General features: G+C 48.9%; 1 protein-coding gene across 7 annotated transcripts; it reads left to right on the top strand.

Annotated features, from left to right (window-relative positions):
- The first annotated feature begins 17,419 nt into the window (after positions 1-17,419).
- On the top strand, positions 17,420-77,961 carry RHPN1 (rhophilin Rho GTPase binding protein 1). Of its 7 annotated transcripts, none has more exons than XM_078851408.1 (16): positions 17,420-17,617; positions 22,749-22,811; positions 33,631-33,749; positions 39,570-39,698; positions 44,530-44,605; positions 45,330-45,407; positions 46,616-46,740; positions 47,661-47,827; positions 48,526-48,713; positions 51,671-51,827; positions 55,550-55,669; positions 65,612-65,806; positions 67,481-67,557; positions 70,847-70,993; positions 72,782-72,937; positions 74,792-77,961. In XM_078851408.1, the coding sequence occupies exons 1-16, from the start codon at positions 17,528-17,530 to the stop codon at positions 74,981-74,983; spliced, it is 2,079 nt and encodes a 692-aa protein (XP_078707534.1). In that variant the 5' UTR covers positions 17,420-17,527; the 3' UTR covers positions 74,984-77,961. The 7 variants fall into 7 exon arrangements, with proteins under 7 accessions (XP_078707534.1, XP_078707538.1, XP_078707533.1 ...); XM_078851407.1 differs by having other exon boundaries at positions 17,421-17,617; positions 72,782-72,940; XM_078851409.1 differs by lacking the exon at positions 22,749-22,811 and having other exon boundaries at positions 17,421-17,617; positions 72,782-72,940.
- Positions 77,962-124,082: the final 46,121 nt, after the last annotated feature.

The raw sequence follows: 124,082 nt of genomic DNA, 5'->3' as shown, positions 1-124,082 counted from the left end.
CAAGAATGAAATGAGCTACATTCCAGGGTTACAGAAATACGATAATGTAGCAACCGAGTTATGGTCCATGTATATCTTAAGACGTTCCATTAAGGGCAGGCAAACCCTTCTTGTAGGCAACAGAGATGAAGCGAGCTTCTAGGAGAGATCTGGATGAGAGCAGGGCGTTGGCCCGGGGAACAGGGATTGGGAGCCTGAGCCGTGGTTTTGGTGAGAGTTTGGAAACAGATTATGAAAAGGGATTGACGCGGTCAAAGCAGGAGCTAGGGAGGACAGAGGTAGAGGTGGAGGAAGATGCAAAAGGAGACAAATAGATACATAAACCAGGGCACGGCAGCCTAGGGCCTTGAATACAAAAACTTGATGATGCTCAGCTTGAATGTGGCCCTAAACGTTTATCCCCTGGGGGAAAATGAAGCTTTGTTGTATTTTCATATTCAACATTTCAATGAGAGAAACTGGTCTTTCGTTTGTCTCAAGCCGATTTCTGCACAATGTGCCATAGCAAAACAAACACCTCGGCACTGTCATGCAAGCAGTCCCGTTGACACACCACCTGCCAAAGGTGAAGTCTTTAATTACAAATTTCAACTCATCCATGTTTTTCTTTTAAGACTTGAACAGGCTGCCAAACTCAGATGTTTCTGAACATGGTTTTGCTTAGAAACAGCTCTGCTTATTGGCCATATTTTTAATTTCTGCCTATTAGTTAAGATACCTGTAGGCAAACAAGATCAGTCATTCCCTACAAACACACTGACTCTTGAATTCACACTCCTCAGTCTGTAATATCACAATCAGATGGTGGTAAATTCAGGAGGAATGAACAGCTGAGATCTCTGCTCTTTGGGGCAGGGACCGTCTTTTAGTCCTGTGTTTGTACAGCACCTAACACTATGGTGTCCTGATCCAGGACTGGGTACCCTAGGCATTATGGTCATACAGATATTTGCAACTGACACAGATATGCATCTGTCAAGGTTCCTTCCCCACTCTGAACTCTAGGGTACAGATGTGGGGACCTGCATGAAAACCCCCCTAAGCTTATTTTTACCTTCTTAGGTTAAAACTTCCCCAAGGTACAAACTATTTTACCTTTTGCCTCTGGACTTTTTTGCTGCCACCACCAAGCGTCTAACAAATATAACAGGGAAAGAGCCCACATGGAAACGTCTTTCCCCGCAAAATCCCCCCCAAGCCCTACACCCCCTTTCCTGGGGAAGGCTTGATAAAAATCCTCACCAATTTGCATAGGTGAACACAGACCCAAACCCTTGGATCTTAAGAACAAGGAAAAAGCAATCAGGTTCTTAAAAGAAGAATTTTAATTGAAGAAAAAGTTAAAAAATCACCTCTGTAAAATCAGGATGGTAAATACCTTACAGGGTAATCAGATTCAAAACACAGAGAATCCCTCTAGGCAAAACCTTAAGGTACAAAAAGACACAAAACCTTCCCTTTATATTTATGACAGCATCGATACAATAACGTTATCGGTGAATGTTCATAAGGGGAAAATGAACTACCATGCTTCAGAGACTGTAGCCCAGCTCCTGGTGCAAACAGGGAGTCAAACACATTGACTGAGGAGAGATCTTAGACATTTTGACGTACCGTGGCAATCCTGCAAACACCACAACCTGGGGTTGCACTGAGGAAGGGAAGGAAAAGCAACACCAGAAAGCTGACAGCGCCACATGTCTCTGAAGCAATGGGCTGCACCTCCGAGGCCCTGACGTGGGAAACACCACCATTATGAACCAGACTCCAGTCTTCTCCACACAAAGCCCTACTGACATCAACAGGACGCTGCATAGGCACAAGGCTCCCCCAGCACTGATCCAACTGCAGGATCAGAGCTGTAGCTGTCAGCTCCTCAGGGCAGGGGCCCCGTCCACTCTGTACAAGGTTGAACGTGCTGACGACAAGCAGCAATTAACGCAATTGTGAGTGTAGCTACTAACACTATCCGTATCCATTTTCATACCGCTAGGGGGAGAAAAACGGGGGGGGAAGGCAAAGGCTGGGTGACTTGGCAATTGGCACTGTATAGATCAAATTATCATAACATTGCATTAGCCTAGTACAGACACTCCCCGACTTACGCAATCATTCCGTTCCAGAACGCCTTGCGTAACTCGAGTTTCGCGTACGTCGGAAACGTATACCCAACCATTACGCAAAAAAACCCCAAAAACAAACCCCAAAAAAGCTCCTATTTCTAGCTTACGGAGCTTTTTCCGTAAATGCGAATTCGCGTAAGTCAGGTCTTGCGTAACCCAGGGAGTGTCTGGATTCTCCTGCTTAAAAATAGTGACCAAGGCCTGGGCTGCAGCAGAAGATTAGGTTGGTTAACTACGTTGGTCAGGGGTGTGAAAAACCCACCCCCCTGAACAGCATTGTTAAGCCGACCTCAGTCCCCATGTAGACAGAATTCCTCCGTCAACCTAGCTACGGCCTCCCGGGGAGGTGGCTTACCTAGGCTGATGGGAGAACCCCTCCCATCAGCGTAGGCACTATCTACGCTGCAGTAGCTGAACTGTGCCTCTGTAGCATGTTAAGGGTAGACAAGCCCCAAGTGATCACGCTTTCAGATGAACACACTGTGTCCACTGGACACAGAGACTCAGGAAACCTTTATCCGATTGGCTTCGGAACCACACCCCGAACCAGATGCAGCTCCGTTTATCTCACCACGCACAGCTCATCCTCTTGCAAGCACAGGGCACATTTACAACGCGCGAGGTACCCCAGTTTGGAATGCGGCTAGGGTCTTGGAGGGCACTCCAATGCAGCAGGAAAAGTTTCGTGGCACAAGCGGTCAGGATCCTAGGTTTAGCTATTAGTTGCAAGATGGCACGTCCAGCAGCACGGCTCTTCTTATCACTACCCGCTCTGGGACGCAGTGCAAACTCTCAGGCACATCACAGACGACTGCCCAATCTATGCTCATCCTGGAGGTGTCGCAGCCGTTCAAATGGCTCCCCCGCCCCGGACTGGATCAGAGACCTTAAGATCCACCTGCGGTCATGTTGCTTTCACCGTTCCGCTACTGCCATGCGAAAGAAGAGGATCACTGCCACTGTTCCCTCTAAGCTGTGCGCGCGCACCCAGATCCTAAACCCCGCGCACACGGCGAAACACCACGGGCACAAAAATTTGCACAGAAGAAATTTTTTGCCCACGCGGCCTGTCAAAAATGAGAGGGAACATTGATCACTACGCTGGGGCCATGGGGCAGTACTAGCAGAAGGTAGTGTGTGTTAGTGATGGGAATATAGCATTCAGGCCTGCCTGAGACAGAATTGTGGGGTTTGTTTGCCCATTTGACTTTTGATATTCTTACATCCTTACGAACATGTCTGAACAAAGACACTGGGTGTTCCATCTGCCCACAGCCAGATAGGGCTTACAGCATAATGAGGAAAGATAAGGAATAGAGCTAACGTGTTGCTGGATATGGCTGCAGTTTGACATCTGAATGGACAACTCCTTTCCCAAGACAAGGTCAAGCAACCAGCTGGGAGGCACAAGAGGGATGGGGGAGAGGTATAAGAAACACTAAAAGCCAAAGAAAAGGTGGCCTTGGCCAGTACACAACCTCACTCCCTACCCCTCGCCTGGGATACAAAAGAGGTGGGACCGAAGCCCCCAGACTCAACACTCCAAACCAGAACATGACCATAAATTGTCAGGGATGGGAGCAGGGGCCTGCACGACAGGTATAATTAGGCCTGATACGGAGGAGGAGGTGGGGAAAAGGCTCTACTGGTGTACAGAGCTATAGCTCTGCTTGCTTGATTAGACACCCCATTGCCTGCCCTTTGGACTCTGACCTTCTGCTTTCTGTCTGCGCGACAAGAACCAGGAGACGGTGAGGGGAAGCCCTCCCAGAGTGCTCTCCTCTCTAGCATCTAATGTCACTTCCTATATTTTCCATGCAGGTCTCCCTCCAAGTACGGACCAGGCTCAGCTTAACCCTGCCAAGCATCTATGATCTGCCAAGATCCCAGCATGGGTGATACAACTCCATACACTTCATTAACATACTCATTCCGCTGTGTATTGTGGACTTACTGTATATTTATATCAATGTACACACATCATGTCCTCCAGCGGATGCCAGCTTTGCACTGGGAATGTCACTCTTCTCCCCTGAATCTCATACTGCCGATTTCCCTAGAGCAGCACTTAGAATCAGAGAAATGTAGGGCAGGAAGAGATGTCAAGAGGCGTGGGGTTCCCAAAGTCTTTGAGACATACCTGTCTGTGCTTGGTCTTCTCCTCTTCTGGAACTTTGTACTTTTCTTCCAGTTTTTGGCTGGAGGCTTCATTCTCAGCAGCCTCTTCTTGCTTTAGAGAGCTTCTTAGCAAAAAGAGAGACAGAATGACGGGAAAGCAGGTTTTACCAGCAGGCCATTTTGCATTTGAATAAATGAAGAAGAGAAATTGAAAGAGACATTTTTATTCTCCTAGGCAACTCCCCAACTATCTGTCATCTTCTCTGCTGATCCACCAGATTAAAGGTTAGGACCCTCTGGAGCTGTGCTAGCATCCACCTCCCATCGCTAACCTGCAGATTCATTAGTAGAACAACCTCGCCTATAAGCCAAACAAAGAGACATTTTCTGAATCTGGCAGCGCTTGATAAACTGAGCTGATCGCTCCTTGACACAACCAATGAGAGGGAAAAAGCTGGTGTCATCCCCAATGCTAGAGGGCTCAAATCCAGCGGAGATCACAAATAGAAATGAACTAGTTTCCATCCTAGCCCCTTGTGGAAAAGTAATTCACATCTCGGAATCCACCGTAAAATTCAGCCCAACTTGTAGCCTTCTGCTCAAGAGAAAGCAAGGAAAAAACTGCAGGGTTGGAGAATGCTAGAGGTTCCAGTGGTTCTCAAGCTTCATTGCACTGCAACCCCCTTCTGACAACAAAACTTACTATATGACCACAAGAGGGGGGACCGAAGCCTGAGCCCACCTGCTCCGGGCAGGGAGAAGGGCAAAGCCAAAGCCCGAGCCCCAAAGCCGAAGCCCTTGAGCGTCAGCTTCAGTCCCGGGCCCCAGCAAGTCTAACACCAGACCTGGTGACCCCAATAAAATGGGGTCGCAACCCACTTTGGGGTCTCGACCCACAGTTTGAGAACTGCTGGGTTAGACCTTGGGCATTGGAACTGCAGCGGGTGGAGAGGATATGACAAGGGCAAGAACTGATGAGCATTGAGGCCGCTTCAGAGCAAATCTAGCATTCCATTGGTCTAAGAGCTCCATCTCCTGCCCTCAGAGGAGGTCAGGACAAGTTAATTAAAAGAAAAAAGTTACCTGCTTATGACGTTTTCTTGCAACGGCTTCTCCTTGGATCTCGGCGGCCTCGTCTTCTCTTTTAACGCAGGGGGCTACATGTTGGAAAAAAAGAGCATGAAAACAACTTGGTACAACACCCAGTTTAGAAGGGCAAAATGTGTCCAGAGCTAAACATTGCCCCTGTCCCACAAGGAGATGCTGTGAAGAGGCAGAACAGAATGGCATTATTCTCCATCCAGACTACACAAGGTGTTCCAGCTCTTTAGCTCATCAAGGAGAAGGGTAAGGGGTGACACGTTCACAGTCTATACGGATCTACATGGCGAACAGAAATGTGGTAACAGAGGGTTTCTTCAATCTGGCAGACAAAGGTAAAACAAGTTCCATTGTCCAGAAGTTGAAGCTAGACAAATTCGTACTAGAAATAAGTACTTAAAAATGTGTGCCTTAACCACTGGAACAACGTACCAAGGACTGTGGTGGATTCTCCCTCACTGGCAATTTTTTAATCAAGATTCGTCATGGCTCTAAACGATCTGCTCGCATTCAAACAGGAATTAATTCGGGGAAGTCCTACAACCCGTGCTGTACAGGAGGTCAGACCGGCTGATCACTGAGCTCCCTTCTGCCCTTACAATTTATGAATTTGCACCAGGAGGCCACAACAGGCTGAGCAGAGGGTAACGCTCGCATGCTGAGGATCTCAAAGCCCTCTACAGAAAGCAATGCAACGCCTCAGCGCCGCTGGGTTTAAGGTGTATCCACATTTTACAGAGTGGGAAACTGACCCACCAATAGGTTAGGGCCCATTTTTCAGAAGCGTTGGGCATCCAAAACTCTCAGTGAAGTCCACGGGAGCTGACACCAAAGTCCCCATAACCCTCACACAGTCACACTGCTGGCGTCAGAGTCAGATCCTATCTCCAAGTCTCCCTGTGCTAACCAATAAGCCGCACTCCCTCCCACAGCTGGGAGGGTGAGTTTTTGGAGTCCACTGTTTAATGCTCCCTACCCTGTTCTAAGTCGGGGAAAAAACAAACAGAACAAAGGTAACTATCTGGACTCCCCACCCACACAGTGCCCCTGTGAGGCACGGCAGTTCTGTTACCCCCATATGACAGATGGGGAACTGAGGCACAGAGAGACTAAGTGACTTGCTTTAGTCTAACGGCAACAAATATAGTTTGGGAGAAATCACCTCTCTTATAAAGATGACTAAACAAAGAGCAGAAGGCGCAGCACAGCTGAGAAGCTGTAAGCGGTCACGAGCTCGGGCTGCCCATTTCTCGCATAAAAACAAAACACGCATCAGTTCTTGCTTGAAAGGCCAGTTCCCTCCTACCTGGTCCTTTCGCTGAGCTTCCTCCCACTGGCTGTTCAGAGCGTCTGCTCTTGGTTTCTTCTCTTGTTCTTGTCCCTTCTGCTCAGAGACGTTCTTCCTTTTCCTTAGGAAAGGAAGACAAATCCTCCATGTGATGGGGAAGGGACAAATCAAAGTAGTCAGTTAGGTTTCTTGTGGTTAATGTGACCAGCTAGCTTCCTAACAAAGACCATACGCACCTTTGCCCCACATTATTATCCTTCCTAAGTTGTAGTGAGCTAAATACCCTCCCAGAAAATGAAATGACCCTATTTATTGCAATCAATGTGGATGGCTGCTAAACTCACCTGGGGCTATTTTCTACAGCACACTGAAGATGACAATTGTTAGGAATATCAAGTTCAACCTCACAGCATTACGTGTAATAGTAAAAACTGAAATAAAACCATGATGTTCTTTTCCAAGCTATGCTAAGCTACAGGCTCAATGCGTTTGCACAGCCTACGGTCAGGAGTCCAGCCCTAGAGTGCATTTCCTCCTTCTCCTCCCGTTGACTTCACTGTGCCTTTGGATCAGGCCCCACTCCTGGTAAACGCAGAAGCATTTCAAGAGAGGGTAGTACCTCGGAGGTCACAACCCTTGAAGGAATTTATTTCAACAGTTCTGGCATGAATTCTATCTTCTTGGAAAGCAGAAGTGAAACTCAGACATGCCAGCCAGGCCAACACAGCCAGAATGCAAGAAAACAGTAAATAACTGGAGCGCCTCTGAGCCATTTTAGCAACACGCCTTGGGTAAAAGTTTGATATCCATCTTGAATGGCTCCATTACCATAATAGCTGAATCCCTCACAATCTTTAATCCTCACAAAACCCCTGGGATTCTGGAGGGAATATTATCCCTGAAGCACCTGGCATTGGCCACTGTCAGAAGACATGATACTGGGCTGGAGGGACCATTGGTTTGATCCAGTATGGCCGTTCTTATGTTCTATTTTAACAGATGGATTACTGACACACATACCTGCTAAAAACTGCAGGCTAGCCAGATGGGCATGGGTGGTGGGACAGGCTAGTACCTGAGTATGTACCTAGGGTCTCGGATGGCATTATAGTTGGGGCGGCTAGTCCCGCCCGCCACCCACACCACATTGCTATTTTTAGCACACTAGGTTGATCAAAGCTAGCACACCTATGTCGCGCTGAGCTGGAAATTTTAGCTGCAGCTGCAATGAAGACATACCCTAAGTGACTTCCCCAAGGTCACACGAAGAGTCTGTGTCATGGCAGGAAATGGAGTCTTCTGAATCCCAGGCTGCTCCTGGAACCACCAGACCATCCTTCCATGCTGGTGACCCTCTCAACCTTCTACACTATTTGTTGCTGGACAGACCCTTACATACTACATATTGTTGATAACAGCAGAGACACTTCACTGGCTGGTAAGATGTTAGCAGCCTTATCCATGTTACCTATATGAAGTTCAGGGTTTCTCTCATGCTAGTAGAGCCTTTCAAATGGCCAGAAAATGCTTTTTCCAGGCAACACCTGTATGTGAGGAACAGTGCGTGATCACAGCATTAAGGACCACCGCACAGATGCGCAAAGAGGTAGCGTCAAGGTGGCACATTCGACGTTAATTTTTTCACATTTCCTACTTTTTGAGCATTTATATTCTTAAGCAGAAGGTGACAGTAGCACGAGCTAGGGTATTCTATACTAGTGACGCTGGAAATCACAGACCTACTATTAATAACAGTTAAATGAACATATGACACCATCAAAAAGGTCGAGAGGGCCAATGAGATGTTGGACAGCTGATGTCCATAGCTCTAATACCATCAATTCGATGCACACATTTTTCACGAAGTTACAGTGTATTTTTGCTGTCGCTGGAAACCACCTACTTGTTACTGTCATTCTTAGTCTTCACTGATGAAGATGCTGTCTGGTCAGTTTTGTGATGGCTCCCAATGGCCCTCTCCTCTGCCAAATCTTCGTTATCCATCATGGTGCAAATTCACATCTGCAAAGAAAAGAGCTGCACGAACCAAATGTATAAAGCAGAAGCACTGCTGTTAAGAAGAAGAGCTGGCTGGCTGCATAAAGGTTGCAAAGGCAACGCCCAGGTGAACTTGCATCACTGCATCTTTAAGTCAGGTACCATGCATGGGACACAAGCTCAGTATTTAATTCAACAAGGAACACGGTGAAGCATCGCAAACAAAATGCATTTTTATCCTCAAATACCAGACCAAGCAATAAAAGAAAAACTCTGTGCACATCTAGAATATCAAGCAGCAACACACAGCGTGGGTTTCTACAGAACAAAGCCTGAAAGTCAAACAGGACTGTTAATGTTTTTTCTTATCCGGCTATAAAATTAGTGGATACAGAGAACAGATTATACATGCTACTGGTATTTTAATTATTGATTGTTTTCATTATAGTAGCCCACAGAAGCCTGCCCCAGGTCTGGGGCCTTATTGTGCCAGGCACTGAGTTTGCAATCTATATAGGCAAGACAAAGAAAGAGCGGTGGGGGAAACTGAGGCATAGAAAGGTGTAGTGACTTGCCCAAAGTCACACTGCAGAGCAGTGGTGGAGATGGGAATAGAACCTGGATCTTCCAGCTTCATGCTCTATCCACTAGACTATGAAACCTCCAGTGCTTCACGAAATTTCATTAGACTAGATCGTTCCAATGGGCTTGAATAAAAGCATTGTCCCATGGACTGACACACGGGGTTTATAATAAAGACACCTTGGAATTCTATACTACTGGCCATCAGAGGATCTTGAAGTACTTTCTAGTGTTAATGAACTGAGCTTCACAACACTGCAGGAAGGGAGGCACCAATAACTACTACCTGCTTTTTAGATAAGGGAATTGAGGCACAAAGAGGTTAACCCCAAATTCTCAAACCTGGCATCCAGTCCCGGGGGCCTAACGTTAGACATCTGAGGCCAGCTTTTCGTAAGAGCTTTTCTGCATGTTGTGTGCTGAGCACTTTTGCAAATCTGGCTCTTATTCAGGTGACTAGTTGGGAACTCAGCTGATCTGGCCCTTACACATACCTAAGGCCCTTTGTTTTCCATTTTTATTTTACTTACTTTTCAGTGTTTATTACTACAACAACAAAAACCAGGTAAAAATAAGTGGAAAAAAAACTATTAATAATTTGTCTGGATAAATATTGGGGTTTATTCTGGTGGATGGAAGGACAGGGCGGAAAAGTATTTAATAGATTGAATTCCATTCATCAAAGCATTAATGTGGTTTGCTGCAGAACTAAGAACTCAAAACACAACACCACCTCTGAGTTTAAGAAAACAGTACATCTCTAATCCCTAAATAAAACTTTGCATTTGAATAAACAGTTTACTGTCTAGACTTAGAACTATTAGCCAATAAATATTTACATTTAATAATTGGGCCACACCATTTGCAGAGCATACACTCAATTTCACCCTTTTCTCCTATTTTTTAAAACTTTCAAACACTTCCTTGCGTTCTGAAACATATTCTGACACCGATTTTTGTTTTCTTTCCATTTTAGTGTGTCAGATCTTTAAACTGTTATCTGCTAACAGCTTGAAATGTGTTTGTGGAGGGCATGAGATTCATCAGTATGTTCCAATGCGCACACGCTTCAGAGCTTGGTGCCTGTTTATTCTGTGTATCTTCCACTAATACATAGCCTTACTTCAACAGGCAATTTTGCATCTACACAGGCTAATGTATTGTATTTTCCTAATAAAACAAGTTATTTTTTGTATATTCAAATGACACAAAAGTAGGGTGAAAATCAGAAAAAAATGAGTGATACTTTCTGTAAAACTCAGGATTTCTTTTTTTTTTTTTTTTGTAAAAATCAATTTAAACTGAAAACGAAGGGGCTTACACATACCCTACCTTCAGCTCACAGCTCTTAGTGACATCTGAGCACCTCCAGCTTCCACTGAAAATCAGGCCTTCAGGGCCACATCCTCAAAGGTATTTATTCCCTTCAGTAACTCCCATTGAAACAAGGGGTAAATAATTCTGAGGCTCCTGACCTTAGACTCTAAAGTAAAGTACTAAAAAATGGAGGCAACTAAAATTATAGGCTCCTTTGAAAGTGTGCTCAAATTCACAAAGGAAATCTACACAGAACTGGGAATAAAATCTAGATTCTTCTCCTCCCCCAACTTCTAGTTCTGCCCCTTAACAAAATCACCTTTCACACCTAAGCAGGAATGTAGCAGGTTGCAGAGAGGGGCACAGTGGGCATTCAGGACTGATTATGCTTTTATTGTATTACTAACCCCAGGTGCAGAATTAGCAGCAAGTTCATTACAGCACTTTATCAATTACTGGACAACCAGGAAGTGAGTGAACACCAGACAGGGGCAGAAAAATAAAACAACGCACACTGAGAAAACAGACCCCTCTAGAGGGAAAGAGAGAGTTTGACAAACTCCATCTGCCCATAAAGCCCTAAGAACTTTAGGCAGAACAGGACTGGAAAAAATCAAGTCCATACTGGATGCAAATAATGCAACCAAAGTGTGAATGGAATGACATTGGGTCACTTTCTTTCTCTGAAGGAAGTTAGCCCCTTTCCTACAGAAACTTGGCTCTTTCATCTCAAGAAACAAATGGGAGGGAAAATGAGGGGCTTGCAAATTTTTGGAGGCAATAAGACAATTCTTTCTGTTAAAAGCCTCATGCTTTGCAAGCCCTTTCATTACAGGATCTTAAATGCTACTGGATATTTGCTGGTGGTAGCTCACCTGGTTGGAGTAACACCCGGCTAAATAACATTGGTTAAGAAGAGATTCCCTCATGAATAGCTTCCTTGCTTTCCTCTCTAGGGGAAGTGCCCCCTTGCAGGAGCTTGATTTAAAGCCCCCATTCATCCCTGATTGGAAGATACTCAGCCCAGAGAGCGTTCTGGGAAATGTAGTCTTAAAATCAAAGTTAAACCAGCAGAAAGAGGCTGTCTAAGCCTTGGGGGGGTTCTGGGAAAATTCACCTATATAAAAGGGTCCTCAGTTTACCTATATTAACTTTACTAGTCCTGGGCTAGCTAGTGGATGGAGTAACTGTTATCATGGGTGGGGAGATGTAAGTGCAGTATTTTGTCAGTGCTACTACATCTGTTTCTTGAGCTGTGGTTTTGATTTTTATCAATTTTGTAATAAGAAAGTATTGTGTTTCTCCACAAAGCTGGTGGTAAGGTGACTTTTTTATGACTAGATAGCCAAGAAATAAATAGGGTCTTAGGAATTTTCCAGTGCTGTAGATATTGCCTTTGGGGGGCTTCACTGGTTTTTCCCAGGAGCTTGGCTCCAACCTTAGTTAGTTGCTCCTAAAAACTTCCCTGCTTCTCCTGCCCTCATTTATAAGAGTTCTGTTTTTAATGTGCATGACTTTTAGTTAAAAGCTGGCCTAGAGAGAGTTCGCTTGTGCCAAGCTCTGCAGGCCCCTGGTCCCTTCTGCCCAAAGCTGTGAAACAAACCATTCTCCCCAAACTCTTTGAATCCTTCTTAGTTCCCAGTACCCCTTTTGCTTGTCTGTATCACTCCCACTTCCTTCTCAGTGCCTTTTCAATAAACCAGTAAGGAGTATACTGGTAGCACATTCTACTCATATTTTGTAGCATGCCTCTGCTGTACCCTCCAGCGAGCGAGTTAAAGGGAGCAGCTTTCTATGCACATACTTAACCAGGAGTTATTACTTAATAAACCCTGCTTCTGAATGTCCTTCCAGGTTTCATGCTGTTCCAGGGGGTGGGAGGTGGCCCTTGTTACACACATTCAGTAGAAGGGAGGTGGCCCCCAGAAAGAAGTGAGCATGCGACCTGGAAAGAATGCAAGCTAGTATTTCTAGGGAAAGCAACACCAGACAACTCTCTGCTGTAAAAACGGGGAGAGATCTCCAAGGGGACAAACAGGCTCTCTGCTACACTGCTCTTTGCAAGTGTCTAGTGCTTTGCAAACATGTTTGCATAGCCAACCTTCTCTACCTTAGGCATCGCTTCTAGGAACAGTTAAACAACTGAATCCAGCTACCAACGGAGGCTGTGCGATGGCTGTGGGAGGGTGGGAATGTACTTTGAGCCCATCGATCCTTCCTTTACCTGGCAAGCTTGAGAGGGTGAGGTAGTAGTTTCCTCCCCCTGGCTTGATGCAGATGGTGTGGCTCTCTGTTTTCCTGGACCACCATCCACGCCCTGCAACTGGCTGTAATTAGACACAACAAACTAGCCCACGGACTGGCACTGCTCCAACCAGAGGTCTCCTAAATAACTGAAGATACACAGAAAACCTGGAGCAACAATGTAGAGTGACCTCAGCTGGCACGTTCCATGCCTAACATTACTTCCAATGAAGTTAAAGGCAAGTATGATGTGAAGCAAAATTGGGCCCATAGATTGTAACTAGCAGGACTGGGTCAGCGTGTTCCTAGATTTCTTCCTTTGAGGTGAAACACGTTGTCAGCTCTTGAACATTAACTAAACTCTTAAGAAATAGGTTTCAGAGTAGCAGCCGTGTTAGTCTGTATCCACAAAAAGAACAGGAGGACTTGTGGCACCTTAGAGACTCACCCATTTATTTGAGCATAAGCTTTCGTGAGCTACAGCTCACTGTAGCTCTTGAAAGCTCATGCTCAGATAAATTGGTTAGTCTCTAAGGTGCCACCAGTCCTCCTGTTCTTTTTAAGAAATAGGGTTGGTTCCTCCTGGACAACTTCCCTGGGGGAACTGTTTGATTCTGGTTGCAGCAGGCTTGCAAAATCTCACCCACAGCCGGAGTGACTGTTCTTGCTGGGTGAGTATAATCACTGAATCCATCCCCCCCCCTTGAACAGCAATCACCAGGGTAAAGGGCCGGCAAGGAGGCTTCCTGGGTCTTGGCTAGTAAACTTTCAGGCTTATTCTGCAAGTCAGAGTTATAGCAAGAAGCTGTAAAAACTAGTGTTATGGGACATTCCATATGCTTGTTTTGTTTATCCACCCTCAGCTGCGTTTGCCTGGGCTCCCATCTAGATAAACCTAATCCTGTCGTCCAGCTGGTGACCCCGTCACTGGAGATATTCCAGGCTAGTCAAGACACCCGTGTATTATTAGGAATGACTTGGGGATAATGCATCAAATGAGACTAGATGAGCCACGAAAGCTCCCTCCTAACCCAAACTGGATTTAGCCAGCGTAAGTCTCATCATAACATAACTCTCTGGGCACTATTCTGCCCTTCTGTTATTGCCAGGGCTACTGAAGGAATAGCAAGCAGCAGTGCTCCACTAATCATTAATATCTAGCTTCTTTCGGAGACCTCAAACCACTTTACAAAGGAGGTCAGTACTGGGCAAAATAGCTCTTGGTATTCCTAGCTAGGGTAAGACCATCTCTGGCTAGCACACTGGCTGGTCACTGATCCCCTAGCCAGAACACCAAAGTTGTTTAATGAATCCAGATCTCTCAGTGCAGTTCGGATAGATAAAAAGCAAATGAGAGTGCAGCCTGTCTAGCAGTATCAGTGTTTGACTTAAGTGCTCTGGTTTGTAATGTTGGTGATTGTGATGAATGCTACTCAGACTATCAGTTTTAACAGAGCTTTCTAATCGGCATAAAGTGAACCAGGAGCAGCAGGAGTCTCTGCATTAAAGCACCCAGAATAGCTGGAGCTTCATGCAGGTGTAGACAAGACATTTAGGGTTCCTTGTTCCTAGATGTACTCTGCCATTTCTGCAGGTATTGCAGAACATAGTGATACATAAATCCTGCACTTGCTCGTTAGACCGCTTCAAGAGATAGGTAGAAAGAGAACTACCACCATCCCCAATACTTTAAAGCAACTTTGTCCTTTCAGTACAATGGCTCCATTTGGATAGTCTCGATGAGAGAGTACAGTGTAGGATTTCTTTGTAACACGGACTATATCAATCAACTCTGCCTGAAAAAAATGGCAGCAGCCCCAGAACAACAGCAGACTCCTGGAAATGTAAAGGATCTAGGGAAAGCTGGGACTGGACATGTGATGCAAATAATAAATTAGGTATGAGCTTGCAGCTCACAATGGATTATCTATAAATCTGGTCAAGTGGTCAGACAGTTAAACCTGTCCCCAAGGAAGCTGAGGGATCTCTGGACTGTCACAGCAAAGAGCTAGGAACCAATAGTGCTCTAGCTCTGAATGGATCTATGTGAGCCAAGGAAAGTCGCTTTTGAGCCCTTTCCCTGTCCTAAACCTAGGTTTAAAAAAGAAACAGACCAAATACCAAATAAGCTACTACGTCTGAGTTAAGATACTGATTAAATGTTAATGCAGGGCATCTCAGTTTCTATCCTGTATTATGATTTGATACCCCTCTCCACCTTTCTCCTAAATTGCCTGCTGCTGTTGAGCCAATTTGTGCCTGTTAGGAGACCAGATAAGATGTACCCCTTTTTAAATAGGTGATGGTGACAATGTGCTCTGTACTGTATGACATGTGATGTATGATCCTGGCCCTAAAGAGCCTGCAACAGAAAAAGATGGCAAGAGGATGTACTGGAAAAGCAGAGGTGGGGATAAGTTAGTGTATAGGCTTTTATTAACTTAATAGTACAAACGCTTAATATTTAATACAAGAATTTGACCTTCATTATTAACTGAGTGCACTCCTATCTAATTGTGCACCTTCAGACTGCATGCTGAATGAGGCAGGGCCCCTGTGGAAATATTAGGTGATCATGTAAGTAAAGGCTTAGATTTGTACTGTGGTGGCACCTAGAGTTCCTAACGAAGACTCAAGAGCCTGTTATGTTAGGTGCACTACTTTACACATATAACAAAAGGCATTCCCTGTTCCCAAATATGCTATGAGTCTACAGGTGGTTACAATAAACTGGGGGAAAGAGAGGAGGACAAGGTAACAATGAAACAATCCTATTTAGTATCATAAGCAGCAGCCTCAGTACTCTCACTGCCTGACAGTTTGAGAGACAAGGTGCGTGAGGTAATATCTTTTATTGGACCAGCTGGGCTGCTGTAGCACCATAGCGTAGTTGCTTCCTGTACTGACAGCAGAGGTTTTTCTATTGATGTAGGACGCTAATCCACCTCCTTGAGTGGCGGTAGCTAGGTTGAGGGAGGAATTCTTCCATCAACCTAGCTACGTCCAGCCGGTGAGCGGGGCGGGCGGCGTAGGAGGGCACATCAGCTTAACTACAGCATTTAGAAGGGAGAATTTTGTTCCCACCCATGTGTGATATAGCTAGGTCCATTTAACTTTTAAGTATAGACCAGTGCTCAAACTGTATACATTAGGATATAGATGGGGAAGTAATTAGTGTGGTGCATGCAGCCTTAAGTATGGCATTTCCAGACTCTTGAGTGCTTTTCTACACAATTTCTATTCTCTCCACTGTTAAAGGAAAAGGAGGACTTGTGGCACTTAGAGACTCACCAATTTATTTGAGCATAGGCACGCACCTGATGAAGTGAGCTGTAGCTCACGAAATCTTATGCTCAAATAAATTGGTGAGTCTCTAAGGTGCCGCAAGTCCTCCTTTTCTTTTTGCAGATACAGACTAACACGGCTGCTACTCTGAAATCTCTCTACTGTAGTTTTTGATAGAGTTGCCTAGCACTTGCTTGTTTCAAAGAGAATATGCTCTTAAAAAGCCAGGGACTTCATGACTTTTTCACTAGGAGGGTGGTGAAACACTGGAATGCGTTACCTTGGGAGGTGGTGGAATCTCCTTCCTCAGATATTTTTAAGGTCAGGCTTGACAAAGCTCTGGCTGGGATGATTTAGTTGGGGATTGGTCCTGCTCTGAGCAGGGGGTTGGACTAGATGACCCCCTGAGGTCTCTTCCAACCCTGATATTCTATGATTCCATGACATAAGAGGCCAACAGAGGAGCAGCACAAGAGGAACAGGTTTTGCTCCTACCTCAGTCCAAGGTGAACTGGATTTCCTGGCTGAGAGCAGGTCTACACTTAAAATGGCACATGGCACTGCTGCACCACTGTAGCGCTTTAAGGAAGATGCTCTAAATCAACAGGCGAGAGCTCTCTCATTGGTGTAGTTAATGGGCCTTTGCAAGAAGCAGTAGTTGTGCTGGCAGGAGAAGCTCTCCTGCTGACCTAGCACGCTCTACACCCACACTTAGGTTGACATAACTACTTCGCTTAAGGGTGTGGATTCCCACCCCCGAGCAACATAGTTGTAGGGAAGTAATTCTGTCCTGCAGACCTGCCCTTAGACAAGTGCACCACAAACCGCAGTGACAGTGGGGTGGAGGTGGTGTAAATTCCCGCTGGGACAGGGCTGAGGTGAGGGTTCAGCTCAGATTGCTGCAGGGAAGGGGCAGCGCAGTGCCCCGGAGACAAGGGTTTTTCCTGCATTTTGCATTGCTTGTGCCTTCCCCCCAGACAGCCAGGGGGGCCAGATGTTGGAGGGGTGGGGAAAGAGAGGGGGTGCAGCGGCCCAGATGTGGAACGGGGTGGGAGGGGCTGCGGCAGGGGCGGGGGAAGAGCGGGTCCAAAGGGCCCAGATGTGAGGCCGGGCGAGAAGAGGGCGGGTGCAGAGACCGCGTGCAGGCCTCCCCGCGCGCGCCTCCAGGCAAGGCCGTGCCCAGGCGGCCCCGCCCCCCGTGACGTCCTCGGCGTTCTAATTCCCACCGTTGCCAGGGGCGACAGGGTCTCCTCCCCTCGGAGGCAGGGAGCGGAGCGGCGACGCCCCTGGCCCCACCCCTCGTCCTCGCTGCCATTGGACACGGGCGCTTTCACTCCAGGGCAACCCGCCCCTCGATTGGCCGGGGCGGCCGCAGTCTCCCGCCCCTCTCCGGGGCCGGCGGTGAGCGGCCGTTGGGGGGGGCCCGGGGCTGCCGGCCTGGCTGAGGGGAGCGCGGCCACCCCCCGCCACCATGGTGCCCGCGGAGGGCGGCCCAGGGGACGCGGCGGGAGACGGCGGCTTCCCCCTGCTGCGGCCCCCGGAGAGCGGCAGCGTCCGGAAGGTGAGAGCGGAGCGAGCGCCCCCCCCCCCGAGCCGGGCCCCCTGCCCCCCTTCTGCCCGACGCCCCCCCCCGAGCCGGGGCCCCGCTGCCCCCCTTCTGCCCGACGCCCCCCCCCGAGCCGGGCCCCGCTACCCCCCTTCTGCCCTACGCCCCCCCCCCGAGCCGGGCCCCCTGCCCCCCTTCTGCCCTACGCCCCCCCCCCGAGCCGGGCCCCGCTACCCCCCTTCTGCCCGACGCCCCCCCCCGAGCCGGGGCCCGCTACCCCCCTTCTGCCCTACGCCCCCCCCCCCGAGCCGGGGCCCCCTGCCCCCCTTCTGCCCTACGCCCCCCCCCGAGCCGGGCCCCGCTACCCCCCTTCTGCCCGACGCCCCCCCCCGAGCCGGGGCCCGCTACCCCCCTTCTGCCCTACGCCCCCCCCCCCGAGCCGGGGCCCCCTGCCCCCCTTCTGCCCTACGCCCCCCCCCGAGCCGGGCCCCGCTGCCCCCCTTCTGCCCGACGCCCCCCCCCGAGCCGGGCCCCGCTACCCCCCTTCTGCCCGACGCCCCCCCCCGAGCCGGGCCCCGCTACCCCCCTTCTGCCCTACGCCCCCCCCCCCCGAGCCGGGGCCCCGCTACCCCCCTTCTGCCCGACGCCCCCCCCCCGAGCCGGGCCCCGCTGCCCCCCTTCTGCCCGACGCCCCCCCCCCGAGCCGGGGCCCCCTGCCCCCCTTCTGCCCTACGCCCCCCCCCGAGCCGGGCCCCCTGCCCCCCTTCTGCCCGACGCCCCCTCAGAGCCGGGCCCCGCTACCCCCCTTCTGCCCTACGCCCCCCCCTGAGCCGGGCCCCGCTACCCCCCTTCTGCCCTACGGCCCCCCCCCGAGCCGGGGCCCCCTGCCCCCCTTCTGCCCTACGGCCCCCCCCCGAGCCGGGGCCCCGCTACCCCCCTTCTGCCCTACGGCCCCCCCCCGAGCCGGGCCCCGCTACCCCCCTTCTGCCCTACGCCCCCCCCCCGAGCCGGGCCCCGCTACCCCCCTTCTGCCCTACGCCCCCCCCCCGAGCCGGGCCCCGCTACCCCCCTTCTGCCCTACGCCCCCCCCCCGAGCCGGGGCCCCGCTGCCCCCCTTCTGCCCTACGCCCCCCCCCCGAGCCGGGGCCCCGCTGCCCCCCTTCTGCCCTACGCCCCCCCCCCGAGCCGGGGCCCCCGCTGCCCCCCTTCTGCCCTACGCCCCCCCCCCGAGCCGGGGCCCCGCTGCCCCCCTTCTGCCCTACGCCCCCCCCCCGAGCCGGGGCCCCGCTGCCCCCCTTCTGCCCTACGCCCCCCCCCCGAGCCGGGCCCCGCTACCCCCCTTCTGCCCTACGCCCCCCCCCCGAGCCGGGCCCCGCTACCCCCCTTCTGCCCTACGCCCCCCCCCCCCGAGCCGGGCCCCGCTACCCCCCTTCTGCCCTACGCCCCCCCCCCCCGAGCCGGGCCCCGCTACCCCCCTTCTGCCCTACGCCCCCCCCCCCCCGAGCCGGGCCCCGCTACCCCCCTTCTGCCCGACGCCCCCCCCCCCCGAGCCGGGGCCCGCTACCCCCCTTCTGCCCTACGCCCCCCCCCCCGAGCCGGGGCCCCCTGCCCCCCTTCTGCCCTACGCCCCCCCCCGAGCCGGGCCCCCTGCCCCCCTTCTGCCCTACGCCCCCCCCCGAGCCGGGCCCCGCTACCCCCCTTCTGCCCTACGCCCCCCCCCCGAGCCGGGGCCCCGCTACCCCCCTTCTGCCCTACGCCCCCCCCCCGAGCCGGGGCCCCGCTACCCCCCTTCTGCCCTACGCCCCCCCCCCGAGCCGGGGCCCCGCTACCCCCCTTCTGCCCTACGCCCCCCCCCCGAGCCGGGGCCCCGCTACCCCCCTTCTGCCCTACGCCCCCCCCCCGAGCCGGGGCCCCGCTACCCCCCTTCTGCCCTACGCCCCCCCCCCCGAGCCGGGGCCCCGCTACCCCCCTTCTGCCCTACGCCCCCCCCCCCGAGCCGGGGCCCCGCTACCCCCCTTCTGCCCTACGCCCCCCCCCCCGAGCCGGGGCCCCGCTACCCCCCTTCTGCCCTACGCCCCCCCCCCCGAGCCGGGGCCCCGCTACCCCCCTTCTGCCCTACGCCCCCCCCCCGAGCCGGGGCCCCGCTACCCCCCTTCTGCCCTACGCGCCCCCCCCCCGAGCCGGGCCCCGCTACCCCCCTTCTGCCCTACGCGCCCCCCCCCGAGCCGGGCCCCGCTACCCCCCTTCTGCCCTACGCGCCCCCCCCCGAGCCGGGCCCCGCTACCCCCCTTCTGCCCTACGCCCCCCCCCCGAGCCGGGCCCCGCTACCCCCCTTCTGCCCTACGCCCCCCCCGAGCCGGGGCCCCTGCCCCCCTTCTGCCCTACGCCCCCCCCCGAGCCGGGCCCCGCTACCCGCCTTCTGCCCGACGCCCCCCCCCGAGCCGGGCCCCCTGCCCCCCTTCTGCCCGACGCCCCCTCAGAGCCGGGCCCCCTGCCCCCCTTCTGCCCGACGCCCCCCCCCGAGCCGGGCCCCCTGCCCCCCTTCTGCCCGACGCCCCCTCAGAGCCGGGGCCCCCTCCCCCCTTCTGCCCTACGCCCCCCTCCCCGAGCCGGGGCCCCCTCCCCCCTTCTGCCCTACGCCCCCCTCCCCGAGCCGGGGCCCCTACCCCCCTTCTGCCCTACGCCCCCCCCCCGAGCCGGGGCCCCTACCCCCCTTCTGCCCTACGCCCCCCCCCCGAACCGGGGCCCCTACCCCCCTTCTGCCCTACGCCCCCTCAGAGCCGGGCCCCGCTACCCGCCTTCTGCCCGACGCCCCCCCCCCTCCCCGCGCCGGGCCCGGGCCCCCTACCCGCCTTCTGCCCGACGCCCCCCCCCTCCCCGAGCCGGGCCCCCTACCCCCCTTCTGCCCGACGCCCCCCCCTCCCCGAGCTGGGCCCCGCTACCCCCCTTCTGCCCGACGCCCCCCTCCCCGAGCCGGGGCCCCTACCCCCCTTCTGCCCGACGCCCCCCTCCCCGAGCCGGGGCCCCTACCCCCCTTCTGCCCTACGCCCCGCCCCCCCCCCGAGCCCGGGCCTCTACCCCCCTTCTGCCCGACGCCGCCCTCCCCCCTACCCCCCTTCTGCCCGACGCCGCCCCCCCCCCCGAGCCGGGGCCCCTACCCCCCTTCTGCCCGACGCCGCCCCCCCCCCCCCCGAGCCGGGGCCCCTACCCCCCTTCTGCCCGACGCCGCCCCCCCCCCGAGCCGGGGCCCCCTCCCCCCTTCTGCCCTACGCCCCCCCCCCCCGAGCCGGGCCCCGCTACCCGCCTTCTGCCCCTACCCCCCTTCTGCCCTACGCTCCCCGAGCCGGGGCCCCTACCCCCCTTCTGCCCTACGCCCCCCCCCCCGAACCGGGGCCCCTACCCCCCTTCTGCCCTACGCCCCCTCAGAGCCGGGCCCCGCTACCCGCCTTCTGCCCGACGCCCCCCCCCCTCCCCGCGCCGGGCCCGGGCCCCCTACCCGCCTTCTGCCCGACGCCCCCCCCTCCCCGAGCCGGGCCCCCTACCCCCCTTCTGCCCGACGCCCCCCCCTCCCCGAGCCGGGCCCCGCTACCCCCCTTCTGCCCGACGCCCCCCTCCCCGAGCCGGGGCCCCTACCCCCCTTCTGCCCTACGCCCCGCCCCCCCCCCGAGCCGGGGCCCCTACCCCCCTTCTGCCCTACGCCCCGCCCCCCCCCCGAGCCGGGGCCCCTACCCCCCTTCTGCCCTACGCCCCTCCCCCCCCCCGAGCCCGGGCCCCTACCCCCCTTCTGCCCGACGCCGCCCTCCCCCCTACCCCCCTTCTGCCCGACGCCGCCCCCCCCCCCCCGAGCCGGGGCCCCTACCCCCCTTCTGCCCTACGCCCCCTCAGAGCCGGGCCCCGCTACCCGCCTTCTGCCCGACGCCCCCCCCCCTCCCCGCGCCGGGCCCGGGCCCCCTACCCGCCTTCTGCCCGACGCCCCCCCCTCCCCGAGCCGGGCCCCCTACCCCCCTTCTGCCCGACGCCCCCCCCTCCCCGAGCCGGGCCCCGCTACCCCCCTTCTGCCCGACGCCCCCCTCCCCGAGCCGGGGCCCCTACCCCCCTTCTGCCCTACGCCCCGCCCCCCCCCCGAGCCGGGGCCCCTACCCCCCTTCTGCCCTACGCCCCTCCCCCCCCCCGAGCCCGGGCCCCTCCCCCCCTTCTGCCCGACGCCGCCCTCCCCCCTACCCCCCTTCTGCCCGACGCCGCCCCCCCCCCCCCCCGAGCCGGGGCCCCTACCCCCCTTCTGCCCGACGCCGCCCCCCCCCCCCCCCCCGAGCCGGGGCCCCTACCCCCCTTCTGCCCGACGCCGCCCCCCCCCCCCCCGAGCCGGGGCGCCCTTCCCTCCCTTCTTCCCCCTCCCCCCTCCATGCCAGGGCACCCTACCCCTCCTCCCCTCCCTCCCCCCTCCATGCCAGGGCGCCCTACCCCCCTTCTCCCCCCCCCGTCCCCCTACGCCCCCCCTCCGTGCCAGGGCGCCCTTCCCTCCTCCTGTCCCCGAGCCAGGGCGCCCTACTCCCTTTCTCCCCCTGTCCGATGAAGTGAGCTGTAGCTCACGAAAGCTCATGCTCTAATAAATGGGTTAGTCTCTAAGGTGCCACAAGTACTCCTTTTCTTTTTTGAATACAGACTAACACGGCTGCTACTCTGAAACCTGTCATTCAAAGTATTTTACAAACACTAGTTGTAAAACCACCATACGGTGGGTAAATAATGGCTTTCGAAACTGTGTGAAGTGTGCCAATTTCTGTGTCCTGAAAGTTTGTTTGCTAATTTGGTGTAAATTGTCATTGTAATCTGATGTGTATCAACAGCTCTTCCTCAGACAAATCTCCCATTTAGTTCAGTCGATGTTTTTCCTCAGTAAGGGCTGTAGGTTTGAATCCACAGCCTCTTCTAGGTAAAGATCAATAAAGAACCTTCAGTTAAGTATTAATTTTTAACCTTTCTGATTTAATTTAAAGGGACACAGTCAATTTAAGTCACATTTGTCTCAGAATTTTCCTGCAGTATTTATAACTGCAGGTGCTACCTATAACAAAAGATTAGTAAAGTGTGTGTATTTTGTTGTAGCTGACTTTTATAGTTTGTTTCACTGTTTCTCTTCTGCAAGGGAGTCCATTTACTGTGTGCATGGGGTCCTCTGACAGCAACAGGCAGGAGACAAATATCTGAAGTAAGAAAACATGGTTGTAAAACCACAAAAACTGAGCTGAGAACTCAGGAACAACTGGAGCACCTCTAATGACTTGACACTTTTTAAAAAAAAAAACAAAAAACAAACAAAGAAAAGCTACCCCTACAAGTTGATGGTGTCTCTTGAAAGAAGAATCAGTAACTGTAATGCACTCATTTCTCAGGAAGAGAACTGAGTAGGTGTGGTTGCTATAGTTTTACTGTTTTGTGGAGAATCACAGAAACTAGGAATGCATCCGATGAAGTGAGCTGTAGCTCACGAAAGCTTATGCTCAAGTAAATTGGTTAGTCTCTAAGGTGCCACAAGTCCTCCTGTTCTTTTTACAGATACTAGAGTAACAGTTATCTTCTTTACATGCTAACGTTCTGTCACTGAGGCTCTGATACATCTGTTCCCTACTTGTGCACAGAAATGGTCGTCTGCCCTCGCTTTTGTGACATGCAGACTGCTCTCTGCTTGCACCACCATGTCTCATTTTAGTGATTTCACTCCCCCTCCTCACACTCTTTCTCCCCCCTCCCCCTATATCCCCAACGATCAGAGTAACTTTACAGGTTGGAGCATTTGGACTTGATTTTTTTTATTTATCCTTTCTTTTGTTCAGTGCATAAGTCAACGTTGAGAATCTTTTTAGAGAGTTTTAATAATGAGTTTATTTGTTAAAAGATTGTGTGATACAGCTATTATCAATAGACTTTTTTTCATGGTGTATTGTTGTAAAGCATACCTTGTAACGCAGCCTCCTTCAGAAAAATGGCACTTGCTTATAATGTGGTGCTGTCTGAGTCTGAGTCCCTCTTGCTATATTAAGCACCTAATGGAGCTTGCTGCAGGTCAGTAGCTTTTCCTATGTAAAAGGACAAAATATCGATCTGTATGATCTGCCTGTTAGCTCTGCTGTGCTACCGCAACATGCATTGCTTCTCAAATGTTGGTAGTTCCTTAAGAGGATTTTCTTGGGCTAAAAATATTAGAGATTTTTAAAATCTATTCTTGTGCTTCAGGCTCTTACAGTTTGTTCTTCATTCAACTGATGGCACAAAGTAGGATAATCAGTTTCACGTCTCTGGTCAGCTTCACTTTCCCATTACTGAAGTAATGCTTATTCCAGTGAGTAGTCCCATTGACTTCAGTTGAATTTCTTACCATAGGCCCTAATTCAAAAGCACCCCTGTCCAGAACAGTATTTTAAGCAGTACTGGAATGCCATCCTGCCCAGATGCTATGGTGATAGGCTCTTATACTGTGCTCATGTACAGTAATGCATGTATCTGTTCTGTATATGTTTTTATACTGTGTTCATCACCATGTGTGTGTTTGCATTATAAGAACCTAAACCAGGCCTTGGACTATGTCCTGAACTGTACGTAGGGTCCACATGAATGGATGAAAAGTTAGGATGAATGGATCAGAGGCAGGATTGGGGTCCTAGACTTAAAATGTTTCATTTAATTATAGCAATGTCTTTTGTGCTGCAGTAGGTAGCTGAGCTAGCATTTCTAGTTATAACCTTCTGTAGGACTATAGAAAATTGACTTTTTTTCTAAAAAAAAGCCCCCACTATACTGAAATTCGTCCCATAGAGTTATAACATATGACTAATGTAGATATTTGCATTTTTTTTAAATAAATGTCTCAAACCTGTCATAAACTGGAGAAGTAAATATGAAACAGTGAGACTGCCAAATTCACCCCTGGCAAAAATAGGCACAACCGCAGTGGCCCTTATCTTTAGCTATTGTACCTCCAAATGGATTTATAGAGAGAGTCTGAAGTACTGTAACTTATCAGTGATGGACTCTAATTGCTTTTGGTGTATTGGGAGTGAAATAAAACTCAGGTGGATAAAAACCTAATACAGCTTTAGCTTTTTAGAGTATGTACTTAGCGTTGTCTCTGTCGTTGTTATTCATGGGCAGAATTTGTTTTAGCTTGTACTATCTCTAATTTATCATATAGTGGCTAAATCCTGCCATCTTAATTCACCAGTACTCTCTCATCAGAATCACTGATGAGAGAGTAAAAAACTAGAGCAAAAACTAGAGAATTTGGTTTTCAGAATGTTTGTTCAGCATTTCAAAGTCTCCATACCCTTTTTCTCCTGTACAAAATGTGCATTGTTGCCCTATTGTAGCAAACTTGCAGATTTAAGTGCACAATATTTGTAAGTTCAATTACTGTGTGGTGGTAACTCACTGTTTGTAAGGTGCTAAATTGGCAATCTTGCAGTTTCAAGTCTTTGTGGTTAGCATAAAACAAGACCCGCAGTAGTATAAATTGCCCACGTGCTGCGTCACAAGGTTCCTCAACCTTACCTGGAGGTATGGCCTCTGAGGGTAGGATAATTCAGACTCCATGGAAAATTCAGTCTTTTACCTCTGCTGAGGCTGCTGGTAAGGTTTTTTGGGTGAGTGAGAGATGTGAACACCAGGAAATGAGCTAGTTAGTACAAGTTCTCCTCAGTTCATACATTGTAAGGCACCAAACAATCATCAGTCACAATTGCCCCAGGCTGCATTCAAACCTAAACTTAGGAGTGAAATACTTAATAGTCCCTGAAAAAAGAAAAGGAGTACTTGTGGCACCTTAGAGGCTAACACATTTATTTGAGCATAAGCTTTTGTGAGCTACAGCTCATGTCATCAGATAAAGTGAGCTGTAGCTCACGAAAGCTTATGCTCAAATAAATGTCAGGTTTCAGAGTAACAGCCGTGTTAGTCTGTATTCGCAAAAAGAAAAGGAGTACTTGTGGCACCTTAGAGACTAACCAATTTATTTGAGCATGAGCTTTCGTGAGCTACAGCTCACTTCATCGGATGCATACCGTGGAAACTGCAGCAGACTTTATATACACACAGATAATATGAAACAATATTCAGGGGACACCATCACAGGGCCTAATAACATCAGCCACACTATCGGAGGCTCATTCACCTGCACATCAACCAATGTGATATGTGCCAGCAATGCCCCTCTGCCATGTACATTGGCCAAACTGGACAGTCTCTACGTAAAAGAATAAATGGACACAAATCAGATGTCAAGAATTATAACATTCATAAACCACTCGGAGAACACTTCAATCTCTCTGGTCACACGATTACAGACATGAAAGTTGCGATATTACAAGGAAAAAAAACTTCAAAACCAGACTCCAGCGAGAGACTGTTGAATTGGAATTCATTTGCAAATTGGATACGATTAACTTAGGCTTGAATAGAGACTGGGAATGGCTAAGTCATTATGCAAGGTAACCTATTTCCCCTTGTTTTTTCCTACCCCCACCCCTCCCCAGATGTTCTTGTTAAACCCTGGATTTGTGCTGGAAATGGCCCAACTTGGATTATCATACACATTGTAAGGGGAGTGATCACTTTAGATAAGCTATTACCAGCAGGAGAGTGTGGTGTGGGGAGAGAAAACCTTTTGTAGTGGTAAACACCCATTTTTTCATGCTTTGTGTGTATAAAAAGATCTTCTATACTTTCCACAGTATGCATCCGGTGAAGTGAGCTGTAGCTCACGAAAGCTTATGCTCAAATAAATTGGTTAGTCTCTAAGGTGCCACAAGTACTCCTTTTCTTTTTGCGAATACAGACTAACACGGCTGTTACTCTGAAACCTACAAAAGTATAATTATGCTTGTAAATGTCCCCGTGTAGACAAATCTTAAGTCAGCAGCAATTACCAGTTGACATGTAAGGGGCCTTGTCTATCTTTTGTCCCCTTCACTTTGCATGAGACCAGCCTCTCACTCTTTCACAACACTGAAACATAGCTCTAGCACATTTCTGCAGCACACTTTGTTTTCCTTTTGTGTTGGACACTGAATGTAATGTTTGGCAGGCTTTTGGGGCCTAGAACGGACTTGCTAGAATAATACTGGCTCTAATCCTGGTTTGTCAGAGGCAATAAACTTCAGTGCTGGACACAACTCGTGTAACTTAATGACCCATATCTTATTCATTCCCATAGCTTTCTTAACATGCTGTATTCTAAGTACATACAATCTGTTCTGCGTTCTGACCTATGCATGCAACAAAGATTATGGACACCTGTTGACAGAGGAGATGCTGTATGTTTACTTACCTGGTTTGAGTCCACTGCAAAGGATGGCTAAGAAATCTTGAGTTAAACCTTGAATTTCACTCAAAATGTGACTTGTGCAACTGTAGCAACTGCACCCGGAAATGCCTTTAATATTCAGTAAAGGCCTGAGAGGTTAACACTAACTTCATTTAATGACAAAAAGAAAAGGAGGACTTGTGGCACCTTGGAGACTAACAAATTTATTTTAGCATAAGCTTTCGTGAGCTACAGCTCACTTCATCGGATGCATTTGTTAGTCTCTAAGGTGCCACAAGTCCTCCTTTTCTTTTTGCGGATACAGACGAACACGGAAACCTTTCATTTAATTACAGTTGCTCATTATGTTTCAGGATTGGGTTTAAGGTTATGCAGCAAATCAAGTAAGAAAATTTGTATTGAAGTTTAAAAGCCATCCCTTGTGTCCCTCTTGCCCAAGTAACTGACGGGCTTTGGAAGAAATGTCCTCACTGAAAACTGTAGTGCAGTTTTTGTTTTTCTTTATATTGCACTTTTAAATCTCCAGAGACTCTGGTCAGCAGAAACAGGCAACTGTTCTTTGTTCATTTAGTGCAGACTGTCTGAGGAGATGCACACTACGGGTTAGATTTTTCCAAAAGTGCCTGACTGAGTTATTCTTGTGGTGTTCTCTCACTTTAAATCTGAAGAACCTTCATTTTAGATTATCTGCTTGTTTTCCCATCGGTAAAAATGTCTTGAGGTAAAATGCTGGCAGAATTTCCTTCTTTCCTTCAGTTTAAAATTAATTGCATTTTAAAATGGCAGGAGCGGCTAGAGACTAGAATCTAGACCTTAGTTAGTACCTACTGTAGTTGTTGCAAAATGCTCATTCTAACAAACTGTTCAGTAATGGTTCTTTGTGATAGTACTTCTAATCTTCAAAAGGCTTTACTCAGTATCTCACAGGGAGGTGGGAGGGTTACTCAGTTTTTACAGTGGGTGGAGGAAGATGAGGCAGAGAGATCAAATGAATTTCCTAAAAGCAGTAAGTCTCAAGATCCTGACTTGCATTTTTGTGCTTAAGCCACCCCTCCCATAACCCTGTGCTACATGGTCCAAGTTTAATACCCGTCTTTCCAGTACAATTTTACTGCATTTTCTGACTGAGGAGCATGGGTGGGAATTAAAAACTATCTCATGAAACTTGATTGTTTAAATGGTGAGATGTAATATTCAACTAAAAAGACAGTAAACATGAGCGCTTGTTCAAATGCTTGCTTTTATAAACTCATGACTCTGCGAGCAGCACGGTGCATCTTTCTTATCAGAAACTACATAATATTTTGGGCAAATCCAAAGAGTGCAACTTCCTAGGCCGCTGTATAACGAAAAAATTAAGTTTAATGCTGCCTTGCCTCATCTTGCATCTGTGGTTAGGATGTTCCTGGAGGCCTACAGGAAGGCCAGAATTTCCCAAAGTGACTACCGATTTTGAGTGCTTGATTGGAGACACCTTAAAGGGGTTGGATATTAAGAGTGTGGGTGCTCGGTATGTTTTGAGACTCTGGCTCCTTTTTAAAAAAAAAAAACAAAAAAACTACTTGTGGCACTTTAGAGACTAACAAATTTATTTGGGCATAAGCTTTCGTGGGCTAAAACCCACTTCATCGGATGCATGCAGTGGAAAATACAGTAGGAAGATTATATATACACACACAGAGAGAACATGAAAAAATGGGTGTTGCCATACCAACTGTCATGAGAATAATCAATTAAGGTGGGCTTCTTAGAGCTCGGTCTCCTTTTGCCATGTGTGTATATATGTCAGCATCCCCACCTCTGTTCTGTTTGCCTCACCTCTGTCCCTTCAAAGAGGTACATATGGATTTGGTTAATTAAAGTTCTTATGGTTAGGGATGGGATTTTTCATGAATGTAGCAGTATCTGATATCCATTTATAGGGATCCATAAGAGTCTTACATTCCTTCTGAACCAATTTCTTTTAGACATTTTAGTCTCCTTGAATCTGCTGTGATGATTTTTAACAGGTTCTCTTAGAAATTGTCATCAACTCTGAGGCTTGCTTGTCTGTTTTTAGTGACTCTGTTTTCCCCCACTTGACTAGCACCTAGATCAGCGGCTGGCAAACTTTTTGGCCTGAGGGCCACGTTAGGTTTCCAAAATTGTACAGAGGGCTGGTTAGGGGAGGCTGTGCCACTCCAAACAGCCAGGCGTGGCCCAACCCCTATCCAACCCGCCCCCTGCTTCTTGCCCCCTTACAGCCCCCCCCCGGGACTCTTGCCCCAGGCACCTGTCCCCTGACTGCCCCCAGACCCTCCGCCCCAACTGCCCCCCCACTGTCCCATCCAACCCCTCCTCTCATTCCTGACTGCCCCCGGGAACCCCGTTCCCCACCCTCTGACCACCCCCTCGAACTTCCCTGCCCTCTATCCAACCCCCAGGCTTTCTGCCTCCTTATTGCACTGCCTGGAGCACTGGTGGCTGGAGGAGCTACAGTCGTACCGCCGCGCAGCACAGAGCACCAGGTCAGGCCGGGCTCTGCAGCTGCGTTGCCCCAGGAGTTCGCAGCCCCACCGCCCAGAGCATTGTGCCGGTGGCACAGTGAGCTGAGGCTGCGGGGAGGGGGCGTGCCTCCTGGGCCAGGAGCTCAGGGGCCGGGCAGGAGGGTCCCATGGACCCGATATGGCCTGCAGGCCGTAGTTTGCCCACCTCTGATCTAGATGCTCCTTTAAGGTCCCCCAGCCTGCTCCATCTTCGCTTGGAATAACTGGCACAATCGCCAAATAGGGCTCTGTGGCTGCAATATTCCTCATTCTTGGTAAGAATGGCAAGATTCAATCTCTCTTAAATTAAATTCACTTTGGTGAAGAAGCAGAGTGTCTGCAAAATGGGTGTGGACCTTTTGAGAGCTCAGCGTTTGCTCCTTAGCGCAATAGTCCTCGGAGTTATTTGTTTTCAGCATCTCACACATGAGACTTGTGGGACAGCTAGTTTTTAGTCCTAGTGACCCATTTAATTCATTCAGATGATTCATGATCTCCTTCTCTGCCTTTCTCCAATCTTTGTAATGCATGCACAGATTACTTTATATGTCACATTTGAGCATTAATCAGAGTATTAGAAGCTGAGCAACAGAGGTCATGCCATCTGCTATGTTAGTGTGCAGGCTGAATTTTGCTCTACAGTAATCACAAACGTCCATGCTTATAGCAGTAACTCACTCAAGTCAGTCTTTTTGTATGATTTCAAAATATCCAGAACAGTTAGTCCCCAATAGATTATGAATTACCTTGTATCTTTTCACAAGCAACATTTCCCACCGCCACCTCAGTTATTAATCAAAACAAATATGATCTCATTATTTTCCCATTCCTAAAGAAGTTGCACTTATTTACTGTCCATCTCTTTCATTTTTTTAACTAGGGCAGGTTTCCAAATCCACATTATTTCTTTTGCAGTCAAGAATTAGGTTTTTATTGGCCCCTGAACCAGAGCTGAATTCCAATGGGCAGCGGAGACTGCGGGAACTGTGGGATAGCTACCCACAGTGCAACACTCCGGAAGTCGACGCTTGCCTCAGTACTGTGGAAGCACTCCGAGTTAATGCACTTAGAGCATTTTCTGTGGGGACACACACACTCGAGTATATAAAACCGATTTCTAAAAAAACGACTTCTATAAATTTGACCTAATTCCGTAGTGTAGATATACGCTTAGAGACTTTCTTGCAGCTGTGTTGGCCACATAGCAGTCTTAGCCTGCATTTATAAGACCCCTGCCTCCTCTCAGCAAGAAGCACATTATCACCTATTCTATAATCCGTATATTCCCCAAGCAATACCTCCTTTAAGCAAGGAGGAGAGACAAGACTTCACAAAGTCCACTGCGGAGTTCCCCATGCAAATTTAACTTTATCATCATCCAAGCACATACCCAGGTACCATGGTGGGTGCTGTAGAAAATGTGTCCATCTCTACAGATAAGCATGGCACCTCACAGACCAACACAGATTCCCTACCCACCAGAGTCTGCTGCCTAGGTGAGGGCAAGGAGATGATGCCCTGTCCCTATCCCCACCCTGTGGTGATCAGGAGAAGACAAGTGAAATAAGATGATGCCACATGAGAAGCTAATGTAAGCTAGTTTTAGTGGCTTAAAAAAATTAATAAAAGTAGTGGCTTTTTTTGGGTTTTGACCTAATCAGAGCTATAAGTAAGTGTTGAGAGGTTCTGAAAAGAGGAGGAGGAGTTAGTCTTTTATTCTAAAGCTTTGGCTCTAGGTGGTGGCTAGAAATAAGGTCATTCTGTTGCTCTAAATAACTTCATGAGAGATTGAGTGAATTCCACCCAGTCCCGGTTCTGGGGGCCAGTACGTGGCCTAGGCAGAACTGAAGTAAGACTTGTGCTGGCTGCACTGGGGTGAAATTCACCCTATTTGTATAAACTAAAATTTAGCTTGCTGGCATGGGTGGTTTTGTTGTTGCAGATTATCTGATATTAACATAAGAATAGCAGACTTCCATGTCTCCAGCTTAACACAACTCCCCTGCCTTGGACCCCTCCAAAAAGGGCTCTTTATTTAGGTCCTTGGCACTCCTAGGGAGCACATTTCACAATTTATTTTCTATTGTGTGAGGAGCAATTCAATCTTTCTGTGTGGGTAGAGCTTTTTGTGTCACTGTGGAATCTGAGATCCTCCTCCTAACAGTGTTTGTTGGGAGTACCCGCTAATATTTCTTTCCCTCCCCTTGTGAAACTTCAAGATAATATATATTTGTGATTCCCCAAAGTGATGATTAAACTCATAACAATTCCCTGCCTATAAAGAGACTGACTCAAAGAAAAATTTTTTTGGGGGAGGGAAGGGAGTGGAGAAGAGAGTAAAAGTGATAAATGGATTACATTTAAAAGTAATGCCCTGATTTTCAGAGTTGCTGAGCAAGCTCAAATCCTGAATTCAGCAGGAGCTCATCACCCATGGAAAATCAGTATGCTAGTGTCCAGGCTGCAGTTATAGATTTACTGTGATCTGAGGCTCCTCGGGCTGGCATCCTAAATCTTTCATGCTATGTCCATCCAATAAAGTCCTGTAAAGGAGACAACATATATTATTCCACTCTTGAGAGATCCCATGTTTTTAAAACTATCTGGATATCCACCTAGTAATCCAGGCAATCTAAGCAACAATGGTACCAGACTACTATAACGCATTTTCAAAAGGCTTCGTTGTTTCCCAGAGTGCTTGAATTGCTGAATAACCTCAGTAGGTGGCTTACTGTAGTGATCGTCAGTGTGACTCCTTATTGTCATTTGCTGAAAGGAATGAGGCATTTGAAATATAGTGCTAGTGTTGGTATCAAGGGAACGGAGGTCAGCAAGTGGAGTCATTCAGGATTGTAGAAGGGAGTGCTAAGGGAGAGCAAGTGATTGTAATTAAATGATAGCTGGAATATTTCAGCTGCTGTCTGGGTCAGATGCAGATCTCTAAGAATGGTGCAGATAAAGGGAAAAGGGGAAGGGGGACTGAACTATTCAGTAGGTAGCAGATAGTTTCACAAGAGTTTGCTAAGGGCTTGGCTACACTTGCAGATGTAGAGCGCTTTGGGTTAAACCAGCCTTCGTACAGTGCATTAGGAAAAGCGCTCCAGTCTGTCCACACTGACAGCTGGTGTGGCCACATTTGCGGCACTTGCAGCTGCATTGGGAGCAGTTCATTATGGGCAGCTATCCCAGCGTTCAAGGGGCTGCAATGTGCTTTTCAAATGGTGAGGAGGGGGGAGTGTGTTTGTGTGTATGTGGGGGGAGAGAGTGGGTTTTTGGGGTGTTGAGTGTCAGCATGCTGTCTTGTAAGTACAGACCCCCCTCCCTCCCTGCCTCTCTCACTCACTGAAAGCAAACATTAGCTGTTAGTTTTTTTTTCTCTGAGCTGATAAGCAGCCAGCACTCCAAATTGGAGCTTTGAAAGGGCCACTTCCACATTCCTGCCAGAGTTCACAACAAAAACAAGAGAGGCCACTTCAGTTAATGGGATTATGGAACCTTTCTGGAGAGCAATCACAGCGCTGTAACATAAGCCCTCGTTCACACTGACACTGTAGCGTCTCACCCAATACACAGGAAACTGTATCCCTCTCTGGGAGATGGAGTATCGGCAGCGCTCTAGCCAGGGAGTCGGAGCGCTTTACATGCCTTGCCAGTGTGGACGGGGAGTGAGTTAGAGCGCTCTGGGCGGCTTCATTGCGGTATAACATGCAAGTGGAGCTAAGGCCTTGACTACACTGCCACGTACAGCACTGAAACTTTTTTCTCTCAAGGGTGTGAAAAAACACACTCCTGAGCCATGCAAGTTTCAGCGCTGTAAAGTGGCAGTGTAGACAGCACTGGAGCCGCAGCGCTTTAACGTCGGCTGTGTTGACATGTCATGAACTAAAACTACACTTCACACTATATATGTTTATTATTAAGCCATGTCATTGTCCTCGGCACTTTGACACAAAGCAAAGAAAGATGATCAAACCTGGAGGAAAGAATAGCAGAGGCTTTTGTGTTAAGCTATTATCTGTTGACTCGCTGCTTGTGGGCTGTCCAGAAGCAATGGTTCTCCAGAGCAGATTTGAAAAAGAAACAGATGAGGCTGGTGGTACAGGAGGCTGGGATAGAAAGGATGTTCTAAGTTTGGTGAAGATGTTCTGTTTGAACAGGATATGTTGTGACAATCTTTTTTCTCTTAGCAGGGCTGCGATCCCTTTGCACAGACCCAGCGCAGCAAACTGCAGCACCGCCGCGCACGAATTAACCAACAGATCAACAAGGAGATGAGAATGCGAGCTGGGGCAGAAAACCTCTTCAAGTGAGCACTGGTCCATCTCCAATGCTAGAACACCTGTGTGCTAGCATTCTGAATTGCTTCTTGGTTTAGGCTAATTATTCTCTCTAGCAAGAGACAATGACTTGCACTAGAAACATGTCAGTTTGCTCGCTTACAAAGACTAGTGACTTGGTGTTACTAGGCTACGTGTATTGGAGAGGGGAAGAGTGTATTCTGTCATTGTTTCCTATACTGGTCAATTGGGGGATAGATAAGGTGACCGACTAAGACTCTCCCTGTTAATTATGAGTCTGTTGGTGTGGCTACGTCTTTTCCCCTACCTCCTTTTGCAGCATGACTAGAAACCAGAAAGGAAGAACATAACCCTGTGCTGTACTGCTGCCCTGATAACGCTTTACTGGTGGCTTCAACTTCTGGCCACTTCTCACTCTCCACTTCTGCATGGTGGGGTAATGCGCACCATGGGGAAGTGATTTCTAAGCGTACTAATATGTTGTGCTTTAATTGGTCTGTGTAGACCCTGCTGCTGCTCACTAGGGAACTCTTAGTCTGCACCAGCAGGGTCTACACAGACCAATTAATGCATAACACGTTGGTGTGTGTTGAAATCACACCCCCATAGTGCTCATTACCCCACCATATAGACAAGCCCTACGTCTGCTCCTGGATGTTATGCCTCATCTAATTAAAAGACTTGAAATCTTGCTGTGTCCTTTTCTGCATGACCCTGCTTCATAAAACCAAGGAGAAATGTTCTATGTAAGCAGGATTGTGCCTAGGTGTGCTGTTTATATCAAAATCATGAATCAGAGTGATGATACCTGCTATTCATAGGGCATCCAAGAATGTGGACAGCAAGTAGTTCCCATCCTCCTAACAGAGGCATTTCAAATCCGGCATAGGGCAAAAAGGGCGGGGGAGCTAGAAGGAATGCAAGGCAAAACACAGGCAACTTAATTACTTTGTTGGGGAGTGTGAGGAGCACCTGGGCTAAGTTAGAAAACAAAACACTCTGATGTTCTTTTTCAGGCTGCTGAAACATTTGGATCAGCAGTTTGAACACTTTTCCCACTGGTAACTTTCTTTGGTGAGCCTGTTTTTGAGATTAAACAGGTCCATTCTCAGCAGAGGTTGGCCAGGACATCCAAGATTTCATGAAGTTTTGGAGTTAATGGAAAACCAAAGCTTTACTCATAAAATCAGCTGAAATTAAGTCATTTAGTAAAATATTGCTATTTTTCCATGGCTTTAAGGATGTAACCTTGTTTTCCACTGAATGCATCCGATGAAGTGAGCTGTAGCTCACGAAAGCTTATGCTCAAATAAATTTTAGTCTCTAAGGTGCCACAAGTACTCCTTTTCTTTTTGTTCTCCAATGGTTAGCACTGAAGACTTCTAGGCCTCGTCTACCACTGCAAACCCAAAATGTAGTCAAGGAAAGCTGTGATTAGTACTGGTTGGTGGAGCTTACTGTTAAGCAGGGTTTCAGCTATGTGGGTGGCTGGACATTAGCTGTTGGAGTCAGGACAAGTTCCCATTGTAGACAGAACCATACTCCTTAAAATGATCTGTTTGGAGCGTCATTCCTCTTTCCTAAGAAGCTACAGTGAATGGTGTGTTTGAAATAAAATGCAGTTTTGTTGGACAGTGTAGTAGCTTTTGTTTGATGGATAAATAAACTGACTGAGACAGTTAAGCAATGAAAGTCTTTTCCCGTCTTGTTCAAATACCACTGACTCAGCAAAGTAATTGAAGCGATTAAGGGGTTGGCAATAAACCATATTTTTAATATCTCTGTACAAAGAATTAACTAAGCAAACATTTGATAACTCCTCAGATTGATCAAGACTCATGGTTATATAAGGTATATTCTTAATGAGATCAAAATGTACCCTTGTGCAGCGTCGAGTATGAAAACTAGAAACTGTTTTAAGTTCTGTTTTAAGCTGTGCATCGGCCTTGTGCTGACTTTCTGCACAAAGGTAAATTTCACCCTTAATGAATGCTTGGCCAATACCTAGGGGGTTACACCAATATATGGAAGGTGCCATGTCCTAACTAAGATGGATAGATTCAATACCAGACCTTTCTGAAGTGCTGCTGCCTAACTAATTTAATTTCATTTGCAAACAAAATATAGTCTGACCTGTAACCTATACACTTGGCTTTTTAAAAGGCTGACTTTTCCCAAAGCTGAAAAAAATTATGAGCAAAATTCACTGGGAGTAAACATTTAGATGTAAAAATGCAATTGAAAACTGAGCTAAGTGTTTTCAAATGTCCAACCTCACCCCGCCCCCCAACCAATTCTTCATTCACAAAACAAGGTCTCTCTCTTCCGTTATGAATCCATCCTGGTTAAGAGGGAGGGGGCGGATAGGGGGCAGGGGCCAGGCTGTTGGGGGAGGCACAGCCTTCCCTACCAGCCCTCCATACAGTTTTGCAACCCTGATCTGGCCCTGGGGTCAAAGTTTCCAGACCCCTGTTTTAGCTGTTACTGGATCGTGGTGTTTGTGAACACAACTTGCCAGAGGCTTGAAAAGGCTTTAGCCCTGAGCCAAGCTGAAGTATGGCCGTGTCCTTTTTTTTGACTGCACTCAGCTACATAGAGGCCCAACTTGATTTAAGGTGAGAGACTAGGACATGTTTCAGCAGACAATTTGGGTGTTGTCAGCTTTCCCCTGCCATCAGGTTCTCTCTTCCTGTTTCTTTTGTTTTTGTTTTTTTCTCATGAGCCAATGAGAAAGGTGCAATTGGTTTGAAAAGCTGTCTCATCAAAGCAGGTGACTCATTGCAGCTTAAATCCATCCTTCATGTTTACATCTGCTGATGTAAAATACATGGGAGAGAAAACAGGGTATTCAGCAGGATGCTGCTATTGAGTGACCAAAGAACAGGCTTTGAGCTGCAATATGTTGCTATTTGTACTGGAAAAGCTGCACTTTTCGTATCTAAGAATTACACTTAAAAGAGCTAAAAATGAAGTATGTGTGAAATCTTGGTTGAAAGTGTGTATGTGGAATAAGATTTGAGCCTGTACTGGAGATATTGGCTTGTCTAGTATCACAGGAACTCTGTGGCAGAGGCAGGGACAGAATCCAGTTCTCCAGGAAAGCATTCAGTGCCTTGATTGTGAGACCATGCTTTATCTTCCTGAAATCCCCTGCCTCCTTCACCACACACCTTCTAACTACTGCGGCAAATGAAGTCAGAGGTCCTACAGACTAATCCCCAGAGCAGGCCCATCCTGTTCACTTAGTAAGGCAGGGGTCCTGTTCAAAAAATAGTGTACGATCATGTAATTAAAGACTCTCATAATTCCGTGTGGAAGGATTAGGGTTTTATTGGTAAATGTCAATTTCACCATACACACACACACATCAGCAAAAAGTCCCTCAATCATAGAAATTTAGAGGTAGGCAAAGAAAAAATGTTGTTTGAACTTAAAGATATTTACTTTGTATATTTAAACATGTTTGTGTTTTAAGATTTGAATCTCAACATCAGTTGTCATTATCTGCTCCCCCATAATTTTTCACAACTAAGAAAATTTAAATTGATAAATAGAAAAAAATGCTTAAAAATAAACACATCTGTTAAAATTATAAAAAAACAAATTGACTTCTGCCAAGGTTAATCATGGTGCATGCACACAAAGGGATGAAATAAGGAGGCACAGGCAAGCTTAATTCTGATGTTTTCTAACTCATGAGGGCTTGACTTTGCAACCTGAATGTTCTCTTAGTAATTTTTGTATGTGGTTATGCATATAGGGACAAGACGACAACTTTTCTAATAGGAAGGTCACTGGATTAGAATTTAGGAGAACTGGGTTCTGTTTCTGGCTCTACAACTGACTTGCTGTGACCTTGGGCTACTCGCTTCACCTTCCAGAGCCTCTCTTTCCCTTCCTATCCTCTCTTGTCTATTTGGATTGTAAGCTCTTTAGGGCAGGGAGTGTGGTGGTTTGTTGTTTTTTGTTTTTCTTTCATACAGCACCCAGCTCAATGGGGCCCAATCTTGCTTGAGGACTCTGGGCATTAGTGTGTTAGGAATAATTAATGATAATAAGAGTATGCCTTCATACTTATCTGTAAGGGCCCAGCATGTTCCCTGACTCCATCCCCCTCCAGTTTGCATTCTGTCATATGTTCAAACCTGATGTTATGTGGCAGAAAAAAGCATGATTTTAAAATGTCAGGAAACTTCATTTTCTTTCTTTCTTTCTTTTTCTTTTTTTCAAAAAAAAGTTGAGCTTGTCCCTGTCCCATGTACTGTGTGGCCCTAGACCAGTGGTTTTCAACCAGGGGTATGTGTACCCCAGGCGTACGCAGAGGTCTTTCCGGAGGTACATCAGCTCATCTGGATATTTGCCTAGTTTTGTAACAGGCTCTAGAGCCCTGCAGTAGGACTGAGGTCCTGCAGGACCTGCTGCCGTAATAGCAGGAGCAAGATGATAATTCAACAAACGATGCGGGACTGAGTGGGCATGAGTATTGCAGGGTGGGACCAGAGTGGGATTTAAAAAAAAATAATCCTCCCGCACTGCAAACAACATGAATGCCCCATCGAGCAGCTGCTGCTATCCGGCCGCCCAGCTCTGAAAGCAGTGCCTCCACCAGCAACAGTGCAAAAATAAGAGTGGCAATACCATACCATATTTCTGCGCTGCTCGTGGTGATGGCGGCAGTGTTGCCTTCAGAGCTGGGTGCCCAGCCAGCAGCTGCTGCTCTCCGGCTGCCGAATGACAAGGCTCACAAGTGAAAACCAGGCTCAAGTATTACACAGAAATGGAAGTACAATATTTACATCCCAATTGATTTTATTTTATAATTATATGATAAAGTAAGCAATTGTTCAGTAACAGTGGGCTCTGACGCTTTTTGTATTTCTGTGTCTGATTTTGTAAGTAAGTAGTTTAAGTGAGGTGGAACTTGGGATATGCAAGACCAGTCAGATTCTGAAAGGGGTACAGTAGTCTAGAAAGGTTGAGAATCACTGCCCTAGACCACACTGTGGAACTCTGAGGCTCCCACAGAGTTAAATACCAATCCTTGGCTATGTTTGTCTGACTTTTTAAACTAAAGACTCCAATTTGAGATTGTGTGCAGCCTCACTCGGAGGCAGTCTGAAAGCTGCTTTGCTGCTGTCCCTAGCAGACCACACCACTGAGGCTGCTGGGCACTGTCCTAGTTGCTAGGCGTGGGACACGGCTAGAAATAAATATCTCCTAAGAGAAGCAGAAGGGAGTCAGGATGCCATGTCCCACTGCAGGCCCAGCTGCGTGTCAGAGCCTTTTCTTCCTCCTGACCCCCTGCCCTCTCTCAAAAGAGTTGCTCTTTTCTCTTTTAACCTCTCCGTCTCTGCCTGTTAACGCCTATCTTTCCATCATCATTGATCGTAGGTGGAAAGCCTTCAGACTCTGGAAAGCTTTTGTTCTAAAATGCATTTTGTGAAGCTCAGTGGAAATACCAAAGATTATGTAGTGGTTAGAGCAGGAGTCCAAGAGCAGGCATGCTTCCTGGGTTCTCTCCTAGCTCTGTCACTGACCCAGAGAGAGAGATCTGGGCATCTAGCTCATTTCAAAGATCTGGGTCTCTGTTTCTCACTCTAAAATAGGAATAATATTTCCCTACCTTGCTGGAGTATTCGGAAGCTTAACTCATTAGTTTGGAAGGCACCTTGTGAGACTCTGAAATGCCCTATAGGCATAAAGTGGCGCATGTCGTTCTATTGGGAGCTGAAGGCTTGTGGTTTGAATGTGGTAGATCAGTGGATTTTATCTTGTGGACCACTTCCTAAGACAATTCCTCCTGTGCTCTGTCTCCTTTTTATTTTCAGGGCCACAAGTAATCACAAAGTAAAAGAAACAGTAGCCTTGGAGCTTAGCTATGTTAATTCCAATCTGCAGTTACTGAAGGAAGAACTAGAAGAACTGAACAGCTCTGTGGACGTATACCAGAATGACAGGTAAGGTGTATGGGGAGGTGGGTCACCAAGTTGAGCAAGAAGGTTGCTAGAGTTGCAGGGCCCAGGAAAATGGAGAAAGTGGTCAAAGCCTAAGTTCCTTCTAAGGGGCCTGGAGAAGAGAGAGGTAGAGGGTGGGCGGGGAACAAGTTGGAGTGTGCAGAGCTGCGGCAGGGAGAGGTGCCTCTCCTCCGAGCCTGGGGCTGCTGCAGCGGGGAGAGGGCTGGTGGGAGTCCTCTCTCACTGCCACAGCCCTGGTGCAGCCTGCACCCCAAACCCCCCAGACAGAGCCCTCACCCCCTGCACCCCAACCCTCTGCCCTGAGCCCCATCCCACACTCCGAACCCTTGGCTCCACCCCCGCCACACGTAACAAAATTCATTCTGCACAATGATCTAAAAAATTAGAAGGAACACTGGTCAAAGCCCTTGAAAATCAGGTGTGCTGGGCAAGTAGGTGCCAAGACACCACGGTGATGGGCATAATATAAATACCTAGCTAGCAATATGCTGCAGTAAGCCTCAGTACGTTTGCACAGTGGAAGCTGGGGCCCATTCCTCAGGAAAGATGTGGAGAGGCCTTCTTACCCCATACCTCCTTCACAGTAGACATTGTGGGTGTGTGGCTATGGGTGAAGTGAATATGGTCTGTGAATAGATATTGTATATACAGCTGCCCATACAAGCAAGGGTCCCTACACACTCTCCCACACAAACTATACCTCTGCACCTACTTGGAATACAGCAGGCAAGGAAGCTGAGATTTGGGGAGATTGCACTGGCCTTATTAATACAGTTCCTGCTGTTTGCATGTTTGGGATGTCAGTGTTGTCTCGCTTCCGTGTTCCATCCAGTGGGTACCACAGGACTGAGAGTTGGGAGATCTGGGGTCTGGATCAGCCCTTCCAATGCTTGCTCTGTAGCCTTGAGGGTGTCCTTTCTATTCTCTCCCTGCCTTGGTTTTTCCATCTGTAAAATGGAGATAACACTGGGGCTTTATCAGCTAATGTCTGTAAAGTGCTTTGAGATGGATGGTGCTTTACAGGTATGGAAGGCTGATACAGGACGAGGAATGCAGGTCTTAAATGTATCAAAAATAATCTCTCCTCAAACTGCGGGGTATGTAAGCAAAATCCCCCACAGCACATGATTTGCACTGCAAGTGAAGCTTGAGTGTGTAATGAAAGTAATTAAAAACATTCCTGCCTACGTGCTTAGCCTCCTTTTCTTGCTGCTTTGCTTCTCGTGAACTGGATTATTCACATGCGTTTATTTCCCCATTTGATTTTGTTTAAGAGGCCAGACCTTTTATTAATTGCAGCGCCTGGTTGCTGTGAAATGCTTACCCAGCAACCTCATCTGCTTGACTCACAGTAGAGGTAGTCCTAGCACCCTAGCCAGCAGCAAGCTGGCATGCTGGGACTTCTCAGCGGAGCTGTTTATCTGGGTGAGAAGGGAAGCACTGCCTGAGGTCTAAATATCAGGGACGCTGCAGCATTCTCCGAGCTTGACATGCGCCCCCCTCACGTAGGCGCACACCCTGGTTCGCTATACAGCAGTTCAGCGGGTGCTGCCTGTGTAGCTGTCTTGATGTCCCTTGGCCCTTCCTAATACTTGTGTTTCGAATAGGGTGAAGTTAGCAGAGGGGAAGTTTTATGCTCCAAGAGGGTTGCCTGAAAGCCATGGTCAAGTATGAGCTGCTCTCAGTTTGCAGCTCATTATAGAGATAGTGAAAGTAAAACAGAACCTCTTCCCCCAGCGTTTGACTTGGTGGCCTGCCTGTATGCTGGGCACACACGAGCTAGATTTAATAATGTAGGGAAGCACCGTGAGCTCACCCCTGCAATGTGCTGAGCACCCTCATCTCCCATCAGGGGCCACGTGGTGGCCTCTGAATGCAGCTAACCATATCAGACTGTGGAGTTTTTTCCTCTTCCCCAGTGGTATGCAACCACTAATATCAAAGGGCCAGATGTTGCAGCCTTTTCCCCCTTTAGTGCTTGGTCAGGTGATTACTCACCTGATTCAGGGCAGCTGAATTGAGGCTACTTGCATAAAAGCTGCTTGAGGTGAATAAAGGTTGCAGAATCTATCCCTTGACTGTCATCCGAATTAGTAAAGGATACAGGTGATTCCTAACCACCGCAGGCAGGGGAACATCGTTCTGCTCCTGTGCTAGCGTGACTTCCTGGCAAGTACTTCTAGGCCTTATCTACACTCCCACTTTACAGCACTGAAACTTTCTCGCTTAGGGGTGTGAAAACCCCCCCCCAGTGCTACAAGTTTCAGCACTGTAAAGTGGTGGTATAGACAGTGCACCAGTTCTGGGAGCCACTCTGCTCGTGGAGGTGGGTTTTTTACAATGCAGGGAGAACTCTCTCCCAGCGCTGGTTCCACGACTACCCAGCCACGTTAAAGCGCTGCTGCGTAGTGAAGACATACCCTTAAGCTATGTCTACACTACATAGCTTTTAGTGACACGGCTGTGTCGCTACAGCTGTGCTGCTAAAAGGCGCGCAGTGTAGCCACTGTTTGTCGGCTCTCCTGCCAACAAAAAACTTCTACCCCCAACAAGCAGCGTTAGCTTTGTCGGCAGGAGAGTGCTTCTGCCAGCAAAGCGTTGTTCACACTGGCACTGCTTGTTGGCAAAACTGTTTTGTCTTTTGGGCTGTGTTTTTTTTTTTTTAAACACCCCTGAAAGACACAAGTTTTGTCGTTCAGTTGCCAGTGTAGACATAGCCACTTAGTTTTCATAACTGACCTCAAAGGCCCTGTTTTCTGTAGTTTTAAAAAAACACCAAACAAAACCCTCTTAGTTTATTTTGTGGCATTTTGGATCAAACTGAAATCTCATTAGAGGAAAAAGTGATAACCCCTTTTCCACACTCATTATAGCTCTCAGGAGGCTGTTTATTCAGTGACTGAGTAAGTATGAACAGACCTAGTTGTGCATGTTTGTTTTTCTTTCCCTCTCCCCCCCTCCCCATTTTTCATGACCATGTGATATTTCAGAAACTGCTGATAAGCTCTTGGTGTTAATGACAGACCTGGGTTAAATAACCTGCTATTGTGTAAACATGGATTGTAATAGTCCTGACCCTGTGTGACCCCCTCCAGATCTCACTCCACTGCCTTTCCTGCCTCTTTGAACCAGCCCTTTAGGAGGCTCTGTGTGTTTGCCTAGCATGTCCCTGTAAAGAGGATTAGATAAATTCCTAACTTTAAATAAACAACTGTAGGTCCATTAGGCAAGTTGTAGTTTGATAGGGTAATGTGCAAAAGAGGAGATCTGATGGAAAAATCTCAATCTACTGATTTACACCGCAAAGGGACCATCACTGAAGGAGCTAGAAGTGGGATTATAATTGCTCGGAGCTCACTTTGCTGTGCTTTCTTATCTGTACGGGAATCTTATTTGCAGATATAAGTGTGGACTTCGAAGGGACACTTGTATTTGGTTAATACTCTCTTTAGAGATGGGGGAGAGGGTCCCAAACCAAACCTTGCTAATCGAGGGCTGTACTTTGAGGGCCTGATTCTGCTCTCTCACCTGGTTACTAGGAGTTACTCTACAAGTCAGTGGAATTACAGCACTGAGTGCAGAATTGGTCCCTGTATCTCTAATAGGCAAAACCAAGTCTCTGGATGCAAATGCTTCCAAATATGGAGATTTGGTATCCAGGTCACAATCTGAACTTTCCCAGCATTGGAGTTCTTGGTTTTAGTGTTCAGATCCTGCCCACTATAGGAAGAGACTTGAGCTTTGCGCAAACTGATCTGAATCTAGATTGGGGTGGTCTCTTTGCCAAACTGCAGTGTGGCGAAGGTGCTATCATGTGCTGCAGACACAGTGACCTGCTGCTGCTATAAAGATACGGAATTAAAATTCAGATTTTTCAAATTTTAAAAGGCAGCCCTGGCTTGATAGTTATCTTGTAACCATTGAAATGCTGGCCCTAAACTATTTGGCAGGAATCCTCTTTTTAAATGTTGGTGTTGTAAACCATTTACAAGATACATATTAATGAACACTTTCCATCTTCAGAGTGCTTTACAGACATTAACTGATCCTGTGATGTAGGCCAATGTTATATCCCCATTTTATAGGTGGCAGGAACCTAAGCCATCCTAACTTCCACCCCCTTTGGCAAGTCACTTTACAGTGTCAAAGCTGGGATTGGAACCCAGGAGTTGCTGGATCCCTGATCTTTGTCTGTCTCCCAAGAGCTGTTCATTAAAACACCTTAGACCATTGCAGCCAATACAGTTTCTGATCTTTTGGCTGCTTTTTTAAAATTTAAAAGTGCAACCTAAAAGCACTAGATCCTTACCCATTCACTGAAAATCATGACAGGACCTACGGGTGAGCCCAAAGCCCTCATAAACTAAAATGCTGTTCCTGCTGTGAGTTCTTTCAAAACTACCTTCACAGCTGAGAACGTTCGTGTCTGGCTTCTGTGTGCTCCCTCACAGCCTGGTCCTTTTTAAGTCAGGTGGGAGTTTTGTCTTCAACTTTAATGGAATCCTAATCAGGACCGTGGTGAAGTGACCATTAACCTGAGGCACTCGAGCCTATAGCATTTGAGCTGCCATTGAAGTAGGCCAGAGAAGAATATAAGAAATGCCCCAACGGATCATATTAATGACCCAACTAGTCTCAGACACCGGCCAGTAGTGAAAACCCACATACTGCACCTTTTGCCCTTCTAATCAGAGGTAGCATTTCTTCCTGACCCCAGCTGGTGATTACTTATGGCCTGAAGCATGAGGATCCTTTACACATATAAGATAATAGTAACTGGAAATATAAACTTGTCTGTCATATTTTGTTTTAGTGAATCTATCAGCGTCCCTATGATTCCTTTAGGGCTAAAGGAGACTAAGGAAATGGATTTAATGACCCCATTAAAGGTAAGCCTGCTTAAGGTTATTTGAGTTGACATGCTGACTAGGGTGGGGTGGCACCTCCCACCTGTATGAGTCAGCTGTCATCCTGCTGACTCCTTTTAACCTTAAGAACATAAAGGCATAAACTTCAGTATAGTTACATTATTCCTTAAATATTGAATGTACGCACATCATGCCATGATTATGAATATCAGTAAGTTGCAAGTTTTCAACAGAGACCTTACATGTTATCCTTTATGGACAAATACCCTATAAGTAATGTATTTGATATAGTGAGTTTGTCAGGTCTGAGATGAGTTGTTTGCAAAGAATAGGGGACCCATTGCCAAAAGGCCTATGTGTTGCAGTAACACCAGTTTATAAAGCCTCGCAAATAATAGGCCAGATCACATCCCCTGGGCTTTTACTTACAGAGGGGATGAAAGCAGCGGAAAAGCTACCAACAAACTCTCCTGAAATCTGTTGTGGATGAGAGCCCAACCAGTTCTCCAGGAGCCCCTGTGCATAAACATGGTTTTGTTTGAAGCTTTGCAGGGTTAGGGGGTGTGGTAGAACTGCAGAGCTGTCTCCTGGCATTGTTTGCCATGTGTTTACAAAAGGCATCTACTCCTTTGCTAAGAGAGATGGTGAGCTGCTTGTTCAGTAGCCACAGAAATCAGTCACCCAACAAACTAAACCAAAAGCTTATATTTTTTCCCTGTCTCTCCCCTTACCCTCCCCTTTCCAGGATCTCATCTGTGAACATTATGGGGAAGATGGCATCTCCTTTGAAAAGGAAATCAAAGAGCTCATGGAGCTGCGGCAGGTTTGTGCGCCTCGTGTTTAAAAAGGAAAATCCATCCTGTTTTGGCTGATGCAGGAGGAAAACGGGGCTTCTTTGCAAATCACTAATTCTTCTATGGGTGAACTTTACACTTATCTTCAAGAACTCTTCTGTAGCGCTGTGTGTGCTTTATATCGTTGGGGTATGGAATTCCCTGGAGCACATGTTGAAAATGTTGCGGCTTCAGTTTATAGGTTACAAAATACTACGTTGGTGCAAGTGTCTGCCCTTGTGAGTCAAGCTTTAGGACTGGGGCCATAGTGAGCAAAGATTAAAATTGGACCATGGTTCAACCATCAGAATTATTTATCTAAAACAGGTCGGCAACCTATGGCAGGCGTGCCAAAGACTGCAAGCGAGCCGATTTTTAATGGCAGGCTGCTGAATGGAAAAAGTGCTAGAATGGAAAAAGACTAATTTTTTTATCTGTTAATTAATAATGGAACTCTACGGTTCCACCCCATATCTATTAAAACCTGTCACCTTAAATTACCTTTGAGCTGCTTCCCACACCTGCATTTGACCAGATCTCCTATTTTTCCCAAGCTTTGGTAGATTAATGTAGTTGCCTCAGCAAGGCTGCAGTAAAAACACCCTTAGCTTTCAGTTTGCTGAGGTCAGTCTTAATAATCCAGCCCAGAGCTGGACATTATCGCACTTGCCTTTCCTCTCATGTTAGGCATCATATGGGTGAAGTGGTGCCAACTATAGACCTATATGGTTAGATCCAAACATTTTATATTAAAAGGAGATTAAGGTTTCAAAGTCAAGCACTCAAAAGTTAGGAGATGCTTTGCCAGTAAATCTTACTTCAGCCCTCTTTTATCAAAATGCACAGAGCACAGACTTGAATCATCATCATATTCTATTTTTTTCCTCTGGGATCCTTACCTCATTCACTGTATAGGTGTACTGTTATTTTCTATCATGGGAAAAGAATCTCGGATATGTTCATATAGGATGAAATTCATCCCCCATGCCAAAGGCAAGGCCTCTGCACCTCTTAAATCCCACTTCTGTGCCCTCAGAATAGTGCTGAAGTGGCAATGAGTGACGCATAAGCTTATGCTCTCTCTGATCAGCAGGGAGTGTTTCACGTTAATTGTTGGTGCGCTTGCCACTGTTTCACCCCTCTTGATGTCTAAAAGCCACAGCTGCATGTGTTTACTCCTTTCCCTCCTCTTCCACAGGCCATGCGGACTCCCAGCCGAAATGAAGCGGGGCTAGAACTTCTGATGGAATATTACAACCAGCTTTACTTTCTTGATAACAGATTCTTCCCTCCCAATAAAAACTTGGGTGTCTTCTTTCACTGGTTAGTGAGGGGTTTTTTGTTCTGACCTCTAATTGTGTGTGTAGTCTTAATATTGCTGATTTTGGGGTTGAGGTTAAATAGATCTAGATGCCTAGGCCTTCTCTAGACCTTGTTCCTCTGAAGTATTTCAAAAATCTGGCCTTTTCTCTCTGTCCTCATCACTAGAAGTTGGGTTCCAGCACTACATTCCATGTGACCTTAGGCAAATCACTTAAACTCAGTGAAGTCTACAAAATGGGGATTTTAATGGTCATGTATCTTTAAAGGCATTGTAACCTCATTGCTGTCTGTAAGTGCTTTGAAATCCTTTCCAGCATGTGATGTATGTACAGTCAATGCAAAGTGTGATCACAGCATTCACAGTTTGTTTCAAGTTGAGCAAAACATGAACACACAGTGAGCAGCAAAGGAATCCAGAGCATAATAAATGGGGAGAGGCTTGTGTTTTTTAAACATCAGTGCCCCAGAGGTCTCCTTGTTCATGCCAAATCTTGTTTGGATGTTTTCGGGTCTGGCAGGCACCAAGGCATAGACTGCCTTGTGGAACACTCTGCAGTGGCATTGTTCCCTTTGTGGTGGATTGTCCACTGCTGACAATTTTCAGATCAAGATTGGATACCTTTCTAAAAGATCTGCTCTAGGAATTATTTTGGGGCAGTTTTCTGGCCTGTGTTACAGAGGAGGTCAGGCTAGATGATCACAGTGGTCCCTTCTGGCCTTGGAATCTATGAAATTTCAGGCCTCATCTCTGTGGCTAGCCCTTCTACCAATACAGGCATTGAAAGTGGGTGGTTTTTCAAGCTTCTGAAAAGGCTGTTCCACTTCTGGTAGGTTTGTAAATCATGCTCCAGTGGTATCCAGTGCAAACTGGAAAATCTGCATTTTAAGCTACACATTTGTCTTCTCCCCTCTGTCTCTAGGTATGACTCACTAACTGGAGTCCCTTCCCATCAGCGCGCTCTGGCTTTTGAGAAGGGAAGTGTGCTCTTCAACATTGGAGCTCTGCACACTCAGATTGGGGCAAGGCAGGATCGCACGACCCTGCAAGGGATCGACCGGGCTATAGATGCTTTTCAAAAGGCAGCCGGTAAGTCAGCTGTTTGGAGCTTTCTTGGTGATTTTTTGTTTTTGTTTTTGTTTTGTTTTCAGGAAAAAAATGTCAGGAGGACTTGTTGCTCATTTCGAGTGAGAGACTTTGGAGTTGAGCGTATGCTTCGTAGGTGCATTGAGCCTGGCCGATGCCCCCTAATCCTGACCTGTAGCCCCCTGCTCTGCTATAGAACCGGAATAATAACCCACCAAATCCCAAGCTTTGCTAATGCGTCTCTCAATCCTGACCCTGTGAGAGAACCTCATGACCAGTATGGAAAGTGCATCATTCTGAGGCATGTGTGATTGGTATTGCCTCTAGTCTAAGCCCTCTGGACAGCTGCACTCATTTACCAGAATCAGACCTTGGCTTCACCAGCACATCCTAATCAGCTGTCACCCATGATTCAGAGATGCTTAAGCACTGATGGAGTCTCTAGAGCACACACAGTCGAGGCAGGCAGGAGCAATGTACCGAGGCGAGGCAGGCAGAGTTTGGAGAGCACTGAGAATGAGTCCTAACAATGTGAAGTGCCAGGCATATCAATGGCCATCATCTACTGCTCTGCTAATCCCACTGAGTGGTGGAGGTGATGCTCACTCCTACCTACATTTGCCAGTCCTCCACTTGATTTTAGAGTTGTAAGCAGAAGGGCCTTTCGCAATGTCTCTCTCCAGCTGCTTCTATTCATGCAGGTGCCTTTAACTACCTGAAGGAGAACTTCTCCAACGCCCCCAGCCTGGACATGAGCACTGCCTCGCTGAACATGCTTGTGAGACTGATGATTGCCCAGGTGCAGGAGTGTGTCTTTGAGAAGGTCACCCTGACCAGCGCCCAGAATGACTTCTTCACTCAGCTGCAGATTGCACAAGAAGCAGCCAGGGTACACATCACTGCACAGCTTCTGTTTGAACCCAGCAAAGCTGCCCATATCTCTTGGCTTTACTTAGCAGAGCTGTCTGGGGTGTGGCGGGAAGAGAAGAAAACCAGCAGGGAGGGACAAGCAGAACCCTTGAGCAAGGGAGATCTAGGAGGAAGCACAGCTGGCTTGGAGTTAGGGATGAGGCATTCCCTGTGGGGAAGCAGTGGGATGGGATGGGACTACATGGAGCTGTCATTGCTGCAATGAGCAAGGGAGGCACTGCAGGCTGTGCACGCTCGTTGTCCCACTGCGTGAAATGCAACCATTAGTCACCGCTGTCGGGAGGGGCAGCCATCGGTTTCCTGGGTACTCCGCGCCTGAATAGTGAGCTGAGCAGTTGTAAATATTGCTAAATCTTAATCCATATTTCCAAAAAATAAAGAATCCTCTGCAAGAATTGGGGCTAAGTCACACATGAGTCCTTAGCTGAAACAATTTTGTGACTGGAACTGAGTGACAGGGGATGGATCACTCAGTTACCCTGTTCTCTTCACTCCCTCTGAAGTGTCTGGCAGTGGGCTAGATGAACCCAGTATGGCTGTTCTTGTGCTCTTAAGAGAACGTGTGGGGGGATGAGTGGGGTCCCAGAGGCCTGGAGAAGGGCAAACATAGTACCTGTCTTTAAAAATGGGAACGAAAAGGACCCAGGGAATTAATTATAGACTAGTCAGCCAAACTTTGATACCTAGAAAAATACTGGAACAAATGATTAAACAGTCAGTTTGTAAGCACCTGGAGGATAATAAGGTTATAAGGAATCGATTATACTGGCTTGGCATGAATGCCTTCCTTTGAAGGAGCTACTGGGCTAGAGAATGGGGAGGGGAAGCAGTCGACATGATATATCTTGATCTTAGTAAGATTTTAACAGTCGCACATGACATTCTCATAACCAAACTAGGGAAATGTGGTCTAGATGAAATTACAATACGGCAGGTGTACAACTGGTTGAAAGACTATACTCAGAGTAGTTATCAATGGCTTGCTGGCCATCTGGCGGGGAGGCATATCTAGTGGGTCTGATCCTGGGTCCAGTACTAGTCAATATTTCACTAATGACCTGGGTAACAGAGTGGAGACGGTGGTTATAAAATTTGTGGATGTCACCCAGTTGGGAGGGATTGCAAACATTTTGGAGGACAGGATTAAAACTCAGTCACCTTGACAAATTGGAGAATTGGTCTGAAAGCAACAAGATGAAAGTCAGTTAAAACAAGTGCAAAGTACTACAGTTAAGAAGGAAAAAATCAAATACAAAATGGGAGAATAAGTGGCTAGGTGGTAGTACTGCTGAAAGGAACGGGGGGTTATAGTGGATCACCAGTTGAGTGAGGCAGTAATGTGGTGCAGTTGTGAAAAAGGCTAATATCATTCTGGGGTGTATTTAACAGGGATGTCATGTCAGACATGGCATTGGTGAGGCCTCAGCTGAAGTACTATGTCCAATTTTTGGCATCATGCTCGAGGAAAGAGGTGGACAAATTGGAAAGAGTCCAGAGAAGAGCAACAAAAATGATAAAAGGTTTAGTGTGTGTGTATAGTAGGAAAAAGGCGGGGGGGGGAGGCGGGCGGGCACGTTTAGTCTTGAGAGAAGCGGGGAAGGGGAGAACTGATAAATCTTCAGATAGGTTAAAGGCTGTTATAAAGAGGACAGTAATCAATTTTTCTCCGTGGCCATGAAGGTAGGACAAGAAGTAATGGGCTTAATCTGCAGCAAAGGAGATTCAAGTTAGATTTTGGGGGAAAAGATTTTGACTATAAGGGTAGCTAAATTCTGGAATAGGTTTCCAAGGGAGGTTGTGGAATCCCCATCATTGGAGGGTTTCAAGAACAGGTTGGACACACACCTGTCCGGGATTGTCTAGGTTTACTTGGTCCTGCCTCAGTTCAGGGGGGCTGGACTTGATGATCTATTGAGGTCCCTTCCATTCCTATGTTTCTGTGGTGACATAATTTCATTTTCTAATCTTACTTAAGGATAATTTGCGAATTCTATTCATAAACAGTGGTTAAGCTCCTAAATCATTCCACTTTGCACCACAGCAGTTAGTAATGCTATCCACATGTGATGTTAAACTCCCATCCAGGTGCTAAATATAGACCAAGAATATATTGTTTGTTTAAAAGATGCTCGCTCTCCAGCTATGACTCCATAGAGCCCTCCCTAATTTCTGAAGAGTCTTACAGCTCTACTAAGATGACGCTCCGGGGTGAAGCCAGGATGATATCTTAGCTTGGGATTATTAATGCTGTTCCTTCAGCTGCTGTGAATGCACTGGGTGGAACAAGTCAGGGACTAAACTGCCTTAGTTCTGGGATTTAGGAGACCTGGGGTTTATTGTGCGTGGCCTTGGTCAAGTCACTTAACATCTCTGTGACTTAGTTTTCCGAAGCATAAAGAGAGGATAATGATCTTTACAGTCTTTGAAATCTAGAGATAAAAATGTGATATAAGTTTGACGTACTGTTATGATTTTAATTGTACTGCGTTTTATTGTAACAAACACAAGTAGTTGTGCGACAGAAGTTAGAGCTGGAAAAAGCCTGCTAGGTTGCCTGACCCACTCCCTGCTAGTACAGGATTGTTCTCTGCCAAATGTTTTGTGTTGATTTGGCCACTCTAATCTTTGTCTCAAGCGATGAGGCTTCCACCCCATCCCTCAGAAGACTATTTAGCCTCTGATTGCCAGAAACTGGGAGTGGACAAAAGGGGATGGATCACTCAATGATTGTCTGGTCTGTTGATTACCTCTGAAGCATCTGGCATTGGCCTCTGTCGGAAGACAGGATTCTGGGCTAGATGGACCATTGGTCTGACCTAGTGTGGCCGTTCTTTTGTTCTTAATCCACAGCCTCACAGTTAGACTGTTGTCTGATTGGAACCTTCTCATTAATAACGTGTGTTTTGATGGTTGCAGGTTGAAGAAGTCTACTCCTTGGTGCATCAGACCATGACCCAGGCTCATGTGAAGGATTATGTACCTTTCTCGTGGGCCACCATGGTCCATGTCAAATCTGAGCATTTCAAGGCCCTCTCCCACTACTATGCTGCCGTTGCACTTTGTGACTGCCCTTGTGAGTATCAATCCTACAGCTGACCAGCAGCCCAAAGGCGGCTGTGCTCTCACCTAAACGCTTGTTTATCTTGCATCTTTTTGTAGCATTCATCAAAGAAACAGCTCAGCACTTGGCCCCTCAAGGTTCAAATGTGGGACATGAGCAAAAATGAGGGGGACACAAAAATAACAGTGCAGGAAGCATAATGCATTGTGGGACACTTAACATAAACAGAACTATCTGAAACCTCACTTAATCTGAAACTGGGGACAGGGTGTGCAGCGGAGGTAAACTTGATACACTGCCTGCCTACTTCTTGTACAATGTTTGTAAAGGTCTTTGAGAGCACTGGCTAAAAAGTGCAATAGGAATGCAATATGATCTCTGTTTCAGAGTTGCAACAGAGACATGGGAGTAAACAGCAAGGAGAGGGCTCGTGGAGTGTTGATCCAGCACTTGCCAATCAGTGTGGTATCTCTAAGGCTGCAATAAGAAGTATTCCACTTAGCATTCTGTACCTAGCACTGCCTGTGGGTGCACTGTGCCCTCAGAGTGAAGGGGTAAGGACAGTACAGAGAGACAGCTTGAGGAAAGTTCAGTGAGGCCCTGGTCTGGGACTTGGGAGACCTCAGTTCAATTCCCAGCTCTGACACAGACTTCCTGTGTGACTCGAGGCAAGTCACTTAATATCTCTGTCGCCATTCCCCATCTGTCAAAAGGAGAATATTTCTTTTCTGCTACCTTCTGCCTGGCTTGTCTGTTATGTGTATATACACAGTGCCTTGCACAGTGGAGCACCAATCTTGTTTGGGGCGTCTAGCCAGTACAGTAATATAAACAGCTGATTTCAGAAAACATACATTTCAAAAATCAAGGTGTAAGTAATATTTTTACAATGGCACAGCTCCACAAAAGGGGCTTAGACACTGCAACACTGAGCATCACAGCACCTAACTTCAGGGTGCCAAGAAAATGACAGGAACAAGGCTGGGATCTACAAAGCCTATATAACGAATGATCAGATAGGTACCTTAGAATGGGGTCCACAAAGCCAACAAGAGGGGTGTGTTCTAAGCCCCACCCCCTCTGAGTTCAATTCCTGTTCTCCCCCAGTTATTGAATTACTAACCGAGACCGGCATTTGGTCGCCTAGGTCGCATGTGGAGGCTCATCAGAGGCTGCCTAACTCCATGTAAAACAGCGGGGGTGGGATGGAGGAAAACCTCCTTTATCCCTATGGTTAATGTGCTCACTCGGAATGTGGGAGACTCCCTCCCATTCAAGTCTCCCCTCTGCCTGACAAGAAGGGATTTGAACAGGGATCTTCTATCTTGCAGGTGAGTCTCCAAACCAGTTGCCTAGAGGGTATTCTGATGCAGGTCTCCCTCACTCTGCTATTGAAGTTATTCCACTTTAATTAAATGACTGGATCATTTAAATATTAATTGGGCATGACAAAGAGTTAGAATGACTCTCTTGGTTCAGGCACTTACATGAGAGATGGCAGATCCCTGTTCAGATCCCTTCCTCTCATCAAGCAGAGGGAGAACTTGAACGGGGGATTAGACCCTTGCAAACCAACAGGAGCCGACTACAAATGTGGGGTTTGAGTCAGGTATGCAAATAACTTGACATGCTCTGGTTCAGGTCAGGTTGGCAGGGTTTGGCCAGTGGTGTGTCTCACCACAGCCAGTGTGACGATCGCCACCTGGCTGAGCAGAGAGAGCCAGCTGAGCATGTTGATAAACAAGGGGTTGGGGCCTGGTGCATTCCACATTTGGCTCTGGCCCAGGCTGCCACTGCTGTTTCCTGCCCAGCAGGAGAGGGGGGTGGCGCTGACAATATGGCGATTAGGAGCCTAGCCCTCAGTGGCCCCTGCAGGCCCAAGGAGACAGCACAGCACCAGCTGGTGAGAGCTGAGACTAGGATCCCTCCCCTCCGCCCCCCCTATAGTCCGCACATCTCTGTGGGGCCTACCCAATGGGCTTTACAGGATAGTCAGGCCTGGTTTCTATCCCAAAAAGCTTACACTCTAATCCTACTTGTGGAGTACTGCCTAACAAGTAATAGGGAGGGGTAAGGTGAGGAAGGAAGAGGTTTGCAGCAATTTGGTTGGGGTTCAGGGGTGTGTGCACGTATCTGGTTCAGTTGTCGTCTGTTCTCTCTCTTCCTGCCCCCCAAGGTCTTCTTTATTGGCTCATTCCACACGGGTGTTTCAGAAGAAAGCGAGTCTTTAGCAATCAGAATGAGGAGAGGGTGCTGGGTTAGTGGGCCCGAGTTGGGAGGAAGCTCCATGAATAGGGGGTGATGATGGGGAGGGGTGGGGGGAAGGCTTGGAGAAGGCTGTAGGAGTAGCAGGTGAGGAGGGTATAATGACTGGCATCGTTATAGGGCAGTGGGGGCAAAGCAAGCCTTTTTCTAAGCACTCAGATGGTGTGTGGCTTTCGCACTGACTGTCTTAACAGTAACAGCTGGCGGAGGGGGAAAGCAAGAATCAACAGGAGAGTCCCCATGTTGCCACGTCATGCTCATTCTGGCTTTTGGGAAGGCAGCATGTCTCTGCAGTTCAGATGCCACAGCCTAGATATAATCTAGCTCTGTTGTTCAGAGTAACACATCCTTAGCCAGTGCAACAAGCCATCAATAAACTCTTTATGCCAAGATTAATCCCTGACTGGTTCAGTACTTGCACAGAAAGAATCAGTATCCATAATGCCATCATGACATTGGCTGACTTCAGATTAAACAGGCTTCAGCAGGAGCTTCCAGTTAGTGTTCTGGGAACACACTGGCTTTATTATTATTATTTTATTTTTATTATTTTTTTAAGCCCTTCTGTTGCTCCAGATCATTTGAGCCCCAGGACTCTCTCAATTCAGGAGCCCTCCCAATCTCTCGTTATCACCTCCTATTCCCTAGAGAGGAGCTTATGCTGTAATCCTGAAGTTCATCCAGACCTGAAAAGATTAGCCACTGCTTTGGCTGAGGACTAATTAAAAAAAAAAAAAAGCCAACACAGACTAGATCCGGTGCTCGAAGGGCTTGTGACAAGACTTGTTTGTTTCAGCCTCACCAAGATAGTGCTTTGATCTAGCTCAATAACAGCAGTGCAGCTGTGGCAACAGGAGTGGTGGCATGGGCCAGCCTCCCAAGTACAAGTCTGTCCAGGACCCATAGCACATACTAGAGTGGCTAGCCCGTGCCGCCACCCATGGTGCCCTGGCTCCGCTGCTGTTGTTACCCTAGCTAGCCCAAAGCTAGTTTGACTGTGTTTGTTTGCTGCAGTCACCCCTCCTGATCGCAATGTAGCCATACCCTCTGTATTTGTGACCGTGGCATATATCTCGGACACTTTTTTTTTTTATTTTCATGCCTACTTTAAAAAGGAACTAAGGAAATTGGGAGACCTAGAAGGTGCCCAGATATCACAGTGATGGGTGCAGCATAAACCCTAGAGCTGGCCCAAAAACTTGAAATTTTTCATATGTTTGGTGATTTTGTAGGCTGCCCCATTAAATACACAGGCCCCCTGCCCTGCATTTGAATCCGTTAGTACAGAGGCTCTAGTGTAATTAAAAACACCGACCCTTTAAACTGTTGGAGCAATGTAGATCCAAGTGCTGCTGCAGACAGGCTATCCAGGTTCTTCTCTCATCTGCCTGGGAAATTCCAGCTATTTATGGATGAGTAATGCTTTGAATACTCCACTGAGCGTGTGTACACCTGCTTGTTTCACACAGCTGTGTCTGTTGCTGACCTCCCAGAGCACGAAAAAGCCTTTGTCCAGTTCCACGTCACCATGCCGGAGGGACCATCACTTCATCTTGTGCTGCAAGACCAGGAGGAGCGAAGGAAACTAGGTAACTATCCTTCAGCGTAGTGAACCTCGTCAGGCATTAGCCAGGAGACAAGTTTTGATGCATGAAAAGGCCCAGTGTAGTCCCGCTACTTCCCTCTGTGGACAGCATCCATGAGGGCATGGTGAAGATGTATCGAGAAACCATGTTCAAGACGGTCCCCTCCCCAGGTCTGCCTTTTCCGTGGTGGTGGCTTGAAAGGGGCCTCTTCTGGGAAGCTGTGACTGGAACATGCCAGGTGTCTTCCTTTCTATAGTCAGACTTTTAACTATAAATCCTACACCAGCCAGGTAGGGGGATATTTATCAGGCAGGGTGTCTTGGAGGTTTGTTGCTTCACTTCTCAACACCTCAATCCTGCTTTGATGTCTTGAAGATAAGACCAGGGCATGAAAAAAGTATGTACTCCCTCACCTTTTCCTTGAATTAAGTCCATAGACTTCTGTAGAAATTTAAGCTGTCATTTAAAACCAAACAAAAACAAACAGGTTTTAGATTTTCTGGTTGCAAAGACCCTTCCAACCGTGACTGGATGTAGCTCTGTCTTCCTGAGCCTGCAGACATTTCTAGTGCCTCAGAGCCCCGAGGGCAGTATGAAAATGAAGAGAATCCTGTCACTTTAACTCTTCTGGTTGGAAATTCTATGATAGAAGCAGACACTACAGCTACTTTCAGGGGCAGGGTAACAGACATTCTCCAGTGCCTGTATCTGTGAGAGGAAATAGCATTTTGTGGGGTCCTATGTTCTTCTCTCAATAACGCTGCATTGTATCTGTTTATTTTATACACTAAACAAGTTTTTTTAACTGCCAATGCTGCAAGTGCCGCTAGGATCAGAGAGCCAAGCAGGGCTCTTTCTGGCTCGCAAATAGCCAACAAAAAAAGTTCTGCACTCGGTACTTAGTTACAAATACTGCTGGTGATGCATGAACCAGGATGGAATCCAGCTCTCTAATGTAGTGGGGTTGGCTCTCCAAGGCTAATTGGAAGCAAAAAGAGGGAAGTTTACTTCACACATTGAAGTCAGTAGTTATCACTCGAATACATCCCGGGAGAAGCTCTAAGTGTAGGTGCTTTTCAGAGTTGGACTCACTTTAATGGCCCTCTTGCACTGCATTCAATGGGTTTCTTTCACAGGATGTAATGGGAGTTGGACTGGGCTGCGAATCTGTAGTGGAACCCAGAACTTGAGCGGGAGGTGTCTTAGCATTAGGCTTCGAAGCATTAGACTTTTATTAGTAAATGTTGGGAAACGTTGATTTCACTGTATGCACACAAACTGCCGACTGTTTCCATCAACAATGATCACAATTTACAGCTAGGCAAAGTAAGAAATATGCTGCTTGAGAACTTATTAGAGTTTAGGGATATTTACTTTGTCAACATCACATGTCAAAATATACAGTGTGCTTTAATGGCTTATAAAGCTTTAACTTTTTGAATCTCAGCATCTACTCAGGGTTGGCAATTTTCCCAGGGAAAACTAGGTTAGGACAGAACGCTGGTAAATGCCAGTCTAAACTGGAAAAAAAATAAAATTATTATGAGAATATACTAATGCTCATTACTAAAAATATTAAGCAATTTGATGATGATTTTGTAGTAATGTGGTGTGTTTAATTTTAATGAAAGGAAACTAAATAAGACCAAAAAAATCCTCAGCCTAAAACTGTAATCTATTGCCTTGGCTACCTCAAACTGAAACTTTGGAATCTGGGGATTCCCCCTTCTTTGTTTAGCTATGAAAATGACATGTTTGTTTACCAAACAAAGAAAGGGAATTCCCAGATACCAACACTTCAGTCTGAGGTAAACTGCAAAACTAACTGTCCGGTCCAGTACTGTCTCTTGATGTGGCTGCTGGCATACAGCAGTTGCAGCTGCATTCAGTACAGGAACTCACGTCAAAATATTTCAACTTGAACAAAAGTGGACCCCAACTGACCCAATTCATGGCTATTTTGAGGAAGCTACGAAGATGGCAAAGTTTCTTAGATGTAGAAATGGCAAAGAAAAAGTGATCAGGTGGGCAGACTGCAAAATGCAGTGGAAAGAACAAAGAGACACCGGACCAATGACTTTGGTTAAATGCACTTGAGTGTTAGACTCGGACTGTGAGGATGAAGGTACTGATAATACTGCACTGTCATTGCCAAGTACCTCAAAAGAAAGCCAGGTCCACGTCAATTAAAGACGTCAAGGAGGAAGAGTCATGGCTCTTCTTTGAGTGATGCCCCCATGGGTGCTCCACTGTGCGTGCAGCAGCACCCCCTGCACCCAGCTTTGGAGATCTTGGTCAGCCATGGCTGTTGGACTGCACATGGGCATCTCTTCTGTCTCGTGCTGTGAGCAGGACGTGCATATATAGCACTGTGGGTTCCGACTGCCCCCAGTTCCTTCTCTACCGCCTTTGGTCTGGGATGGAATCCGCAGCAGAGCCTGCTCCTCCTTTACCTTTGATAGTGCCTTACCTGTTTGGAGTTTATTTGTTAGTTCTTTCCTTCCGACTCTCCCAATTTAAAAAAAAAAGAAGAAAAATCTCCACTTTTCCACCTCCTTTGCCTCCTCATTAGTTCGTAGTTTAGGTTTTCATTTCCCGCTTCCTGCCCTTCCCAACTGGGAAGCTTTTCCCTCACCCTTATGCCTGGCACTCCCAGATTCAAGAGGGGCGTATCCTGCTAGAATGCCTTCCCAGTAACCGACAGTCACCAGCAGTACATTCACTCTCTGGGGAAGGGACACATCCCACAAAAGTGTGTGCTCACGCCAGGGCCAGAAAAGACTGGGGCATTTGCTTGTGACTTCTCTTCATGGAGAAATCACTGTGTTCAGCTTCAGAACCCAGCCCAGACACTTCCCCTTTACAGCCCTCACACTCTGCTAGGTTGTCTACTGACCCATTTGCTGTGTCTTTCTAAAATAAAATCTTCTCCTCCCCACTCTAACACAAAGAAACGGCTCCCTCGTCACCTACTGAGACACCGTGTGCCAGAACTCCATCCCCAGTGAGCTTGGTTGCCTCAACATCCTCAGAGAGGTGACATAGTTCCAGGTCTCACCTGAGTACCTCTCGTACTGATGTCAACCAACAATCTAAAGACCCTACTCTGGCAGATTTGCAGCCCTCAGCATTGTCCCTAGACGTTAAAGACTGAGATGCAAGACCTCTGAAACCAGTGCCAGGTGTACCAACCAGACCTACTCCGGGCATCACAGCGCCAACAAAATTGCCAGCACCGACAACCCTACTAATGCCGACATCCTTTTCAGCACCCACTATGTCCTTGGCACCAAGAAAATCTTCAACCCCATCAGCTGTGCCAGTGATGCTCTTCCCTCCTCCGCAGGAGTTTTGATACCTCAAAGATGTGTTTGTCTCCGAGGTGCCTGAGTCCCCCCACTCCTTGAATGTGATCTACCTCCACTGCCATCCTCATTGCTGGAATCACATCACTGTTCCCCGAGGATGGTACCTGCCTTCCCTAGCGATGTTGAGGAGGAGGAGTACTCAATCCCACCCGAGACAGTCTCACAAGGCCTCTTCTATACATTACATGCAATCCACCATTGGACCAGGCCTCTGGTATGTACCACTATGGATGCAACCCCACATGCCACTCCCTCAGTGTTGGCCATACTGGGATTCTTGGGCCATGTATAGAGAACAGTTTGGGAACCCTCCCACGGACCAGATCCAAAGGCCTTCACCTTCTTCATCGGTCTCTCGCCTCTTCCCATACTGGAGGAGGAAGAAGAGCAGGAGGAGGAAATTCCACTGCTGCTCCACTTCTCCTCCTCTTCTCCTTATGAGGCTATCATATCTCCGTCTTCTACTGCAGCTGATGATTTCAGACACTTTCAGCAGTTATTTTGCAGGCTTGCAGACAATCTTCAGATTCCTTTAGAGGAGGGGAAGGATCAACAACATAAGCTGCTCAAAATCCTGCACACGTCATCGTGCTCCAAAATAGCTCTCTATCAACCAGGACCTTCCCAATCATAGAATATCAGGGTTGGAAGGAACCCCAGAAGGTCATCTAGTCCAACCCCCTGCTCGAAGCAGGACCAATTCCCAGTTAAATCATCCCAGCCAGGGCTTTGTCAAGCCTGACCTTAAAAACCTCTAAGGAAGGAGATTCTACCACCTCCCTAGGTAACGCATTCCAGTGTTTCACCACCCTCTTAGTGAAAAAGTTTTTCCTAATATCCAATCTAAACCTCCCCCACTGCAACTTGAGACCATTACTCCTCGTTCTGTCATCTGCTACCACTGAGAACAGTCTAGAGCCATCCTCTTTGGAACTCCCTTCCAGGTAGTTGAAAGCAGCTATCAAATCCCCCCTCATTCTTCTCTTCTGCAGGCTAAACAATCCCAGCTCCCTCAGCCTCTCCTCATAAGTCATGTGTTCCAGACCCCTAATCATTTTTGTTGCCCTTCGCTGGACTCTCTCCAGTTTATCCACATCCTTCTTGAAGTGTGGGGCCCAAAACTGGACACAGTACTCCAGATGAGGCCTCACCAATGTCGAATAGAGGGGAACGATCACGTCTCTTGATCTGCTCGCTATGCCCCTACTTATACATCCCAAAATGCCATTGGCCTCCTTGGCAACAAGGGCACACTGCTGACTCATATTGAGCTTCTCGTCCACTGTCACCCCTAGGTCCTTTTCCGCAGAACTGCTGCCTAGCCATTCGGTCCCTAGTCTGTAGCTGTGCATTGGGTTCTTCCGTCCTAAGTGCAGGACCCTGCACTTATCCTTATTGAACCTCATCAGATTTCTTTTGGCCCAATCCTCCAATTTGTCTAGGTCCTTCTGTATCCTATCCCTCCCCTCCAGCGTATCTACCACTCCTCCCAGTTTAGTATCATCCGCAAATTTGCTGAGAGTGCAATCCACACCATCCTCCAGATCATTTATGAAGATATTGAACAAAATCCTGCAGAGGTACTCTGGCAAACCCCAGTGTCCATTCCGCTGACTTGAAAGGGGGCAGACAAAAAATACTATGGTCCCGTCAAGGACTTGGAATTTGTTTTTACTCACTGCATTCAGAATTCCATGGTTATCAATGCCATGCAAGAAAATACCAATCTTGACCAATACACTGTGATAGAGACTGGAAGCAACTGGATCTGTTTGGATGTAAAGCTTATGTAGCCTCTTCTCTCCAGTTTCACATATCCAATTACAAGGTTCTCATGGCTAAGTATACTGACATTTTTCAGAGTAACAGCCGTGTTAGTCTGTATTCGCAAAAAGAAAAGGAGGACTTGTGGCACCTTAGAGACTAACCAATTTATTTGAGCATGAGCTTTCGTGAGTCTTCGGTTAGTCTCTAAGGTGCCACAAGTACTCCTTTTCTTTTTGCGTATACTGACATTAACTACTCTAAAATACAGGAACTCTCTGCCAAGACCACCTTGATGAAAAACTGGGACAACTCCAAGAGCTTATCTCTGAGGGACACCTCTTAGCCCATACAGCTCTGCAAGCCTCTTTAGACTCTGTGGACGCCACCGCCCGATTCATAGAAACTGCTGCTGTTATGAGGCAGGTATCATGGCTGCACCTCTTGTAGTTTGTACCTCTTTAGAAAAGCCCAATAGAGTTTGGCCCCAAGTTATTTGTGGAGCATATGGATGACTCCCTATGCTCCCTTAGGGATTTCAGGCAACTCTCCACACTCTCGATATTTACTCTCCAGTGCCAAAGAGATGCCTGGGGAAGTATCGACTTCATCCATGACCCCGACCACTGTGTTATACCTCAGAGCTGCAATATGATACCCAACAACATCAATAGAAGCTACTTACCAAACACAGACCTATGACTTCCCAGGGGATTCTTCTCTCACACCTCCAACCAAAACAACAATTTTGAAGATGTGGATGAGGCCCCGAGAAGCCTTCCTCTGTTCCAGTCCTATCAACCATCTTTGACATCCCACCAATTTGGCAACCTCCTACCCCCTTTCTTTCCATCATGGTAGCTAATTACCTCAGATAAGTTGGTTCTGGAGGTCGTCAGGGAAGGTCATCCCTTTCCTATCTATCCCACCCTGCCACTCTCCCTCCCCGTCCCTTTTCAGGGACCCTTCTCATGAACCCATCCTAGGAGAAGAGAGAAATCATCTGTGATTGGGAGCCATAGAACCAGTCCCACCCCAACACAGAGAGGGAAGGGTTTTTACTCTCATTACTTTCTTGTCTTAAAGAAATCTGGTGGATGGAGACCAATCCTAGACCTTTGAAACCTAAATACATTCGTCAAACTGCAATGCTTCAAGATGTTTACCCTCTCCACTGTTCTCCCAGCACTGGAACAGGGGGATTGATTCTCAGCCGTTGACCTCCAAGACATGTACTTTCATATCACCATACATCCCACCCACAGATGCTTTCTCCAGTTCATTATGGGAACCGACCACTATCAGTATAAGGTACTGCCCTTCAGACTGTCGACCGCCCCTCGTGTGTTTTCTAAGGTCCTTGCAGTAGTCACTGCCTCCCTACATAAAGAGGGCATCGTCATCTTTCCACACTTGGACGACTGTTTCCTCAAGGCCCCATCTGAAACTGACACCCTTCTCACCATCCATATGACCACGAACCTTTTCTCAAGCCTCAGCCTTCGCATAAGCCTGGAAAAATCTACATTAACACCAGTGCAGAAATCGCAAGGCATTGGTACCTCAGCAAAAATCCAAATTTTTGTCATATTTACTTGCGTTTAAAGTTCAAGAAGCTTCAGATCCAAATCAGTGTTTTTGTCCACTATCAAGGAAAAAAATTCCCTTGTCACAGATTTAAAAAAAAACCCTGAAGAATATTGATATTCCATCCGACTTCATAAACCTGTTGGTGCTATTGCATCAGTGTCCAGCAAGTTCAGCAATCACAGAAAAAAATCTCTTTTCAAACTCTGAATACATCAATTCAGAATTTAGGAACAGGCTTAATCTATTTGCTGCATCAAATTTTGTCTCTTGCTATAGAATGCAGGATGGCCAAATGGACCTGGACTGCTAGTCTACGACTTGGCATGCTTCTGATTGCTCAACACTAAAACCCTACAACTCTGCATTATTGTTTTCATATAATCGAACGTGTTTGACTTTTGTTTATTTAAATATTGAAAACTGAAATGAGTCACAACTTGTATAACTTCTTCTTTGAGGACAATACCAGACCAAAAATGTATAGACCTTCTGATGTTCAGCAATATAATTATGCCCACTAGAATTTTTTTATTCATACAATCCTAAATTTAATCTCTGAATCTACCTCCTTATGTAACCGCAATTAGTTTTCCTTACATATTCAAAGTGTAATGTAGTATATATTAATGAAACAGTTTTCAAAATAGAAAATGCCTTAAAGTGGGACAGAGTGGTAAAAACCAGCTCTGGTAAACACCATGCCATCCCTGCTTCTGTTGTTTAATAGTTTGTCTGACTCCTCCCATAACGTCCCTGAACTGAAAACTTAAATAGATAAAAATAGAAAAAGTGCCTAAAAGTAAACACCAGTATTATCTATCGAAAGCAGAATGTTTTTATAAAAACTAAGTCGGTTTATAGTTCAGGTTTAGGAAAGAGACCCAAGTACCTAGTTGTCTTTAAAAAGCTATTGAATATGGCTCTTATCACATCAATGGTCTGTGGTGCTTTTAACAAGTCTTTTAACAAAATGCGACTCGGTAAATCCAAGCAGATTTGTCTTAACTCCAAGTTTCAAATGCAGGTTGACTCCTAGATTTCAGGTTATGAACCTGATCACAGAGGATACTGGGGGGCTATAACTCCTATCTCTTGCTCCCTTTGATACTGATTGTCATAAAAAAGGCAAATTTATCACTTGCTTTTTCAGCTACATGTGTGTTGTTTTTTATTCTATTCTAACAACCATCCCTGAAGCGACTGGAACAATAGAAAGCCTGGGTCTTAAGCTCTAGTTTGTCATATCTGCTTTGCCTCTCCCCCCCACCCCCTTTTGGGTCATTGTGCATCTAAACCTGCTATGATTTAGAAAGCATGAAAAACCAAGAGACAAAGACCTGCTGGGAATAAATTCATCTTCAGCCCAAGGCTGGATTGTTCCCTACTAGCTGCTTTGCCTAGTTTAGTTTTGAAATGTTCCAAGCAAGAGGGTTTTGATCTTATCATTGTACTAGTGAGACAGATGAGAACCTTAAGTGTTCCCAACAGAACATCACAAACCAGCTATTTCAAATGACGTCTTGCTAAGATTTAGGGGGCCAGTTCCACAGCTGGTGTAAGTTGGTGTGTGGCTCCAGTTGATTTACACCAGCTGGGAATCTGGCTCTATTGCTCTTCTCTACCAAGAAGACAAGCTGGCCCTGTTAATCCTTATAAATAAAGGAAAGCGAAGACCCCAGTCTCTGCTCTTGTATGTTCCCAGGGTCCAGAGGTTAAAACGTATCCACAGGAAGGTCCCTCTTTCTTTTCTCACAAAAGAGCAGTCTTCCTCGCCGCATCTGTGGCGCATTGGGTTGTAACTTCAATGCATTTAGACCAGTGGTTTTCAACCTGTGGTCCACGGACTCCTGGGGTTCTGCAGACTGTCGAAGATTTCCAAAAGGATCCTCTGCACCCTGCATTTGAAATTTTCACAAATGAAAAAAGGTTGAAAACCACTGATTTTTTTAGACCAACCGTGTAAGATGTTGTACCACCTTGTCAGGAGTCAGCACACCTTCATCTTCAACTAAGTAATATTCTAGGCAGAAATGCCAGTTCAGATAGTTGACTTTAGTTCTAAAACATGACTTAAGGCTCTCTGGGGAGTGGAGGGAGACTCTTTTATGTCCCAATGTAAAGATTAATTAGAAAGCAACATAATTATCTGAGAACTTTTCAGGACATGCCTAGGCTTGTATATTTCTTAATTGCTATTATATTTTGACTAATCCTTTGATCACGAAATCCAGACAGACCATCCCTATGTGTTTCTGTACATGATAGGAAAAAGCAGGAAGTCCATTATAGCACTTACAAAACCAAGTTCACTCCAGTGATCAAGAATCTACGAATTCCAAATAGTGGTGTGTATTTTTAATATAGATTGATCTGTTAGAAAATGAAAAATACTAATTTTAATGAATTTCTTTCTCCGAGTAGAGAACAGGGCCTAAAGATACTTGCCTTGTTAAGATCCTACAGAACAAATATTCACTTCTGAGAAACGTATAGCATAGAACCTGGTATGTCAGGTTCTGATCTTACACCTGTAAATCCAGAGTTAATTTACTGAACTGTGTTCCCATCATATGTCTTTAAACTGGAGCTACCAGAAGATTGTTTATTCTGTGGTTTATTGCTGGCCACAGGTAGCTTCTTGACTCTTTGCATCTGTGTTAATAAATTCACGGCTTAAAGCCAGAAAGGATTTAGGGACCTAGTCTGACCACGTATATAATTCAAACTTCTAAAGCCCACACAGTTACTCCTGTAAAGAGCCCAATAACTTGTTTGGCTACAGCAGATCTTAAATGACGCGTCCTAAATCGTAACTGAACCCATGTTGGGCTGAGCAATAGCCCTGCATGGGGACAGAGGAGGAAACCCTATACCAATAAAGAATTGAATTGAAAACTCCATGTTGTTGCCCAGGCCCATTGAGCACAACTACTCCTGTGAGACATAGAGGTGAGGCCTGCATGTCCATGATTGGTGCTACCTCCACTCAGATCAAAATGGAGCACTGCATGCTTGGGCAGGTCTGTGCTGCATTTGGGAGTTGCGGTTGCAGCCTGTATAGGCCCTCCTGACTTAGCTTTCATCGAGCTACCTCACCAAAAGTAGCAGTGAAGTTACTGGGACTGCTTTCTGCTGATCTGCTAGTGGCTTGGAGGGAACATACTGCTGCTTGAATTATCTGTCCTGTCAGTGACGGGCGTATTATGAATTTTGTACTTTATAGGCAAGGCTCATTTGAAAAAAGCTATCATGCGACACGAGGAAGCCATGAGGATCCACAGCCTGTGTAAGATCCTGAGGAAGATGGACATCCTCCAGGAGGTCCTCTCCTTCGCTCACAAGCGCTCGCTTAGCAAATACTCAGAAATCGATCATGAGGAAGACTTCTTCGAAACTGGAGATGCTCCCGACATTCATCGTAAGTGGGGAGCACTGTTGACAGTCTTCTTACGGTATCTTTGGTCCTTCAGGCTCCTCCTCCCTTAGTCCTTTTCTCTGCTAAATTATCTCCTTTCAAATTAAATTGGCATGTGCGCTTGCAGGAGCCATGTTGGGAGAGTTATTACTCATTGATAATGTCCTAAAGATTCAGATTTTGTCGCAGACCATGGTGACAGACATAGTGTGAAAGCCTAGCTCTTTCCTCCATTCTGAAGGATGAGAGAAGAATTTGTATTTTTGTGGCACTACTAATCCAAGAAATTTGATGCACTTCATAAACGTTAAGCTATATTTCTTCCATCTACCCCACCACCTAAGTGGGTTTGGAAGGTATTTTACAGAGGGGGAAACTACAGCACAAAGGAGGGATGTGACTTGCCCAGGATCACACAGCAAGCTGGTGGCAGAGTTAGGATTCATAAACCAGTCGGAGAACACTTCAATCTCTCTGGTCACGCAATCACAGACATGAAGGTTGCTATCTTAAAACAAAAAAACTTCAAATCCAGACTCCAGCGAGAAACTGCTGAATTGGAATTCATTTGCAAATTGGATACTATTAATTTAGGCTTAAATAGAGACTTGGAGTGGCTAAGTCATTATGCAAGGTAGCCTGTTTCCTCTTGTTTTTTCCTACGCGCCCCCCCCCCCCCCAGATGTTCTGGTTTAACTTGGATTTAAACTTGAAGAGTGGTCAGTTTGGATGAGCTATTACCAGCAGGAGAGTGAGTTTGTGTGTGTATGGGGGTGGGGGGGATGTGAGAAAACCTGGATTTGTGCAGGAAATAGCCCAACTTGATTGTCATGCACATTGTGTAAAGAGTTATCACTTTGGATGGGCTATCACCAGCAGGAGAGTGAATTTGTGTGGGGGGGTGGAGGGTGAGAAAACCTGGATTTGTGCTGGAAATGGCCCACCTGATGATCACTTTAGATAAGCTATTACCAGCAGGACAGTGGGGTGGGAGGAGGTATTGGTCCATATTCTCTGTGTATATATAAAGTCTGCTGCAGTTTCCACGATATGCATCTGATGAAGTGAGCTGTAGCTCACGAAAGCTTATGCTCTAATAAATTGGTTAGTCTCTAAGGTGCCACAAGTACTCCTTTTCTTTTTGCCAGATCAGATGGTTTGTTTAATACATTCTGGTATTATGCAGCAATTTCCTGAAGCGCAGTTATGTGGTGATGCAAATTGTGGGCCAAGCCATCAGCTGGAGTAAACAGGCATGGCTCCAATGACTTAAATGGAGCTAGACTGATTTACACCAGCTGGGAGACTGGGCCTGTCATGCTGGTCTGTCACCTGAGCAGGGTTGGGCTTTTTCTACTGAATACACTGTTGCTGTCCTGACATTACTAATCATGTGTTACCATAGCACCTAGGAGACACGTTGTGGCCCAGGTCCCTATTGTCTAGGTGCTGTACAAACACAGATCAAAAAGATGGTGCTTGCCCCAAAGAGCTTACAATCTGAGTATAAGACAAGAGGCAACAGATGGACGCAGACAGACGGAGCAGCACAAGGAAACAGTATTTGTCAGCATGATAGGCTGAGTCTGCTTGGCCCCCCTAGATACATACATAAGCAACAGCTCCTGGTTCACTTGTGCAAGAATGGAACGTCTTTGTTTTTTCTTTTACTCTTAGCCAAAACGAATCAGAGACCAGAAATAAAATCTCCCAACTTCTCCCAGGTGAAGGTGACAGACATCTTCCATAGACTGGTATGTAACAGTGATGAGAGGAAACAGGCCAGCACGTGGGCCAGTGCCTAATACCTATCAAAACCCATGATGAAATTGCTGTGAGGTCATGCAATGGGGGGACCATTGCGTGCAGCATCTAGAGGCGTCTCCGTGGTGCTCTGAGAGCTAGGCAGCCCATCCACGAGTACGGCTACACTTGAACTGAAGGTGTAATTTCCAGCTCAGGTAGACTCAGGCGCACCAGTTTTCATTGAGCTAGTGTGCTAAGAACAGAAGTGTAGCTGCAGCAGCCCAGATAAGGATGTAGGGTGGGACTGTGCTTGGGGCAGCTCGCCCATCCCACCACCCATGCTGCTGCAGCTCCACTGCGGTGTTAGCTGGATCAGAGCTAGCATGCCTTCATCTGCCCAAGCTGGAAATCGTCCTCAGCCTGAGTGCAGACCACCCCTAATGCAAAACCAGTAGGTGGCACAAGGCTTAATTCTCTTTGGTATGTTGTCTCCTTCTTTTTATTTCTTGGACTGTAGAGGGTTTCCTAAAGCAATAGTGAACATGGCCCAGTGTGGGCTGAGAGCAGTTTCACAATATGCAGTTGCCTCAGCTTTGTGGTAATAGGTCTTAATTATTTTTTGTGTGATCCTAGTTCATACGAGTCCCAGCCAGGGACCAGGATCCATTGTGCTATGCGCTGTACAAACCAAGACAGGACTAAAAGACAATCCTTGCCCCAACGAGCTGACCACTTATGTACAAGACAAGAGACAAGTGGATACAGACAGACAGCAGTCACGGGGGAAGCTGACAAAGCCAGCTCAGTGCATCCTGCCATGGGAATTAATGGGGACACTTGAGTCTTTGTCACCTCTCCTCATTCAGACGCTTCATCTGGGAACTAAGCGATGCTCTTGCTGCTTCCAGGCTTAGGAAGGCACCTTCACTGGCAAAGGGAGAGAGTATGATTTAAAATGAGACCAAGGCTGCCTGTAGATTCATGCCACCAGCAAGCCAGAGTAAAGCTAGATGAAGGTTGTGTGGATGTCAACCAACATGCTAGCATCTCAGACTGGTTCCAGAAGGCTTCCCATTGATTCAGTGAAGGCTCTTGGTGTAATTAGTGGCCAGCAGCAGTTAGAATCATAGAATATCAGGGTTGGAAGGGACCCCAGAAGGTCATCTAGTCCAACCCCCTGCTCGAAGCAGGACCAATTCCCAGTTAAATCATCCCAGCCAGGGCTTTGTCAAGCTTGACCTTAAAAACCTCTAAGGAAGGAGATTCTACCACCTCCCTAGGTAACGCATTCCAGTGTTTCACCACCCTCTTAGTGAAAAAGTTTTTCCTAATATCCAATCTAAACCTCCCCCACTGCAACTTGAGACCATTACTCCTCGTTCTGTCATCTGCTACCATTGAGAACAGTCTAGAGCCATCCTCTTTGGAACCCCCTTCCAGATAGTTGAAAGCAGCCATCAAATCCCCCCTCATTCTTCTCTTCTGCAGGCTAAACAATCCCAGCTCCCTCAGCCTCTCCTCATAACTCATGTGTTCCAGACCCCTAATCATTTTTGTTGCCCTTCGCTGGACTCTCTCCAATTTATCCACATCCTTCTTGAAGTGTGGGGCCCAAAACTGGACACAGTACTCCAGATGAGGCCTCACCAATGTCGAATAGAGGGGAATGATCACGTCTTTCGATCTGCTCGCTATGCCCCTACTTATACATCCCAAAATGCCATTGGCCTCCTTGGCAACAAGGGCACACTGCTGACTCATATTGAGCTTCTCGTCCACTGTCACCCCTAGGTCCTTTTCCGCAGAACTGCTGCCTAGCCATTCGGTCCCTAGTCTGTAGCTGTGCATTGGGTTCTTCCGTCCTAAGTGCAGGACCCTGCACTTATCCTTATTGAACCTCATCAGATTTCTTTTGGCCCAATCCTCCAATTTGTCTAGGTCCTTCTGTATCCTATCCCTCCCCTCCAGCGTATCTACCACTCCTCCCAGTTTAGTATCATCCGCAAATTTGCTGAGAGTGCAATCCACACCATCCTCCAGATCATTTATGAAGATATTGAACAAAACCGGCCCCAGGACCGACCCCTGGGGCACTCCACTCAATACCGGCTGCCAACTAGACATGGAGCCATTGATCACTACCCGTTGAGCCCGACAATCTAGCCAGCTTTCTACCCACCTTATAGTGCATTCATCCAGCCCATACTTCCTTAACTTGCTGACAAGAATACTGTGGGAGACCGTGTCAAAAGCTTTGCTAAAGTCAAGAAACAATACACCCACTGCTTTCCCTTCATCCACAGAACCAGTAATCTCATCATAAAAGTTGTGCCAGTGGGGCGGGCACTTCCCAGCTCAGGGAAACAAACTGCTTAATGTCAGCTTCTCCCTATTCCCTAATGTGATCCCGTTCGCAGTTGTTGATTGAATAGCACAACACGACCAGCTTCCACTGGAACAATTTGTGCAGGGTACCCAGGATGTGTGTAGCACACAGCTTCCAGGGGGACTTCAGAGCAGCAGAATATTACAGGCATCTGCACTCCAGACAGCTGGGGAGCCACAGCAGAGGAACCAGGAACACTTGCAACTCCTGCTGAAGCTGAGGGAAGCTTTGCCATTGATTTCATCGGCAGTAGGATCTGATTTTAAGGATGAAATCCATCTCTGTGCAGAGGGCTGGCACTGTGCCCCGCTTTGGATCCATGTGAGCACCACCTGGACTGGTGTTGCAGACGGTGGATTTCATCCTCCATGGCTACTAGATTGCAGTTCCCAGACTAAAGTCTTGAGCTAGAGCCCACACACATCATTCCCCCCGGTGGTGGGACTTTGTTGTCAAGGGAGGGAGTTGAAGAGTCCATTCCATGCACTAATGGTAAGTAGATCTAGGTCTTTGTGTTCTTCTAATTTTGGATGAAGGTCTGAATCTAACCACAGACGTTCTTTAAATTGACAGAAGCTCCCAGTTTCTGACAGCTGCTCTCGATGGCTAGATCTTGCCCTCCCTCCTTGCAAGGAATTGGTTGAATGTCATTCAGTTAAGCACTGCCAGCCCCAAAATACCTCCCTGGCTTTTGGGCAACTGAATGTTTGCAGTTACTCTGACATCTAGTCAGTGTATACACTGCTTGGTGGGCACAAACCTAGGATTGTCTGCGGAAGACACGTGATCCGGCTTCGCTCTTCCTTGAACAATGAGTCAGTCAGTGGGATCTCTGTGAGCCAGGGGACAAGGGCTGAACTGTCAAGAGGACCACTGCACTGAAACACGTTGTCATATGTCTGTTTGTCCAGGGCCCTCTGTCAGTATTTTCAGTCAAAAACAAGTGGTGCCCTGCACGGCGAGTTCACCTGGCCAGAGGGGAAAATGGCTTTGGATTGACGCTCAGAGGGGATTCTCCCGTCCTGATTGCGGGAGTGATACCTGGGGGCTGTGCATCCGTAAGTAGCTAATGCTCACCTCGGTGGAGATACAGACAGTTAGTAGCACCACCTCTATTCAGGGGGCCTGGCATTTCCCTGTGTGAGACCACACTCTTAGCTGCTAATAACTTGGGCCAAACTGGAACCGTTTGGGCTGATATTTCCCATGCTGGATGTCAGTCTCAGACTGAATCCCCCCACACCCACCCCTCTTCCAAAAAATATATTCAGCCCATTGAGGATCAGCTGAGGGAAAATTCTTTGGTTTGCCCACGTTAAAACATTCTGGAGACTTTTTTTCTTTGGGAAGCTTTAGTGCCTCCATGCTTTGGAGCAGACACTTGAAATTTGGCAGGAGGGTTGGCCTTTGTGTCAAGGATGCATCTTTTGTCATCGTCACGAAAGTCCTCCCCAATCTGGCTGAGTTACAAGTCTCTGAAAAATCATATTTGGCACATACTCAATAGAGACTCACTAGAACATCTCAGCTTAGTTCCCAAAAAATTCGGTACACACTAAGCATGCTCTAGCACCCAGGGCTAGTGGGACTGTCCCTGCAGTTGCAGTTCGTGGCTACTCTGGGCTCTGCTAGATCCAGACACCAGAACTGAGAGCAAGGGGACTCTTTCCTGTGTTCAGTGCCCCCGCAGGTAATGTGTCGTGAGAAGGGGGGCAGCCACCTGAATTGAATGTAGTGGGGACCAGAACTGGATCCAGGGAATCCGGGGGAGTAGACCCAGACAAGGCGTCTTGGCGATGGGAAGACGCTTGGACTGGAGGCTGGCATGGTGGAGTGTGGGAAGGGAAATTGGACAGGCAGCAGAGATTGGGACTGGCTGGACAAGGGGACTGGAAGCTGGGGATGGGACAGAGAAGCTCGGGAACCGGTGAGGGGGAGGAGAGGGAGAAGTGTCATATGTGGAGCCAAGGGGTGGGGGAAGCATTGAAGCTGACTGGGCAAAGAGACTGAGACAGGGAGCTGGGGTGGGGGGGCAGAGATACTGAAATTGGATGAGGGGCCAGGGAGGGAGACTGGGAACATGAGCAGAGGATGGCTGGAAGCTGAAGTGGGGAGTGGGGTGGAGGGATGGAATGAGGTGGGGATGGGGGAACTGAGAATGGTTGGGAAAAGAATTTGGACTGGGAGTCGTGTGGGGTGGTGAAGAAACTGAACAGATTGAAAGGGAAGGGCCATAAGGGGTCAAGCTTGGGGGGAAATGGGCAGAAGAGCTTCTCAAAGGAAAAGCTTTCTGGAGGGGCAGGGATGCTGGGGGCAAGCATAGAAGGACGCACAGAAATAAGCATGGGAGAAGAACATTTATCTACTGGATCTTTTGATAGGTTATTTGAAAGATCAGACTGGTAACCAGTAATGTTCTGTGTATTTACTACTGGTCTCATCTGGTGCCCATTGTATCAGTGGGAGTCTTTCCACTGACTTCACTGGTCTGGGCTCTATGACCCCGGTCTTGTAAGGCACGTAAGCATGTGCTTTGCTTTAAGCTCTGTTGAAGTAGATGGAAACTACTTATAGCTTAAGTGCTTTGCTGGATTGGACCTACCCCAGATCTTGCAGAAGTAGTCTCCTTTAATGCCTCTGCAAACTGAGTTAAACAGGCTGAGGATTTTCCTAGGAACATCTCCATGCTTCAGATAGTCCAACAGGAGTCCTAGGGTCATGCTGTATTGAACTTTGGGGAAGGAAAAGCTGAGTCTCTGCTAGTTCCTGAAAGACTTGTTCTGTAGCCATGCTGGGATATTACAGGCTCCATTTGGCCAAACATGCCTTTGTTTACTCTCTTGCAGGAAGCTGGGCTAAAGGAAGGAGACTATATAGTCTCTGTGAACAGCGAGGACTGCAAGTGGTCCAAGCATGCTGAGGTGGTGCAGCTGCTGAAGAGCATCGGGGAAGAGGGTGTAGACATTGGCGTGGTAACCCTGCAGAGTTCCGATGGACAGAACGTTGTAATTCACCTTCTTGCTTTGTCCGAACCTTAGCAAAAGCCCCTTAGGTGGATGTATATAGGGAGAGCCAGGGCTGGCAAAGAGAAGCTTGCTGAGATCAACCCAAGCTGAGTGATGCTTTGTCTCTTCAGGATACTTTGGGTAGTGGAGTCTGGAAACAATAAATCATGTGGCAGATTCCATCTGAGACCTAAGGGCATGTCTACACTACAATCTTAAGTCAACCTATATTAGGTCAACTTGAAGACAGTGCAGTAATTAATGTGGTGGCTGATGTCCACACTGTCCTCCTTCTGTTGATGGTGCGTGTCCTTCCCAGGAGCGCTTCCACCAACTGAAGGAGGACAGCGTGGGGCTCTCAGCTTCCCACCAGGAGCTCAGCTGCTGGCCAGGCTCTCAGCTCTGCTTCCCGCCAAGAGCCCAGCAGCCACCCTTTCTTCTTGCCTCCCCTATCTCCGCCAAGAGTGGTGAGCAGTCGCTCAGGCTTCTCTGCTCCCTGAGGGGGAGCTGGGTGCTGGAAGCCCAGGGGCAGTGGGGAGCAGGGACCACAAGCAGATGCCTAGCTGGGAGAGGGGAAGCCATGATGGGGGGCAGCCAGACTGTAGCTGGAACCCACTACTAGCCTCAGACACTCTTGTCAGTTTCTGGAGCCGTGAAATTGACAATGACAACCAATAGCTGATGTAAGTAAGGCAGCGTCTACACCTACACTTCACCCTAACAACACTGACATAAGCCCTATGCCTCACATGGACTTGAAGTTATTATGTTAGTGTAATAGGGTACTTACGTCGGTGGGGAGCAAGGCTGTAGTGTATATGCTGACGTAAGTAGGTCAACGTAAGCTGCCTTATGTTGACCTAACTCTGTAGCGTATACCAGACTTTAGTGACCCTGTGGGAGTGTAGAGGGACCTTTCTGGGAGCCAAAGCTTTGCTGTCCTCTGAGTGAGGGCTTGACTTTTCCAGAGGTGCTTGAGCTCCCATGGCTCTCAGCTCCCCATTGACTTCACACTTTTGAAAATCAGGCCTGAAGCTTTGCCTTTAGAAACATCTTGGGTTTTATTCTCCTTCTGATACGTTCTCCATGGGCTGGCCTAGAGACTGGTTTCTGGCACCAGGCTGTGGGAGATTGAACAGTCCATTTTCAATCGTGGTCTCTTGCTTCCTAGGCCAGTAGTGTCTGGGGGTCTGGCGGCTGTGGGGAGATGGGAAAGAGTGGGTGCACTCTGGTGTTCAGTTAAGTAGCGATGATGGGCTTGGAAGCAAAGCCAGTCTTGATTGCTCAGGATTGAGGTCCTGCTGGTTAGGCAGATTTAGGGTCAGAAGGTGGTGTCTGGAGAGTGGGGACTGTAAAGAAAAGGAGGAATTCCCAGGATTCTGAGCAGGACATGGATGGTCCCTCATATGGGGAAAAGCACATAGTTAAAATAAAGTGGATAGTCAGCAGCACTGACTAGTGGTCTGAGCACAGGACTGCAAGCCTGGAGCCCTCCAGCCTCAGCTCGGTCTCCAGGCTGCTTTGGCGAGTCCCTTAAACTCTCTGGGCCTGATTCTGGTGTTGCTTGCATGGAAGCACACCAGTGTGTAACTAGTGCAAGGTCAGAATGGGGGTGAAACTTACGCAGACTCCTGGAGCGTTGGGAGGATTGACGTAGCGTTTGTACAGCACTCTGGAAGTACCAGTCTCTGTATGTGTTCGGTACTCCAGGCCATGCTGTTCCTACAGCACATATGTAAGTGGCATTTCCCCACATACAGCACTGGCCTTAATAAAAGCTGTGTGTTCATTTCTATTCCTCCCCTCTCGGGGCTATATCTTACGCTCTTGTTTTAATTCGGTTTCTGGCAGGCGGACAGGAGGTCGGTAGCCATGTCGTCGGGGGGCGCGCTGCTGAAGAACAACAAGGAGAATAGCAGGAAGAGCCTCATGAACAGCAAGAGCGCAAGCACCCTGCTGGCCTGGAGCAAGAAGAGTAAGCGCAGCAAGAGCAGCACTTACAGCCTTCCCTTCACCACCGTGGGAGACGAGTCCATGTACTGACCCCTCGGCCTGACTGGGTCCCGGCTTATTGACGTTCACTCTTGGCGTTGCTGGGGAGCAGGAGGAGAGAGCAGCAGTTACGTGGCACTGGGAGCTACGCTGGTGTCATTGCACTCAGTTGTTCAAGCCCCGAGGAAGGAGAAGACTCCAGAGCTGATCCTTGGTGCCTGTGGAGCATGGCATCGAGCTGGGTTCTTTCCTAGCGGAGTGGGCCGACCAGTGTCGAGCTCTTGTTGCTGGTGACCATCAGGCTCCTCCATCGGAGCTTACATGTAAAAAGCCCTCCGCTGAATGGTTTGGGGAGGGGAGGGACTGATTTTTTTTTGGCTCATACTCTAGTACCAAGATGGCCTTTTCACCGGCATCAGTAAGTGCCGGTATAGTCAACACCAGCAGGCAAGCCAAATGCTGTGAAGTTCTGTACCATCTCTTAGGCCTTGATCTACTGCGTAAAAATCCTGTGCTCATGGCTGCCTACTTAGCCAAGGAGCTTGTCAGCATGAATACACAAAGCAGGAAATGCGTAGAATTTTCTCAACATCATCGGTGAAAAGATGAGTGAGACATGGAGATCCAACATGAACTGATCCTTGGTACGTCTGAGGATTTTTATTCCAGTGGAGCTGCCTGCTGTCAACCCCAAGGTGGGGAGAAGCAGGAATAGCAGGCCAGCCTGCTGAGTGCAGAGAAAATAAAGACTGTCTCCAGCTACTCTGCGGTGGGCTGGGGAAGAAATTCGAAGTGTATTTTCTAAAAACACTAAAGGAATGTTAAGGTTGCCGAGTGAAGCGCTGAAAAGTCAGGAAATGTCACTGTTTAAGTTGAACAGGGAACCTTAACTGAGCCCCCTTGTGCACAAGCATCATGGCAGAGGCTTGAGGCACATGCTCACATCCTACTATGTCTGCTGGTCTTCCGCTTCATTTAGTGCGCAGGGTGAGAGCGCGCACAGAAGACGGAGTGCTGAATTTACATGCTCAGATTAGGGGTGGTGATTTTCAAATCAAATGATTTTCCGGACCACGTTCCAGAAGCACAGCTTTGCCCGTGTGTTTTGTTGCTCTTTCTGATGCAAATTTTACAATCTCAGTAGCATGACCCCAGAGCAGCTCAGCTACAGGTCATAGCGTGGTCGGATTGGAAGGTGACTTTGCAAGGTCATCTAGTCCAGTTCCCTGCACTCATGGCAGGACTGAGTATTATCTGTGGATGTGAAATGAATGTTTCATATTGGTAACACAAAGCCCTCAAGTTGTCAGTATTGTGCATCGAGAGCAAATGGATTAACTAGGCCTCCTTCTGACCATCTGGTCAGAGCAGAAGCCATATCCTGCTCTCCAGATATGTGCCACTCCTGTTCAGTGGGTGCTGGCTCAAGCTCCAAGTCATTCAGAGTGGTGTGCAGTTTGAGGGGGCAGAGTTTGGTCTGTGCACCCAAGAATCCTGTCGATGTCACTGAGAATATTGGGTGCACAAGCAATACTGGCTCGGTCCCCACTTCAGCAAAGCACTTAAGCAAGATCCAATACAGACTTAAACATGTATTTCAAGCACTGTGCTGAATCAGTGCTGGGTGCATTACTGTAATGGATACATAGCTGTCCTTCAGCTGTTCAACAAGCACCCGGCCATGGCATATCCTGCTCCTCTCTATGAAAGGGAAAGCTGTATCCACATAGTCATTATCCTTTTTCCCCCAGCAGAGATGGATTCACTAACAGCCAAAGGGCCTCCTGCTTCTTCTGTGTGAGATTAAAATTCCAAGCAAATAACTCCTCCAAATTATTAAACTACTAAAATTTGCCCTGGTATTGGATCTCAGGCACATTGCTAATATCCCAATTCTGTGCTGCCAGCATTCTTAATGGTGCTGAGCTGAACGATGCATACATCTTAACATCTGTACTGTCAGTGCTGGAAAAATCAATATTTCCATTATATACCATGTTAGTTTTCAGTCCCATTTCTGTATTGTGTATTTGGGTTTTTTTGTGGAGGTTGTCAAGCTCTCCAGTCTTCCTGCGTGCTTGATTGCTGTTGGTAGGTATAAAATACCCTTCAGAGATGTAATTGTATTTTTGTACAAGTAATAGTTGGTGTCTATTTCTTCCTTTTTTAAAGTCACAAATAATTTGTATCAATAGTTTAATGGAATAAACTGAACACATATGTCTCTTAGACTGGTAGCAGAATATCTTCTCATTTGCTTCCTTTGAATTTTACCTTATTTTGTTTCATGTAGCGCAATGCTAATGTGCCAAGCTGTTGATCCTATGTTATTTAAGAAAAAAAGTGGTTTCCTCTCCTGAAAAAAGGCATTTCTATGAAACACGTTAGCTGCTGATAGATCTTTTCATTCATGCATCCCCCAATTCTCATAACTGCATTTGCTCTACAGGCAGATTCAGATATTTGCCCTCCACATGGCTTTCTTTAACTGTTACTTGAGGACCCCATCCGTCCCATGGATTGAGGTGATAGCCTTCGTACTCCAGGGCATAAGCCAACCACTAAACTGCCTGGAGTTAGGAATCTTCCCCATGGGACGGTTACTTGATAATTGTCCACTAAGGGCCGCCTTGCACCTTCCTCTGAAGCAGCTGGTACTGACCATTGTCTGATAGGAACTGCTGTACTGGACCTGAATCATCCAGTACAGTACCCGGGGTAAACTTCCCAGCCACCAGGTGATAAACTTAATGGGGAGACACCATTGTTGGTTTAAATAGAAATCAGAGCTTCAAGCTTAGAAACGGTAGGAATTTTTAAATGTCTTGTCTTTTGCTGCCATAACTGAGGCCTCTGGGCCAGAGACTTATTTATTTAAAGCAATATGTATGTGACTGCATATCGCATTTGTATCACAAGATGATCAGGTTTGTGTTTTACATGCATTGTGCGTCTTTCTAACACTGGTGGTTGTTTATATGTTGATGCTCACCTTTCAATGATTATAAAAAACAGATTTGAAAACTAAACTTTCTTAGTGCACTACTTCTGTAGATCACACTCAGTGCCTCTGCAATGGCTGTGAAATGAGCTTGTGAAAGAGTCTGGGTCTAGATAAATTCATAGCTCCTATGTCCAGAAGGGACTAGTTGAACCCCCAAATGCGGAGTTAAAATTCCTTGGTGACCAGTGGATGGATTTTGCTAGGCCAAGGTCTATAGTGCAATGGTGGCCCCTTGAAATCTAGGTGAAGGAGCTGGAGCTAAAACTGTCCCTGTTGTGCCTAGTTCTTCCAGTGCATGCAGTTATCAGGGAATCTCCCAACACCATCGTTCCTCGTATGTTCTCATAGCCTTCGAGTATGTGCCAGTGTGGATCTCTCCTCAGGTGCGCAGCATGCGCCTCATGCCCCAAACCACTGTCATTTGCATAGAGTGCCCATTGGACCACACTTGCAATGTGCATGGCCTTGTGCCCCCACCTGAGGGTATAAAGGGCAGAGTGGTCACAGCTGTTCCTCATTCCCTCTGACCACCTGTAGCAGCAAGTTGGAACAAGTTCAAATTATCTTCCTTTAGCCTGGGTAACTTTTATTTTACACTTTTTCAATATGGACCTTCCAAGGCGGGCGGGGGACGGGACATTTTTTTTTCCTACTTGGTACTCGGCACTTCTTTCCATGCCAAACGGCAGACTCAAAACCTTTAAACCTTGCCCATATTGTGATGGCTTAGTTCCTCTCCCCTATGGCCAAAGCCATTGCTAGCTTTGCCTGAGTGAGAGTCATGTTACAGATCAGTGTTCATCCTCTACGAGGCCATGGAAGTCCAGAGACTCCCACTTCAAGCTCCGCTTCTTCAAGCAGTCTGCGGGTAAGCTTGCACTAGGAAGAGAGAGGATCAGCCTCCAAAATACACCTGATCCCCCGTGAAGTCCCTTCCTGCCAGTGCCATGAGCAGCTGGTGCACAGCCCCCAGGACTGGCAAGAGACTGGAGTAAGTCAGAGATCTGGCACCAAAGTCAAACCTGGCACCATCAGCCAGTGCCGCGTCTTCCCAGAGGTGGGGCAGGCTGGAGCTGAGACACAGTCTTCCCACAAGGAGAGGCTAAACATTAGCTTTCCACAAGGAAAGCCACTAAGCCCCCTCTTCTTACAGGAAGCTAATGGTGCTGGCCCAGTCTCCCTGGGCACCAAAGAAGCACGACATGACATCAGTCTCAAAACTAGTCAGTGTCCACATCAGGGCTGGTACTGATGTGGGTACCATTGACAGGATCACTACTGCTGCCTAGGAGCCATAGAGGAAGTACCTCATAATACAGGGTGTTAGGATATAGATATTCAGGATATAGCTATTCCTGTCAGTAAAGGCCTGTACTCTAAGAATTTAGGTGTATTCTTATCACTCGGCTAGTTCTAGAGGTATAAAAGAATCAAAATCACTGTCTGCCAGTGTAAAGGCCTTTTCTCACTGTGACAGTCTGAGGCCCTGTTCTTAGGCTAAGGCCTGTGGCTAAGCAGCAGAGGCAGCCATAAGCTGGGAAGTGACCGGTCACCTCCTCACATTCCAACCTAGTCACATTGAAAGAAGGTGCTCTTGGGCTGTTAGGATACAGTCCTGTCCTGATAACCCCGATCGTCTCCAGAGAAAGGGAAGTGCCTAGAAGATATAAAAGGAAACTTAGTCTGATAGCATCCTGTCTGGCAAGAACTCACTTATCAATAGCTGGGATGTGAAATCTTCACTTCTGTATTGTTTTGTCATTATAGTTCCCATTTTGCTATTGTTTGTCTGTGTAATCTCTGTCTGGTTCTGTGATTTTTTTCTGTCTGCTGTATAATTAATTTTGCTGGGTGTAAACTAATTAAGGTGGTGGGATATAATTGGTTACATAATCATGTTACAATATGTTAGGATTGGTTAGTTAAATTTCAGTAAAATGGTTAAGGTATAGCTAAGCACTACTCAAGTTTTACTATATAGTCTGCAGTCAGTTAGGAAGTGGGTGTGGTGTGTGAGGGGGGGAATAGGGAACAGAGAATGGGGGTGGGAAAATTGGAATCATGTTTTGCTAAAGGGGGGAATGGGAACAGGGACACAGGTGTAAGGCTGTATGGTGTCAGAGCTGGGAAGGGGGACACTAAGGAATGAAACTGGAATCATGCTTGCTGGAAGTTCACCCCAATAAACATCAAATTGTTTGCACCTTTGGACTTCGGGTATTGTTGCTCTCTGTTCATGCGAGAAGGACCAGGGAAGTAAGTGGGTGAAGGAATAAGCCCCCTAACATCTTGGTGCCAGTGACTTGGATGCATCACATCGGATAGGTGAGTGGCAGCCTGTAAGTCCCCCTCCCCAACAGTCCGTGCAGCTGCTTGGAGGGGGTATCGTGAACTCTTGTGATGGTAGTTGCGGGTTCTGGCAAGCCAGGGTAAAGGATTTTTTGGATAAAAGGATAAGGAAGAACCAGGGCCCATACCAGGTGCTGGGATCAACCTGGGATGAGATTAAAAAGGAAATGGAGGAAGTGTTAGGGGACCCAGAGGGATGGTGGGTGGCTGAGCAGCCCACCCTCTTTGGTATATGGGTAGTGGAAGAAGGTCCCTGCCCATGGGGACTGAATGCCTTCCAGGGAAAAGAGGCACTTCAGTCCGCTTGTGAGAGGTTTGAAGTAAGGGCAGCATTATGGGAAGCTGCCAGGAATCTTTCAAGTTTGGTGCTGCTTCAGCAAGGGCTGCTGAAGGGTTGTAAATTAGTTAGGGGTGGTTAAAGATGATTTGGCACAACAGGATTTAAAGTCAAAAGCAGAGTTAACAGATGACCTTTAGAGACTGGAGCTGGGACTTGGTCCTGGGGGAGTGGAGAGAAAGAAGGGGAAGAAAAAAAAAATTTCAAAGTGCAAAATGGCAGGGTTTGCAGGAGCAGGTAACAACCACCACTCTTCTCCCAGAGCCAGAATGAGAACCTGGGGATAGGGGTTCCCTACTGTTTCAACCCAGGGAGCCTACTCTTGGCTCAGAGCTAACTATATCCTCTCCTTCTTTTCCTTCTTCTTTTCCTCAGTTTACTTAATTTGCTGCTGGTAGCCTATACTTTAAACTGACCTGACAGGCTTAATTGGTTTCTTTCCACATCTCCCCCCTGCCTTTCCACACTTTTGTTTTTCTAAAGTTTTAATGGAGGGTACTTTGGAAACTTATGTGAGATGTTTTTGTTATTTTGGACAAAGGATGAGGGAGGTCTGCTCTATTCCGCTGGAATTTTTGAAGTAAAAGATCCATGGGCATCCATGGAGACAAATGTTTTACTGCCTCTTTGAACAGTCTCAAGGTAAAGACAGCACAGGTTAAGGCAGCTGTGTGGCAATAATTGTACTTGGTGGCGAAGTTGTTACAGACAAATTGCACCACCTGAAAGAACTAAATATAGGAGTAAGTGATTTAAAGAAGTGAGTGAAAAGTTACAAATAGCTTTTGCAAAAATTGATACAGGGTTTGCAGAAAAGTAAACATTTGGGAGTTGTGGAAATGGTAAAAGAGTAACAGCTGTGGTGTTACAAGAAGGAAGTTTTTTGTTTAATGATAGCAAAGCCTGTTGCCAACTGCGTCCACGTGTCTATTCGGGGGACACCATCGTAGGGCCTGGTCGCGTTGGCCATGCTCTCGGAGGCTCATTCGCCTGCACATCTGCCAGAGTGATGTATGCCATCGTGTGCTGGCAATGCCCCTCTGCCGTGTACATTGGTCAAGCTGGACAGTCTCTACGTAAAAGAATAAATGGACACAAATCAGACGTCAAGAATTGTGACATTCGGGGACCTGTCGGAGAACTTCGGTCTCTTTGGTCACTCGATTACAGACCTAAAAGTTGCAATTCTTCAACAAAAAAACTTCAGAAGCAGACTCCAACGAGAGACTGCTGAATTGGAATTAATTTGCAAACTGGATACAATTAACTTAGGCTTGACCAGAGACTGGGAGTGGATGGGTCATTACCCAAGATAAGACTGTTTCCTCTTGTTTATTCCCCCCACCCACCCCCCACTGTTCCTCAGAGGTTCTTGTCAGCTGCTGGAGGTGGCCCACCTTGATTGTCACTGCAAAAGGTCCTCCGTCCTCCTCCCCCCCCTGCCCTGCTGCTGGTAATAGCTCACCAGTGATCAGGACTCTGTGTTGCTGTGGATTTTGTATTGTTAACTGTATCATAGAATCTTAGACTATCAGGGTTGGAAGGGACCCCAGAAGGTCATCTAGTCCGACCCCCTGCTCAAAGCAGGACCGATCCCCGACTAAATCATCCCAGCCAGGGCTTTGTCAAGCCTGACCTTAAAAACTTCTAAGGAAGGAGATTCCACCACCTCCCTAGGTAACACATTCTAGTGTTTTACCACCCTCCTAGTGAAAAAGTTTTTCCTAATATCCAACCTAAATCTCCCCCACTGCAGCTTGAGACCATTACTCCTTGTTCTGTCATCTGCTACCACTGAGAACAGTCTAGAGCCATCCTCTTTGGAACCCCCTTTCAGGTAGTTGAAAGCAGCTATCAAATCCCCCCTCATTCTTCTCTTCTGTAGACTAAACATCCCCAGTTCCCTCAGCCTCTCCTCATAACTCATGTGTTCCAGTCCCCTAATCATTTTTGTTGCCCTCTGCTGGACTCTTTCCAATTTTTCCACATCCTTCTTGTAGTGTGGGGCCCAAAACTGGACACAGTACTCCAGATGAGGCCTCACCAGTGTCAAATACTTGTGTTACATTGCATATGGAGATAACCTATAAGTAATGTAGTCAGCCCTCCAAACCCTGCAGTGTACTGGTTACATAATCATGTTACAATATGTTAGGATTGGTTAGTTAAATTTCAGTAAAATGATTGGTTAAGGTATAGCTAAGCACTACTCAAGTTTTACTATGTAATCTGCAGTCAGTAAGGAAGTGGGTGTGTGTGTGGAGGGGGGGAAATGGGAACAGGGAATGGGAGTGGGGAAGTTGGAATCATGTTTAGCTAAGGGCAGAAATGGGAACAGGGACACAGGTGTAAGGCTCTGTAGTGTCACAGCTGGGAAGGGGGACACTAAGGAAGGAAACTGGAATCATGCTTGCTGGAAGTTCACCCCAATAAACATTGAATTGTTTGCACCTTTGGACTTCGGGTATTGTTGCTCTCTGTTCATGCAAGAAGGACCAGGGAAGTAAGTGGGTGAAGGAATAAGCCACCTAACACAGGGGAAGAAGCTTTTACTCCCCATATTTCCTTATCCCAGAGGGAAAAAAGGGGGCCTTCAGTCTTCTCCATTTCAGGGTAGAACGAACAAATACGTATGCCATCTTGGATTTGGGATGGTATCACTTGCCTTCACTGTTCCTTCTCCTTCCGCTCAAGATTGGTTCCTGGCTCTTGACTTACAGAACATGCCCTTCTATGTTACCATTCACGCAGCCTACAGGAAGTACCAGTCCCCAATCACTGTCACCACAAAAGAGCAACCCTTCAGTCTGTCCTTCACACTGAGAGTCTCCACAAATGCTTAGCTGGAGTCACGGCGCATCTGAGGAGATGGAGCATCCATCTCTCCCCATACCTCGACGATGGGCTGCACAAAGGCAGCTCCCAGCAGGAGGCTTCCTTGACCTGACCTTCTGTTCTCCAGCTGGACCTTCTATGGAACTACAAAAAGGCCTCTCTCATTCTGGCACAGAAGATAGACTCCAAATTGGCAAAGGTCTATCTTCCTGAAGACATGTGGCAGTGTCTACAATTGATAATCCCTGATGTCAGGTCAAACCCATCAACTACAGTGTGGAGCTGTCTCAGACTGCTGGCCCATAGATCAGCCTGCTCTTATTTGAGGCCACTTACAGACTTCACCTGCATCCATTATAAGCCTGGCTAAGGTCTAGCTAGTCCCCTACAAGGCACCAAGGGAGCATGGATCATGGCCTTAACATATGTCCTATCAGAACTGACCTGGTGGTTAAATCCCAAAAACCCCAGAAGAGGGGAAAGCTTTCATCCCATGATGATACTGATCAAGGACATGCTAGGAAAAGGTAGAGGTGCCCACCTGAATCATCTTGTGGTATAAGGGACCTGGTCTCAGAAAGACAGGACCCTTCACATAACCATCCTGGAGCTGTGAACATTCAAGTTAGCTTTCCTGGCATTCCAGCCAGTCCTGCAGAATTCCACAGTGCAGACCTTGACAGAGAGCACATCTGCAGCGTACATAAACAAGCCCATTCATCACCCTGTGTCAAGAAGCTATCAACTTAGACGTGGCATCAACCCAGGACAACCCCCAGAGCTCTTCACCTCCTAGGCTGTTGCTGGCTCCTATCAGACTTCCGAAGCAGACCATCAATCCATCATCAGTCACAAGTGGTCACTGCAGAGCTCCATTATCAACCTGATATTTAATCATTGGGGGAAAACCCAGAATAACTTGTTTGCCCCCAAAGACAACACACAATGTCCAGCCTTCTGTTCCGAGAGCATGTGCCCAGGTTCATTGCAAAGTGCCTTCCTCATACTGTGGAGTCAAGGTCTCATGCATACTTTCCCACTAATTTCCCCTGATTCCTGGGGTGATCAGCAAAATCCAACAGGGCAAAGTCACATTAATCCTAATAGCTCCATGCTAGCTGAGACACTTCAGGTCTCCTCACGTCCCATGGTATCCACGTTTCTGAAGGGGTTACTGCGTGTTTACCCACCTGTAAGAATCCTCTCCTTCCTGGGAGCTTCATGTTGTCCTTGCAAACCTGAGAGTCCCCTTCTTTGAGCCACTTTTGGAATGTTCCTTGCACTCTAGACCGTGCTCTTGGCCACCATCCTACTGGCTAGGAATGTCCATGACCTCCAACCACTACACATGCATAACATTCCACAGAGATCAGGTGGTGGTGATCTTCAAAAATCACTTCAGGAATAAACTTAAGAGATCTCCTTTGAACCCATCCATCAGTTTATCTGTTTCCTTTCCTACATTCATTCTGCTCCCCGAGAGAAGAAACCCCATGCTGTGGACATTTCCAGGGCTTGACGGAATAAAGCCCTTCAGATTGTTGTCTCATCTCTTCGTTGCCATCTCTGCTGCTCCCAGAAGATATTAAAATGATTCATGCAGTACATACAGCTCTGCTATCCCCCTCCTTCTAAACAGTGCAGCTCACTTCTCTAGTGTGCAAGCTGCATCCATGTGCAAGCTTCGGGAGCGTTCCCATATCTGAAAGCTGTAGGGCAGTAACATGAAGTAACCCTGACTTTTATTCAGCATTCTGCCTTTGTCCTAGCTACCAGGTCATATACCGAGCCTAGGAGGGCAGTGTTCCAATCACTGTTCAGTTAGTTTTCAGAGCAACAGCCGTGTTAGTCTGTATTCGCAAAAAGAAAAGGAGGACTTGTGGCACCTTAGAGACTAACCAATTTATCTGAGCATGAGCTTTCATGAGCTACAGCTCACTTCATCGGGTGCATGCTGTGGATCTTCTGCAGTTTCCACAGTATGCATCCGATGAAGTGAGCTGTAGCTCACGAAAGCTCATGCTCAAATAAATTGGTGAGTCTCTAAGGCGCCACAAGTCCTCCTTTTCTTTTTGTTCAGCTAGTGTCACTCAGCGCTCCGCAGCTCCTCCTGCCAGATGGGACGCTGCTCGTCAGTCACCTGGAGTGGGATCCATACAGCCAGGCACTCAGCGAATGTTACGTACAGTAGCCATGGTTCTTCAAACGTTGGTGTCATGGGACTCGCACTGATCCGCCCTCTGTCCATGCTTTATCAGAGTCCTGCTTACCCAAGATTCTGAACTAGTGAGGGCTCTGGGGAATGGTTGCAGCCACTTTGCCCTTTCTGCCCTGGGGTGACGATTCGAGGACATGCCCAGCACAAGCCCAGTGAACACTGCTATTCCACTGTTGCATCCCTGAGGCGCACACACACAAGTCAAGTGGGATCAGCACTGAAGACATCTCAAAGAACCAGTTACTATAAGGTGAGTAACGGTTCTCTGGCTGGTGTACACCACCCCTCTGAAGCCCTCAACAGGCAATGGGTTTACCTCATTAATGATCTGGATGATGGGATGGATTGCACCTTCAGCAAGCTCATGAATGACACTAAGATGGTGGGGGGGGGAGAGGTAGATGAGCTGGAGGGTAGGGATAGGTTCTAGAGTGACCTAGACAAATGGAAGATTGGGTTAAAAGAAATCTGATGAGGTTCAACAAGGACAAGTGCGGAGTCCTGCATTTAGGAAGGAAGAATCCTATGCACCGCTACAGGCTGGGGACCGACTGGCTAAGTGGCAGTTTTGCAGAAAAGGACCCGGGGATTACAGTGGGAGAGAAGCTGGATATTGTTATACCAATGAAATAAAAACCAGCAGGATCTTATTAAAGGGGAAAAGGCAAAATGCCACATTTACTGTGAATACAGAAAGTATCATAGTAAGCAGTTAGTTATAGTTATAACATTCCATTCAATCTCATATTTATTCACACATTCATTCCTACAAACACACACACACACACACACAGGTTCTGCAAGGTTGTTCTCATAGTTACCAGCCTTAGAGTTGCTCATGCCAAGCCACTGGCCAGGTGGCCTGGACATGAGGAGGGAGCAGGGCCTTGTCAGATGCTCATCTGATGCTCCTGGAAGTTGGTTTGCAGAATCAGACCCCAGAGTTCTCACTTTCTAGAGTCCATTTTTATAGGAATTTCTTCCTATGCCAGTCTATGGGAATTGCTGCTTCATGCTGTTGCTGAATCAATCAGCAGATGGCACATTCCTGATGGCTCCGTGCTGCCAGATGTTATCTTGTTCTTTGGTTCTCCCATTCTTGAGGCTGTTGGGTGGATTCCAGTCTGCCCTCCGGGGGTCCTCTGGTTATTTCCACTTGACACCTTCTTCAGCTGATGGACACTGGATTCTTAGGCTGGCACCTCCCTGATCATTCAGTTATTATCCACACCAAGCATCCATCCACATACATCCTCTATCTCTATTTTAATCACAATTGTTAATACAACAAAAGGGCGGGGAGTCTCTGGGTGCTGTTTCTGTTACAGAGTATTTATTGCTTTGAGTCTCTCCCTGTGTGAGTAGTTGTTGTTTCAAAGAATTGCTTTGAGAACAGACTGTCTTAGAATATACTAACACAATTAGCAGCTTGCAAGTTTCACACAAAGAGGGAGAGAAACAGTACCAAAAACCAAGAGACCTCTTAATTAGTAATACCCTGGAATTTAAACTATGGGGAATCAAACTCATTTGTGATTTTAATACCGAACTTCTTTAATATGATCCAACAATATGAGTCAACAGTGTGCCCTGTTACCAAGAAGGCTAACGGCATATTTGGCTGCATTAGTAGGAGCATTGCCAGCAGATTGAGGGAAGTGATTATTCCCCTCTATTCGGCACTGGTGAGGCCACATCCAGAGTATTGCATCCAGTTTTGGTCCCCCCACTACAGAAAGGATGTGGACAAATTGGAGAGTCCAACAGAGGGCAACAAAAACAATTGGGGGAATGTGACTTACAAGGAGAGGCTGAGGGAACTGGGATTGTTTAGTCTGCGGAAGAGAAGAGTGAGGGGGGATTTGATAGCAGCCTTCAACTACCTGAAGGGGGGTTCCAAAGAGGATGGAGCTCGGCTGTTCTCAGTGGTGGCAGATGATAGAACAAGGAGCAATGGTCTCAAGTTGCAGTCGGGGAGGTCTAGGTTGGATATTAGGAAACACTATTTCACTAGGAGGGTGGTGAAGCACTGGAATGGGTTCCCTAGGGAAGTGGTGGAATCTCAATCTGTGAAGGTTTCTAAGGCCTGGCTTGACAAAGCCTTGGCTGGGAAGATTCTCGCTTTCAAGTGTGGCATTTAGATGGGCCATCTCAGAAGACCACCTTGGGCTGATCCTGTTTATGATGGGAGGAGAGGTTTTATTGTCTCGCCTCTGAATTTCTTGGCTTTGTGGCTTTAACTTTTCTCCTCTCATGGCTTCTTACAGTAACACTTGATAAAATCTCTCTGCCACTGCATTAGCTCTTCCGTCTTGCTCAGATTTTTTTCCCTGTCAAGTGCACAACTGATCCCTTAATAGACACGTAAGAGAAACTACCTGTCGCGTGTCTAATGCGCGTCCCCCTGACATGATGCGGAGCAACTCTGCTCTGCCGCGGCGAGGCATAGCTGGGTGCTCTTTAATCTGCAGATTCTTGACTCCTTGCTTCACGGATCATTGACACTATAAACCATAATGGCTCCTTTGGAGCCATTCCAGGCTCTTGAATTAATTTAGCTGCTACGATTTGTGCATCTAGACTCTGTGCTCAAAATCCTTGGGAAAATTGATGGAAAGCAGCTGCCAGCTGCACGTGCTTGGAAAGAGGCTGCTAACGGGCCTGGATTGACAGCATTGGAGCCTTGATGTGATCTGGCTAATATCCATGCATCTCCGACCGTGTCCACATCTGAGGCTAAGAGGGAGTTCTGTCTCACAGCCCATTCAGTCCTTGGCCCATCCACCAATACAGCCAGCAAGGGGAACCATTGTCACCCCCGGCATTGGTGGTTTACAGGGGAAATACGTAGCCTCACGGTAATGGGCTGAAGCTACTCCAACAGCCAGCAGCTAATAACTCCTGGTGAATTCGTCTTGACCTGTGCAGCTGTTCAATGGCTATGCTGGGTACTGGATTCTAGGTTTGCCCTTAATTTTAGCAAAACCCTGGATCTTGCAAGTCAAGATTGCAATCATGTTTCCATTAGAGGAAGTGTCTCTAATGTTTTTCCCTCTAGATTTGAATCTGAGTCAAACTGTAGCTTAAACCTCTCTTGGTAACTCTTTTCTACCCTAACCTTGTGAAAGAACGAGGCTTGGTGTTCGCTAACCCATACCACTAGCTAGTTGCTTCAGTGACACCCCCAAGTCTGCCCTGAATGAAGCGGGCTAGAGAGGGAACAGAAACGGCTGTTCGTTAGGATTGTTTCAATAGCCACTTCCAGACCCTGACAGGAGAAGGGTGAAGAAAGGCATCAAACGCCAAGGTTCCCTGGCAATGTTGAATGGTGAACAAGGTTTCAAGTGAGCTGATGCTCACAAGGGCCAGGTACAGGGGAGGATGGGAGCTGAGATGCTGCAGTGAACTGGGTTGTGGAGTCCTAAACACGCTTCCCCTGTGCTCCCCTCTTTCATTCCTGCACCTGCTGTTGAGTTACCATCCTTTCGGGACCTGCTGTGAGCTGAGCTCCGGAAGGAACACTTCCGGGCGAAGATCTTCGGCTGGCGGAAGGTGACGGTGGAATTGATGGAGCACCCTTGACTGACCCCGGCTGAGGCTCTGGCCCTCGCTGCAGGCTTTAGGAGAAGGTGCTTCTGAGCTGCGCTGGACTCGGGGAGGGGCTGGCAGAGCAGCAGCACCCGCAGCCTTCCTGCTGCAGCACGTAGCCCTCCCTGCTCTCTGCATGCCCAAGGCGGCCCAGGCCAGGACGCGGGGTGCAAGCCTGGGTTCCATTGCCCCTGAGCCACTGTGGGAGCGTGACCGTTTGCTCTGCGGTCTGCAGCCTCGGGGATGTGGCCAGATGCTGGGGGCTGACTCATGCCACCCGGGCGAAGGGGGCGGGCATAGTGGGGTGGCCAGCCCAGCCCATGGAGGGAGGGGCAGGGGCAGGCTGGGCTTTCTGCTGTATGAAGGAGTGGGGGAGGATGATGTGCCATCTGGTTGGTGGAAAGACTCCCATTAGTGGCTGTGGGCTCTGGCCCAGGCCTGTGCCTTTGCCGACCTGCAGATGGAGGCAGAGGTTGATTTAAAGACCTGGGTCCACTGGGTGAATGAACTGGCGAGGGGGGTAATGGTAGGGCCCTGGAGCTCTGCCTGCCCTCCCAGCTGGGGGAGGAGGAGGGGCACTGGAGTTGGAAGCAGGAAGGAGCAAGGACAGGCTCATTGGTATTGCTGCCCCTTAGGTCTCCCCTGCCCTGCGTGGAGGGAAAGAGGCGGGTGTGGGTGTCCCTTTGAATGTAGCAGGCAGGTGAACTGGAGTCTGGCGTACTGGGGCCTGGGGCAGCATGTAACTGGAGCCCCTGGGGGAAACATGCATACAGTAGGGCAGGTGTTCTCCATGGGCTGTAGGCTAGCAAGGGGCGGGGCTGCAGGGGCAGAGTTAAGGTGGTTTGTTATGGTTCAGTGCGGTTTTACCCATGTACATGGGGTTCTGAGCCAGTACGAACTGGGCCTGGATTTGAATAGTTCCCTGCCCTCCCCTTCGCTGCTCATTCTGCCCATTGAAATGCCAAGATTGGTCTTTAACTGTGAGGCTCCTTGTTGTGGGTTTCCTTCCCCTCCCCCGCTTTCCTCCTCTAGCAACCTGAGTTTGCATTCGGACTAACCCACCAAGGGCTCTGTCTGCTGCTGCCTGTGTGACCACTCCTTGCTCCTAGTGCTAGGAGACAGGTGAGTACAGACAGGGAAACTGAGGAAGGGAAGGTAGGGCCATGCCCGAAGCCATGGGGCAAGATCTGTTCCACAGCTGGGATCACACCTCAGTATTTCCTGGCTCCAGCTTCTGGCTCAGATGATTTTGGGGTTATCGTCCCCTAAAAGGATCTCTGGATGACCCTGTCTTTGTTCATCTCTCTAGGTAGGTCTCTGTTCTTTCCACCCCCATCCCCCAGTCACTGGTACCTGAACAACTCACAAACAGCCCTGACCTAGGAGGTAGGGATAGTTCATTACTCTCCCTGTTTTATAGCTGGGGAAACTGAGGCACGGAGCCAGAGCAGTCACACGGGACCAAAGGTCTCTTTCTCCCAGCTCAGCCTGGGGCCCAGCTTGGTGTCTGCAGCTGTTCAGGATGAAAACTGACAAATGTGTTCAAGGGGTTTTTTTGTTTGTTTTTTATCCTTCTCTACAGCCAGCCCCTGTATTAACCTGCTCAGTCCGGCCCAGCCCGCCCCTCCAGCCCGTGGCTAGCACCCTCCGTTGCCCCCAGCCAAAGGACAGGTGTTGGTGGCATCCTCCATGGAGCAGTTCCTGGTGCTGCCCGGCCCTGGGCTGGAAGATTTACTGGGGCCCTGGGCAGGCCCAAGGGGCGTTTGTCCTCCAGGTGCCAACGCAGCCGGGAAGCAGCCCCTGTTAGGAACAATAATCGGCTGCTGGGCCTGACCTGTGCCCCCTGATTTCAGTTCCCCCTTCTGGCCACTGGAGGGCAGCAGGAACCTGCACAAGGCAGGCCCTACCTGAAGCCCTGTGTAATTACTGCCCACACCAGTGCCCGGGGCCGCTATGGGGGTCTAATGCCTGGGCAAAGGCTGCCCCCCAGTCCCTGCCCCAGGAAAGCCTATTACCCCATCCCTCCTTAACCCCCTGTACCATAATCACCTGCCAGGCTCCACTCCCACGGGCGGGTCCTGGCTCACCCCGATCTTGGGGTAATGCTGTGTTCTCTGCTCCATCCTGGGCTGGGCCAAGCCCTCTGCTCCTCAGGGCCTGGGCTCCCAGGCACCTGCTGGGAGGAAGCTATTGGAATCTCTTCACGTGCCCAGGGCAGGCCTCGCGGCTGGCGCTCCTGTGTGATCAGCAGCTCCTGCTACCCCCAGCCCCCTCGGGGTGCTGTGCTCCAGTCACCAGCACCTTTCTCCCATCTGGGCAAAAGGCAATGGGCTCTAGTAGGCGGCTGGGAGATCCTGGGCTCCGTCCCAAGCCTGCCCTGAATAAGAGCTTGCCCCTCCGCGAGCCTCAGCAGCCGCAGTTACAAAAGGGGGGTTATACTCCTGCCCTGCCTCCCAGGGGCCCGCTGCAGCTAGATTTGTGTCCCTGCAGTGGAGACGTCTATATTGCAAAGGGCAAGCTGCTGCTTTTGCAGTTGTCCAGCAGCCCCTTTAATCCCCATAGGAGACTGTGCAGGAGCCCGGTGCCTACTCCCCATTAGATAATTAATCGTAGCCTAATTTCTACAGCACCTCTTCCTTCACAGGGTTCCACAGCACTGCTCAGGGTCACTTCCAGGCAACCACTTGGGAGCGCGGGGTGCATGGAGCAACCCCCTCACTACGTCCGAGCCTGGCCAGAGGAACCTGGGCGAGGGAGTCAAGCTGTGAAAAGCTGTGGCATTTAATGTCCCTGGGACCTGCGCTACCTGGGACACCCTCATCTCTGGCCAGCCCTTGCTCTGTCTGAACGGGGGGAAGTGAACACAGCTGCCAGGGGTTGACGGAGACCAATGTACATTCCCCCATCCAGAGGGGATGGACAATGGGATCACAGAGCCGGCTGGCTCCCACTTCCAGGGGGGCAGGACGTTTAGCCATGCAGCAAGAGTTCCCGTGATCCATCCCTTGCTTTTTGAGGTCTCCTCCAAGCCCTCCTACCCCCAGCACGCTCCAGGAACTGAGACGATCTCTTTGTGAAGGAGTGGGGGGCCCTGCTGGGTTTTGAACAGGTGGTTTGCAGGGCATCGGGGTGTTTCAATGGCAGTTATGCTACAGCTTAAGAAACTGGGCCTGAAAAAGCTGTTTGCTCAGCTCAATCCCTGTGAGCCCTGGGATGGGATCCCCTAGCCAGGAGCCTCTGGATCTGATCCCAGGGGTTCACTATTCCTGCCAGAAATCAATCATCCCCCCCGCACAGCCTGGCCTTCACTCAGTGCGCTCCCAGCAGTGGCCACTGGAGGGCAGCGATGGCCCACACGAAACACACCCGTGCCCTCAGAGCCTGGCAGGAGCTCTGGATCACAGAGCCTGGCGGGAGCTGGTGGAAGGCCTGCGGGCGCAAGTCCCTGTGCTGTGCCGGGAGCCTGGGGCGGGCTGGCACGTGGCAGGGAAGCAGCAGGGTGCTGTGGTGGGTCCCAGATGTGCAAAGCGTGCACAGGTGTGGGCGTGCAAGCCCCCATGCCTGCGTGTTTGTGTGGTTGTTGGGCCTTGCGTGTGCCTGGGGTCATGTTTGCTACACACACACACACACACACACACACACACACACACACACACACACGCAAACATGTGAACGCCCGTACATACTCCTAACCGACACGGCATGGGGGCGCGCACCCTGTGTTAGCATAGAATCATAGACTATCAGGGCTGGAAGGGACCTCAGGAGGTCATCTAGTCCAACCCCCTGCTCAAAGCAGGACCAATCCCCAATTAAATCATCCCAGCCGGGGCTTTGTCAAGCCTGACCTTAAAAACCTCAAAGGAAGGAGATTCTACCACCTCCCTAGGTAACGCATTCCAGTGTTTCACCACCCTCTTAGTGAAAAAGTTTTTTCCTAATATCCAACCTAAACCTCCCCCACTGCAACTTGAGACCATTGTTCCTTGTTCTGTCATCTGCTACCATTGAGAACAGTCTAGAGCCATCCTCTTTGGAACCCCCTTTCAAGTAGTTGAAAGCAGCTATCAAATCCCCCCTCACTCTTCTCTTCTGCAGATTAAACAATCCCAGTTCCCTCAGCCTCTCCTCATAACTCATGTGCTCCAGACCCCTAATCATTTTTCTTGCCCTTCGCTGGACTCTTTCCAATTTTTCCACATCCTTCTTGTAGTGTGGGGCCCAAAACTGGACACAGTACTCCAGATGAGGCCTCACCAACGTCGAATAGAGGGGGATGATCACGTCCCTCGATCTGCTGGCAATGCCCCTACTTATACATCCCAAAATGCCATTGGCCTTCTTGGCAACAAGGGCACACTGTTGACTCATATCCAGCTTCTCGTCCACTGTAACTCCTAGGTCCTTTCTGCCGAACTGCTGCCAAGCCATTCGGTCCCTAGTCTGTAGCGGTGCATGGGATTCTTCAGTCCTAAGTGCAGGACTCTGCACTTGTCCTTGTTGAACCCCATCAGATTTCTTTTGGCCCAATCCTCTAATTTGTCTAGATCCCTCTGTATCCTATCCCTACCCTCCAGCGTACCTACCTCTCCTCCCAGTTTAGTGTCCTCTGCAAACTTGCTGAGGGTGCAATCCACACCATCCTCCAGATCATTTATGAAGATATTGAACAAAACCGGCCCCAGGACCGACCCTTGGGGCACTCCGCTTGATACCGGTTGCCAACTGCACATGGAGCCATTGATCGCTACCCGTGTATGCTGCGTTATGAGGACCACAGGTGTGTGGCAGGACTCTGGAAATGCTCCTTTTTTAATGGTCGGAAGTGAGTTTGGTCTGTGTGGGGTGCTGGGAGCCAAGCCTCCTGGGTTCTGTTCCTGGCTCTCTCCCTGCTTCATTCTGTCAGGTCAGTTTCTCCCTCAGTGCCTCAGTTTCCCCATCTATGAAATGGGGATAGCACTTGACTTTGCTCCCAGTGCTGTTGGGAGGCATTACGAATGGGGGTAGGGTGCTTAGGGTGAGGGTTGGGTCCTATTCGCCTTATTTCCAGCCCTGTGCCATCCACCCATGCTGAAGAGGTGACATGCTCAGGAGCTGGCCACAGGCTCGAGGTAGGGGTCAGCAAGGTGCCCAACCCATAGAGAGAAGCAAATATGGCGATCAGTTAAACCCTGAGCATGTGGGCGAGATCCACCAGGCAGACACCTGGGAAAATTCTCTGTAGTAACTCAGAGCCCTCCCCATCTAGTGCCTCATCACTAGCAGTCACAGATCGGCTACACGCCATTGCAGGCAGTCCCATCATACCCTCCCTTCCACAAACTTATCAAACTCAGTCTTGAAGCTAGTTAGGTTTTTTGGCCCCACCGCTCCCCTTGAAAGGTTGTTCCAGAACTTCACTGCTCTCAGGGTTAGAAACCTTCATCTAATTTCAAGCCTAAACTTGTTAATGGCCAGTTTATATCCATTTGTTCTTGTGTCCTCAGTGGAGCTTAACTTAAATAACCCCTCTCCCTCCCTGGTATTTATCCCTCTGACATATTTATAGAGAGCAATCATCCTTCTCCTCAGCCCTTGTTTGGTTAGGCTACAAGCCAAGCTCTTTAAGTCTCCTCTCCTAAGGTAGGTTTTCCATTCCTCAGATTGTCCTAGTAGTCCCTCTCTGCACCTGTTCTGGTTTGAATTCCTCTTTCTTAAACATGGGAGACCAGAGCTGCGCACAGTATTCCAGAGGAGGTCTCCCCAGTGCCTCGTATAATGGTACTAACACTTCCCCGTCTCTACTGGAAATACCTCGCCTCTTCCATCCCAGGACTGCATTCGCCTTTTTTCACGGCTGAATCACATTGGCAGCTTGGTGGGCAAGATCCACCAATACACCCGGGTCTTTCTCCTCCTCTGTTGCTTCCAACTGATGCTACCCCAACTTATACCAAAAAATCGTCTTGTTAATCCCTAAATGCACGACTTTGCACTATTACATTTCATCCCATTTCTGTTACTCCACTTTTTAAGGTCATCCAGATCTTCTTGTATAATATTCCGATCCTCCTCCCTAGTGGCAATACCTCCCAACTGTGGGTCATCCACAAATTTTATTAGCGCACTCCCACTTTTTGTGCCAAAGTCGTTAATGAAAATGTTAACTAAGATTGGTCCCAAGACCGATCCCTGGGGAACTCCACTAGTAACCTCCCTCTGACCTGACAGTTCACCTTTCAGTCTGGCCTGTTGTAGTCTCCCCTTTAACCAGTTCCTTACCTACCTTTCAATTCTCATATTAATCTCCATCTTCTCCAATTTAACTAATAGTTTCCTGTGACACCCTGGCACCCCAATATTCACTACTGTCATGTAATTAGGGTATGTTTTGTACAAAGTGCCTTGTGAGGTATCATTCTACAAGTCTTGATCTGCTAGACAGGAATATTTTGTTGGATTGTATGTACCTGGCGTCGTGTCTTCCTGAGGAAATATGAGGGGTGGGGGAATGCAGGGTCCTATGCCCTCCCAGTTTTCTGCCAGGGTTCACAGGGAATGGGGCCAGCAGCAGCCTTTCGGCACTGTGCGGGCGGGAAGGGACGGGAGCTGCTTCCAGCCGCAGGGGAGGAGGGCAAGGAGGGAAGGGATGATGTGGCCTGTGTCTTTGCAGAGTTCATCCCTTGGCCCCTACTCCCCTGTGGCTGGAAGATGCTTGTCCCTTCCTACCCGCACAGTGTTGAAAGGCAGCTAACGCTTCCAGGCTGCTGCTGGCCATCGACATAACCCAGCTGCCTCCTGTTCCCCAGCTCCAACGTGGGAAGGAAGGGGTTAAGCCTGAAGGCTGCTTTGTGCACCAGGGCCCAGGGAACCTGACTGCAGGGACTTCAGCGAAGCCGGCCAGAGAGGTGGCTCAGCGTCAGAGGGTGCCTAGGGGCTGGAGCAGCCCCGCACTCCCTGGGGGCAGGACCCGGGGTGGGGTGGGGTGGTGAAGAGGAGTGCTTAGCACCTGCCCGGGGGGCTGCTGTGGAGCCTGCAGGGTCAGGGCACAAGCAGTCTGGAAATCGCTTCCCCCCTGCCACTCCACAGCTTGGCTGAGGGGCGGAGAGGCTTCCCATGCCAGCGCTGTGTGGGGCTTTGGCCCATGCAGGGCTCGCTCCTCCTGGCCAGTGCCCCGGGCCAGAGGGTCTTGGGCTTTCCCGGGGCACCAGCCCAGCCAGAGGCGGTGGGGGAAGGAAGGAGCCTGCCAGCTGGCCTGCTGCTGAGCTGAGCGCTCCCACCAGGGGCTGGTTCTCCGCACAGCGCCGGGAGTGGGACGTGCCCCGCTGGGGGGGATCTGGAGGAACAGCAGGGGCGGTGGGGGTGAAGGGAGAGGAGAGGGAGAGCACTTAGAGGACCCATGGGTGGGCAGCAGAGGTGACACGTAACCGGCTGCCGCCTGCCCGCACACACCAGCCACCCCAGCTCGCAGCCAGCGCCAGCCGGAAACAGGACGGGGCCCTGCTGGCCGAGAGTCGGCACGCAGTGGGGGCCACGCTGACGGACCAACAGGGGGAACGGCCAGCCTCACCACCAGCCTTGCACACCCACCCCCATCGTTGGTCACTGGACCCGCCCCCACACTCACCGCTGGTGAGCGGACGGCTGGCGGGCAGGGATCCGGCCTGCAGCAGGACCTGCCAGTGCTGATGGCAGGCGGGGGGAGAAAATACGGGACAACTTGCTTGTTTGTAAGAAAAAGTCGGGACACCTGCAGAGGGGCTTAAATATGGGAATGTCCCTTTAAGAACAGGACATCTGGTCCCCCGAGGTGGTGATGAGGGACGGGTAAGAACCCGGCTGGGTAGAGCGCATGGGAGATCCTGCGCTCGGATGGTTTGAGATGGAGAAGAGTGGCTCCTTGAAGAGCTGGCCTCTGTTTCTATTGAATGGGGGAGGAAGAGAGACAAGAAGGCACAAGAGTTGGGGACGAGACATTTAATTCTGCGGTAAAATATCTACAAGCATCAGCCTCTCCTGGCAAGAATGAGCGGAGCCAGCTGCTCCTCTGTCAGGCCTCCATGGCGCTCTACTGATACCTGCCGAGATCGTTGTGAGGTATCGGCTCGCTCTGCAGCATCCCAATAGAAGTGCAGGAATTGCACCGTTAGACTGGACCAGCGGTCCATCTCCAAGTGGCCACCACGAACGGCGTCCGTGAAGGGGCAAAAGACCCAGCTGAGAACAGCTATGAAATAACCTGCCCACAAGACCGTTCTCCATCCATCAGAGGTTAGTTTTTGCCCTGACACTTGAGGGGTTTATATCTTTCAGATATTTTTATCCCACTAATATAATGCTGCTAGTTGTTGTTATCCATATAAGTGACTCCTCTTCTTTTGAGTATCACTAAATTCTTGGCCTCAATGCTCTCACGTGGCCATGAGTTCCACTGGTTAACTATATGTTGTGGTTTTTTAAAAGCTTTCCTTTTAGCAGTGTAGAATTTGGCTTCCTTTTTCTTTCCTTGACTGTCTCCTTGCTCCTGTATTATGAGAGAGGGTGAATCGAAGGAACTGATTTACCTCTATATACCAGATAAAAAGTCCCAAGCCAAACCACCCACCTTTCTCAATTTACAGAAATGAAACTTTGATACTTGCTGTTTTGTATCCGTGTCTGTAACCCGCTCAGTGCCCAATCTGCCAATGATATGAGTTTGTTACACCCTCCCTATTAATGGCTGGTTCTTTAGCTGTAGCAGTTTCTGCCTTTAGCTGTGGAGGTTCCTTGTTCAATCCCTGCTGAGGTAGCATCCATTGTGCCTGCAAAGGATTTGCCATTTAGCCTTCATTTTCCTCTAAAAGTCGATGACGTTTCAACTCTTCTCCACCTCCCCAGGGCCAAACTATGTGCCGAAACCAAATCAGAAGTTCCCAGGCTGGCAGACCTAGTGGGGAAAAAAAATATTTGTCCAGTTTTGAAACCTTGTGGTATTGGCATCTGTGCCTACAAGGGCTGAGCTTCCCAGACTGAGAGTCTGGGGGTGCAACTGTGGTTATCGTGCACAGGGAGCTGCAGCTGGACCCAGCATAAAGCAAATGGCTTTCAAGCACCTCAGACCAGATTGCTCAAAGGGATTTAGGTACCCAACTCTTCTTGAAATAAATAACTTGGAGCATCTGGATTTGGGATGAGCAGTCAGAACAAGCTGCAGGATGGAGGGAGACTGGAACTGAGATTTCCCAGCATGACCAGTGATTTGGGGGGGCCACGGACCAAGCACTTGCCAGGCTTGGCCTAGGCATGGCAGATGTCCTCTGCGACCCCACTGCCTGCAGCCTAGCGGCAGGGAATTGCTATGCCTGGTGTCACAGAGTCCCTGGGCGATGCTCTGGAACTGCTCCCCACAAAGCCAGGCCGGACTCTGGGGAAGTCTCCTTTCTGTGAGCAGACTGTCTTCAGGACACACAACTTCCACCTTCCTGGGTGTGACCTTGGAGCATTCAACATCCTCTGCCCCTCCATGTGCTTCCCACAACGAGTCCGCCCAGGTGGGCTCTTGGGGAAGCCAGAGGGTCCTGTACCCCAACTCCGCAGTCAGACGGGACTCTTAGCCAGCCAGGGAAACAGAAGGTTTATTAGATGACAGGAACATGGTCTAAAACAGAGCTCCTCAGCCAGGTCCATTTTGGGGGGCAGTGAGCCAGACAACCACGTCTGCCCTTCACTCCATGTCCCGGCCAGCCCCAAACTGAAACTCTCTCCAGCTCCTCCTCCCCTGGGCTTTGTCCCTTTCCTGGGCCAAGAGGTCACCTGATTCCTTCGTTCTCCAACCCCTTTAGCTCTCACCTTGCAGGGGGAAAGGGCCAGGCCATCAGTTGCCAGGAAACAGGGTGTCGGACATTCTCTGTGTCCAGACCCCTGCACACACCTGCCCTCTAGGGCTCTGCAACGATCATACACCCTTATCCCCCCACCTAGAGACTTAAGAACTGCCTAGGGAAACTGAGGCACCCCCACACTATTCAGAGGAAACATTAAGAACAGTCCCGCTTCATCACACCTGGAAAATGGGGATGCTGGGTCTGATGGGGTGGAGCGTGTGGGTGTCTATGCGGGTGGGAGGCTGAGCCACTTCCCTGTGTCCTCGCATGGCTCTGAAATGCAGTTGCTGGGGGAGAGATACTAGGAAGCCAGGGGCACGGGACAGGAATGAGGTGTGTCCCCCTTGGCCATTCTCCCTTTGTTCAGCTGCAGTTCACTGGGGCTTTACAGACCCTCCATCCATAGGTGTATGCCAAGGGGTCAGCTTCCCCCGCTCCACTCACCGCCCCCATCCCCTTCTCCTGCCCTGCCTTCCTGAAGCTGCTCCAACCAGCTCCAATTCACTTCTCTCTGGCTTGAGCGCCCACGTTCCCCCCCCCACACACACCCTCCACTCTGCTGCAGGCCAGCATGACCCACTGAGGCTGGGGACTGAGATCCTTCCACTTGTTTGAAACCGACTGCCACTTCACGGGGTCTGTGAATTCCCATGGTGAGGGTACTGGCTTTAGAGACACAGGCACAGACTGGGGGTGAGGGTGGAGAGCAGGAAGGACACGGATGGATGGACAGACAGACGGACGGACCCTGAGGTGGGGTTTGAGAGGGAGGGATGTATTCACACGTTGCCACTCTTGGGCATCATTATGGGCAGATCACTGAAAAGCCCTTCCCAGTGGAGAACAGTGCTCAGAAAAGCCGGTCCAATGTTGGATGCCTACGGGCTGGAAGGGAGGGTAACGATGAGACTGTTAAAGGGCTCAGATACAAATCAAGGGTGAGCCCCCAGCTACAATACTGGGGTGGGACTAGTTGCCCCGTCTGGAACAATGACACAGCAGCTGTAGCCGGGGTTCAGCGCTGGGCCATGGCCTGCCTACAGACCAGGTGAGCCTTCTGTGAGAGCGGACAGTGATGAGATTGGGACTATTGAAATAGAGAGTCAAATGGGGCGGCCATGAGCAAAACCTACAAAACAAATGGGAATGGATAGAGTGCTAGACAGGACGCTCCTGTTTACCCTGTCTGACAACACGGGAACAAGGGGCAGTCTCATGAAACTGAAGGGCAGCACCTTCAAAATGATCAAAGAAAAGACTTTATTTTGCATAATACCTGTTTAGCCTGCGGAACTCACTGCCACAAGAGACCACAGCGGCCAGATGCCAGAAAGGCTCAGACATCTGTATGGCTAATGAGAGCAGACAGATTTGCATTTGGCAGGGGTGTGTGTGTGTAGGATATAAATGTCCTGATTCATGGCATAGGATAGGTCATTCACTGACCGACAGAGTGATAGACGAAATATCGGTGGCATTGGTGGAGCTGTGTCAGTCCCAGGATATCAGAGACACAAGGTGGGGGAGGTAGTATCTTTTATTAGGCCAACTTCTGTTGGTGAGCGAGACCAGCCTCAGGACCTGGAGAAGAGCTGTGCGCAAACTCGAAAACTGGTCTCCAAAAGTTGGTCCAATAAAAGAGATCACCTCACCCACTCTGTCTGGCTCATAGACTTGGTAGGTCTGTCGACACGCAGACTGAATAACCGAGAGCGGTGAGGGGCGCGTTTCAGCTTGAGAATAAACTCCAGCCAGCCGAGCAAAGCCACCTGCCCTGGGAGTACCGTGCAGGGCGGGCAGGCTGGTCTCTGAGCTGGCTTGTTACGCCTTTGAAAAGTGGCTGTTCATGGCTATGGAATATGCAGTGGGCCCATGTCTGGACAAAGTGAGGCATGACCCTAGCTCCGTGTGTGTGTATAAGCAACCGGAGAAGAAATGGTTTGGAGGCTGGGGCTGGCTGAGGGGAAAGGCGGGGCTAGCTGGCCACGCAAGTGACTGGAGAAGCTTGGATCTCTCTCTCTCTCTCCGTCTGGTACAATGGGGCCAGTGACAGACTGGCCAGGGCCTGGATTTGCTCACTGGCCACTTGCCTCTGGTTGCTCTCTGTAACTTGGTGCCTGGTTGAGCTTGGGTTAAGAGCCATGGGCCTAGGTACCGGACAGGGAGCCCACTGCCTTGGGGATTCAATCCACTGGCTCATTTTTACAGATGCTGGTTCTTACAAAGATGGGTGGGGGGTGTTGGAGGCATTTCACCCAGCCTGGCCTGCTGCTTTGAAACAGGAGGCTGAAGGGATTCTGGAGCCCAACACCCACCCGCACCCCGCATACACCCTGTTCTCCCAGGGACACTCTCCGGTTGTGGCAGCCAGACACCTGGCCAGCAGGACCCAGGAAGAGAGGAGGGTTGGGGATGGGTTTAGTTAACGCAGAGGCTGGGATGAAACTACCCCAGGGTCCAGTTGTTCCAGAATTGCCCACCAGGGGGCTGGTTTTTCCATTCACCTAGTGCAGCGGGTCGCGGGCGCCATCAGAGACGGGGGAGCAGACTGGAGCTGATTGGTTTAAATTTCATTCCCTGTTTTGGTGGCTGAGAGTAAGAAAGCCCCTGTCCAGGGCCTGTGCCCGGACAGCAGCGCAACCAGGGGGCCTGAGCCAGAGCAGCGTGACATGGGCTGAGGTGGTGGTGGGAGAGCGGGAGACGCACGCAGACGGCGTGAGGAGGAAGGGGTGGGAAACTCGAGGGCTCCCCCAGCAGGGCCTGAGGGATCTGTGGGATTTCCAAGGGCTTGGGATGGTGCCATGGAGGAGGGAAGCATGGAAAAAGATGAGTTAGTGGGGTAGTTTTGCGTGAATTGGTAACACAGGGAAATCTAGCCTCATGCTTCAGGCCAGCAAGGGTCAGGAAGGAATTTCTTCCCTTTGATACAGCATGGCATAGGGGATGCAGGTGCAGTGTAGATGAGTTTTACCTTCCTCTGAAACATCAGGCCATTGCTGGTGGCAGAGTGGGCTAGATGGGCCCATTGGTCTGATGTGGAGAGGTGGAAAAGTCAGGGGTAGAGTATCGGTAGTAACCACCTCATCTTCCCAAACATTGGTTACACGCAACTTCCGCCAATGGAAAGCTTTGTTCATACCTAGCTCTCTCATCCCTCTTTCTCTGCCTGTGGTTGCCACTAAACAGTCAATATTTACCCACCGCTACTGCTTGGCGCATAGATACCTTGTGCCTTGGAAGCACCTGAGAGGATTGATAGTTGCAGAGAGAACAGAAAGATGGACAGAGATACTGTAGCTTGATAGAGAGATGGCAGAACAGTGACATAGGATAAATGGCAACAGAAGGAAAGACAGGATGGGTGGGTGGAGAGGCAGATGGATGGATGTCACCAGTACACGGAGCGATGGTTGGTTGGCTAGATATGTGTAGCAAACAGATCAAGACCCATCTGTCCGTATGCAGTGTGGTTGTAGCCATGTTGGTCCCAGGCTATTAGCGAGACCAGGTGAGTGAGGGAATATCTTTTATTGGACCAACTTCTGGTGGTGAGAGAGATGAGCTTTCGAGCCACCCAGCACTCGTCTTGTCTCCTCCCCCACCCAACATTGGTCCAATAAAAGACATGACTTTACCCCCGTCATCTATCTAATCTGTCAGTATTCCTGCTCTCTCCCTCCTGGGGAAGAGCGAGCTCCACACAGGGAGAAGTCCTCCTGCTTCTTTCCCCACAGCCATTAAGAGGCCGCCTTCACCGGAGCCCTGCCTTTAATGGAAGGGACAGAACCGAGCCGCTAGGAAATGGCTTCTGAATCTTTAATAAAGAAAACATTGGCGAGGCCATAAACCTGGGATGACAGCAGAGGAGGCTCGCGGGCTTATTACCTTGCTGCGAGTTCTTTACTTAACTCTGCCATAATGGCTTTAATAGCCCAAGAGGGAGCTGAGGTGAAAGTCCTATTAAAAAATGTATTTCCGAATTTAATTGAGGCTCCATCTGTAGGGAGAGATGGAGGAGAGGCGAGGTCACCCCTCAGGAGAGCCATGAAAGCATCTCTCTCTCTCACTGCCTCCACCTTTCTCCTGCCCTGGGAAGGGAGGAAGAAATATCAGTGCCCTGAGCGCAAAGCCCGGCCCGGCCAAGGTTTGAACCAGGGACTTCCCCCACCCAAAAGTCCCCCCCTTTATGTGCAAGAACCCCACGTCCTAGTGCTATGTGAGCTACAAAGAGAAGGGGGCTGGAGGTGCCAGTCGGTCCCAGCTGTTTCATTCAGGTTGGTGAGAGCCGCCCTTTGGAGACGTCACTGTGTTGCATAGAACTGGGCTACGTCCGTGTCCCTTGCAGTGTGGAGTGAAGGACCACGGGCCGGATCTTCAGCTGTGGTCTTCAAGGTCATCACAGGGCTATGCTGAGCTACTCCAGCTGAGGATCCAGCCCCTTGGGCAGGAAGTTGGGAGGTGCTTCTTTAGAAGGATCCTCTCCAGGAACACTATGTAAAAGCTTGGTGGTGGTGTAGCCTAGTCCCCGCTGAAGGCAGAAGTAGTTATCCATGTTGGGCCAGATTTTTCGCTGCTGTCAATCAATAGAGCTCCATTGATTGCAGGGTGTTGGTATTGAGCTTCAATACTACAAACTCTCTTGGCCAGATTGTCTCAGAAACTCTATCCATCCCCGTACATCCCACCCCCCCATCTATCTATCCATCCCCATACATCCCCCCCCGAATCTATTAGGGCTGATGATTAATCGCAGTTAACTCATGCAATTAACTCAAAGAAATGAACTGCGATTAAAAAAATTAATCGTGTTTAATCGCAGAGTTAAACGACAGAATACCAACTGAAATCTATTTTATAGTTTGGATGTTTTTCTACATTTTCAGACATGTTGGTTTCTATTACAGCACAGGATACAACGTGCACAGTGCTCACTTTATATTATTATTTTTATTACAAATATTTGCACTGTAAAAACGATGAACAAAAGGAATAGTATTTTTTCAGTTCACCTCATCCAAGTACTGCAGTGCAATCTCTTTGTGGTGAAAGTGTAACTTACAAATGTAAATTTTTTTTTGTGTTACATACCTGCTCTCAAAAACAAAACAATGTAAAACTTTAGAGCCTACAAGTCCACTCAGTCCTACTTCTTGTTCAGCCAATCGCTAAGACAAACAAGTTTGTTTAGATGTACAAGAGATAATGCTGCCTGCTGCTTATTACAATGTCACCAGAAAGTGAGAACAGATGTTCACGTGGCACTTTTGTAGCCGTTCCAAGGTATTTATGTGCCAGCTATGCTAAACATTCATATGCCCCTTCATGCTTCGGCCACCATTCCAGAGGACATGCTTCCATGCTGATGACACGTGTTAAAAAAACAATGTGTTAATTAGATTTGTGACTGAACCCCTTGGGGGAGAATTGTATGTCTCCTGCTCTGTTTCACCCGCATTCTGTCGTATATTTCACGTTATAGCAGTCTCGGATGATGACCCAGCACATGTTAGTTTTAAGAACACTTTCACAGCAGATTTGACAAAACGCAAAGAAGGTACCAATGTGAGATTTCTAAAGATAGCTACAGCACTCGGCCCAAGGCTCAAGAATCTGAAGTGCCTTCCAAAATCTGAGAGGGACAGGGTGTGGAGCATGCTTTTAGATGTCTTAAAAGAGCAAAACTCTGATGCGGAAACTACAGAACCCGAACCACCAAAAAAGAAATTCAACCTTCTGCAGGTGGCATCTGACTCTGATGATGAAAATGAACATGCGTCCATCTGCTCTGCTTTGGATCGTTATCGAGCAGAATCGGACATCAGCATGGACGCATCTCCTCTGGAATGGTGGTTGAAGCATGAAGGGACATATGAATCTTTAGCGCATCTGACACGTAAATATCTTGCAATGCCAGCTACAACAGTGCTATGTGAATGCCTGTTCTCACTTTCAGGTGACATTATAAACAAGACGTGGGCAGCATTATCTCCTGCAAATTGTAACCAAACTTGGTTGTCTGAGCGATTGGCTGAAGTAGGACTGAGTGGACTTGTAGGTTCTAAAGTTTTACATTGTTTTATTTTTGAATGCTGTTATTTTTTGTACATAATTCTACATTTGTAAGTTCAACTTTCATAATAGAGAGATTGCACGACAGTACTTGTATGAGGTGAATTGAAAAATACTATTTCTTTTGTTTTTTTACAGTGCAAATATTTGTAATAAAAATAAATATAAAGTGAGCAGTGTACACCTTCTATTCTGTGTTGTAATTGAAATCAATATATTAGAAAATGTAGAAAACATCCAAAAATATTTAAATAGATGGCATTCTATTATTGTTTGTGTGATTAATCACGATTAATTTTTTAGTCGCTTGACCTATCTATCTATCTATCCCCATACACTCTGTCTGTCTGTCTCCATACACTCCCCTCCCCATCACGTCATGTCACCTGTGGTATCTGAGCTCCTCTCCATCCATAACCCACCAAGAAAACTGATACTGAGGTTGTTGCAGCTAATGACAGCCAAGGCGAAGTTGTGGAGAACTGAGATAACTCGCAGCAGGAGGCCTGAGGATGCCGAAGGGTTGACTGGAACAAACGGTGCTGAGCCCCAGATGAACAGTGTGAGGTGCTGAATGTCAGGTATGTCTTTTTGTGTCTTCTCTTGGCAACAGAACAGGCCTGGTTTTTCCCAGTGGAAGAAGTTTCTGCTTCCAAAAGCCAGATGATCGCCTGCTGGAGCTGGTCTGAACCATTTCACCGTATTACTGTTGTTTATTCCTTGGGTTAGTGCAGGACCTATGGTCCCCAGTCCTGGACCTGGTCTCCATTGTGCCAGGTGCTGTTCGAACCCAGAACAAAAAGGCAGACCCTGCCCCAGAGAAGATTAAGTATAAGACAAGAGCTGATAGGTGGATCCAGATGGACGGGGGAGCACAAGGAACCCATGAGGCAATACGGGTCAGCCGGCCAGGCAATGATCTCACCACTCCAGCAGCCCCACCCTTGCTGAGTTTTTTGCAAGATTTGTGGCAGAAATTAAGTTGGTTCCTCCCACCTGGTCCCGCGATACCCTCCCCCCATCTCCGCTGAACTTCCCAGAGTATCTCACCAGCGAGGGCTCCACTTCCCCCTTGGCTAACTGCGCAGAGCAGTGGCTGCCGGGCAGGCCAGGGATGCGCCTGTTGGAGGAAGCACAGGCGGTCGCTGGTCTGTTTGTAAACAATCATTTTAATTAGGATTCCCCCCCCCTTTTTTGCTGCTTTCTCCCCCTGCACCACTCCCCCTCGAGCCCCTCCTGGTGAGCTTCGCGCTGAGTCAGCGGATCTGCTGAGGTCTTGCCACCCGCTTTATTAATTGGATTAATAAAGATGTACGTCATGGAGGTAATTACCCACTAATTGGGGACGACAAGGTTGTCAGAGATTGTCCCTCCGAGGGACAATTTCCCAGCCCCAGCCTGCCCCTCTCCCAACACACATGCTTCACTTGCGTTAATTAAAACTCAGCGCATGCAAAACCCTGCTTGGCTGGGGCTTGGGGAAATCAGTGGCTTCCGGAGGCGGTGGTGAAGGGGTGGGAGGCGGGATCCTGCATCCTCAGTCCTACGGATTCTCTGGAGAGGCAAGGGCTGCAGCGCTCAGATGCACTGGGCTGCCAGGCCCAAGTGGAGTGAGTTTGCTGGTTCTCATGGGGCCGCTCATTCCCATCACTTAGAGGTGCTGCAGGTGAGCTGGCTCCATTCCAATCAGGGTAATTCTGCCTCCCTAACGATCTCTGTGAGACGATGGGCCAGAACCTCACCGGGTGTAAATCAGAACAGGTCCACTGATGCTGAGGACCTGGCCTGGCCCTGCATCCCCAACTCCCTCCCCCACACCCAGGCCGCTGCTGGCTGCTGCATTCCACCCAGGATCATGATATTTCTCCATGGTTTTTGCAGTCGTGCCGGGGATCAGCAGAGAGGCATGGTACAACCACAGCATGGCCATCTCTGCCCCGAAGAGCTTACTCTCCAAATTGTAATGATGCTTAGCCCTGTTCAGGATCCTTTACCCCGTTACTCCTGGCACCCCCTGGTAGCAGAGATGAAAAGTGCAGGAGCTGGGATTAGGCAATACGGCTCCCACTGTGCTCAGACCCTCTAGGCTAGGGTGCAGTGGGTGCTTGCTCCAGGGCTGAAGAGACCCCTGGATCTACAGAGCCCAAGTGTGTTCTCCTTTGCACATGTGTAAATCCACATTGACTCGCTTCGCTCGGGTGACGTTAATCTGGATTCCTACTGGAGTCGCTGAGAGCAGAGTGGCCTCATGGTCCTTCCAGATGAAAGGGGCGTTCAGAAAGGTCTCAGGAGGGTTTCTGTATCATGGAGCATGCATTGGTCTATGTCCCTCCAGTGCTTGTCATGATCTAAGATGGAGAGGGTTAATCTGAGGCCAGGTCCCAAGGATATTTGAAAGAGCCTGGGACTGGTCTGGCCAGCTGGTTTGCTCTGCCGGATGCTGCCAAGTTATGAGCCTATCTCCACCAGACTTGCTGTGTGATAATAGACTGGATATCTGGACTTCTGGGTTCTAGTCTGTCACTGTCTGACTGCCTGGCCTTGGGCAAGTCCCTTATACCTGAGGACCCTTGTAACCTGGCATCAGATAAACCATCCTCTTATCCCTACTGAATTCCCCAGCCAGGATGGCTGAGGGAGACAAGCTGTGACATGTTAGGCCTTGGCAGGCTGCAAGCCAGGAAGCTAAGAGCTAAGAGCTCATCCTGACAGACAGTGACACGAGACCAGCCCAGGCCTTTCTGTAAGGGTGCTCATCTTGTTAGCAAACTGCAGGCTCAGCAAACCGCCTTCCCCTGCAGGGCCAGAGAGCAGAGGAGGGATGGGCCGGGCCTGGCCTGGCTGCATGCAGAGGGAGACGAGAGAAGAGGGAGAGAGAGATTCCAAGACCAGAAGGGACCACTGTTATCATTTTGTCTGACCTCCTATATACTGCAGACCGGAGAACTGCCCCTCAGTCATTCCTACAGCAGATCTGTTAGAGAAACAGCCAGTCTGGATTTAAAAATTGCCAGTGATGGAAAATCCACCACGACCTTTGGTAAATTGTTCCAATGGTCAATTACCCTAATTTACGCCTCATTTCCAGGTTAAATTTGTCTAGCTTCAACTCCAGCTGTTGGACAGTTTAGACCTTCCTATGGTAGACTGAAGAGCCTGTTATTAAATATCTGTTCCCCACATGGACACGGATCACCCCAGCACCGTCTCTTTGTTAAACTAACTAGATTGAGCTCTCTGAGCCTCTCACGGTAAGGCAGGTTTTCTAATCCTGACTCTTCTCTGCACCCTCTCCATTTACCAACCTCATTCTTGAATTGTGGACACCAAAATGAGGGGGTGAGTGCAGGCTGATGAAGATATTCCTCCTCTTCCCTTTGTCCTCTCCTCCCCTGGCCCGCGATGGCAGGTCCCTGGCCTCTCTTTGCCCGAATCCCTCTCACCTCACACCATCCTTTCCCCTTCCCTTCTCTGCTCAGTGCATCCTGTCTCTGCCTTCAGGGCTGTGAGTCCTTCGGGGCATGGCCTGAGGGCTAAGTGCATCCTCAGCCTGTAACTTCCTTCGGGTCTGTCTACACTCCAGTCGGAGGGGTGATTGCAGCTCGGGCAGGCAGCACAGCTAAAAATAGCAGCAAAGACCTGGCAGCTCGGGCGGTGGGCCAGGAAGGGGAGTAGTGGTGCCCCAGGAACTGGGGCGGGTTTGTGGGCCCACGCGAAGTCTGCGCTGCTGCATCAGCACTGTTAGCTCAAGGGTGAGGTGGTGGGTCTCAGGCCCCTGCGCCAGAGCTTTCATTCAGGGGCCTTTGTGCACCCGTGGAATTAGGCAAGATGCTGGTTTGCCCGCAGAGAGCAGGCCAAGCCGTGACTGTGCGCTGCAGAGCCACTTCTCCGCGGGAACCAGCCGGTTTGCACCGTTAAAAATGGAGGCTCTTTGCTGCCAGAAGAACGGCGCCCTCCACACGCTCACTTCCGCTTCACGCCATGCACACAGAGAAGTTGGATGAAAACAGGTGTAAACAGGGTCTGAATGAACGTCCCCTGACAGCTAGTTGGGGAGGGAGAGAGACTTCAGGAGCAAACTGTATTTACATGAACACGCCCACTCTGTGTAAGTATCTAGCAGACAGGAGTTGTGTAGCTCCAAGTGATCAACTTTGGCTGGTGCTGGGTTACAAATCACTTTAGTATTGAATGTAGGGGTAGTGAAATGTTATCTTCATTGTATGACTAAAAGGGACCAGACCTGTGCTGAGCAAGTGTGTCCTGGTTGAGGGGTCACCCTCAGCTGAAAGGAACTGGCTAAGCCAGGGACTCGAATGCCTGACCCCTGTGAAAGTAAGAAGGGTGGGAAGAGGTGTGCTATCCAGGAGCCGTGGACTCTCCCTAAGGGTCCACAGTCTGGTTTAACCTGTTCCTCCCCTACTGTTCAAAGATATAGCTAAATAGGCTTCATGAGGAGCTTTTTTGTTATGTTAAAGTGCTCAAATGAGAGCTGAAATCACTTGTGGTGAGGCTGGGTCTCTGCCCAGCTTGCAAAGAGCTGAAAATCACTAAGAGACGGATGTGCAGAGGTTGCAGCAGAGCAGCAGGTGGCAGCAGACGGTGACTGATAGTTAGCTGGTGAACAAGCGGCTGGCCAGGCAGCGAGCGGAATGAGGGGCGGGCGGGGCGGCCAGGCTGCGAGAGACAGTGGCGGGCGGGGCAGTGAGGAAGCGAGGAACAGTGGCGGGCAGGGCGGCCAGGCGGCGAGGGACAGTGGCGGGCAGGGCGGCCAGGCGGCGAGGGACAGTGGCGGGCGGGGCAGCCAGGCGGTGAGCGGAATGAGGGGTGGGCGGGGCGGCCTGGAGGCGAGGGACAGTGGCGGGCGGGGCGGCCAGCCAGAGCAAGTGCTCAGATGGCAGAGCGAGCAAGGTGCCTTCTTCCCCGGGTGGGAGGGGAACTCTCACAGCTGCGTCTCTGAACCCTGGGACCTCGCTGACCAAGGACAACCACTGTGAGTGGGGTGCGGTGAGGGAGCAGACGGGGCACAGAACAGGAACTCTGAGTTGGAGAACTCACCAGCGGCTCTGCCCCACGCACTCGGGGGTGGGCGTCCTGCTCACAGCTTTAGGTTTATGAATCCTGCTTGTGGCCTTTTCCCTCATTAATGTCGGGTGACTTCCCTGCTTTCATTAAAAGTTTCCTTTCTACACGCAGACTCTGTGCTTGCCAGAGGGGAAGTATTGCCTCTCACAGGCGCCCTGGGGGTGTGCGTAATTTTCCAGGTGGCCGCTCGAGCCGGTTCTGTGTTGTATCGTTGAAAAGGAACCCCTAGATGTTGAACCCGGCCCCGGTTGCTGCCGGCTCCACCTGGCAGAAGGGTTACGCGCCAAAGGCTCTTGCTGGAAGGTTGCAGTGCAAGAGGACTTTAGTTCTGACTATTCAGAATGGTAGCACACAAGAACTCAAAAGCACAGAGATAGAAATCAGGCTGCTCCCAGAAGCAGAGCGGCACAGTTCACCCCACCTTCCCCTGGGCTGGCTGCTGACTGACTGTTGCTTGGTAGATCCAGATCCCCTGCTTCCCTGCAACGCCTGCAAGCTGGACCAGGAAATTCCCTGAGAATTTAAAAGTGACAGCTTAAAATTTTTACACAATTTTCAATCCACCAGATGTTTTAAATTCCTATAGAAAAGCAAAGAGTCTCATATTCTAAGGGTGTTCTTTTCACCCCCCTCTGGTTTGCACCCTCTGACCAGGGAATCCCACAGAGGGAGAGAGTCTCAACCAGTGTCACCAGTATTTTAACAAGATACTCTTCCACACAATAGATAAATATCCTCTGGGACCCCCTGCCACAAGAGAGCACTGAGGCCAGGCACTTGGGAAATGAATCCTCGGCAGGCGATGGCCACAGGGAGCAGACCGGGGAGTGCTGCCAGTGGGAGTAGGATCCAGCAGCGTGTGGCAGAGGGCGGGGGCCTCCTGTTGAAGTAGCCAAGACCCCATTCCCAGGCAGCGTCGACCCATCCAGCCCCGCCTGACAGGTGCGGGCAGGCCCGTGCAGTAGGTAGCATGGCAGGGGAACGCACGTCGTTACTCACGCTAGCAAGTGCCCAGGCGCAGCTGGATAGACGCCGGCACCAGCGGAAGCCAGGCCAGGGAGGTGCGTGGTGCTGCGTGTGCAGGCCCACGTGTGATAAGCGTGTGGGGGCTTTGCCCCCGTTGGCAGAGGGGGCTCTGTTGGCCTGGTCAGTGGAAGCAGCTGTAGCCTGGGCTGTGGGGGGAGGGATGAGGCCATGGGAGATGTGGTCAAACACAGAAGTGCCCAGGGCCGGATCCAGGCATGAGGGGACTCCCCACGCCCGAGGCTGACTGCTCCCCAGCGCACGCGAGTCACCTGGTGACGTGTGGGAAGGGATGCGGGGGAAGGTGTCAGTGGTTCGCTGTGCTCCCTAGCGCTTGGGAGCAGCAATTCCCCCCTGGGCATGGGAGGGCTGGGGAAGGGCTAGGAGATGGAGGGTGAATGATCCAAGGGGAAAGGAGCGTGCTCAGAGAGAGTCCATCTATGCCAGTTACAGAACGAACTCCGTCTGGCTGAGCTCTTATCTGGGCACCCGTCACTGTGGGATCTGGGCATCTCTGCGAATCCTGCACCAGAATAAGTTCTGTGAGGGCCAGAGGGTGATCGCTTTACTCATGCAGGTAATTCTCCTGTCTCGAGTGGGCTTCCAGCATGAGTAAGACAATCGTGGTTTAGGAGGGAGCAGGGTCTAGGGGTAGGAGTAAAGGCCTTACCCCTCCCCAGACCGTCATTGTCTCACTGTGAATCCGAGCCGAGCGACTTCCCCATCTGTAAAAGGGGACGCGTGAGCCTGACCTACCACACAGGGCTGGACGCTAAGTCCAGCCTCATTAATGCTGTAAAGTGCTTTGTTAAGGACCCTAGGGTGATGAATTCTAGTGTGAAGAGAAATAGCTAATGAAGAGATATGGGACCAGGGTGAAACAGTTAGACCCAGAACTTTGTCCATCCCTGTACACTGGGGTGTTAGAATTAGAGGTTTTGGTCTGACCCATTATTGATCCGTTTGCAAAATTCTGATCTCGGTCCAGGTTCCCATTTCAAGTGCCCCCAAAGCATACAGGTTTTTTGATCCATGATTTTGGTTCAAGCCCATCTCCACTACTGAGTTTTGTGTATCACTAACCACTGTGTTTGCAAAGTCCTGAGGAACTGAGGAGGCCCTGGAAGGCTGGAGGAAAAACAAATGTGATACCAAGCTTCTGAAAAGGACAGAGATGTACTCCTGGCAATTACTCTCCAGAAGTACATAAGAACGGCCATACAGGGTCAGACCAATGTCTTCCGACAGTGGCCAGTGCCAGGTGCCCCAGAAGGAATGAACAGAACTGGGCAATTACCAAGTCATCCATCCCCTGTCATCCACTCCCAGCTTCTGGCAACTCCTATCCCAAGACTAACTCCTATCCCATGTCAAACAATGGCTCAGAGATGACTAAAAAAACCCCTCACTTCATATCTAGAGGATGGTGGAACCAGGAACAAGAAGCAGCCTGGAGGAGTTTATAACAAATACATTTTGCCAAACAAATATGATTGCTCTTTTAAATCAAGTAACGAAATGAGTGGCTGAAGGGAAAGTGGAGGCTGTATTGTGCTATTTTGGGATTAGATACGGCGCCTGGCAAAATCTGACTTGAAAAATTAATTACAGTTGGCTTGGTTAGGATGGATGGCGTGCGGCTGAAAACTGGCTCAAGGACTGTGAATAAAGGATGATGATGAACATCAATGGATCATGTTATAGGAATGTGCTTAGTGGGTACTGCAAGGAATAGTTTGGTCTGGTCTTATTTAGCATCCTGTCTAGTCCTCTGGAACAGGAACTAAACATCATGCTAGTGAAATTCACAGCGGCAAATACCACACAGAGGAAGGACTGCTCAGATGGACTGACATGCAGAGAAACTAGAAACACTCACAGGAAATAACAATGAGATCATGCTTGAGAAAACTCCAGCTAATACATTGGTCTAGAGAGCAGGGGAATAATTTGGGGTGCAAAGATTCAAGCAGCGAGCCGGAGAGAGACCTGGGGTGAGACTGGAGAGCAAATGGAACATGAGTTTGCGAGGCAACCTGGGAATTAAAAAGCCAGAGAACCACATCCCATGGCGGAGTGAATGGTCCCTTCTGATCTCTCTGGGGTGAGTCTCGACTTGGAGCGTAACATTTTCAGGGCCTGGCTTCTCCTGGACAAACTGCAGAGTCTTCAGAGAACAGGACCAATGCAAGGTCCAGCCCCTGGATCCCATCAGGAATGATCAAGGGCATTAGATGCAGCTGTTCATCTAAGCCCCACTGAAACCCAACAAAGCACAATACGTATCACTTGCTGTGATGGGGCAAACTCCCCACACTAGCCTTGCAAGAGCAGAACTGGGACAAGGGCCCTACCAGCCAATCAGGCTGCAATTAAGCCTGGGGGGAAAAGCCCTGATTAGGGGTCGCTCACCTGTGTGGAACAGGCCAGCTAGGGTAAAGACAGACAGGGAATTGGAAGGTGGGGGGCGGGGGGTTCAGGGAGGTAGCCTGCAGTCACTCCTTGGGAGAAGGGAGGTGTGTTTGGCGGCTATAGAGACAAGTAGCCCACGGTTACTCCCTGGGAGGAGGGAGTGGGGAGGGCCAGGAGGTAAGGAAGAGGCTCAGGGAAAGGCAGCGAGGTGCAGGAGGACACCACACCATGGCTTCTCTTTAGAGGGTCCCTGAGCCGGACCCCAGAGCAGAGCGCGGGCTGGGTTCCCCTGCCAGCCGCTGAGGGAGTGGCACCGGGGGCAGTGAATGGGAGGACTGCCTGAGACTGCGGGTGAGCAGGGACTTTGATACCCATTCCCAGAAAGGGAAACCACACAGTGACCTGGCCAGAGGACCATGTCACAAAGAGGACGCAGCGGTTCCGGGAGCGAGAGAGGGGCCTGTGGACTGAGAAAGCGGCAGAGTGTAACTGCTGGAAGGGGTGTTGGCCTGGCAGAGCTAATCCTCCGAATGGCCAGGAGGAGGCACCATTGGGCGGTGAGTCGAGCACCCCGACACTGGCCTAAGAGAGAACTAAAGAGCCAAATGCTAGCAGTTGATGACTGTCAGAAGGGGGTGAACCTCAATGGGAGAGGGGAATTATTTCGGGTGGCACCAGGGGATCTGGCTAGTGGGGACAGGATGGAACTGAGAGTGGCAACATGTCGGAAAATATTCCACTGCTCAGGTGTCCAGGGACGTAGAAAGCCCCGAAGCGTGGGATATTTAAAATTAGACAGGCTAGAACTCTGATGACTGTTTCCCCTTGTACACTCTGGATTGGCAGGGCTGGGACAGATGATTTAATAGGGTCTTCACATCCGTTCCTACTATGGTTCCTTTCGGATGAGCCTGTCCCATGACAGAAGAACAAAGGCGTCGCTTGGTCACATTAATGCCTGGTAAATTTAGAGCCAATAAAGCTGCACGGTTTTTATCTAGCCAGCTTGTGAAGTCCTGTTCCTGCACTGGGGGCACGGAGTCCAAAGGGCAAATCTAACATTGCTGCTAAGCCACAGACTTGACCTGAGTGACACCAGGGACAAGTGCTAATGGGCTGGGCCGTTGGACCGTGCCAGGAGCACAGGTCTGTGTTTGCAGCCACCCAGTCTCGGAGACGGATAATGAAACCTCATGCTGCCGGGTATCAGCTGATCGCTGCTGAGGTCAAAAAGGGATTTCCCCTCATGTAGCATTGCATAGAGGCATTATGGGTATTACTCACTTCTGAATCAGCGGCCATTGGCACCGCCCATGAGGGGTACTTGCCTTGGGGACGGACAGGCTAATTCAGGGTACCAGAACCTGTGTAGGTGCTGGTTGCTTTTGATCTATGTTTTACATCATGAGAGGAAGGGTGGCCTGGTGGCTAAGGTGCTGACCTGGCATTTGGGAGATCTGCACTAGACCTGGAAAGTGAACTCGAGATCCCTGAGCGAGTCAGTTCAAGGCACAATTGTTCAGAAGTGGCCAGTGATTTTGGGGTGCCAGACTCAAGACCCTTTAAAGGGGCCTGATTTTGAAGGCAAGTGTCTGGCACTGTCTGGAAACTAGGACCCTTTAACGAGTCTCAGTACGGACACCCACACGCAAAAATCCTGGCCATAATTTCTGTGGCTCAATTCCCCATCTGTAAAATGGGAATAATGCCCCCTTTCTCCCACCCTCTGCCTGTCTGATCCACTTAGATTGGGAACTCTTCAGGACAGGGATTCTCTCTTTCTTTATGTTTGTGCAACACCTACCACAATGGGGCTGTGATCCTAAGTGAAGCCTCTGCACATAAAAATACTGCTAATACTTTATCCCTCTTTCCCCCCCCCCCCCCATCTGAAGTTCTCAAAACACTTTACCAGCATCAATTAATTAAACTTCATAGTCAGCCTGCGGGGAAAATTGGACTCATCCCGATTCTACAAGTGGGGAGAACTGAAACACAGGGAGGTGAAATGACTTGGCTCAAGCCCTGCAAGGTAGTAGCAGAGGTGGGACTAGAACCCAGGTGTTCTGCTACCCAGTCGCCACCTCTAACTGCTAGGTAACTCTTCCTGTCTAATAACGCCACACCAGGGTTCTTACCGAGGGCTATGAGTTGATGTTTCCCTGGTTAATTATGTGGTGTTAATAGGTAGTTTAATCTGGACTGTGTATTCAGTCTCGCTGCGTTAAAAGATACCATCTCCCTGCCTAGATGTTTTTAACCTCCACATCCTGTATATTGAAGTGCATGTTTAATTGCATAAGCAGTCATTTAAAATGCTATACCTGTGTCACGTTACCGAGTTAATGTCACTGTAGAGACTAACACCTTAATTTCCTGATTCTGCATGCGGGTTTACACTCTCTCAACCTCCTTCAACACAGAAGGTGCTATGTTGTATTTAAAGGGATGCTGACCTGTCCAATTTGGTGAAAGCTGAAAGAGGAATAGAAATATTTCCATGATTTAAAGGAAAAATCCACCAGGAACTGAGGTTTGGTTCAAATAAACCAATGCGCCTTCTCCTGACATGCTAGAAACCTAAATAGGGCCGGTGCTTGAAACTGAAATTGATTAGAAACTCAGGCTACACGAAACTGAAATGGACTAAGCTGTTTCCATTCCCAGTGCTGAAATCAAGGGAGAGAAAAAGTAAACAAACACAGTTCTGCCAGCCCTAATGAGTGAATAATCATGACTTGGGCAGCAGGAGATTGTCTTAAAAATCATGAAATTTAAAACAAAAAAAGCTTTAGCTGCTTTTTATTTGCTTTCTGGTTTTTGATCCCTTTGGCGGCTCTAGGGTCACGTTTTCAAGTTTTTCTCTGCAACCGTAACAGCTAGAAATTTACTCTCTTTTTTTAAAATGGAAACTGAGATTCTCACCTAATCACTTGACTCCAGGAGCTGGGATTTTGTAATAATACCACCAAATATTCCAAGACTGACAATAGAATCATGAGAATTTGCCGCACAGCAAACAGAACAAATAAGGGAGAGTCCATTTGATTTCTTTTTCCAAAGTCCTTCCCCCTTTAATGCTCCAAGCGCTTCTGTGTAATACAGATGAGGAAACTTGTATTTTATGGGAGTTCATTTGCCTCTTGTCCATGCTGGTGTGAATGAGGAGGAAATCAGTGGAGTGACGCCCATTTGAGGTCATGATTAGGGCCTGTTAGCTTTTGACCCAGTGGTGTCCCGTTAATAGAAACGGTGGAACTATAGAGGGAGATGCCATGCTGGCGGTAATAGATTCAGAGAGAGAGTGATAACCCAAGTTATAAATTGGCGGCAAGGACCTGATGATATAATAATGGTGATATGATGTCATCCCATCCTTGCCCATTGATTTTTCTCTCTGTGATCTGGAGTTCCCCCCATCCGTTATCCTTACAGGGCCCGGGGCACTGCTTCTGTTGCTGCTCTTTATTTTCATATTTATCAATTAACGAACAAATGTCGTGTTTCAAAGCCCTGTTGGTGGGAGCGACACGTACACAGGGCGGGAAATCCCCGATGGCGTAAGGAAATGGGCATTGCCCTGGGGCAGCTGCAGGGATGGGTTCGGATGGACGTCTCACCTGTGCTTGGATAAAGGGCCCCCAGACAAAGTGAAGACCAGGGCTTCTTCTCCTGCCCAATCAGGATCTGTGAAGGGATCTGCTTAGGTAGCAAGGATCTGGATCTGCCAAGTGCTATGATACCTTTAACTCTGGCCATTTCCCTCCCGGTACAGACTCTGCTGTTGATAGCATGGCTCAAACTCACCACCAGCATAACAGTCTTGTGCCAATGGAGAAAAAGAAAAGAGAGTGGGCAGAGAGTAAGGAGTAGGGTGTGGTAGCTGGTACTAGAGAGAGCCATGATCTCATGCACCAAGCCAGTGTATTGCCCTCGGCACCCCAAGCTCACAGTGACATCAATGGGAGAGTAGCTGGAGGCACGTAGGATCAGGCTTTAAGGGCATGGGATCCTGGGGCCTGATAGTGGGTCATGGGCAAAGGATAAATGCCCAGCTACAAGGAGCAGTTACTGCAGATGCTCCTTTCACTCAAGTAGCAGAGGCATGGGGTCTTCTAGAACTGAAGGTCCCGGGTTCCAGCCCCGCGAATGATGGCCATGCCCGTCTGTCTGCACCCTGCGAGGTCGTTGCAGTGTGGGAACAGTGAGTGCGTACCTATGCAGTGTCTGGAGATTAACAAGCCTGGCGTGGGCAAATGAATAATGGTCAAACAAATCCAATGCAACCACGTGCATGTTTGTTCCCTGTATGGTGACTTTTGAGACTTTGTGGCTTAAAGATCAGGGGTCAAACCTGCACATCTAGGTGGGGCAATGACATCTCTGTGGATGTCCCTCAGCTCCTAATAGTCGAGGCAGAGTCCACATCTGAATCTCCATAAATTCAGAATCCCCAGGTCATACAGATGGGGCCAAGCTCATCTCTGAGGCCAGTTGAGTTCAGGGGAGTTACACCAGAGCTGGAGGAGTTTCCCAACACTTATTTCAAGTAGAGAGGTGCCTAAATGCACCCCCTAGATCTGAGTACCCCCCTAGTGCCGAAGCAGGTTCAGCATCTGCACACAGATCTGGCTCTGAATTTTTGCAGGTGCTCCCAATCTGCAAAATGTCCCAGATCAACCCTCGCCCCCACCCTCCAATCTCAACGCCGTGACATTTGGGAGGCAAAGGGGTCTAGCTCTAAATTATTATGAGGCAACTGCTGGCTACAAGGGCACCTTGCTAGGCACCCAAAGGGCCTTCCTCTTTCCTCTGGAGGAAACAGCACATGGGAGCAGCAAATCTTCCAGCTTCATCAACCTGTTTGTAGCGCCAAGCGCCAGGGCTCTGGCGAGGGGTTCGGCCAGCTGCTGTCTTTCTCATATACAGCAGTACGGTATTTTGGGTGTCTTCTGCATGCTTGGGGCGAGTCTGCTGGGTTCTATTTTCTTGCGCTCCCATTCACCACCCAGACCGTTTACACTATGGGCAGGTGCCACACGACCGAAGGGTTAATTTATTACCCAGCAACGTAGGGACGTGTTGGAACAGTGGCAAGGGATATGATAGAGAGCGAAGGGAGGCCGCTGATGCTTGAGTGCGTCTAGAAGATGTACTCCAGGCCTGACAAGCTACCGCAGGCAGCTCAGCTCCGGTGTCAAAGAGCAGGACCCTTTATCGCCCAAGGAAGCACTAGGCGGAGGTGACGGCAGAAGCCCTGACTCCAGGGGTAGGGAAGGGAGAGGGTGTTAGGGGGCTTATTCCTTCACCCACTTACTTCCCTGGTCCTTCTCGCATGAACAGAGCAACAATACCCGAAGTCCAAAGGTGCAAACAATTCGATGTTTATTGGGGTGAACTTCCAGCAAGCATGATTCCAGTTTCCTTCCTTAGTATCCTCCTTCCCAGCTCTGACACCACAGAGCCTTACACCTGTGTCCCTGTTCCCATTCCTACCCTTAGCCAAACATGATTCCAACTTCCTTACTCCCATTCCCTGTTCCCATTTCCCCCTTTAGCAAAACATGATTCCAATTTTCTTATCCCCATTCCCTGTTCCCATCTCACACACCCACATGCCCATGCCCACCCCCCCCGTCACTTCCTCATTGACTACAGATTATATAGTAACCAATCATTTTCCTGAAATTTAACTAACCAATCCTAACATATTGTAACATGATTATGTAACCAATTATATCCCACCACCTCAATTAGTTTACACCCAGCAAAATTAATTATACAGCAGACAGGAACAATCACAGAACCAGACAGAGATTATACAGACAAACAACAGCAAAGTGGGAACTATAATGACAAAACAATACCGAAGTGAGGATTTCACATCCCAGCTATTGATAAGTGAGTTCTTGCCAGACAGGATGCTCTCAAACTAAGTTTCCTTTTACATTTTCTAGGCACTTCCCTTTCTCTGGAGGTGATAGGAATACAATCCTGTCCTGATAGTGCCTAACAGCCCAATAGCACCTTATTTCAGTGTGACTAGGTTGGAATGTGAGGAGGTGACCGGTCGCTTCCCAGCTTATGGCTGCCTCTGCTGCTTAGCCAAAGGCCTGAGCCTAAGCACAGGGCCACAAACTGTCACAGTAAGAGAAGGCCCTTACACCAGCAGACAGTGATTTTGATTCTTTCTTTTATACCTCTATCACTAGCCAAGTGATAAGAATACACCTAAATTCTTAGAGTACAGGCCTTTGCAGACAGGCCTGAATATCTATATCCTAACAGAGGGGTTAAAGGAGGAAGGTTTCCAAGCTCTTCCCCAGCCTGGATCTGTGCACTGAGCACCTGCACTGGGGGTGCTGGGTCTCCCTAATCCAGAACGGTCTCATTGCAGCCCCCTTTGGGGAGGGGAATCTCCCCTAGGGCTAAGTGCTCAGCCTCCGCTGCGATCGGCGCTCAGGTCCCCTCCCTCCAAGGGAGGCCGTGGGATCCCTATAATTGGATCAGGTCAGACAAACACCTTGTGCCATGCACCAGGACATGGGCAGTCAAGCCTAGTGGGTGCAGCAGGAGTTGTGAGTCGGGAGCTGGAGACAGTGGATGGAGCCGGAGTCAGGAAGCCCATAGGGCAGCAGGGCTGGGACGGAACAGGCACGACAGGAGCAAAGCTGGGAACAAGGCCAGCTCAGGGCTGGAGCAAGGCTACGAGCAGGACAGGTCCAGAAAAGATGGCAGCTGTGGTCATGTGCATTAAACAGACAGAGATTCGTTGCTGTTGGGCTTCAGAGCAGGGTTTCCGACTCCCTCGGCCGGCCTGGCAGAGGGATAAATCAGGCGGCCTTGCTGTGGCTCATCTTATTCTATACTTGTTCTCTGGACAGGATCCCGTGTTCTTTAATAGAAAACATGGTAGAACTTGGCCTTTGGAGAGACCATAACTGGAATAGTAGGGAGTACAATGGGTCAGAACTGGAGACCATTGGCAATAACTGGGAGTTCAGGGCTGGAATAGCAGTGGGGTGATAGGCCAGCGTTGGTGTGGATTGGCAGGCGCGGTACCCAATACGCTTTCACCATGTAAACACTACTGACACCAGAGGAATGAGCCAACCTGGGTCCCATTCCCACTGATTGTTCCCAATGTCTCCCTCTTAATAGTTACCAAACCTCTAATCCAGGCGCCAGGGTTGCTGGGTTATATTGCCCCAGGCGGGAGGGAGTCCCTGCAAACTCCACGTCAGGTCTCCCCACTGCAGCTCCCGCCTCTTTGCCCCCAGCCCAATGTCCATCCAGGGTGCCAGATAGCCCAGAAGGGGCAGAGATGGCTCAGTGGGTCAAGCACGGCCAGATAATAGCAAGGAGAAGTGGGCAGTGCTAGCCCCTGGGCGAGTGAAGAGCTGCTGATGGATGGGGCCTGCTGCTGCCAGATTATGTTTTTCTTTTGGAGGGAGCCATTCATCACCCAGGAGGAGCGGTGTTAGACTCAGGCAGATTAACACAGCTGCCACCACCAACAGAGAGGCCTTCTCTTCCTGGGGAGGGGATTTTCCTCCTCCCTGGCTCCAGCATCCTGTCAGGGACATGCAGGAGAGAGCGACTCAGGCCCAGATCTCTGAAGGTATTTAGGCTCCTAACTTCCACTGATTTCAGCTGGAAATTAAGAGCCTGACCACCTTGGAGGATGTGCCTAGGAGAGGGGCAGTGAGTCTCCTGAGGTACCAGGGCTTGTGACCACGTTGGACGGCAAGGAGGAAGCATTCTGTCACCCGGCCTTGCTCTTTTCTCAGACATTAGATGCGATGAGCAGGGATCTGTGTTTTCTGTGGCAAAAAAACCTGAAATTCTCTAAAAAAAATGTAAAAATCCACATTTTTCTACGATTAAAACGCTGACCTTCAGGGTCCCTCGCCACACTATATATAGGTATCAGTTGAACACAATGTTTTATTGATATACGGTAGAGCCCCACTTTATCCGAGCCTCCGTTATCTGGCTCTCCGTATTAACGGAACCCCAAGCCACCCAGAGGCTGACCACCTGAGCCCCAGCCGGGCAGCTGGTGGTTTGGTGAATATGGCAAGCCGGGTAATGGAGGCTCAGATAAATGGGGTTACTGGATATGTTTTTATTTTTTTCACAAAACGTAAAACCTCAAGATTCTCTGTAAAAAGGAAAATTCCGCGTTTTTCCGTGGCAAGCAGATCTCTAGGCCAGTGGTGAGGAGTGCGTCTGCGTGCATACATGTATCATACACAGGCTTGAGCTGCAAAGTTCAGATCCAGGCTGGCTCCCCTAGGCTCCGGTGCTTTGCTCTGACCCAGTGGGGTGGAGGGCTCTATAATCAGATTCTTTCATAGGAACAGTCAGGGCTGTTCAGCTCATACCCTTCTCTGGTGTCTTGCCGACAGACGCCTCCGTTCTTGAGCTATGACAGCATGCCCGGCGCTTGGGCATGACCAGCTCTCTGCCCTGAGCATCTTGCAATCTCATGAGCCCTGAGGACAAGTTCCTGCCCCAGGTGCATTGGAGGGTAGCTATGAGCTGCCTTGTACCTAGGGCCCATAGGAGGACGTCTACCTGGGAAAGTGCCACCTATTGGATCATCCACAGCAACACTTCATGCAGCATCCTGGGTTTTCCCCTGCAAGTCTCCCATACGAATATTCTGTCTAGGCTCTGGATGCTTAGTTTGCAAGCACTGCTGTGACCACAGCCCAAAGACACCTGAGCTCCTGCAGGGCTATAAGGTATTTTATATACAGCCACCTCTTCTCTGCTGCACCCTGAATTCAAGTTGCCGGCTAGCTCCATTTCATTTCCAAGTTATTGCTGTAACACCCAACCCCCTGTAACGTCCCTGTAGGAAGCCAAGTCTATTCCGCTCAGGAGTTAAAGTTCCTTGGAGCCATTGCATTAATTTCCACAGTTCAAGCCTGTCTCCTCTCTGATTTTTCTTGGTCCCCGGCTGCCAATCTCAGCTCAGCTGGAATCAAGGGGATCTTCACCAGGGGAGGGCTGTGGGGGAGGGGGAGAATTAAATAAATCAAGGGGCTGGCTGGGAAATGGAAATGGGATTTAGCCCGAGATGTGAAATGTATTGCAGGTGTGAGGGAGGGAGAGCGTCTCTCTGAGCAAAAGCTCATTCCCCCGTAAGCATGGCCAATCGCCTCTCCGTCTCGCGCCTCCCCGGGCCTGTTTTATCCACAAACGCCACGCATCCTGTGGTTGCTGCCAGGTCTCCTGAGGTGTCACATTGCCTCATGGGCTCCTGGCAGTCTGACTGCAGGGCCCCGCCATCTCCTAGGCCCGTGGGATTGTGGCCAAATTCCCCAGGGGCTGTCCCTGAGCCATCCGTGAAACAGCCCTGAGCTAGTTCGCCCTGGGGCTAATCCGCAGTGGTGCTGCACACTGATGCAAAGCGAAGGCACAAGGGGTCTCCAAGTCTAAGGCCAGGGCCCAGCCCGCGGTGGTGTGACCACAGGCTGCGACTTGCAAGCTAGACCTGCAGGACCATAAAACGGGGACCTTCCCAGCAAAATCGGGGCAGGTGGCCATCCCCTAGCTCTCCTGAGGTGACGTGCTCGCCCCATGAAAGAGGATCCCTGGCCCGAGGATTCTTTATTAAAAAGTTTGCCTTCAGGCTGACTGTAACCATTTCCTAGCATCCTTCCTAGAGTTGCTGGGAGTCAGAACGGAGATGCTGGATTCGATCCAGCCTTCGCTCGTGGGGACATCCACTTATAGGATGCTTATTCAAACCATGCACCTTATGGCCAAGCCTGATTGACCTAGCTCTTTGCTAGCTCCCTTCTCTCTGCTGCCAGAGGCTGTCCATGATTTCTGCGTCTGGCTGGATTGCCTGTAAGGGAAAGGCCTGGAGTCAGAAGGGCTGTATCTACCCACAAAACCATTCCAGTATGGGCAGTGCCAGGGCAAGCTTCCCCATCCCGCTCTGGCAAAGTGCTCCAGAGCCAGCATGTCTGCAGCATGCGTGTGTATGCGGTGTGTGTCTGGTGCAGGTTTGCAGTATGCAATGCATGTTTGCAACATGTGTGTGGACACAGGGAATATATGCAGATTCTGTGTGTGCGTATGTGGATACAGGGGATATATGCAGACTCTGTGTGTGTGTGTGTGTGTAAACAGGGAATATATGCAGACTCTGTGTGTGTGTTCCCCTTTAAGAGAGAGTTTTCTTTTGCCGAGTTAGCACTTGAGCGTGTAATGTTAGGGCTGCTGTGGGAATTGCTCTGATATTGAACAGGTAAATAAAGGATGGCTTGGAAAAAGCCTGCACAAATGGGCTGTGAGGAAGTCTGCTTCCCCTGGGTGTGCTTAGCCCACGGCCCCTCTTTGCCTCCTCGCGCCAGCCCGGGGAGTTG

The sequence above is a fragment of the Lepidochelys kempii genome, chromosome 2, assembly GCF_965140285.1.
Source record: "Lepidochelys kempii isolate rLepKem1 chromosome 2, rLepKem1.hap1, whole genome shotgun sequence".
In the NCBI taxonomy this organism is placed as follows: domain Eukaryota; kingdom Metazoa; phylum Chordata; order Testudines; family Cheloniidae; genus Lepidochelys; species Lepidochelys kempii.
This window is presented reverse-complemented; position numbering and strand designations above follow the sequence as displayed.

Excerpts from the sequence above, each read along its gene's own strand:
- RHPN1 (XM_078851407.1), top strand. The coding sequence starts at position 17,528 with ATGGTGCCCGCGGAGGGCGGCCCAGGGGACGCGGCGGGAGACGGCGGC. Across the intron at positions 17,618-22,748 it reads AGAGCGGCAGCGTCCGGAAG|GGAGTCCATTTACTGTGTGC; the intron begins GTGAGAGCGGAG and ends CTCTTCTGCAAG. Across the intron at positions 55,670-65,611 it reads GGAGGAGCGAAGGAAACTAG|GCAAGGCTCATTTGAAAAAA; the intron begins GTAACTATCCTT and ends TGTACTTTATAG.